This window comes from Talpa europaea (assembly GCF_964194135.1).
Source record: "Talpa europaea genome assembly, chromosome: 1".
NCBI classification, from domain to species: Eukaryota; Metazoa; Chordata; class Mammalia; order Eulipotyphla; family Talpidae; genus Talpa; species Talpa europaea.
The window spans coordinates 20,424,991-20,569,169 of NC_140073.1; the positions used below are offsets into that span (position 1 = coordinate 20,424,991).

General features: G+C 44.3%; 1 protein-coding gene across 3 annotated transcripts; it reads left to right on the forward strand.

The window, feature by feature from the left end:
* Positions 1-1,581: 1,581 nt before the first annotated feature.
* Positions 1,582-78,054, forward strand: PAMR1 (peptidase domain containing associated with muscle regeneration 1; the record flags this gene model as incomplete). 3 transcript variants are annotated; one of them, XM_084238412.1, is made up of 11 exons in its annotated part: positions 1,582-1,669; positions 20,883-21,059; positions 25,822-25,950; positions 41,434-41,548; positions 42,027-42,244; positions 49,834-49,941; positions 68,342-68,554; positions 70,486-70,552; positions 74,885-75,117; positions 76,084-76,376; positions 77,518-78,054. In XM_084238412.1, the coding sequence occupies 11 exons, from the start codon at positions 1,597-1,599 to the stop codon at positions 78,052-78,054; spliced, it is 2,163 nt and encodes a 720-aa protein (XP_084094538.1). The 3 variants fall into 3 exon arrangements, with proteins under 3 accessions (XP_084094538.1, XP_084094539.1, XP_084094540.1); XM_084238413.1 differs by having other exon boundaries at positions 1,597-1,669; positions 49,834-49,945; positions 68,295-68,554; XM_084238414.1 differs by lacking the exons at positions 41,434-41,548; positions 42,027-42,244 and having other exon boundaries at positions 1,597-1,669.
* Between the last annotated feature and the right edge of the window lie 66,125 nt (positions 78,055-144,179).

The window sequence follows — 144,179 nt, forward strand, 5'->3', positions numbered from 1 at the left end:
TGAGTCACACTCTGCCATTTTCAGTTGTGTGACCTTGAGCAAGTCACTTAATCTCTGAGTCTTGGTTTCTGCATCCATACTGTGTGGGCAATACTGCCTATCCTACAGCATGACTATAGTGGTTAAATAAAATCTGTATACACAGCCTCCTAGGAGGCTGTATAGCCTGGTGGCTAGGACTATAGACTCTGTGGGTTCGAGCCCTAGTTCTGTCACTTACCCACTGTGTGACCCTGGATGAGTTGCTGAACCTTTCAGTGACTCAGTCTCCCTATCTGTAAGATTGGGGATGATAGGTGTTTTATGAGAAATGAGTCAATATATGTAAAGTACCTGGATTTCTGGGCCAGAGAAATTGCTAAAAAAAACATCAGCTGTTATCCGGTCAGTTGTCCAGGACTGACAGCCCTCATGGTGCAGGTCATGTCCTGTATGATTTTAAAACCCTGAGCCTAGGGCCTCCCTGGTGGCGCAAGGGGTTAAGCACTGCACTGTGAAGCAATGCACAGCCTCTGCAGCACGAGTTCAATCCCCGGCCAGCATGGGAGAAACCCACATAGCTCAGCAGACCTCTCCTGTCTCGCCTGCTGCTCCCTTCAGCAGTGTATTTCAGTCAGTCTGCCTGTTCTGCTCCCCACTCTGTCTCTGGTGAGTCCTCTCACCCCCTGCATCTCTAGCCTATACCCCAGCTCTTATATGCATAAATAAATAAATCTTTAAAAAATAAAAAATAAAACCCTGAGCCTAATACCCTGCCAGCCATATTCCCATTTATGCTGCTAAACTTACCATAATGGGCGTCATGGGAAGATGAAGACGTTTTCCAGCAGCCTAGAGTACAAAGGATAAGGGTTCCAAACAGGGATGACCTATTTGGAACTCCACGCCAGCACAACTGCTGAGCTCCAAGATTATCCCTAGAAGAAGCACCTCAAGGATCCAGGCCAGAGGAGAGCTTGAGAATTGAGGGGGAGAACTTGAAGGTTGGCTCTCTGTCTTCTCCCATCACCAGCACCCCCTCCCACCAGTACTTTGCTTCTAATCAGGTTATGTTGCAGTCCCGGTAGGCAGAGGGTCTTCCACCCCAGGCTCTTGATGGGGGTGGTGCCACCCCAGGCTCTTGATGGGGGTGGTGCCAATGTATAAGGGGTTGCAGGTACACCTGAGCGGTCCCCACAGCCCTGCCTACTTCTGTCTCACCCCCGCCCCCATCTGAGCCATCCTGGGACTACCAGACACCCGCACCGCATCCCCAGCCAGGCGTGGCTGGAGGGATCCCAGCCTGGCTGGCCTCCTACCCCACAGTGTCCCTTCGGGCCACAGCCCCGGCCTTCCCACCCCGACTCCGCGTGGCCACACCTCCCGGGCTGCGCAAGGGTTAAGGCAGCAGTGAGAGGAGAGGTTTGGGCTGACGTCGCTCTGGCTGAAGGTGGTTCCCCTCCGATGAGGAGAGGAGAGCTTGGCGAGCTGAAACCCGAGCTCCTGCTCCGCTGGGGCTTGGGGAGGTCCCTGTAAGAGCCGCCTGCCCGCTGGCCTGCCTTGGTCCCTGGTCTCTCCCCAGCAGTTACTCCGCCACCCGCACTGGCTGCGGGAGCAATGGAGCTGGGCTGGTGCGCGCAATTGGGGCTCACTTTCCTGCAGCTCCTTCTCATCTCATCTCTGCCGAGAGGTACTGTGAGTAGCCTTCAGGGTCCCCTCTCCCCAGGAGGAGGCATTTCCCTCCTGGGGTCTGGTTGGGAGCAGGACTGGGGAGTCACAAGAAGTGGGTGCATGGGGGTGTGTGTGTGGGTGGGGGGTGCTGCTTCTAGAGATAATCTTGGGGCTCGGCTGGTGTGCTGGAGTGGAGTGCCTGTCACCTTCCCTGAAAACGTGACTTTGTTTTATCACCCCAACTGGTGGGTGGAACTGCCTCAGGAGGGAATACCGGTTCTAATTTATTGGCTCATTTTATTTTATCCTTTTAAAACATAACAAACCCTGCCCATCACCTCCCCTCCCTACCCATCTCTCCAGTCTGTCATACCCACTTTGACTTTCAAAAGCTCAGTTTCCCTGGAAAGAGCCCACTTAGAGGTGAGCAGGAGGGAAGGAAGGGCTGGTGTCGGGGTGTCCCTCCTGGTGACTCGTGTGCTAAAATCTTACAGTCACGGTCTTTAGAACAGATTCCCAGCAGCGGAGGTTGACTCCCTGGGCACATATACACTTTCTCGGTAAGAAGGAGAAAGAAGAATAAGCCGAGGTTAAAAGTGCAAGTTGTTTCTCGGGGATGCGCAGTGTTTGTTTAGAAAGAGCTCTGCTCTGTGCCTTTCACTTGTCACTTCTGAGGCTCCGCTCCCGGGTGCCCCGGGCTCCCAGGGGCAGGAGGCTGAAAGGAGACACACAGCCCCTGGGAGCCTCTCGACTCCCTGGAGGCAGAGACAGGGGAGCCAGGCAAGGCAACAGGGGCTTCTTGGGAGTCTGTCTTTAGGAGGGGTCAGGAGCTGAGGTGAGAGCTTGGCAGGTAAGGGCAGGCTGGGGTGGGCAGATATGACAAAACAGAACAGCTGAGGAGAGGAAGCATGTGTGACTTTGTGCTGCTTCCCTGTCACCTGTGCTCTGCCTGAAAGGTGGCACTCGGTTGCTGCAATTAGCTGGCAACTGCCTGAACAGAGCTGGGTAAATGCTATACCCAACAGTCCACATGTGGATGGGCATCAGGCACATAAGGCACATCCCTTCACGATGGACAAAAAAGCCAACACAGGGGCCTCCCTGGTGGTGCAAGGGGTTAAGCACAGCACAAGGAAGCTATCCACAACTACTGCAGCATGAGTTTGATCCCTGGCCAGGGAGGTGACCCACATGGCACTGCTGACCTCTTCTGACTAGCCCGCTGCTCCCCTCAGCAGTGTATTTCAGTAGATCTGCCTGTTCTGTTCCCCACTCTGTCTCTGGTGAATCTTCTCACCACCGTCCACCCCCACCCCGCCAACACCTCTGGCCTCTACATCCTTAAAAAAAATAAGCAAACACACACATAACCCCCCACCTCACCTTCCCCATTTTGGGCAATATTTTCCATCTACCTGCCTGCCTCGCAGAATCTTCCATAGTGGTTGACTCTCCAACTGGAGTTTCATTTGAATTTTGCCACACCCCAGCCATCCAGAGAGCAATAAAGAAGGAGCCCATGAGTGGGTGGCCATCTATAAGGCAGTCACTGGCCCCAGGTGAGCAAAAATGACTTTGCATTAGATTACTTGCTCTATCTCTGCCCTTGGAACCAACTGAAACTACAGGAGCCCAACTTCAGGGGAACCTGGTTCCTTCCCGCAGCGCCTGGCCCCCAAGGCTAGAGTCTCCTGCTGGATCCACGCACCCCTGCGGTTTTCTTAATACCCTGTCAGGTGAGCTGACTCTAACCCATAAACCTTAAAAAATAAAACTCAGCTTTTTTTCTTGCCCAGGATCTGAAAAACCCTTTTATTCCTGACCTGAGAATCTATTTTACCTTTTGCTGTGAAAAGAGCTTCAGGCAGGGTGCGTGGTTTCCTGGCAGCCAAGCTGCTGACTGAACCAGGGAGCAACTTCACGTGTCTAGTGAGGGTATTTCAGTTGCTGAGCATTCACATTTGCAGGGAAGATGGAGGGAAAGCGTGGAGAAGGAAAATATTTCCTCAACGAGTTCACTCCCTACTGGAATTCTGAATCTGGCCTTGTCAAAAAAAAGTTTGGAAACATATTTCCTCTAATTACTTACTTTGCTAGGGAAGAGCATTTGATGAAATGTTAAGCACCCACCGGAGTGGAACAGACATGGTTGCTCATCCGCATGGGGCACATGTTGGATGACAAGACTCCAAACATTCGGCCAAATGATAACACAGCATAAACAGCACGGGAGGGGAGAGACCCTGCTCCACTAGCTCCACCAAATAGCAGTCATTCTGCCAGCAGGGTTCTGCCTAAGAGAAAAAAAATTTATTTAAAATATGTGACTTTTGGGAACGAAACCTTAATATGGATAACTTCACGAGCGTTGCTTCCCACAGACATTAGCTGGTGGGGGGTGAGCAGAAAGGCAACTGGGGCAGATGATTGGAAGTACAGCTCTTTAGTGGGTAGGAGCCACTCGCTGAGAAAGCGAATGTGGAAAGAAAGCAAGGAAGAGGAGTGGCAAGAAAAATTAGATGTTGGTTTATAATGCGTTGTGTTAGCAAATTCCAGGGAGAAAGCTATGGAAATTGGGCCTTCTTGGCAGAGGCAGATTTTTGTGGGGATCGTGAAGAGGGTGTTCCCTGATACACACACTGAGAGCTCCTGGCTTCTCCAACAGGAAAATAATTTAATGGTGGGATCATGGATTGTTGGAGCTGGGAGTGATTTCAGAGATCATTTAGTTTGAGAGCCTCAATTCAGAGGACAATGAGATTAAATTTATGAGATTAAATTTGAATTGAGAAAAATGAGATTAAATTTATCTATGACTGTTTATGATGTGTCAAATCCTTGAGCCAAATGCTTTCTTTGCATTAATTCTCAGAACATGCTAATAAAGGAGGTGCTTTTAATCTCCCAGTTTTACACATGAGGTTTAGAGAGGTCCATGACCTGTTCAAGGATACACAAGCATGGTTCCTCAAAAATTTCAGCATTTGACCTAGCAGTTCCACTTCTGGGCATATACACAAAAGAACTGAAAGCAAGGACTCAAACAGGTATTAGTACACCAATGTTCATAGCAGCATTATTATTTTGGCCTCATAGCCACAAAAAAAAAGTTGGAAACCCAAAATGTCCATTCATGGCTGAATGAAATGGGACACACGCACACCACTTCCACCACCACCACACACAATGGAATATTATTCAGCCTTAAAAAGGAACAGTATTCTGACACATGCTAAAATATGGATAAATCCTGATGACATGCTAAGTGAAATAAGAAGACATGGTTGCCCAAAGACAGAGATGACCTAGAGAATGCAAATTCCTTAGAAATACCCAGAAGTCATTGGAAGGGCTTTGGTATGCCACAGGCATGGACTGTGGATTGGGCTTAATATTATCTATGTCTGGGTTACACTGGCCAGACAGAAATGGCCAACATAGTGGTGTCTGGGCGACATAATCATTGGCATTAAGTCAGAAAAATATTTCCATCTGCCCCACTGGGGGTGGTCAATCCTGATAGAAGAGAAAAGCTCTCCATACCTTTCTGACACCAGCCTAGAAGCCGAAATTGGTTTGGGAAAATTGAGATTGTGCCAATTGGGAAAAGTTCCCTTCCAGGGGTGAATGAGGTCAGGTTGTACCCCACCCCCACACATGTGCTAGGACCCATCTCCTCACTCTGTGGTTATTTGAAAATCACGAGAGCCCAGCTCCCTCTACTCTGATTTCATTTTACAATAAATAGGGAGGGACATGCAGTGTTTACCCTGTCTGGTTCCTGGGCTCTAGGCTAGAGGACCCAGAGGCCAGTGGAGTCCTGAAAGCGAGCAGATCAGCAGCAGAAAGTCTATCGGATTCCCAGCCTGGTTTATGTTTAAGGAATCTGTTTATCAGTCAAAATCCAGGCCAAAGCAGTAGATTTACAGTGGAGCAAGTAAGATGTAAAAATGTAGGGACAAAATGGACATTATATCTGTAAACAAAACTGTTATGACAGGAACTTACCGGGACAGGAGTTACCCAGAGACCCCCATGGAGACAGTCAGGTAATCAGGTCAACAGCGTACTAGGCGTGCCAGGGGCCTGCCTGGTGATACAAGCTATACTCCGTAGGGAGTCAAGGAATGCTCTGCCGGGATTTGTAGATAGCAAATAGGTCACAGTTGCTCATGAGTGGCCAGCTAGTGGCCAGCTCCTAGGAACCCACACAAATCCAGTGAAGGTGGGTAGAAAATTAGAGGCTGCTGAATTAGAGGCTGATATTCCATCCTCTTAGTGAATGGGATGTGTTACAACTTCCTGCCCAACTCTATCTTTTTACTGTTCTAGGTTGCAGCGATCTGGGAAATAGGTGCAGCGCCCATGTGGGGTGAGAGTGGAGTAGATGGGTGGGGTGAGTATGGGGTATGTCGGGTTGTGTCTCAAATTCTTCACCCTTGATGCTGGCAACACCAACAGTGGAATCCTCTTTGAAGGGAGCCCTCATCCTGTCCCACATAAGGAGCCTTATCCCTAATAATTTCTCTCCTTTATGGTAAATACCACACGCACTCCTACATGTTTACATATATCTACTTAATCCCCTTAACAAGCCTAGGAGGTTAGAAGGAACTTGAGGGGATTAGCCAAGCAAAGTAAGTCAGCAAGTCAGCAAGTAAGATAAAGACAAAGACTGGACAATTTCCCATCTGTGAGTAATATATGGACACAAAGTGAATGAAATGATAATGCAAAATAATTATAAAGTAGTGGACTTTGATAACAGCACTGAAGTTTCTGAGGTTAGAGGGAGCCAAGAAGGAGAAGGGTCACACATGGAGGCACCCAGGCAGCGAGAGGTGTTTTCTGGCCCAAGATGCCTTGCTGGTCATCCGCATTGTGAACCCAGATAGTCTGACTCTCTCAGGCGTGCCCTGAAGCATACCGTGACTCTGCGTCAGCAGTGGGTCCCACTGTTGTACATATGTTGGCTGTTTTGGCTGAAACCAAAGATCATGGTGTTAGTGGAAAAATCTGGTTTCCCCTGGAGCAGTCCCCATGGGCAAAATGGCCTTAGCAAGGTCATGTGGTGGCAGCTTGAATGCAGGAGAAAGTCATTAGGGACCCCCAAGAGAGCACATGGTCTCATTTCCTAAGGAAAGCATGAGTGCTAAGCAGTCATCCAGTCGGGGGGATGCCTGTCCACAGGGTCATGCAGCTCACTTTGATTAGACATGGAAAGTAAGACTTTCTCTGTCTCACGGTCAGCTTTTTTATTATCAAAATCATGTGTCTGTTTGCTAAGGGACAGAATTAAGGATGAGGCACGTTTCAAATCTGGCCCTGACACGAGGCAGCCTTGCTTCTTTATGGACATATTCGGTCAAGATCATCAATGTGAAAACTCTCAGGCTAGGGGAAGGGAGGAGCAGGCCTGGCATGAATCAGGGAAGGCATTTTTTCCCCTTTGACATAATGCAGTTGATGGCTATTGCAGGGGATGGAGAGGCAATCCCCTTCCATGCAGACTAAGATGGGTTTTTGCAAATTCATGTCAGCCTCTAATAAGCATCTTGTCTTCCAGGCACTGGTGTCCTGAGTCTTAGGTCAAATGTTAAGAGAAGTGCCCCCCTTGACAGAGCAGACAATGAAGACACCTATTTCTGTCCCCCTTCTGCCTCTGGACTGGCAGAGCCTTTCTTCCTCAGTGCGGCCTCTTTCTCGCTGCCTTCTCTGAGGTTCTGGCTGTCTCCAAGAGTTGAGTTAGTGGTTTGGCAGCAAGTATCTCTGTAAGGAGAAGTCTGGTCAGTTGGTGTGATGATTGTAAAACCAGGACTGAGCTGCTCGAACAGAGGGAGCCACACATTCAGGCAAGTCGAACTCATGGGGAGATACAGCGGTGTCCTCATGTGCTGACTCCAGGGTTGGTTACAAAGACCCCAGCTGGTTTAGGGAAAGTCCTAGGTGGGAGGGAGAGGATGGGCTGCTTTGCTTTAAAGTGAAGTCATTTGACTAAAGTGCCAATATTTTTAAACCCAGTTTCACGTCTATTTACTTCCTGAGATCCACTCAGGTGATCAGTAAGTCTCCTGTGTTCATAGGATCCCATCTCAGAAGTGAACAGCCATGGAGGAGAAGAGCTGAGATGTTTTAAGACAGTTGCCTGAGTTTGCTTCTAGTTGGGACTTCTCCAGTGTTTTCCAGCAGACCCTGGGCTCACCTGGACACACGCTGCAGGGAGGGCTGGGCTGGAGTAAAGAGCCTTCATGGCAGTGATTCTTGGCCTGGCTTTCTGCCTCCCAGTGGGTGGTTAACTGCCAACTTCTCAATGGTGCTCAGTCTCCCTTCTGTGCAAGCCTGGCTTCCCTGACCAACCCATGGGCAGAACAGAACAAGTGAGCATCCCAGGTCTCTGTGAAAATATTCAGAAATAATGGACCCAATGATCTCCCCATACTATAAAACAGAGACTCCAGAAAGGTCACAGCAAGAGATATTTTTAATATCACAAATGACTTTACCCCAGGAAACCACATGCGCCTCACATCTCCACATTGGAGCATGTGTTCAGCAAACTTTACATGCACCCAGCAGGTGCCAGGCATGACCCCAGCTGCTGAGGAGACCATGATGAATAAGTGTCTGTTCCTTAAGGCACTTACTGTCTATTGAAATAACTTATGGTCCCGTTGGCATTTCTCAGCAAGGGTTTCATGAAGTACTAATCCTGGGAGATATTCAGCAAAAATTAAAAATGAAGCCTACCATGTTATGCTGTAAGTCTGGGGGATAAAGACATGATGCTCAAGCACATTATAGATTCTGCAAAGTCCTGCAAGAAATAAAGCTGTTGTTAGCATTTTACAAATTTGTTTGACCACAGAATCTTTTTTCACATAATACCTTATACCATCCGGTGGATTCTGTGCTCCATGGAATAGCTTGAAAAACTCTGGTCTCTTGCCCATAATGAATAAAACATTGAAGAAAATTTTACTGTTACAGAGGATAGGGCAAAAAGGGAATTTAAAAGTCTGCAAAATATGGGCTTCTCTTCAAGCTTCTGCTGAAGTTTGAGCAGGAAGTCTGACATCCTTGTCTCTTAGCATTTGCTGAGTTGTTGAGAGACCCAGCATGGACCTGTATGGTTTATTAAGAAAATTCATTTCTTGTAGTCAAGTCCCTTACAAACAGTATGGTTGATCTGAGGTCATTGGATAGACTCAGATGTGGATTCACTTTTGAGTGTCCATGGCGATGTGGCAGTTCTGGGGTGTGATAAGTGCTGTGACTTCACACTAGATTGTATCCTGTCTCCCCTTCAAAATTAAAAAAGAACATGTGAGCACCCTTCTAACCCCCAGGAACTCCAAGGCCCATTCCAAGGTCCGTTCATCAGTTTATCGCCAATTCCCCTCTCCCCTCCTGCTCTTCCTCAAACACACACAAATCTCGTCTCTTGTTCTTTACCCTGTGTTTGCCAATCCTAGTGTAGTTCACGCACTTTGACCTGATTTGCACAACCCGGAGGTGGTCTGAACTGTTTATACTGGGGTTGTCTCCATAGAAACAGCATGTGAGTTTGAACTGTTCATCAACCCCTTGTTTGCTGCTTCTGGGAGCTATTTTATTCCTGATTTTGCTAAATATTGTTCTTGTTGTCATGCAACACAGTTTTTCCCTTGGCCATAGCATTGCCTCCCTCCTCCCTCTGCCCAGATTTGTTTCATGTTGGATGACTGCAGTGGCAATGGCTGGAGAGTCAAACCTGCTGTGCCTGTAATGGGCATCCTGCCTGAGTCGACTTGAGTAGCCCATGACCATCTCAGGAGAGTCAGCCCTGGCATATTTTACACTCTGCTATATCTTTGATATAGATGTCTTGGTATGGATGTGTTCCAGTTTGAATACATATGTACACAGAGGAATGAAAGTACAGATGTGAATGTATATATATATTTATGTGTGTGTATGTATGTTATACATATATAGTGTTGAATATTATGTTTTAAAATATGATCCGGGGGCCTCCCTGATGGCCTAGGGGTTAAGTTTCAGCGCTATCACCATGATGGCCTGAGTTCAATCTCTGGCCAGGGAGCACTGGTGCAGCAAACCTCTCCTGTCTCACCTGCTGCTCCTCTCAGCAGTGTATTTCAGTAAATCTGCCTGTTCTGCTCCCCACTCTGTCTCTGATGAATCCTCTCACCCCTGCCCACGCACACCTCTAGCCTACACCTCAATTCTTCTGTGCAAAAATAAATAAAATCTTTAAAATATGTATGATCCAGGGTTTGAGTCCTGCCTCTGTCATTTATGGCTTGTTTTCTAGGGCAAGTGACTTAACCTCCTTAATATGGCCTCACATCTTCCAACCTGTAGACTGAGGATAACAGTGACTTTATTGTAGGTTTACTGCAGGTGTTAAGTGAAATAATCTGTTTTAAGTGCTTAGTAGAATGCCTTGCACAAAGAGTAGAATGGAAATCACTCTTCTCTCCTTTCTATGATTTTCCTTGCTAGCACATATTTCAGAAGATACCAAGAAAGAGAAATACTGGGTGTTCTGTCTCTGGTAGGAAGGAGATTACGTGGTCTTCTTGAAAACCGTTCACCTAGATGCACAGCCCTATCCTATTCAAATTCCTTTCAGAATTTGAGTACAGCTACCTTTTTTGAAACTTGCCTTTAAATACACTTTCCAACTTTAGGAGAAATGCCTTCCACGGCCTATGCTTAATTTCTCTCATGTTTGAAATAGGGCTGGTGGTAGATCCTCGCAGGGGTGAAGGACGGTGTGTTGCAGAATACGTGATTTTTGAGTCAGTAATGAATCCCAGACATGACTTCTTGCTCGTGACCCCCTGCTGTGATTCCATGATGGCGCCAGCCAGGAATCTTCAGCAAATCAAGTGCCCCTTCATCTTGTTCTAGCTTGCAAAGCTGGGGGAGGTAACTGTAACGAGGTTCCATTTGGCCCAAAGCTGCTGCCAGATTAAGGTTTAGGGAGCCGTCGGACATACCATTATAGATGCATCACCCTCGATAAACAGCCCCCCACACTTGACATCTGTTGTAGTCAGCTGCCTTTGGTAGAAGAAAATCTGGCTGCTGCCTCGCATCTGTGAACTTGTATGTGCAGACAATCACTAATTAATTAATTCTGGAAGCTCTTGACAAAACAGGTACATGTGATACCTGTGTAGTCCTGACATGCTCTGACTCAGGTTTGAAAAGTATGGAAGACTGGGAGCAGGTGGAGTACTTTGTAGAATTCTTGGGTCCAGGGAAATCCAGGTTGGAGTTTTAGGGTACAGCTGAAGTTTTATTGTTTTTGACTTAGCCATTTTCATGTCTTGGCTGATATATTTGCTGAGTTCTATTGCCAAGTTCTCTTGGATGCATTGTTAAATTATTTTTAAGTAGTCAATGCTCATAAAAACATCGGATCTATTCAGCTTCTACTCCAGCATTTGAAACAACCCAGAAGCAGCTGTCCTTCGAGGATTTCCAATACCACAGTTGTTGAAGATATTGGCTGGAGGTGTGTCCCAGATGCTAGATTTTGGGTTCTTTTTCCTTTGGTTCTGCCTGTAGAATTTTTATTTCTTATGAAAAGCAGCAAGAGATGAGGTCTGTCTGACTTAAATAGGTGTCTGGGAAGGTTTATTAGAGGTAAGAGACTAGGAACTTTAGCAAAAAGGGGAAGGAACCCTGAATGCCTTGATATAAAAGTGCTTGAAAAGTGCTTGTGTGGGTCTCTGGAGAAGTTATTACTCACCCCTTTCACTCCCTTAACCATCTGTGTCTTAACCAAACATGTGATTTTTTTTATTCTACAGAGAATAATGGTGATGTCTTGACAAATATATTTTTCTTCCAAAGTCCTTTATAGCCATTGCCTTCTTCAACTGCAATAGCTTCAACAACCCCATCAATCTATGTCCACTCCCTTGAGACGTGGGGGGAAATACTGTGACAAGGTGTAGTGTCTTTAGTTGTTCACTGACAAAAGACTGATTAATTGATTGATTGAAAGGGATTGATTCAGGATTCAAATGTGATGTTCTGATTTCCCAATACCTCCACTTTACCAGTATTACATTTTTCTTGATCTGTAAGGTCAGAGGTGTGAACAGTCCAGGTAGTGTATTGGAAAAAATAAGACTCTGACCCCAGAAAGAACTGGGTTCTATATTTCTTCTTCCACTTGAAAGCTGTGCCACCTGGGGCAATGTATCCTCTGTTCCTCAGTTTATTCATCTGTTAAGTAATGAAAATATTATCTATAGGGATGGGTGGTCATGAGGATTTAATGGGTTGATATATGCCAAGGGCTCTGATATATAACATGGGTTCTGGGACCCCAGGAAGAGAGGAGAATAAAGGAAGAGCCACAGTGGGCTTAATAAAGACTGAGGAGGGAAAGGAAGTGATAAACTAATATTTCCCCCTCTCCCCTCCCCATAGAACAGTTCTTAGAAACCAGATTTCTGAGAAGCCCCGTGAAGTCTTGTTTTTTTCATTTGTCATATCCCAAGGGGGGGAGGGGAAGGGTAATAAAGGCCTTGACTCTCCAGCTATCCTTATCTCTTGAAAAAGAAGAGCATGACAATTTGCAGCAACATGGATGGCGCTGGAAGGGATCATGCTCAGCGAAATAAGCCAGAAAGAAAAAGAAAAATACCGGATGGTCTCACTCATAGCAGGAATCTAGAAAACTTAAATAAGGGACCAGGAAAATGAATAACTATAAGAAAGTGAAAATCAAAATCAACAAAAAACTATGAACCAGAGACACTCTATGGGGGGTAGGGGGTAGAGAGGGGAGGGATTGGGGTTGCAATTGTATGGGGAATATAAAAATAAAATTTATTAAAAAAAAAAAAAGAAGAGCATAAGACTGGGAAGCTGGAGGTCACTGAGGCTGGGAGTCCAGCCAGACTGGGGCTGAGAGTCACATGGTGACTCAGGAGGAGACATAGAGTCACAGGGACCCAGTAAACATTCCATCCACCTCTGACTCAAAGTCATTCCCACCTGGGATCTGCCTGCCTGTCATCGGCCCGTGGAGCAGGCAGTCAGGAGCATAACATGTGGGGTGGAGTTAACATGGGGGAGTTCAGCTAGCATGGGAGGAGCTGGGGGAATGAGTGGGCTGAGAGATGAGCCCTGGCTACCTAATTATATATCTCTGCGATTCATGTGTCTTTTTCCTCCTCCCTCTGGTTTCAGAAGGGTTTCTAAAATGCAAGATGGTAAAACTTCAGTAGAAATTGTAATTAAATGTGGTTAGCTGGGAAAGCTGTGGGGCGTTTGGTGAGTGCAGAGGCAGATTCTAACATCAGGGAGGAAGAGGCACATCATAAATGTGTCTTTCTACGACTTCTGGGGTGGTCTGGGCCTGGGATCAATTTAGCCTGACAACTGATGTCTCCATCATATGTAGAACAGGCTGGCCCTTGTTTCATAAATAATCCTTTGAGTTTTTTCAGTTGACCTTAACAGCCATCGTGTCAGCATCTTTCCTTAAAATCTAGGGCTGCAAACATGGCACTTGGCGGCTCTCCTAAGGGGACACAGTTGCTCCTGTGGCCATTTTGCTGAGACAAGCCCCTGCTGTTGGGGGGATCAGATCTTCTCCATCTTGGAAGCGGCAAAAATCTCAGTATAAATAGTCTTAAAGCAAACTGCTAGATTGATGAGGGGGTATGGATATAATGAGGATGGCAATGATGAGGGTCAACTTTCTTTTACTCATTCGTTCATTTGTTCGCCACATAGGTCAAGAGAACTGGTGTGAACTGACCAGCATTTATATCATTGCCTTGGGATGCTTACTGATAAAACAGAACCAAGAGGTCAAGTGTCTTATATTTGCCAAAGTGAATTCTGGAAAAGCCAGAACTGAATCAATAGAACTGGACTTGCCACTGTAGCTAGGAGATGCCAGGAGGACTGCCCTCTGCTATTGCCCTAAGCCTGGTGGCTGAGGGAAGGGATTTGGCAAAGCTTTGATACCCAGGTCTGCTTGTGTGCACACTTGTTTACCTCCTCCTGGGCCTGGAATTCTGTGGACCTTCCTCCCCCACCCCTCTACACTCCCACCCCCTGAATTAATTCTCTAAAATAGCTTCTTGGGCATTTCCTTTACTTCTCTACTTAGCCCTTTTCCTTACTGATAAAGTGAAGGGGCCTGACTAAATGATTTTAATTTAAGAGAAAATGTGTTTTACCTATCTGACTGTCATTTGGAAGATTAAATTGCCTAAAGAGTATAAAAACATTTTAGCTAAAAAATGGTAAAAGTGCTGTAGCCCACGTGTATGAACACGTTCATTTACTTCTGTTATCAGTGTTTGCCTACATTGTAGTTTCTTGCATTGGCCTTTAGCACCATATTGACATGCCTTGAAATGTGTGCAACTGCAGCCAAATGACCTGTGTACCCGTTCCACAAATGTAATTCTAATAAGTGGAGGGGAAAAAATCCAAGAGATTGCTTTTGTCTGATCATTGCATTTTAAAGATTTTTTTTTAAAAGATTTTTTTTTAATAGAGGCATGTTTTTCTTTATTTATTTGTTTGCTTGTTTGTTTGTTTTTGTTTATACATGCACTGGGTACAGTCAGAAGCACGGGAGGGTGAGAGAATTCACCAGAGCCGGAGTGGGGAGCAGAGCAGGCAGAAGGACCGAAGTACACTGCTGAGGGGAGCAGCGGGCGGCAGGAGAGGTCTGCGCGCCATGTGGGACCCTCCTCCGGTGGCCGGGGAGCAGCCGGGGATTGAACCGGAGCCGCAGAGGCTGCGGGCAGCTTCGCAACCCAGCGCTCTACCACTGCGCCACTGGGGAGGCCCTGATCATTGCATTTTAAAATCTCTGGTTGGCCAACTTTAAATATTTCTCATAGGCTATTTCACTTACTTTTTATTTCTTGCGCATATATTTGGGGGGCACTTTCCTGTCTCTGTTTAAGCTGCAGGAGAAAAAAGATTGATGGATTTGCCAGACGAGAGGGTGAAGGGCCATATGATAAAACCAACAAAACCATCACCTCCTACATCCTTCCATATCCCTAGGAAATGTCTTGGCAAATGACTTTATTTCTGTGATTTTATTTAAACCTTTCTGACCTGTGAGTCCTATCGATTTGGTCCTAATGTCCCTTTGGGCGTTCATTCATTCTCAAAGCATCCTAAATTTGCTTTATCATAGTTAGTGATTATGATGGATGTTAAGAGTAGAAAAGTTGGAAAGGAGGCACCAGGAGACCAGAAACTTGGCTCACACAATGCCGGGAGCAGGAGGTGAGGGTGGAATGGATTAACATAGCCATTAACCCAGCTATAGAAATTAAAAATCCTTAGCCTAGATTACAAGGCCACTGGGGTGCAGACCAGAGGTGAGGATATGGAAATTGAGGGGGTGTTGTGGAATCTCTGATCCATTTTAAATTCTACATAGTTATTCAAAATCAACAAAAAGGAACCACTTCGTAAAGAAATGAGTCCCTCCCAAAGAGAAGTATCAGTGCAATTTCTGCACTGGCAGGGGGTAGTGGTCCTTCTGCCCACCTGTGCCTATGCAGGTGCTCCTCGCTGCTAACTCTGTCCCTTTGCAGGTCAGCGGCCTTCCTGCCAATCTGTGACCTGTGACTTGTGACCATGCCCATATTTCTCTTCATTGATCTTCTCCCTCTGCAAAGCAGCAGAGGCAGCTCTTCTCCCAAGACTGCCCACCTGTGACCATGCAGGCCTTTTTTTTAGCAAACCTGTCTCTTTCAGGCGCAGCTCTTTCTACCTGCTTGTGTCTATGCGAGTGTCCTTTTATTCTTCTCTCCCTTTTTCATAATAAACCTGCCCTTTTGGATAACTAACAGCTCTGTCTCAAGGAGAAACTCACCTGGGAAACTTGCCAGTGCCACTGTAAGGACATCTCTGGTGAAACTTCTCCCAGAGTTAACCCAAGGACTTCACTCTCTGAATCCAGCACAACTCCAAAAACTAACTCAAATATGTGACTATAGGATGATTTATCCAAGTCTTCTCTGCAGCTGTGAGTCCCATGAAGCCAGAGTTGGCCTGTTTTTCTCTCCATTGTATACCAGCCCCCAACCTCCTACCTGGGAGATGATGGACATTTAGTAAATACTTGTGAAACGAAAGATGAATCATCCACTCAGGTACATTCTAATGTTGTGCTTAGTGGGGGAACTGAGGAGCAGAATGGCTAAACTGTTACAGGGCAACCCTAATATGAAATGGGTTGTCCTGTGGGACCTCACCCATATGCTTAAAAGGAATTTATTTTTTTAATTTAATATATTTTCTTTTATGTAATTCTTACATCATTTTTCATTTTTGCACAATGTATGCATTTTCATTTTGGTTATATTCCCCATACAATTCCCACCTCCCTTATTTTGACCCTAATCCCTCCTCTTCTCCCCCCCACCCCAGTGTGTCTCTCTGGTTTATAGTTGCTTGTTGATTTTGATTTTTTTCTTTATTATAATTAGTCTTTTTTCTGGTCCCTTATTTAAGTTTTCTAAATTCCTGCTATGAGTGAAACCATCTGGTATTTTTCTTTTTCTTTCTGGCTTATTTTGCTGAGCATGATCCCTTCCAGCTCCATCCATGTTGCTGAAAATTGCATGAGTTCATCTTTTTTGATTGCTGAGTAATATTCCATGGTGTATATGTACCACATCTTCTTGATCCAGTCATCTATTTTTGGGCATTTGGGTTGTTTCCAAAGCTTAGCTATTGTAAATAGTGCTGCTATAAACATAGGGGTGCAGGTGCCCTTTTGAATTCATGTTTCGGTGTCCTTTGGGTAAATACCTAGGAGTGGAATTGCTGATCATATGGAAGCTCCATCTTTAGTAGTTTGAGGAATCTCCACACAGCTCTCCATAGTGGCTGGATCATTTTGCACTCCCACCAGCAGTGCAAGAGAGTTCTTAAAAGGAATTTATGATGAGACCAACTGCAGGCACACACAAAAAGGTTAAAAAGGGTTTATTTACAGGGCCTCCCCGGTGGCGCAGTGGTTGGGCGCTGGGTTGCGAGGCTGCCCGCGGCCTCTGCAGCGCCGGTTCGATCCCCGGCTGCTCCCCGGCCACCAGAGGAGGGTCCCACGTGGCGCGCAGACCTCTCCTGCCGCCCGCTGCTCCCCTCGGCAGTGTACTTCGGTCCTTCTGCCTGCTCTGCTCCCCGCTCTGGCTCTGGTGAATTCTCTCACCCTCCCACGCTTCTGACTGTACCCAGTGCATGTATAAACAAAACAAACAAACAAACAAATAAATAAATAAAACATGCCTCTATTAAAAAAAAATTAAAAAAAAAAAAAGGGTTTATTTACAAAAAGGGGAAATGAAGAAATGAATACTCAGGGAGAAAGAGATAAATTGTTGAATGTGCCCTACTAGTTCCACTGAGCTGGAACCCCAATAGCACGCTGAAAGTCAGTGAAAAACCAAGGACCCCCAAGGCCCACATGTCTGGTTATATACCAAGCCTGGCTGCTTAACTCCACCCTCAGTTCCCAGCAAGCCTCCCTTCAGTGGTGATTACATTGTGGGAGTTGTAGTCCTTGGTGTCTTGGATCTCTTTGGTCTGGGTTGGGGGGTGTTTGCAAGCTCAAAGCTGTTTTATCTGTGCCCTTCCAGTGGGAGGGATGGGGGGTGGGTGGCATCTCCATGATTCAATTGTCCACAGAGAAGCTCAGCAGGAAATGCTGGAGATTTGCTTAAGACCTTTTAAGGGAAGTTATATGTTAATGTGTTAATGATCTAAAGAACACAACTGAGTATTCTAAAGGTTGTGCTAGGAGGCAGAGGCCTTCTTCCCAGTTTGTATTTGTTTTGGCACCTTCAGGCTGGGGGATACATCTGACTACTGAAGGGGGAGTAACCTGGAGTTAAAGTCACATTCAGTGAGGGTTCATGGAGGGTCTCCTCTGTGCCAGGCCCTCTCCTAGGAGCAGCGCCTGGTTAGATATGGGGCCTGCCAGCTGTGGTCCTGTAAGGGAGACGGACAATAGGATTAAATGGAAGCATGGACTAGGATTACTTGTGATGGGAAGGGCTATGAAAGGAAACAAGTGAAATTGTTCATCGTTATGCAAAATGGTCCTTTCTGTGAAGCTATAATATTCTTGTAGCCTGAGATGGAGGGTAAATGGTGATAGTTCCTTCCAATGTCTATACTTGGCAAATTAAAAATGATCTATTCTAATTTTCTAATCAAACCTAATTTAATCTAGAATTAAACAGTCTAGATTTAGGGGAAGAAAACAGGAAACGAAACTATGAAATTGAAGATGTTAGTAGATGCTGGAGTCATTGTTTGTGGGCCGGCAAAGCATGGTGGGGATCCCTGCTGGGGATTTTTAGTGAAACCAGATTCTCTTTCTCTTTCTGATATCTGACCTATTTCTACTTCAATCATCATCTCTGCAAAAATTTTTAGAAATGGTGGGTGCAAAAGAGAGCAAATCTGTTTTCTAACCTGAGTTCCTCTGGGCAATTATTGACTGATTCCTTTTGTAGGTTTTGCCAGATGATTTTTTTTTTTTATTTACTTAAGGTATATTTTTTAAAAAGAAAAAAAAAAAGAACTCCTACCCCAAAAGGAGTATTTTTTTCTCATGGGAAAGAACCCTCAGTTGTATTTGAGGACCGAATGAAGTTCTGCCAATGACTTCACCCTTGTGAAACATTGAAATTCTCCCAAACATACTAATTAAGATACTTTTGTCTTTTCTGTTAGTTTTAGCTTTGAAGATACCATAAAAATAGTGTGCTGCAGAACCAAGGAGCCTAGTTTGGAGGAAATGACATGGTCTCTCTACTTGACAATCAGCCTTACACTTGAACGGCCTGGTCAAGAGAGACCACTCTTTCCATGACCCAGATCCTGGGTTGCGCTATAAGGTCATGCAGCTGAAAGGCTTCTACTGGGGTTGTGCAGTGCATAACCTACAGCACTGGCCTTCTGCACCTCTAAGCACTGGCCTGCTGCACCCCAGCAAAAACAGGAGCGAGCAAGCATCGATACTTAGGGACATATACTTGCTTATCAACTCTGTAGGCATCTGTGTATCAGTCCACAGAAATCATTCTTGAGAGAACATGGTTTCTTTTCTTTCTTTCCTATTTAAAAGTTAGCAATTCTTTTTTTTTTTTAAAGATTTATTCCTGCATACAAGAACTGGGGTGCCGGCCACAGGTGCGGGGGTTGAGCGTGATACCTTTTTTGGAGTCAGTGGGTTTGGAGTGCAGGGTCCTTGGGTTCATCCTGGGTAAGGTTTCACCAGAGCTTCCCTTTCAGCGGCACGTGGTGAGTTTCCCAGGTGGGTTTCTCCATGAGACAGAGACATAAGTTATATTTAAAGGGCAGGTTTATTAGGGAAAGGGATGGAAGAATAAAGGACACTTGCATAGACACAAGCGGGCAGGAAGAGCTGCCCGAAAAGGGACAGGTTTGCTAAGAGAGGTCTGCATGGTTGCAGGCGGGTGGCCTTCAGGAGAGCGGCCTCCTCTGACGGAGATCAGTGAAGAGAAGTCCCGGCATGGTACAGGTCACGGGCAGGCAAGGAGCTGCTGCCCTGCAGAGAAAGAGAGTTGGTGAAAAGAAGCACCTGCATAGTCAAGGTGGGCAGATGGATTGCTGCCCTGAGCCTGTGCAGAGAGCCTGCACTCATAGAGTCTTCTGTTTGGGAGGAGTCACTCCTTGTGAGCCTTTGGGTTAGTCTCCGATTTTGGATAATTATGCAGCATCTGAAAGGGACTGGAGATTCCACAATGGGCTCAATCTCCATATCTTTCCCTTGGGCTTATGCTCTAGACACTCCCTACAGCAGTCTGATACCTGCTTGGGTCTTATGCTTTGTAATCTAGGCATTGGAGCCTAAGGGTCTTGGTTTCCATAGCTGTGTCAATGGCTGTGTTAATCCCTTCTACCCACCCCCCACCTCCTTGTGTGAGCCAGGTTTCTGGTCTTATGGCACCTCATTTCAGTTCTTTCTATTTCTGTCCTCCATCAGGAGGATACACCAGAGACTGAGTGGGGAACAGAACAGGCAGAGTGATTGATGTACACTGCTGAGGGGAGCAGCGGGTGAGACTGGAGAGGTCTGTTGCGCCATGGTTCATCTCGTGCTGCAGAGGCTGCAGATAGCTTCTTAGTGCTACATCTTAACCCCTTGCGCCACCAGGGAGGCTCTAAAAATTAACAATTCTACCAAATTTTATCTGTGCCCCAGTGAATGGTTTGGAACACCCCTTGTGGGAGGCTACCCTGCTTTGGAGACATTGAGAGGAACTGAGACCAGTAGAACTTGGGGAACAGGAAAGGCTGAAACAAGGGACAGTGACTTTAAACAATATAGGAACAGAAGGAACAAAACAGCTCCCAGGAAAACAGAAGTGTTTTACTGAAATGTTGCTGAGCCAGCCACCACCTAAAGTAAGATCCGGTTACAGGATAATTAGGGAATAGAAAACAACCACCATGAAACTTCCTGACCACCTAGTGACTAATCAATAGTCTGGCTCATTGGACAGCAGGAAGTCTGACAGTTTATAGTCATAGACAGGAGTGGAGTACACGGGCATCCTCCTTGGGACCCTTCCTACTGTCAGCTCTTTGCTCTTGCTGCAATACATCCACACTTGCTTGCTCTCACGTTTGGCATGGCGGCTGTTATTCTTCAACTGGTGTGCACATCCGGACCCACAGCATCCATTCTCCTACCAATGCTGGCCTAGGAAGAATTCACAGGGTCTTCTTTATCAACAGCAGGGCACGTGGAGGTCAAGGTTGCTTCATAGCAGCAGCATACTTCTGGGTCTCCACACAAAAGGTTAACAAAAAGTTTATTTACAAGGGAAAGGGAAATGAGGAAATGAACAACTCAGGGAGAAAAAGAGGGAGATAAATTCTTAAATGCATCCTACCCGTTCTGCAACCTGGAATCCCAAATGACCCACCGAGACCAAACCTGGCTGGCCAAGAGCATGAGCCAAGAGAGTGTTGGACCCCATTAACATGGCTGGTTATAGTCACAAGCCCCAGAAAAGGGCTGCTTAACTCTGCCCTTAGGTCCTCGCAACCTCCCCTTGAGGATCATGGGTATTGTAGTTCCCAGTGTCCTGTTGGAGTCGGGGTGGCATCCACAAAGCCTGTCTGGAGTTTGCACAGGACATCCTTTCCCCCTGATACTTACCTGCTGGTTTCCATTTCAGAGTACACAGTCATTAATGAAGGCTGCCCTGGAGCTGAGTGGAATATCATGTGTCGGGAGTGCTGTGAATATGACCAGATCGAATGCGTCTGTCCTGGGAGGAAGGAAGTCGTGGGCTACACCATCCCGTGCTGCAGGAATGAAGAGAATGAGTGTGACTCCTGCCTCATCCACCCAGGTGAGTGCAGAATGGGCACCCCCGGGGCGGGTTGGGTGGGGGGGCGCAGTGCATTTTCTGAGGTCATGAATGGGAACAGGGTGAACACTTGAATTCTGGCAGGTGGCCAGCAGGTGGCTGTGATACCATGACTCTTAAAAGTGATATCATTCAGTCCCTTCTGCTGGTAGGCTAAGGAATTGGAGGAATTGTTAGGGGGAAATGATGTCCTGAGCTAATCCCATACAGGCTTTGTGGACCCCACCCCCACTCCAGATCAAAGCCATCAAGACATTGGGAAAGACAAATCCTGTCACCACCAAAGGGAGGGTGGCTGGGACTTGAAGGGTGGAGTTGGGCAGCCAGGTTGGATATAAAAAACCAAACACGTGGGCCTTGGGGGTGCTCGCTGTCCTCGCCTCCTGGCTTCACGGCTCCTGGCTTGCAGCCAGCTCTCAGAGCACCATTGGGATTCCTGATCGGCGGATCGGGTAGGACTCATTGAAAACTTTGTCTCCCACTTTTCTCCCTGAGCTGTACATTTCCTCATTTCCCCTTCCCTTGTAAATAAACCTTTTTATTAACCTTTCGCGTGTGCCTGCAGTAGAGCATTGATAAGTCCTTTTAAGCGCGCGGGTGAGGACCCACAGTCAGGCACCCCATTTTGTATCGGGGTTGCTCTACAACAGAGTGAGTACCTTTTTTAGTGTTAAACATGTGAAGCTGTGGATTTATACACTTGTTTTGTCACTTCACAGTCTGGGCAGCTCTATGTACTGGGTCAGGTGCCGGGAATGCAGAGGTTAAATAAAAAACATTGACCACATTCCTGGCATTGTCAGCACTTGCAGCCCAGCCGGTAGGGCAGATGGAGGAGTAAACAGTTCACTGCAGAGAGCATGGTGAGAGTTGTCAGAGAGAGAGATGGTAGGGCTATGGACACAGGAGTTGCTGGAGGGAAGGTCAGAGAAGGCAGAGGTGGTGATGTGTGTGCTGAGGATGCAAGCAAAAAACTATGAAAAGGGTAAAGAGGGTCTGGTGGAAAATTCTAGTGATAGCAGCATGTGCTAAGGCCCTGGGGCAAGAGAAAGCACAGAGTTTAGAGTATTGCAAATAGCTTTGTCTGGTAGGAGGTGTGGGGGGGCAGGGGGTATAGGAGAAGGAGGCAGAGAGGGAAAAGGAAAAAGAAGGAAAGAGGAAAGACATGGAGAGAAATAGGCAGATAGACAAAGAGAAAAGATTAAGAGAACAGGGCCTCCCCGAAGGCGCAGCGGTTGAGCGCTGGGTTGCAAAGCTGCCCGCAGCCTCTGCAGCGCCAGTTCAATCCCCGGCTGCTCCCCGGCCACCGGAGGAGGGTCCCACATGGCACGCAGACCTCTCCTGCCGCCCGCTGCTCCCCTCAGCAGTGTGCTTCGGTCCTTCTGCCTGTTCTGCTCCCTGCTCTGGTGAATTCTCTCACCCTCCTGCGCTTCTGACTGTACCCAGTGCTTGTATGTATAAATAAATAAATCTTTAAAAAAAAAAGATTAAGAGGGCAATCTGAGACTCTGAAGGGGGAAAACAGGGCTGGACTTTAAGGGCTTTGAAGCTGTGCTGTGGGGTTAGGCTATGTCCTGAAGATGTTTTAGTATCCTTGGAGATCTTTTAATAAAGAGGTGGAGACTGATGTCTTCTTTAGATGTGCTGTGGGGAGAAGATTAGAGTAAGGGCACAGCTGGAGGCTGAAGAAGTAATGGAGACTTTGTTGAATCAAGTTCTGCAGATGGAGAGAGGTCAAGGGATTTGAGAGATTAGGACTGACAGCAACCTGAGTAATTGGATGGGGAAGGTGAGTGGAGGGAAGAGCAGAAGTCAAGGATGATGCTTGGCTTCCATTTGGACACTGAACCTCAGACATAAGAAAATGTTTCCAGTGTAATAAGCAACTCAAAGAATGAGGCATACTGCAACCCAGAGCTTTCTTTGGTTCATGGGAAACTATAAAAATGGAGTAAAGAAAGTGGGACTCAGGTACATATGCAATGCTTCTAAGTCTTCCTGTGTTCTCCTGACATGACCACGCTTGTTTTTGAAAGCTTCCTTGACCTCTCACACATTAACATGCTGCAGGTTCCTTTTGCACATTTTCTGCCCCAGATCTGTGGTCACCTGTGTCTCCAAGGGACTCTGGTCCGAGGCCATGATAGGCATCCAAGCTGTTCTTCAGACTGTCATTGTGACTAGGTTTTTATTTTTAAAATCTTTCTTTTTAGTGGATGAAACTGTTTTTTTTTTTTTTAAAAAAATGAAAATATGAGCTTATGTTGATATGCAAATTCAAATGTAGTATCATCAGGTTGTTTACTGCCTTGATTTTTTATTTCTATCTTTTTCCCTCTGATGGTGAAAATTCTGTTTCATAGTACTGTTAATGTGCTCAGTTATTTGCTTTATCTTATAAATTAGTTGTGCAGAATAACAATAGTACCATTAGTACTGACAGTAAGACCGTTAGTACTGACAGTAAGACCGGCGGATAAAAGTTACGATTTCTCTGTGGTGATTGTTGAGCTTAGAATATATTCCTTTAAGTATATGTAGTCAAAAAACTGTTTTAAAGTCAGCTGAGATAGTCCTTTTCTTTGTGGTGTCTGCACCTATTTGATATACAGATAGGCTTATTATTTCCGTCTGTTTTCTATATTTGACATTACAAGCAAATATGTATATGCATTTATATGTCTTTTCCCTTCTTGCACAAAATATAGGCTACCATAAACATTGCTAACTACCTTGCTTTTTCCTCTTAACAACTTATGCTGGAGATCACTCACTGACAGAATAAGGCCATTGTTTTCAATTTTTATAGTTGCACATATCTACATTGTGTGGATTAGCCTAGTTTATGAGTATTTGGGTTGTTTCCAGCCTTTTGCTATTATAAATAATGCTATAGTGAATCACCCTAGGCATACATCATTTAGTGCTTTTGTTACAGGGCAGGGAGAGGGCCCCTCCCCAAACCCCCAAACCTGCCCACTCTAAATAGATTCTGCTATCTGCCACGTCAAGACAAAACATACTCTAGTCCATAGGACTTTTAATGGAAAGGAACTTTGATACAATTAGTGTGCAATAAAGAGAAGAGAAGGGAAAGAATAGATAAAATAGTATGCAAATCAGGCACCCAAAGTTACCCATGTGCTCATGGGTAAATGCCCAGCCAAATAGGGTTGGCCTAAAGAGGGGCCACTGAGGCCCGAAAGCCTGCCACAAGTCTAAAACACCTCCTGGTGGGGACCCATAGAAGCGAGCAAGAATGTGCCCATTATACCTGGGACAGATGGAGCTATATCAAAATCAAGATGTCGTTCTTGACTTTGGCCTTTTACAACAAAACAGATAACAGGCAGTTAAAATTGAGCGTGCTGCATGCAGTGGTAAGGATCGGCTAAATAAGGGTGAGGAAATACAAAATAGCAATAATGGTTCATCTTTTAGGAGTATTTACTTGGTGTCACATCCTATAAATGTGTTAATTTAATTTTTAAAACAACCCTATGGAGTAGATGCAATACCGAACTCCCGTACAGATGAGGGCACTGAGGCAGAGAGTTTCAGCAGTTTGCTCAAGGACACACAGCAGGACACCAGTAGAGCCAGAACATTGCTCTCCATTTTAATAAGTGGGGTTGAATGATGTCCCCCTTCCCTCACTATCCCACCGCCCCTCAACAGACCATGTTTTACAAAAAATCCTTTCCTGGGAGCTGCTATCCCTATTTGAAACCATTAGAGTGAGCCCCTTAGAAATCAAGATTGTTGCCAATGGCATACTTTGGTTAAGGAAGTATATGGCATGGAAGAGTAAAGAAATGGGTGGCGATTTAGCACTATTAAATGAAAAAGTAAGTTACAAAAGCAGAATGTACAGTATATGGTGTAAGTCTAATTTTAAAAAAGTGTATATATGTGTATGTATACACGTGCTTGTGTACATATGTATGTGTGTGTATAAAGAGAGAGCAAGAGAGAGAGAGATTTACCGGTAGTTTTCACTGGCTGACGGAATTTTAGATGTTTTTAATTCTTTTTGCTTGTCTGAATTCTCAAAATAGTTCACTATAGGGCCTCCCTGGTGGCGGAGTGGGTTGAGCGCCGCACTGTGAAGCTCTCTGCAACCTCTGCAGCGCAGGTTCGACTCCTGACTGGCCGCGAGAATCCCACATGGCACAGCAGACCTCTCCTGTCTTGCCAACTGCTCCCCTCACCAGCATATTTCAGTCGTCTGCCTGTTCTGTTCCCCACTCTGTCTCTGGTGAATCCTCTTACCCTACCATGCCTCTGGCCTGTACCCCAGCTCTTGTATAAAAATAAATAAAAAAATTTAAAAAAATAGTTCACACTAACTGTGATATGATTATAAAGAGAAAAAAGTACACTATATTGGCAGATTCTCACTTTCACTGCAGGTTATCTCATGTTGCTTTAGATCATCAACCACTAACTAGAAGATGGTTCAAACCACTCTCCAAAACTCCTTAGCCTGAATCCTGGTGACTCTAGCATTTTCCTTGGAACGACTATTTTTTTCCTAAGGACTTCTATACCTTCCTCTGGCCAGGTGCCCTTAGTTGACACAAGATCCTGAGAAGGTGCAAAATGTCTCTCTCTCTCTCTCTCTCTCTCTCTCTCTCTCTCTCTCTCTCTCTCTCTCTCTCTCTCTCTCTCTCTCTCTCTCTCTCGTAGCCGATTAGCACCTGCAAATGCTTACACTAATGCTCTCCTCTTGGAAATGCTGCAGGCTGTACCATCTTTGAAAACTGCAAGACCTGCCGGAATGGCTCCTGGGGAGGAACCCTGGATGACTTCTACGTGAAGGGGATCTACTGTGCTGAGTGCCGGGCGGGCTGGTATGGAGGAGACTGCATGCGTGAGTAGACCCTGAAGTAGCCCCAACGCTTGTGTTGTGCACAGTTTTCATGTCTCAGCTTGCACCTGACTAAGGTTTGCCTTGTAAGAACCTGAGTTCTGGAAATCTGACAGCCAGAGGAGTTTCTAGGTAAGACTATAGAAAACAAAGATGTGTTTCCATGTGCTGGGTGTGGATTATGGACATCTGCTTGGAACTGGCCACAGGAGGTTTATATCTGCTCTTCAATCTTCCCTTTCTCTTAAATGAAGCCAAGGCATTATGCACACAGCACGCCTGAAGTCCATTCCAGAAGTAATTGCACATTAGCATGGGTCAGCAAACAGTGAACAAGGCTTCCAAAATGCTAAGTTTGTAGTGTGTTTTAAAAAAATTGCTTATTGAGGTCACAGTTTACCACACTGTATGTTTCCAGGGTACACAGTCACACCTCTATGATGCTGTCAACCACACTCACCACCAAGCTCCAGCTTTTTAAATGGAAATGGAAATGGAAAAACTTGAATCTGAGTTAAATTCCTAGAACAGAACCCATATCAAGTGTCAGCCTGCTAATTGTCCGGAAAAGGAATTCTTTCTGAATTCCACTTGATCTCCAAGAATTGCTTCATCTTTATTAGGACTCTCTTCTGAGACTCTACATCCTTTGAAAGTGGAGTGGAAATCTAACTTTTTCCCTCAGTTTGAGATTCCCCTTGGCTGTGCCTCGGTAATATCTTCCTGAGAGTCTGGCTCTGCAGCTGTGTATGAATTTGTTAATCCTATGTTACACCCCTCCCTGAATCAGAAGCAATTGGGATGACCTGAGAGGCTGAGCAAGTTTATTGCTTATGGATGATATCCCCAGTTTGCAGGGACGGAGAATGGCCTGCTGTTGTAGCATTCCTTGTCTGTTCCCACCTTACAAAAAGCCATGATAGTCATGAGTCTAGGGCATAGGGCGAGGTGTATGCCGAGGAATTCAGCTGTACTTGGAGGAGGAGGAGCACTTTGTTGCCTAAATATCATCCTCAGAATTAAACTATCCAGAAGACAGAGATTTTAAAAAGTGCTGGGCTTGCCTGCTGATTTAAAACTTTAATGCTGTCTTAGGTGGTTTTGGGGAAATTGAATTTAGTCCTAGGTAGATTACTGTAGGACTTAGCCCTGATCTATCTTGGCAGCTGAAGACAGTAGAGCACCGTGATCAGGACCATGAGTTCTGGAATGACACAAGACCTGGCGTTAGGGGAGGCGCCATGTTCCCCACATCCACGTACATGCACCGAACTCCAAATCCCAGTATGCCTGTGGACTTGCTGAGCAGGGGAGCTTCTGGGAACGAGGGGTGGCACTGAGTGGCCAGTTAAAGCTATAGATTGATAACACGAAGGCAGGGGGGCTTGGAAAGCTCTCTTGTTTCTGCTGCCTGACTTGTATCCAGGGACTTGGGGGGACATCAGAAGAAGACACGTCTGTGAGAGACACGGGGGCACCTGACAATGGCAGCTGTTATCGTGATGTGGCATCTCCTTCTGTCCCAGCTCTTTGGGCTCTTTGCCTCAGAACCCCTTTCCTACTATTCCCCACCAGGAGGTGCCATAGACTTGTGGCAAACTTTCAGGCCTCATTCGCCCCGCTTTCGGCCAACCCTGTTTGGCTGGGCATTTGCTCATGAGGGGATGGGTAATTTGGATGTTTTAATGGGAAACTTTTATTAGGAATAGCGTCTCTTGGTTTCCCTCTCTATGTACAGTCATCCTTTTAAAGATCTATCAAGCAATCTGCTCCCTTTGTCTTTATTTGGCAGTTGGCAGGACCACACTTTATTTATTTATTTTTTAAAGATTTGTTTTTATTTATTTATTTTATTTATTTATACAAGCATTGGGTACAGTCAGAAGCGTGGGAGGGTGAGAGAATTCACCAGAGCCAGAGCGGGGAGCAGAGCAGGCAGAAGGACCGAAGTACACTGCTGAGGGGAGCAGCGGGCGGCAGGAGAGGTCTGCGCGCCATGTGGGACCCTCCTCCGGGGACCTGGGAGCAGCTGGGGATTGAACCGGCACTGCAGAGGCTGCGGGCAGCTTCGCAACCCAGCGCTCAACCACTGCGCCAACCGGGAGGCCCAGGACCCCACTTTAGAGCATGCACACTGTTTGTTTGGGATCCCTGGGTGCCCCTCAGTCACTTACTAACACTGGGCTTTGCCAGTCACTGGGATTGTGACCATGACCAAGTCATTTCAACTTGCTAATCTCAGCTTCCTCTTTTTTAAAATGGGAGGAATACTCTCTTCTGGTAGAGCTGTTTGGAGAATTAAATGAGATAATACATGAGAAGCACTTCGCACTCTGCTTGGCATTTAGCAAAAACTCAAGTAATACAATAAATAGCATTGGCCCTTGAGCTGTGTGGGCTTGAACCATGTGGGGCCACTTATATGTACATTTTTTCTAATATGCTCAACACATAAATAAATATGAGTTTCTTTTCATACTATCTCTTCATTTTTATGTCTAGTGTTAGTAATATTTGTGGCATTTATAGTGTCTTGTATCATATAATATTGATGTAGGTATTTACAGATGATTCATCTTATAAACATATGATATAAACTTACAGTATTGATAAATACAGAACTGTAGATGCATTTCTCTTATCATTTTCTTAACATTTTTTCTTTAGCTTGCTTTATTGTAAGAATACGTTTTATAATACAGCTGCATGCAAAATATGTGTTAGTGATTGTTTATGTTATCATTTAGACCTCCAGTTAATAGCTGTGGGTCTGTTAGGCTTAAGTGGGCTGTTTGGCCACCATTTTTTTGTAACCTGCAGTTCTGCAATCCTATACAAGGTCAGAACTTCCCAGTCAATCAGTTATAGGAGCCAAATCTTATAAGGTTCTTTCAAATCAACCAAGATCAGAAAGCTTGATCAGCCCTGGGAAGGGTGTGCATCATGAGGTATGACCTGCACTGTGCAGCCTCCTCCACAACTCCCGTTTATCAGTGTGGTGTTGTCGATGCAACAAACAGCAAAAGTTATCCTTGGATCTTTGATTATGCAAGGGTTTTGGTGCTTCTAATACCTGCATTGTTCAAGGGCCAGCTGTATATTATTATTATTATTATTCAATATATTCCTTAATTGCCATGCTGGTAAGTGGTCCAGAGGAAAAAAACTGCTTTCCATAAAAGTTTAAGAAAGGCATAATTAGAAATATGTTGCTGCAGGAACTTTGTTGTCACTTTGCAGCGGGAACGTGATGAGAGGCACAGCAGTCATGGAGCAGGTTTGCAAGGCAAGACTCTGCTACTTGAGCAGAAGTTCTTGTGCCATTTATTGAAAGCACACAGGCTAGTAAAAGCTGATCATGCAACAGTTGTATGAGGAATAAGGTCTGGAGGGTGGGATAGGAGTGGGAGACAAAGTTTTACGAGGGACAGAGAAGGGGACGTCGTGACCATCTGTCAAGAGCCATTTGCATCAGCAAAGTATGATGTTATCACAGGCAGAGTTATCCCGAGACCCCCACGGAAATAGTTATGTAATCAGGTCAACAGCAGCCTCGGCATTCCCGGGCCTGCCTCATGATACAAGCTATAATCTGTAAGGAGTCAAGGAATGCTCTGCTGGGATTTGTAGATAGCAAATAGGTCATAGTTGCCCACAAGTGGCCAGCTAGTAGCCAGCTCATAGGAACCCACAGAAATACAATGCACAGTTTTAGATTTCTCATTGACCTCTGAGGTAGATAAGTTAACTTTGGAGTTTTCTCCTCTTTGGAGAGAGGTGGCACTTTGTGGCTGAATGGAAAGGGTTTGTGGCAGGGTGGAATAATAGGCAAGGGCCAGTACACTAGGTGAAGAGTTCTAGATGCAGTGGGAAGTCCAGGGGAGGTTGTGAACTGGGTGCAGCTAAGTGCCCTGAGAGCTATTAATTACAGGAAGTTGGGGTAGGAGAGGTTCTAGATGGAGATGATAGCTGAGCTGTTTTTTTGCTCAGGTGTGAGCAAACAAGAAGATTGCTAATCTGTGATTGCAGACCCCTGTTCTGAACCACAGAACTCTCCTACCTCCACTGGTGCGTTCCCTTTGAACATCTCGATTTTCATTGAAAAGTGAGCGGTGAGATCTCTACTTAGAACAGAGGAGACAAAATTCCATCTCTGCACATAGTTGCAGAGTTACTAAGCCACAAAAAAAAAAAAAAAAAAAAAAAGAACAGAGGAGACAGAAGCCTGGGACTTAAGCGTTCCAGTGGTTTGGGACCATCACCTGAGGAGGAAGGAATGGCTCCCACATGTTCTAGAAGACCAAGGACCCAGTTGAAGCCGCAGCTCCTGTTGGTCCAGACCGACCTGCTCTCCAGCAGTGCTGAATTGGTAACAAAAATGAATTAAACCAATCATTTGGTTGATCCAGGAGTTGGCAAAGACATGATTGTCCAGGTTGGGTAGGACATGAAACCACATGAGCCTGGTAGAGAAAAAAGAGGGACTGGATGTCTCTGTGAGAAGCAGGCTTGGTGGTGACGCAACAGTGGAACAAGTACTGTGGCTACAGAACAGAAAGGCGGTGGAACCTTTCAGGGTGCTAATGTGTTCATTTTTGCTACACAGTTTTGCTATGTTACAAACAGTCTCAAAACAGCAGATGTTTATTTTGTGACTTGGCTGGGTTTCACTGGTTGAGCTGAACTGGCCTGAGTTGAACTCCATGCTTCAGAGGTCAGGCTAAAGGGTCAGCCAGTTCTTGGGGTGTGCTCTTGTTGGGGTGCTTGCAGAGGCTTATATAAGAGGTCAAAACAGACACATTTAAGGTCTCTACGCATATCACATACATTCTTATTTCAAAAGAAGTCACATGACTAAGCCCCGAATCCGGTAGCTGGGGAAGTATACTGCATCCAGAGTATACTTGTGGAGGGGCACAATTCCTAAACAATCCTCCTAGCTCTCTGATGTGTAAGTGGGGGACAAGGTAGAAAGGGAGGAAGAATATTTGCGTGCAGGAGTTCAGTAAAGCAAAGAATCACAGACAGGGGCCTCCCCGGTGGCGCAGCGGTTGAGCGCTGGGTTGCGAAGCTGCCCGTGGCCTCTGCGGCACCGGTTCGATCCCCGGCTGCTTCCCGGCCACTGGAGGAGGGTCCCACATGGTGCGCAGACCTCTCCTGCCGCCCGCTGCTCCCCTCAGCAGTGTACTTCGGTCCTTCTGCCTGCTCTGCTCCCTGCTCTGGCTCTGGTGAATTCTCTCACCCTCCCGGCTTCTGACTGTACCCAGTGCATGTATAAACCAAACAAACAAACAAATAGATAAATAAATAAGACATGCCTCTAGAAAATTAAAAAAAATAAATAAAAAAAAAAAAAAAAAAAAAAGAATCACAGACAGGATAGCAGTTGCCCACAGAAATCCCATGTGTATGTCTTTCCAAATAGCACCTATTGGCTGAGTCTTGGGGTTAGCCTCATTGTAAGAGCTGGCTGTAGGTAGGGTCTGATTGTTGGACTGGTGTTGGTATCCGTGTGTAGGATAAGTGGTAGCTTTCTCTGGGAAAGCAGAACTGACTCAGAACAACTTGTCATCACCATTAGGCAAGAAGAGTAGAGAGACCAAGCCTTCATTCTTTAATCTACCCTTCTATGCAAAAAACATTCCTTGAATGGATGCTTCTAGGTGCTGGAGATTTATAATGATGACAAAGACAGATATAGTTCCTACCATCTTGGGCTTTGTAATTTAGAGAGGAGAGACCAGAAAAAAAAAAAAAAGAAATTGAAAAAATTGGAATGAAGCAAACTGGGTAATGGTCATATTCCTATCTCATTCTGTTCTGGTTCAGTTATGCTTGTTCAATTCCGTTTTGCTTGTTCTGAAAGCTTCATTCCACACAGTGTACGTTATCTGGTTATAGCCACGAGTCTTTATGGAGTATTGGACTGGTCACGTGGGAAAGCAATGAGCCCTCAATGAGTTTACAACCCATTTATGGAAGCAGGGCTTGACCATCAGAAACATCAATTTGATGTTATTAGGTACCTCTCACCTATACCATATATTGGCACTCAAAAAACGTGAAGGGAATTCATAGGTGGAAGTAATTCTTCTCACTCGTGGTTGATTGCCTGTCCAGCATTGGGTGCTATGCTACCTACCTCTATTAAGGGGGAGAAGGGCACTTGGGTGGCCAGTTCCTGGCTGGGGCGCTGTGCTAGAGCCCCATGGCAGTGCAAGCATTTACCCAGTAGATGGCACCCAAGTGATCTGTTAAGGCTTGAAAGCTGAAGGAAAGGGCTTCCTGCTGAGTACCATTTGTAGAGGGCTGGCATTTTTTTCCTGAGTGCCATATAGGACCTTAAGAAGAAGTGATGATAGGCAGAGAGCAGAAAGAGTCAGATTGTTTTACATGTGTGCTGTAGGATGCTCAATAGTGAAAAGATATAGGAGCACCTTCATTTGCTCACTGTCCTGCCAATGTTTGTGATAATTAGTATTAAACTAACTCATGACTGTCTTAAATTCTATTATGTGATGAATTCTTTCATAACCATTGGCAGGTTGTATTAACCAAGATAATAAGGAGAAGGATCTGAAGCCCCTGAGTCCAGGAGAGGGCTTTATTCACATCCTCTGTCCTGGAAAGATTGGTTTAGTAAGCTCAGAGTATCCAGACTTGGAAAAGGAGCTGATTCTTTTTCCTTTCCCCAAATTTTTATTTTGAAAAATTTCAAATCTCCAAAGAGTTGAAAGTATAGTACTTTCATATACGCTTCACCTAGATCCACCAATGATCATTTTCCTACATCTGACTTTCACTGCACTATGGACTCATGAATCAAATTTCCCCCAGGTTTCGTCATGTTACCGTTTTTCTTTTTGGTACGCAAGTTGTCCCAGGATTGGCCAGTGAAAACCCTTTGTGCTGGCTCCATTGTGTCATTCTTTCCACAATTCCTGGCTCTCTGGGGCAGCACTGTGTCAGGTCCACCTGCATTGTGTGTGTCCAGGTGCTGGGAGCAGCCCCTTCCCCATGCATCCTGCTCCTCCTGTGGGGAATGGCATCCAGGAGCTGCGTCTGGATACTGGCTTTGGCAGGCACTATCTAAAGTTACACTAAGCCTTCCTCTCAAAGCTTCTTAAACAGGAAAGTTGAGTTCTTAGTGGAATCACTCTGCTGACCTCAAGGTGGAGTTTATTTAACTTGGCCCTCTACTGAGTTCCTTAGTCACCAAATGAAATGAACAATGAGAGTGCCTGAGAACCACCCAGGATGCAACCCATGTAGCTGATGTTACAGAGATCCCAACCTTTCAAGGAAGATCTAGGAGATCAAAGAAGGTTAGGAAAGCAATCCAGAGAAGAAAGGACTTCTGGGATGAGATTATGAATGCTTGTTAATGTTATCTTAGTTATATTTTGGGTAGAGGCAGAGGAGCAAAAAGTGACCATAAGCTGCACCCCAGAATAAGGGTCTAGAATATAAAAAAGGGGATGATTTGTGCAGACTGATCCTTGAGCCATAACAACTGATCCTTGATCCAAAGCAAATGAGGAGAGAGGATAGAATGAGAAAGAAAGAGAGAGAGAGAGAGAGAGAGAGAGAGAGAGAGAAAGAGAAAGAGAAAAGAAGAGTGAAAGGTCGAGAAAAGATCCATTAAGCAGGCATGACTGATACTTGGCACTGTCTTGTTCTGGAATCACCTGGGAGGAGTTACTGAAATCTGGTTCCTCTTGCTGTAGCCTTTAGTGTCCTACCACTTCAGGAAAGGAACAGTGTCCCATTAAGTTCAAATTTGTGTCGGTGTTTTGTGATAGTTAACAGCTGGGCTAGGAATCAGTAGGACCTGAATTTGAATTCTATTCCTTCCATGACTTTAGGCAAAGTTATTCAATCTTTGTAAATCTCAGTTTCCTCATTTACCAAGTGGGGTTAATAATAGTCACCGTTGGAGGGTTTTTGTGAGGGTTAAAGGAAGTTCTGTCTTTAAGTCCATTAATATGGAGCCTGGTGCATAGTAAAGCTTAGATAGGAAGGGTCAATAAGTGGTAGCAGCTACCCAGATGGCTACTAAACCAGCGTCATGAAGTGAGATCCTGCCAATGTTTTCCTTTCTCAGTGTGTGTGGTGGGAGGGAGGTGAGAGGGTGAGAGGAGGAATCAGTATAGGGGCAGAGAGGAAAAAAAATTAATCAGAGTTCCCTAAGGACAAGAGACTATCCACTGGACATGAGGATGTAATCTTACCTGGACAAGTATTATATGGTACATAGCATTTTACATTTTATATGCTAAAGCTCTTTGACTCCAGGGAATTCATGTTTGAACCTTTGAAGAAGATTTTATGTTGTCAAAGAACTCATAAGTCATTGTTTAGCTTCTGGTTAGGGTATAAAAAGATGTTAAAAAGACTTTCCTTCCTGCTCACACAGAAAGAAATCACTAGATAAACCACAGAAAATGCATGACTTTCTTTAAAGCCAGCAATTATCTGTGAACACAAAAGCTAAAAGAATCTAAACACCAGAGGGATGAGTACGTCCCAGGAGAGCACGTGATACAGGATGCTTCGTACCTGGGCCAGTCACTGCGGTCGGGGCAGGGCAGGTGAAGGAGGAGGAAGCTTTGTGATAACCTGTGGGTTGACCTGTTGAACTTAATTTGAGACCACAAAGCAAAGACAATCCTTTCCACTAAGTATTTTCTTTCTTTTTTAAAAAAAAGATTTATTTTTATTTAGAACTGGGACATAGGCCAGTGGTACAGGGGATGAGAGGACTCACCAGAGACAGAGTGGGGAGCAGATCAGGCAGAAGTACTGAAATACACTGCTCGGGGGAGCAGCGGGCAAGACAGGAGAGGTCTGCTGTGCCATGTGGGTCACTTCCCTGGCTGGGGATTGAACTCTTGCCTGGTGATAGCTTGAGAGCGCTGAGACTTTAACCCCTATGCTACCAGGGAGGCCCACACTAAGTATTTTCTTAAATGTAGTTTTTCTGATCAAGCAGAAGCCAAGCTTCAGCTTGGATGCAGAGAGTCAAGGGATATTGTGGTTTTGCAACTTCAAAAACTTGTAATTCCAGTCTTATGGTGTCATAGGCTCATGGTTTTCCAGTCATGGAGGGATAGGAAGTTGAATGGAACAGGGGATAAGGGTTGGGAGCATTTGAAAATCAGAGACACATTTCCTTAGGATCCTGGTGCTTGAATTTAAAGACCTTTCAAAAAGGAATTATAGTCTCTCCCTTGCCTCACATCAGTTTAGTTTCTGTCTTGGATCAAAGTGATCAATCCCTCATCCTACTTGCCTAACAAAGAAAAATTAATCAAAAGGAAAATATGTATTTTCTGTTATGCAGAAGCAAGAGAATATGGTCTACAGTCAAGAGAATCAGTCAACAGAAACACATCCTGCGTGATCAAATATTGGAATTTTCAAATAAGGACTTTAAAATAATTTTAAAATAAATTTATTCTATTTAATTTAGAAAAGATCTATAGGACAAAATGTGTATAATGGATAAAGAGATGAAAAATTTCAGGAGAGGTTTGGAAAACATTTAAAATAAAAATCCAAGAATTGAAAACTACAGAGAGCAAGTGGCACTTAACAGTGGGAATACCTTCTGAGGAATGGGAGATATTGTCCAAATGTCATTGAGTGTAGTTGTGCAAACCTAGATGGTGTGGCCTACTCCATACCTACGTTGTGTGGTGTAGCTTACTAGGACCACTGTTGTATGTGAGGCTTATTGTTGACTGAAATGTTGTTAAGCTACACATGACTATACTTGAAATTAAAAAAAAAAAATAATAAAGAAAGAAAAGAAATCATTGGAGGAGCTAAACGGCCAATTGGTTATAAGAGAAAAAAGGAGCAGGGAATATTAACACTGGTTCATAATAATCACTCTAACTGAAGCACAGAGAAAAAGACCTGCAAGCATTCAAATATCTAAATTCTTTGTACCCTAAGCTAGACCCTGTCTTATGGATATCTGAGTGTGCACTTCTGGAAGACCCTGGTAACTTTGTGGGGGACAGACTTTCTGCAGCAAGATGTTGTTCTTGCTAGAAAAATGTTTCAATTGAATGGACAGTCTCTTAGAGGAAGGGCTTTCAGGATGGTTTGATTAGGTAAACAGATGTTTGACTTAGTTTGACTTTGTCTTTCATTTACTTAATTAATTGAGCAGCTACTTGATGCATGTAAAGGTGTAAACAAGACAGACGAGGGCCCTACTCTCACAGAACTGTGTGTCACAGGAGAGACAAACAATCAAGTAGCAATTATTATAAAGTGTCAAATTGAGGTTCACAGACCAAACAACAGGGTGAGACTCAGAGTCACTTCTTAAGCTCTAATTGTTCCTGAAAAGACCCAAACCCCTGATAAAAGCCCTCACTTAATGTTTTTCATGAAGCAGACATGGTTCTAAGTACCATCCTCTACTCATTAATCCTCATCACCATCACTACACACAGTTGGGGACACTGAGGCACCAAGATCAGTAACTTTCCTGCTGTCATGCAGCTAGTAAATGGCAGAGCCAAGGCACCAGTTCAGAAGCTAGGCCCCCAGAGTCCACCCTCTCATCCCTGCACTATACTGCCGTGCAAGGTGAGAGGCTCTTGAGTCCTTACTCTGACTACCTGTCTGAGAACCAAGGAGGTCCTGGTGGGGTGAACCCAACCACAAGGAAATTTGAAGTCTCCTCCCAGGTCCTGGCACATATGTCATTCCCCTCGTCACCATCCAGGCCTCTGCTCTGCCGTCAACATCTGAGCTCCAGGACCTGATGGGCTTAGAGTGCAAGCCAGTGATGATGACATGAGGCTCTATGAGCCCTGGAGCAGGGGGCCAGCACTGGAGCCTCCTCTTAGTCCTGTGCCAAAGCAGGCAGTGTCTCAGGTCCAGGCAGGATGGAGAGACAAACAGTATTTGTTGCCATTTATTGAGAATTTCCTGTACCAGTACTGTGCTAAGTGCTTTGCATACAATATCTGTCTCATTTAACCCTTAAAACAAATAAGCAACAACAACATCAACAGCATATTACTATCATTCTCCTTTTCAACTCAGGAAAGCTCAGCTGAGAGCTCCTGGAGATTGTTTGGGGTCCCAAAACTAGCAAAGGGCTGAACAGTGATTCACCGGGTCTGGTTGCCTATGTGCCTTTAACCACGGGGAGGCCCCTGCCTCCTGAGTCATCTTTGAAAGAGGAAAAGACCAGGCAGACGCCTCTCTCTGCCTGCATGCTTTTTGTCCTTTTTTTCCCTCAGAGGAAGGATGAAAAGAAATAAACACCCCAGTCACTTCTCAGAAGAATGTTGTGTCTCTCTCCTGCTTCTCTGTCCCTTCCCCCAAGACTGGAGATAACAAGACTTTTGTCTGAATGCTGGGGGTGTTCATTTTTGTTGGGAACCTTCCAGTTCTCTTACTAGTTTGGAAATTAATGAAGATTTCCCTCCAGCTCTGCAGGATCCAGTGATTTCTCCTGCTTTTGGCTGATTGCAGTGGGGGCGGGTAGCATGACACAGTGTAGCTTCCCTGGCAGATCCCCCTGCTTACACACACACACACTCACACACTCAGCAAGACCCTTCAGGGAATCTGAGCACGTTTTCCGGGCCCTTTGCCGCCTCTGGTCTTTCAGTCTAAGGACCACCTGCTTGGTTGGCCGGCAGCACTTCCTTGGCGGGGACACTCAGCTGTGTTCACTGTTCTGGCCTGGATAGAGAGGTGCAGTTGGGCTGCCCTGCACCCAGGTCCCCCAATCCGGAGTAGAGGCGGGAGTGGGGGGAACTGAAGGAGGGCCTTCATGCTGGGAGGGGGCTGGACTCCCTGTCGTACCTCTCCCCTAAGGCATTTCTGAGAAGTGGCCTCTTTATCTCTGGTTGGTTGGAAGTTGTCCCCATCACGGGGCCAACTCTGCCCTTCCCTCAAGAGTGAAAGGAACAGCACCCTGTAGAAGCAAGCCATGTGTCTGGACTCCTGGCTCCAGCTGAAGGACAGCCCCGCAGCTTGCAGGAGCAAGTGGTCTAGCATTTGCCAGAGTAGGGGGCTGTGACTGAGTGGGGATGGAGGCTCTGAGCCCTCCAGAGGCTGGGTGGAGTCCCAGACTTGGCCAGAGACTAAATGATCTTGCAGAGAACTGATGGGGATGGGGTATGGGGAGGTGGTTCAGCTCCCCCTGAACATGGGAGGGGCCCAGTGACAATGTGGTTTGACTCCAGCTGCAGAGGCAGAGAGGGACCTAGAAGCAGGCTGGCAGCATTTGCTGCTAGTTCTGATTTGGGGTCCCCACAGGAGGTTTGCTCAGGAAGCTGGGATTTAACACCTGCCGGCTGGGAAGCTGCCAGTCCCCCAGGGGCGGAGGCTGTGCAGGAGGATTTCTTTTTTTGTCTCTCACAAGACTACGATCACTTCCCCAGCCCTGCAGCAGATGGGCAGATGAGATGGGGGCGATGAGGACTGTGATGTGTGCAGGAAGGAAAAACGTGCGTTTCAAAAAGAGGGTGGGGGCAAAGATTCCATGTATTTCTTTGGGAGGGTCAGAAAAATCCTGCTGCTTCAAAATGGAGTGGGAGGGGGGTTAATTTTCCAGCTGAGAACCAGTGTGGGTCCTAGACAGATTCAAGTTCAGATCCCTGCTCTCTCACAGACTCACAACAGCTAACACTGATTTTTCTGCAAAGGGCTTTCCATGCATAATCTGATTTAAGCGTCCCCAAACTATATAAAGTAAGTGCCACTTTTATTCCCATTTGCTTCAGATTTACTGAGGTTCTAAGAGATGAAGTAACTTACCCAAGACCACACAGTCTGTGAGGGGTAAGCTGAATCTCCCACCCAGGGACATTGGGCTCTGAAGTCTTCATTCTTAACCCCTGGGCTGTCTGACCTTGGGGAATTTACCTTACTGTTCCCATCCTTCGTGTGCCACATCTGGGAAAAGGAGAGTTGAATTTTATGCTCCCAGGTACCTTCTGAGGATTAAAGGAGAGAAGGTTGTAAAGCTTTTAGCCAATACCTCACCTATAATATCATTCATTCAACCAATAGCTACTTAATGAGCACCTACTATATGCTGGGTGCCTTTATAGGTAGACAAGCTAGAAAATGTCCTGACTCTACCAAAGGGAATGAGCAAATAAACTAAGTAATTTCAGGTCATGGTTTGTATTCTGAATAAAACAAAACAAAGGATGTTGATGGTAGAAATGTGAAGGTTCATTTTAACATGGTGGACAAGGCAGGCGTCGTTGAAGAAGTGACAGTTGAGCATAATTCCCAAAGGCAGCAGAAGGCAGCCTGCTCAGTTCAGGGAACTGCAAGTGCAAGACAAGGACTTGGGCACAGAAAGGTCAGTGTGTCTAGAGCTGTGTGAGCCTGGGCAGAAGCCTGGGGTGGGCAGTTAGTGGGGCGGGCTGTGCTCACACAGTGGACAGCTGTAGGAGGGTCAAATCAAGAGAGCAACGTGATGTAGATTATTGATTTCAGAAGTGACGCTGGCTGCTGTGTAGAAAACTGAGTGTTGGGACACCTTGATGGGTGGACAGGAGCTAAGGAGGTGGCTGGGATTGCAGAGAGGTGATGGAGGCTGGGCCTAGACAGGAACCCCAGATGGAAAATAGTGGCTCATACTTCCGGTTGGCAGACAGGGCTGCAGCATGAAAAATCCCAGTGAAGAAAGAGATGAACATGCAAGCTGGCAGAAGTTTTCACACGTGATAACTCTCAGACCTCATGCTTACCAAAAGTAGACTTTTTTTTTTTTTTCCTAACACCATCATCTTGCCAGGTTGCTGATATTTTTTAAGCAATGGGACTGTCTACTTTTGGGGGGTCAGTGAGGAAATATAAGTGCATATCCACAGTGTGTGAGGTTAAACTGGATTTCTCTATAGAAAGGGGTAGAAAAGCCATTTCTGTAAAGGGGCAGAAAGTAAATATTGTCCTTTTCAGGAGCCTTGCCATCTCTTGTGGGAACGACTCAGCTCTGCTCAAAGGCAGCCATAGACAATGAATAAATGAATGGGCGTGGCTCCATTGCAATAAATTTTTTTTTAAAGTTTATTTTTTTTATTTATGCATACAAGAACTGGGGTACAGGCCAGAGGTGTGGGGGTGAGAAGATTCACCAGAGACAGAGTGGGGAACAGAACAGGCAGACTGACTGAAATACACTCCTGAGGGGAGCAGCAGGCAAGAGAGGAGAGGTCTGCTGTGCCATGTGGGCTAGCTCCTTGGCCGGGGATCGAACTCAAGTGCTTCGGTGGCTCCCCATAGCTTGCTAGTGCTGAGATTTAACCCCTTGCACCACTAGGGAGGCCCGCAATAAAATTTTATTTGGGAAAACGGAGCTGGAATTTGACTGTGGATCATGGTTTGCCAACTCTGGTACAAGGTATGCATTTATACAACTCAAATAATTTTTTCCCCTACAAAACCATTTCAAGATGTTTCCCCTTAGCTCTTTTGTAAAACCAGGGTGCATCTCACATGCCTGCGCTTATCTCAACACTAGAAAATATGGTGGAATTTAATAGCCAATCAGTCCAGTGGTTTTCAGCTCTTAGGAATCCGTTAGTGGCAGCACTGGGGAGGAAGGTGGGTGAAGGTGAAGGGGTTTGGGTTTCTGCTTCAACCAGAACCCCTCTCTCGGTCTCTCTTTACACACACACACACACACACACACGACTCTAAAGAAGTCCTAAGAGTTGAAAACTACTGGTCTGAGCGACAAACTACCATATATATTACATATATTACACACATATATAGATATATATACAGAGAGAGAGAGAGAGAGAGAGAGAGTGGTTTTCATAAGCGTTTGTATGAAAAAAAGATGTTGGGAGCTAAAAAAATTTTCAAACCGTGAATCCAGTCCAACTGATTGGAGATCATTTTTCTCTTCCAGTGCCATGCACTGGGAAGACATTTATTACCTGATTGCTCACAGAAGCCATTAATGCTGGATGGAGGGGAGCTCAGCAAAGAACTGCTTTGGGGTTATATTTGTGGGGTAGAGAATGTGCAGCAAACTCAGATCAAAGGGTCACAGGCAGATTTAGACTCCAGACGAGGGCCGCAGTGTTCTGTGGCTAGAGCTGCAGCGAGCGTGTTCTCCTGAGCCCACTCGGGAGCAGGTGGAAGGTGGCCTGAGGCCGCATGCGAGAGGAGTCTGCAGAGGTGGGAGTGGCTTGGACTTCACGTTTGGACAGTTGGGTCTGAACACTCTGCCCTTTCACTGAGCAGCTAGAGACAAGTCAGTTGACTCTCTGGGTATCCAGCTTCCCAACTGGAAAACAGACGCTACCACCTCCCATCTGGGGATTAAATGAGCGCCCCTATCCACACTGCTAGCACATTGCCAGATGCTGGAGAAATACTAATTTTTTCTTCTGTTCTGGTCTCAGGGGTCTTCCATCTGAGACCCCTGGAGAATTTCCACCCTCTGACTCCATCTTCTGCGCCCCAATGTTCTCTTCTCAGGATGTGGCCAGATCCTGCGAGCCCCGAAGGGTCAGATTTTGCTGGAGAGCTACCCCCTCAATGCTCATTGCGAGTGGACCATTCATGCCAAGCCTGGCTTTATCATCCAGCTCAGGTAAAGGGTGGGGGTCAGGGGGCTGAGGGGATTGGGAGCCTGAGGGTCTCAGGAGACACTGAACTAAGACTGAGGACCCTGAATCCCAGTGACCAAGCGTTACCCATCAGCACTTTATTCTCAAAAGCAGAAGAGGTATGGAGAAGCCTTTCTTCACCTCAGTCATTCTGTGGGATTAGGCCTGGTTAAAATTACAGTCAATGAAATGACTGTTCTCACCACCCTAGAACAATGGGGCTTGGATAGCTTTGACCCAAGGATAAAGCCAACAAAGCAAATTACTGAGAGCAATCTACCCACCCACACACCTTCACCAAGTCTTCCTGTCACAGCTCAGACATGTGGGGGGCTTAGTGGGTTTGGACTGTCTCCTTGCAGACCAGACCGATGGCCACTCTTTTTAGACCTGTTCATCATCAGGATCAGGGGCCAGGGTCAGGGCCCATCTGTGTCCTGCTGTCACCTTCTCCACACACAGGTTTGTCATGTTGAGCCTGGAGTTTGACTACATGTGCCAGTATGACTATGTCGAGGTCCGTGACGGGGACAACAGTGACGGCCAGATCATCAAGCGTTTCTGTGGCAACGAGCGGCCACCTCCCATTCAAAGCACCGGCTCCTCGCTCCATGTCCTCTTCCATTCAGATGGCTCCAAGAATTTCGATGGTTTCCATGCCATTTTTGAGGAGATCACAGGTAAAGGTCATGGAGACAAATGGAGCATTTCATGTCTGTGCTCCAGGCAGACATTTCTGTTCTGTGTACCTCTGCTTCTCCCTACTCAGTCTTGTTAAAACCTAGACTCCTGGGCCTCCCTGCTGGTTCAGAAAGTTAAGACGCAACCTATGAAGCTATCCACAGGTAATGCAGCACGAGTTCAATCCCCAGCCAGGGAGATACCCACATGGCGTAGCAGACCTCTCCTGACTTGACCACTGCTCCCCTCAGCAATGTATTTCAGTCATTCCACCTGTTCTGTGCCCCACTCTGTCTCTGGTGAATCCTCTCACCCCCACACCTCTGGCCTGTACCCCAGTTCTTGTATGTATAAATAAATAAATCTTTAAACAAAAACAAAAACACCCTAGAGTCCTGAGTTTTCAGAGGCACCCAGCATGTGAGAAGGAAGAGAGAAATGCAAGGTGTGTTTCAAAAATGTGCACCCAGAGCCAGAACTGGGAATTATTCCCTTGTACAGATGCTGCAGCACAGAGAGGCTAGGTGATTTGGCCAAGGTCACACAGCTATGGGGGTTGGAATTAGGAATTTTCACATAAACAAGTTTATCCAGGGCTCACACAAAGTGGCCTCTCCTGGCTAAGAGTGTTAGTTTGGGGTCTCCAGTAGATTAAGCTGTGTGGTCTTGGTAAGTTCTACTTCTCTAATCAGGGAGAAGAGAATGGATCCTGCTCCATTTAGGAGACTCAGGGAGACGATGTATGTAGAGCTCAGCAAGGTGTCTGGTACTGAGGAAGCATTTGTTAGTTGCTCTACTCCAGCAGTGCCTGAGCCTAAAATAAGTGGCAAAAGCCATTTATTTCATGAGAACTCAAAGCTTGACTGCAACGCCCTGTTCATACCAGGAAGCAGGAATTGACCAAAATGAACAGGATGCCCCATCCTGAGCAACCCCTCCAGCTCGTACCATTTTAAGATTGCATTGCATCGGGTTTTACAAAATAAGCTCAGGCTTGAAGTTCCAGTTTTTTAAAAATACTGAATTTAAAAAGTGCTGTTGTGGCACTTTGAACCCGAAGGCTTCCTTATGGAAGGTATGATACACACTCAGGAAGAGGGAGAGGATGTGACCGTGGAATCAGGCTTTATCCAGCCCTGTCCTTTCAGCAAGAGCTGCCACCCCAACTTCCCCAGCCTCAGAATGTTCCTCTGTGAGCTCTCAGCAGTTGCTCTTTGTGATCTGTTCCTGCCTCCTTCTGATCACATCCCTGATGGAGCTTTCTGGGGCCTAGAGTTACCTGAGGTTTCTAGATCTTAGCTGCCCTGCATGGTTGGCTCTGGCTGAAACCTCACTCCTTGAGGATGAGGTTGGAGGTGAGCAGGGTCACACTTGAGGTGCATCTGGGGCATTTGCAGCAGGCCAGTTGGGAGCAGCAGTGGCTTGCAAGCTTGTGACCCTCTGAAACTAAAGTCGGCTCCCCTACACCTGCACACGGAGCCCCCTGTACTATAGGTTCCTAATCAGGCTTCTCCTCCTCTGCTAAACCTTCCCTCTTGTTCCAGAGGGCTGTGATGTTGCCCTTTCTTGTACCTCTTGTAAAGCTTTCTCCTCTTTTCTGACACTATCTGTATTATGCTTCAGGTTATAGTCACTGTGTACTTCAAATATCTTTGATCTGGCAAGATCATCTTTATATCTCTCCAGTGCCTTACCCAGAGAGAAGCCTCAATACAGGCTTGCTGAACTGGGTCAAGCAATAAATTTCCACAGGGGAGTCAGTGAGTGGAGATAACAAGCAGACTAGTGCTTCCCAAAATGTTTTCTGCAGGAAAAATGGTCCCCAAGACAGGCAGGTCAGATAAGCTTGGGAAAGGCTGAACATCGTGTACAGTCTTAGAAAGTTCTAATGCACATTAGGGCATTAAATGTTCTGAGAATGTCTGCAGTAGAAGAATCTGGTTCATTGTCAAAAATTAACTTTTTTTTATTTAAATTTTTTTTATGTATAGAAGAACTGGGGTGTATGCCAGAGGTGCAGGGTAGGGGTGGGGGTGGGGGAGAGGATTCACCACAGACTGAATAGGGAACTGAACAGGAGGATTGACTTAAATACACTGCTAAGGGGAGCTGCAGGTGAGACAGGAGAGGTCTGCTGTGCCATGTGGGTCAGCTCCCTGGCCAGGGATTGAGCTTAGACCACAGCGGTGATAGTGCTGAGACTTTACCCCTAGGCCATCAGGGAGGCCCAGGTTCATTGTTGTTTAATACCAGAAATGTTTCTCCACCATATTTGAGCCCAGAATCGTTTTTCAGTTGGTCCCATCAGCATCTCAAGGGACTAACATTTACAGGATGTGTGTTTGGAAACTCTTGAGCATACTTTATTTCTTGTTTATTTCTTTTTATTTGTTTTTTTTTTTAAATTTTATATATTTTTACATCATTTTTCATTTTTTTGCGCAATATCTGCATTTTCATCTTGGTTACAGTCCTCATACAATTCTCACACTCCCTTGCTTTGATCCCATCTCTCCTCCCCCACTGCAGTGCGTCGCTGGTTTATAGTTGCTTGTTCATTTTGATTTTTACTTTATTATAATTAGTCTTTTTCCTGGTCCCTTATTTAGGTTTTCTAAATCCCTGCTATGAGTGAGATCATCCGGTATTTTTCTTTTTCTTTCTGGCTTATTTCGCTGAGCATGATCCCTTCCAGCTCCATCCATGTTGCTGCAAATTGCATGAGTTTATCTTTTTTGATTGCTGAGTAATATTCCATGGTGTATATGTACCACATCTTCTTGATCCAGTCATCTATTTTTGGGCATTTGGGTTGTTTCCATAGCTTACCTATTGTAAATAGTGCTGCAATAAATATAGGAGTGCAGGCGCCCTTTTGAATTAATGTTTCTGTGTCCTTTGGGTAAATACCTAGGAGTGGAATTGCTGGATCATATGGAAACTCCATCTTTAGCAGGTTGAGGAATCTCCACACAGCTCTCCATAGTGGTTGGACCAGTTTGCACTCCCACCAACAGTGCAGGAGAGTTCCTTTTTCTCCACATCCTCGCCAACATTTGTTGTTGCTAGTTTTTTTAATATGTGCCATTCTCACTGGTGTAAGATGGTATCTCATTGTAGTTTTGATTTGCATTTCCTGATTACAAGTGATGTTGAACATTTTTTCGTATACCTGTTGGCCATTTGCATTTCCTTTTTGGAGAAGTTTCTTTTTAGCTCTTCTGCCCATTTTTTTTTTTAAAGATTTATTTATTTATTTTATACAAGAACCGGGGTACAGGCCAGATGCATGGGAGAGTGAGAGAATTCACCAGAGACAGAGCGGGGAACAGAACAGGCAGACCGATGAAATACACTGCTGAGGGGAGCAGCGGGTGTGACAGGAGAGGTCTGCCATGCCATGTGGGACCCTCGGTGGCCGGCTGGGATGGAACCCTTGCTGTAGAGGCTGCGGACAGCTTCACAGCGCTGCACTCAACTGCCTGCGCCACCAGGGGAGGCCCTTCTGCCCATTTTTTGACTGGATTATTTACTTTGTTTTTGTTGAGTCTCATCAGGTCTTTGTAGATTTTTGTGATCAGTCCTTTATCATTAGTGTTGTGTGCAAAAATTTTTTTCCAATTGGTGGCGTGTCTCTTTGTTTTGGTTACTGTCTCTTTTGCAGTACAGAAGCTCTTTAATTTGATGTAATCCCAGCTGTTTGTCTTTGCCTTCACTATCACTGCTTTGGGTGATGTCTTTAAAGATGTTACTGAGGTGTATGTCATGTAGTGTTTCGCCTATATTTCCTTCTATATATTTTATGGTTTTGGGTCTTATGTCTAGTTCTTTAATCCATTCATTCTTTTGCATGTAGCAACCCAGTTTCCCCAGCACCATTTATTGAACAAACTTTCTTTGCTCCATTGCGTATTCTTTGCTCCTTTGTCAAAGATTAGTTGACCATAAGTCTCTGGGTTTATTTCTGGATTTTCTATTCAGTTCCATTGGTCTGTGTGGCTGTTCTTGTTCCAATACCATGCAGTTTTGATGATTATAGCTTTGTAATATAGTTTAAAGTCTGGAAGTGTGATACCTCTGTTCTCATCTTTTTTTTTCAGGAGTGCTTTGGCTATTTGGGATTTTTGGTGGCTCCACATAAGTTTCATCAATATTTGTTCTATTTCTTTGAAGAATGTCATTGAAATTTTTATTGGAATAGCATTGAATCTGTAAATTGCTTTTGGTAGGATGGCAGTTTTGATAATGTTAATTCTTCCAACCCATGAGCAGGGGATGCCTTTCCATTTCTTTGTGTCTTCTTCTATTTCTTTTAACAGTGTTTTATAGTTTTCTTTGTATAGGTCCTTTACCTCATTTGTTCGGTTTATTCCCAAGTATTTGATTTTTTTGGTTTCAATAATAAAAGAGATGGTTTTCTTGATTTCTTCTTCTTCTTCATATTTATTGTTCGTGTATAGGAAGGCTACTGATTTTTGTGTGTTGATTTTGTATCCTGCTACTTTACTAAACTGATTAATTAGTTTGATTAATTTTGCTGTGGAGTTTTTGGGGTTCTCTATGTATATTATCATATCATTTGCAAATAGTGATAGTTTAACTTCTTCCTTCCCTATTTGGGTTCCTTGTATGTCTTTCTCTTGTCTTATTGCTCTGGCTAGGACTTCCAATATTATATTGAAAAGCAGTGGTGAGAGTGGACATCCTTGTCTTGTTCCAGATCTTAATGGGAATACTTTCAGCTTTTCCCCATTGAGAATGATACTGGCTGTTGGCTTGTCATATATGACCTTTAGGATGTTGAGGTATGTTCCTTATATCCCGAGAATTTCATAGGCCTTTATCATAAATGGGTGTTTACTTTGTTGAAAGCTTTCTCAGCATCTATTTATATTATATGGTTTTTATATTTCTTTTTGTTGATGTGTTGGATTACATTAATTGATTTTCAGATGTTGAACCATCCTTGTGTCCCTGGAATAAATCCTGCTTGGTTGTGGTGAATTATCTTATGGATACATTGTTGGATTCTGTTAGCTAAAATTTTATTGAGGATTTTTGCATTAGTGGTCATTAGAGAGACTGGCATGTAGTTTTCTTTTCTTGTGCTGTCCTTGTTCGGTTTTGATATTAGTGTGATGTTGGTTTCATAGAACGTGTTTGGTATTATCTCTTCCTTCTCAATTTTTTGGAAGAGTTTATGAAGGATAGGTACTAGTTTGATTCTGAATGTTTAGTAGAATTCATTTGTAAATCCATTTGGTCCTGGGCTTTTGTTTTTGGGGAGGGTTTTGATTAGAATTTCAATTTCACTGCTTGTAATTGGTATGTTTATGTGTTCTATTTCTTCTTTATCTAGCTTTGGGTGATTGTAAAGTTGTAGGAGTTTGTCCATCTCTTCTAGATTGTTGAATTTGTTTGCATATAACTGTTCATAGTAGTTTCTGATTATTCTTTTGATATCTGCTGTATCTGTTGTGATTTTTTTCTCTTTCATTTGTGATCCTATTTATTTGTGCTTTTTCCCATTTTTCCCTTGTGAGCCTGGCTAGGGGTTTGTCTATTTTATTTATTTGTTCAAAGAACCAACTTTTAATTTCATTGATCTTTTGGATTGTTTTTTTAGTTTCTATTTCATTTATTTCTGCTTTGATTTTTATTATTTCCTTTCTTCTACTGGATTTGGGGTTTTTTTTTTTTGTTGTTGTTCTTTTTCTACTTCTTTGAGATGTATGATTAGGTTCTTTCTTTGAGTTCTTTCTTGTTTCTTGATGTGAAACAAAACCCAGTTCTTTCTTGTTTCTTTCTTGTTTTCTTGATGTGTATTGCTATATATTTTCCTCGTATTACTGCTTTTGTTGCATCCCATACATTTAGGAAATTGGTATCCTCCTTGTCATTCAACTCAAAGTGTTTTTTAATTTCCTCTTTGATCTCCTCATTAGTCCAGTGGTCTTCCAGTAGTATGGGTTTCAATCTCCATGAGGTAGGAGCGTTCCTTGCTTTCTTTTTATGGTTTATTTCTAGCTTGATGCCTTCATGGTCAGAGAAGATGGTTGGTATGATTTCAATCTTGGTGTATCTGTTGATGTTTGTCTTGTGTCCCAGTATGTGATTGATCCTGGAGAATGATCCATGTGCGCTTGAGAAAAATGTGTACTCAGATTTTTGGGGGTTTAGTGTTCTATAGCTGTTGGTTAAGCCCATGAGGTCTAGATCCTTATTTAGAGCTTTAGTGTCCTTACTTATTTTTGTCTAGTTGATCTATCCATTGTTGATAGTGGTGTGTTGAAGTCTCCTACTACATATGTATTTTCTCTGATGTCTGTTGTCAGAGATGATAATAGTTGTCTGATATATTTTGGTGCGCCTTCATTTGGTAAGTATATGTTAATGAGTGTTATGTCCTCTTGAAGTATTGTCCCCTTGATCATAATGTAGTAACCGCCTGGGTCTCTTTTTACCTTTTTGAGTTTGAAATCTCTCTTATCTGATATAAGTATAGCTGTTCCTGCCTTCTTTTTTTGGTCCATTTGCTCGTAGGATTGTTTTCCATCCTTTTACTTTCAGTCTATTTTTATGTTTTGTGGTTAAATGTGTTTCCTGGAGACAGCAGAAGGTTGGGTTTTGTTTCTTAATCTAGCCTGTGACTCTGTATCTTATTATTGAAGAGTTTAGTCCATTTACATTTAGAGATAATATTGGTATGTTAACGTCTGTATTTGCCATTTTGCTTGTCTTTTATCTGGTTTTATTTTTTTTTTAATTTTTTTTTGGTCTTGTTTTATTCTTATTCATCCCTCTGTTGGTTGTGGCTTTAGGACTCCTTGTAGTATTTTTTGGAGTGAGGGTTTAGTTGTAATGAAATTCCGGAGTTTCTGTTTGTCTGAGAAGGTCCTTATTCATAGAGGAAGGAAAGCTTTGTGGGATAGAGTATTCTTGGTTGGCATTTGTTGTCTTGGAGTTTGTTGACTATGTCCCTCCATTCTCTCCTTGCCTGTGGTGTTTCTTTGGAGAAGTCTGATGTCAGCCTGATTGGTTTTCCTTTGTATGTTATCTGTTTCTTCCCTCTTGTCAGCGTCATTATTTTTTCCTTGTCTTGGATTCTTGGGATCTTTACTATTATGTGTCTTGCTGTATTTTTTCTTTCATCATGGAAGTTTGGTGATCTTCTTACTTCTTGTATGTCTGTTTTCATTGAGCACACTTAAGAAGTGTCGCAAAGACCATCTTTCAGTTCCTTTCCCCAGCACCCAGATGCTGAACTTCCTTGAAAAGAGTTGATCTAAACTCCCCAAGACTGCTTCTTTCCCAGAGTCCTTATGGGGCAGGTAAGGTCATGGTCCTGCTTTTATCATGTGCTGTGCTGGCTTGTGTATTGCCTTTAGGGTCTTCAGACTAGAGGTTTCTGGAGCAAACTTCTGGGTCCTTCAGAAACTTGCAGAAAAATAGGAGTATGAATTCAAGAAAAGGATTTTAAAAACTACAAGAAGATTTTAATAGACTGTGAAAGACTGATGAGGACTCCAGACTTGAAGAAATCAACTCCCTGCAATTCGCACTAATGGAAATTACCTTTGTCTTTCAGCCTGTTCCTCATCTCCTTGTTTCCATGATGGCACTTGTGTCCTTGTGCAAACTGGATACTACAAATGTGCCTGCCTGGCAGGTTACACTGGGAAGCAGTGTGAAAACCGTGAGTGTGCCTCTGGAGTGGGGGTTAAGTTCCTGGTGGGGTGACGTGGGAAGGGCCTTGGGAATTTGCTGGGCCTGTCATTTCTTTGTATCTAGGGTGGGCTGTCAAATGTGGTATATGATGCAGACACACCCATGGGGTAGATCTCAGGAAGACAGGACTGCCTGAATCAGTAATTCTAGAACCTTCTTGGTTTGCTTATTGACATAATCATCCCTTACCTGCTGCATATACCTATCAAAGACACATGCCCTCAGTGGTCTTGAGTAATATTCAGAGCTCAAAAGGGTCAACAACAGGAAGCCACTTTCAATGTTCTTCAGAGTCTGAACTCCCTCTACATCCAAAGATCTGAATTTTGGATCTGAACTCTGCACGGTTTGTTGCACAGTTGAAACCCTGCACTGAGGGTGGCAAACATGTAGGGTAACTGTGAGCCTCAGTTTCTCAGGGACAGCCCCAGTGTATGCATTTTTGTTTGGGCATGAAACAAAGTGTCATTATAATCATACCCAAAGTGTCCTGAATTGCATCATCATCTGTAAATATGGGACCATGTTAGGGGAGTAACAAACCAGCCAACCAGCATTTACTGAGGGATCACTGTGTGTTGGGCTCTATGGGAAACAGGTGAAAAGCACACTTTCTCTAAGTGAGCTTGTTTTAGTTGGTATAATACGCCCCATGCTTTTCTAGTCGTTCTTGAGTAGGCCTGAAATGAGCAGGAGTTGTGGGGTTGGTACAGGCTAGAGGAGTCACAGAGTGAAAGGATTTTTCAGACTCTGATGTCACTCAGTTATCATTCTCCAAGTTAGCCCTCCTTACTCTGTAACCAAGTTCCTCACCACTCCCTGCCTAACCATACCTGACTGTCCCATTGAATCACCCCTCTTGGCCAGTTCTTGCAGATCGAAGTTAAAAGAACACTAGTCACCCTGAGTAACCTGGGATCAACCAAACAATGACCCACTCCAAAGCAGGCAGGTGTTTCTAATTCATGTTACGCAAAGGCAGGGCATGATTCTCCTCTGATATTAGATTCAAACTTTTTCCACAGAAGGGGAGAAACTAGAACTTGTTGAGTCAAATGGCCAACCCTTGCTTTTGGGAAGAGTGTCTGCAGACCACTGCATGTGGCAGTACCAGGACCGTCAGCCCTGCTGTGTGGTACCTCTGACTGTGCCTTTGGCAGAGAGGAACTTAGATACTTCAACAAGAAATCTTTTACCAGGGGGATCTGGTAACCAAGACCTTGTTTGAGACATAAACAGGTGTCACAAGCTACAGGTGTCACATATGTGCAGATCTACAGAAGTTGTGCAAAAGAACAAGAAGAATTGTAATTTAGGGTTGGAAACGAAAGAAGACAGATAATGATCTAGGCATGGATCCTCAGAAGCATGTCCGTAGGTGTGTGAATGTGTGTGCAGGTGATGCACTGAGGACATGTTCCCAAAAGAAGCAGGTAATGGAGAAGGGAAGCTGGATCGATAAGAAAATCCAGCAAAGGGGTGATTTCAGGCAAAATCCCAGCTGGCAGTAAGAGTTGGAATGTAAATACATCTCAAAGCGTGTCCTGGCTTTAAAGCAGGGCTGCTGGGCTTTCATATCCCCACTGCAAATAAGCCCCTGGCTAAGTGCTGCCCTGGGCATGAATGAGGACACTCCTGGCTTGTTATGCATGTGCCCGTGAGCAGAAGGATTGCAGCTGTGGGCCTTTGGAAGTGAAACAACATAGCCTGAGACAGGGGGGTGGAGAGGCAAGAGGTCCCCAGAAACAATGAAAAGGCATCTAAGCAGAAGCAATGGCTGCTTCAATCACTTCTAACTGGTATGCACAGTTACTTTGGGGTCCTTCTAACAGGGCCTGGTCTGACACGTTCTAGAAAGTTCATCCATTTTTTCAGTGAATTTCATCAGTGTTTTCCTGCAAAGAGTATAGATGAAGACATACTATTATGTCCTGAGTGGGCTTCTGGGTTCTTCCAGAAGCATCCCTTGCTTTGGTTGTGATAGCTGATCTGAATGTGGTGACACTGAATAGTTAGAGAATGATGTTCTGCTTCATGCTCCTGCCTCATTTGTGGTACACAAGCAGAGAAGAGTGGAGCTGCCTTCTCTGTTGTGGGTATTTGTATGTAGAGTGATTCTGGAGTCTTATAATGCCAGATCTTGAGTTTTACTTTCAGGTCCAGAGGGGGAGACTAAAAAGGTTAGACTTGATTTCTAGATGAACTGACTATATGGTATTTGTGTTTTGATACACAAAGGTTAAAATGGAGAGAAGTAAAATATCAACAAGTAATGCAAAATGACTTCAAGAAGCTGGGTCAAATCAGGGCTGGAAGGGGGGGAGAAACTGGTATAAAAGTTGTGACTGAAATATTTATGAGTCATTTATTAGCCAAAATTCGACTTCCCAGCATTGTTATTCTACCCAGAAAACAAAACCCAAAACAAATATACATAATGAAAAAATGTAAGCTATGTCATTATGACCTGATTCATAACTTGATTCATAAACCATCTCAAATGACTTAATCTCAAAACAGCAGCTATAAACTCACAAGAGAATTCTTAGCCTCCTTTCGAAATATTCAAAAACCACAATTTCCTTTCTTCTCTATCATCAAAACTGGGGAGGGTGGTGGTGGTGGATAGTGGATACATCAGTTTCGTGGCATCATTGTGGGGACTCCACATGTTTTATTGTTTTCTGTAAGATTTAGGCTTGTTTTGCCTTCTAGGAAATTCATCACTCACTGCAGCTAACTCACTGAGGGAAGTCTTGCAATAACTGACTGTGGCAGTTTACCTTATAATTCCTGAACAAACCTTAGCCATTTTGCCAGAGCAGTCAATCATCTAGAATAAAAAATAAAAACTTTTTTTTCCTTCAGGAATGGATCAGTGAAAAATCTCATTAAGGAAATTCTTTCAAAATGAACAAGAAACCCAAGCAATCTGGGGTTCCACAGCTATGAAATACCCAAATTGAATGAGGCACTTGTTTAAAACAATAGCTTTAGAAGCACATATTAATGAGAATTGCTTCTTTTATTTATGTAGCGCCAAGTCTGATGAGGGGACACTGCTCGCAGACACCTCTTTGATGGTCTATCAGAAAGTCTTTGTGGAAGGATTCCTTTTAGCAAATGAGAGATTAGAAGCAGAGAATGCAAGACACGGGTACCCATCAAATTAAAAATCAGAGGCCAGGACTCCACACTGCTCACTCTGTGCATGCTCTGTCCCACACGCTTCTCACCACGGGTCTGGGTAAGACTCCAGATGATAAGCAGTGAGTTCTGTTTGTGTCATGGTGTCATTATCATGTCGGCTCAAGGCCTCCCCGCACCAGGTGAGGCTCTCCTGTCATTCCTTTCCATGGAGAATCCTATCTGTTGATATAAGATATAAGGGGATTCTCTTTATTTTCTGTGAGTCTGTGAGTGGGAGAAGAATAGAAATCAGTTCTCAATTCAATTATTGAAGAACTATATATTTAATTTTTTACATTTATTTTATTCATTTATGCATGCAAAAGCTGGGATATAGGCCAGAAGTGTGGAGGGGGGCCGTGAGAAGATTCACCAGAGACAGTGGAGAGCAGAACAGGCAGATTGACTGTAATACACTGCTGAGGGGAGCAGCGGGCGAGACAGGAGAGGTCTGCTGCGCCATGTGGGTAGCTTCCTGCCCAGGGATCGAACTCGTGCTGCAGTGGCTGCCAATAGCTTCATAGTGCTGAGATTTTAACTCCTTGTGCCACCAAGAGAAGAACTCTATATTTGTAAAAACAATCAAACAGTACTAAGTATAAACAAAAAAGAAAATATTGTTTTGCCTGAGTAATGTATTTCCCAGCAGAACCTCGATTAAGAATTTGTGATATCCTTCCTGACTTTCTCGTGTGGTATACAGTGCATAGACGTCATTTCAAACCAGTGGTTCTCTACTGGTGGCAATTTTTTCCTTCACTCCTAGGGCACATTTGACTATGTCTGGAAATATTTGTGGTTGTCATAACTGGAGGAGGCTGGAGTTATAGCAGCTATTGGGTAGAGGTAGTGGCGGGCGGGGCTGCCAAACTCCCTATGATGCACAGGACAGCCCCCACAACAGAGTTATCTTCCCTAAATGTCACTTCTGCCAAGGTTGAGAAACTCCATTTTAAATGAAAGTGGATTGCAATATACATGCAGCTTCTCAGCTTGTTCTCAGGGTCCATATCATGGATTTTTTTTTTTTCTGGGTCAGTCTGTGTTGATCTACGGCATTTGAAAAAATGATTGCTGAGTATCCCATTGTCTAGATGCATATTCGATCACATAGTCTTTCAACCCCTTACTATAGTTTCTTGATATAACTTGTAATTTTTTACCATTATGCAGAAGAGCTGTGATGAATATCCTAACCTCTATTTCTTGGTTCACTTGCAGGGGTATTTTCGTAAGATACATTTCTAGATGTTGAGTGGTTAGTTCGAAAGGTACAGGTATTTAAACTTTTGAACTGTTGTTGAAATAAATGGTCATGAGATTTCACTACTCACCCTACAAGATGAGCTGTTATAAACACCAGTTCTTAAAATAAGAATTGATATGGATATTTCAGAAATGAAGGCCTATTTTGTCAAGCTGGAAATGGATTTCTTTTTAGTGGAATTCCATGGGTCTGAGGGGAGATTTCTTGTTCCCAAGTCATAAAGAAAAAAATAGGCAAAGAGGAGGGAACAGGTAAAGAGGTAGGTAACAGGAGATGCTCAGGTTGGCCTTGTTCAGTTCAACTGGCCTTGGTGGGGTGTGTGACCACCTCAAATATACCCAGGCCTCTCCTTAGGTGCTCTCTCGGGGAGAAAAAAAACTTTCCCCTGCTCCCAGGTGACCTTCTCTGAGAACAAAAAAAGGGGAGTGGCCCTCTCCACAGCTTTGAGGCCAAGCTAGCCTCCTGCCAGCACCCTCAGCGACCCCCAGGCTCCCAGGCCACCATGTAGGAAACTGGGCCCCCTTTTTTCCTCTGAAGTTTCCTGTTTCTTTGTATGGAGCACAAGGACAAAATAAGTTCTTGAGTAAATGGTCGGAATCTTGTTTTGAAAAAGTGGAGAGTGAGGGATTCAGTGCCCTGCTCCAATTTCCATGTGGCCTTTGTTCCTCTGGCCCAGTTGACGATGCTGGGTCTCCCCCCTGCATCCTAATGAAGGACGATGAAATGGGCTGAATCTTGGGGCACAATACTCACCCTGCAGGCCCTGACGCGCCTTGGAACAAAACAAATCAGCTTCTACCAATTAAAGAAAAATGGTGAATCTGGATTCATTTGGATTTTGGAGCATCGGAAGGTTTCCCACTAGCCTGTCCCAGGGGCTGGGAAGAAAGGAGCACAGGCTGAGAAGCTCACTGTATCCTCCAGCTTCAAAGGGGAACCCGTCTTTCTCAGCAGAACAAGGGATTAAGAACTTGGGAGTTTTCATGGAAATGTTATCGCAGCTGCAGTGAGAATGAGCTGAGAACTCACCTCTCCCATCTCAGACAGGAATAATGTGCTACGGGCTTGGTGGTATATTAATGCCAACTGCTCTGAGATCTCTTAGGGGAGGCGTTATAAATTGACTTCTTACCTGGCTTTTTTCATTGTTCCAAAGCCTCATCTTGTCTTTCCTATATGGAAAATCTTCCTTATGAAAATGCTTTACAGAAGGTGTCCTTTTGTCCATGGTGAGATGGTGCCTGGCTTCTGGTTAGTAAGACCTGCGTTTTACTCTGAGTCTAAATTGACTGTTTGGGTGGCCTTGAGTAAGTCATCTAACTCCTATTTGCCTCAGTTTTAGTTATAATGTCCAGAATAAAACCACATATATCCTGCCACGCCCGCTGCTCCCCTCGGCAGTGTGCTTCGTCAGTCTGCCTGCTCTGCTCCCTGCTCTGGCTCTGGTGAATTCTCTCACCCTCCTGCGCTTCTGACTGTACCTAGTGCTTATATAAATAAATAAAAATAAATCTCTAAAAAAAAAAAATATTATCTCAGGGCTGCTTGTGGGGATGAATGAAATGATCAACATAGCACTGGGCTGGGTAACATTATCATTTACAATGCTGGCCCCATGTTATGGTCATTTAAAAGTTGGTAGAGGGCCTCCCCGGTGGCGCAGCGGTTGAGTGCTGGGTTGCGAAGCTGCCCGCGGCCTCTGCAGCGCCAGTTCGATCCCCGGCCAACGGGGTGAGGGTCCCACGTGGCACGCAGACCTCTCCTGCCGCCCGCTGCTCCCCTCAGCAGTGTACTTCATCAGTCTGCCTACTCTGCTCTCCGCTCTGACTCTGGTGAATTCTCTCACCCTTCCGCGCTTCTGACTGTACCGAGTGCTTGTATAAATAAATAAATCTTTTTAAAAAAAAAAAAATAAATAAAAGTTGGTAGAAAGCAGGGGATTTTTCCAGATAAGGGATTAGGGCATCAGCACTGGTTTTGACAGGTCAGGTGATCGTAACAAACCATCCTTAGGGCTCCAGGGTTTAAGAAGATTCTTCCCAAGTTTTCTAAGTGTCCTCTGTATACTGACCATCCCAAATCGTTGTTAGACACTGGGATTGCTACCAATGCACAGGCGCCTGGTAGAGGAAAGAAAGATATGGTTTTGAAAGGGCATATAGATACTGCCAGTGTTATTATACTAAAGGAACCCTGGGTTCAAGGAGAAGACACTACATTGGGTATGACAGATGAGCAGACTTTGAAGCCAGGGCAGCCTGGAGAAGAGCTGTTAGGATTGATTAACGAAGTCATGTCAGGAAAACTGGATTTCAAAACTCCAGAATAGTCTCGCAGAATATCCTGTTATTGGATCAGCCTCCCTTGTTCTCATGGGGTTTTTCAGGGGTCACTTATTTAAGGGACTCTGTGTCACCCCTTGGTGAGTGTAAGGGCCCCAGAACATCACTTAGGTATTTATTAGAGGCATGGGGCAAAAAAGGACAATGAACAGTCTAGCTTGAGAGGGTCTGAGGGGCACTGGGATAATTCCATGAAAAAAATCCTGGGGAATTCAGAGAATCCAGAGCTTTCAGTGATTGAAGGAGCCCTGGGAAGCCCCTTAGTTAGTGAAGTACTGACCTCTTATGCCTCACTCCACTCTCCTTCTTGAACATAGAAATGAATCTCTGACGTTCTTCTTGATATATTTAGCAAGATGACATCTCATTTAAATTTAGGTCTGAAAAGCAAAAGCTGTCACTAAACACCTTGTGTGGTCATCAACACAATTGTTTTTGTAAATCAGAGGGGAAGTTTCCCTTTTATTCATAATTCCTTGTTGGCTGAACCTGAGTTTTCATAGATCCCAAGGCATATTAGCATTCATTCTGTGGGGCTCCATGGGCCTGTGGCCACTTGAACAAGTTGCTTTGGCTCATTCAGGGTAAGAAGCTCAAGCGTTGGCCTCAATGGGGTACATTTTGCAAATCAGTGATTATTTCAGTTATGGACAGCATTCCAGAAAAATAACAAGAGGACAGGAGAGACCCTGCAAACAGACTTCCAGCTAGAATTTCTCCAAGAACTCTGGATAGAGCCCACCAGGTTTGCAAGGCTCAGACACACCATTGTTTTGCTAAGAATTTTCTAGCACTTGTCAGGGCCCTCTTAGCTTTTGCTTTGGCAGATGAGGTACTGAGACAGGACTTAATGCAGGAGGTATATTTTATGTTGGGTCTGCATTCCATGGATTTATTATAGCAGGAGTTGCTATCTGCCCATGGAGGGAAGAAGGAAGAGGCAAAGACTAGAGGAACATGAGAGCAAAGCAATTGCAAAGAATTAATATCAGCAAGAAACAGTCCTTTTAGGACTGAAATGTGCTTGAAAGCTTAGGACTCTGCTGCAAGGTTATTCTCTTCATCCCAAGACTTTTTTTTTTAATGATTTATTTATTTATTCATATAATAGCTGGGGTACAGGGCAGAGGTGTGGGGGGTGAGAGGATTCACCAGAGACAGAGTGAGGAGCAGAGCAGGCGGACTGACTGAAATACACTGCTAAGGGGAGCAGCGTGCGAGGCAGGAGACATCTGCTGCACCATGTGGGTTGCTCCCTGGCTGGCTGGGGATCAAACTCGTGCTGCAAAGGTTGCAGGCAGCTTCATAGGCTGTGCCTTAACCCTTTGCACAACCAGGGAAGCTCACCCCAAGGCTTTTAAACACAACAACGTTGCCCAGTCCAGGCTGAACATTTCTTATATTTTAAAAAGTTGACAATCAATTCCACTGTAGTTTAGCATTATTACCCACTCTCTACCCCAACCCCAGGAGCTGACTCAGAAACCCAAGACTTGGGGGAACCTTAACAAGGCTCTTCCCAAGAAGACCCCCTCCCAGGCAGAGGACAGCAAGTCTCTATTAGTTGCATGAGTTAACCACCTACTCCACCAACTGAGGATGTGTCAGATGGATTTGAACAAAAGTAAAATGGACAGGACTTTGCAAAGAATTTTCAAAGTTGACCTGTTCTTAAGCACAGGGTGTTTCAACTGTTTAATTAAATAGGCCATCCGAACACCGGAAAAGAGGCATCCGAAAGACACAGTGTACCGGGGCCAAGGACAATACCGATTAAGATCAAATAGCTAATTGTAAGTCTCGGCCTCCAAATTGCTGCCAGATGAATAAATAGCAGTGTGTGCAATCCAAGCATAATTTCACATGGATACTGTCTCATTCACACCCGCAGAGGGCTGGAAAACATGGGGGGGTGCGCAGACAGCAGAATTCCATTGGCTGGAAAGGGATCAAAAGCATTTTCAGTGTTGTTATTCTTGGTTAGGGAAGACCTTTGTGGAAGTAAAAGATATTTGGTTTGGTTCAGAGGCACTAAGCTCAAATATAAGCTGAGCAGGGGAAAGTGAGGGACAGATGAGTGTCCATCCACGGTTTGTCTCTGGGTGCTGCTTTCATGTTAAGTCAGCTTTCCAGAAAAAACAAAGCTCCAATGAGAAAGTGAGTGCCTTTTGCAAACAGGACCAAAATTCTGTCACAAATGGTTTCTTTGATTGTGGTGATGAGCAAGAATGGGTGGGTACCAAGAGTATGCTAAGAGTTGAGGCTAACAGCCTCAACCCCCATGCCAGCTAGATAATGAGGTAATGAGTTTTGTTGACTTTGGATCTGTTTTCTTTGCTGGAACTCTCAGATGATCTTACAGCTCTGAAATCAAGCTTCTGTTAAATAGAATAAGACCCTAACTTAGTTCTTTTAGCTTTTGGGCTACTGTGAAGATTTCATTCGTATAAAACATGAGAATAGAAAAGTATGCTTTTTTATGTACTGTTTTGTAAATACCATCCAACTATTCTGAAATCAAGCATGGTTTAAATAATAATAATAATTGAAAGAAGACACAATAACTTGGAAGCAAGACAAGAAGGAGCGAAGGGAATACTAGATGGGGTGAGAGTTCAGTTCATTTGCATCAGATGAAATGATCAGCCCCAGATGTCTTTGATTCTGAATTTCCTGGCAGCAAAGGCAAAAAGAGCAATGCCTTAGATGATATCACCATAATTGCACATTAAATGAAAGTGAACACAAGTTCATTTGGAAATGCAAATATTGTCCATTTTACTATAATCTCTATTCCTTTCCTTTCTTTATTGAATGATGGGTGCTGGGGAATTATTTTCCACTTCAATTTTGTAAGTGATAGAAATTTAACTTATAATATATATTTCTAAAATTAGATCTTTCTATGTCCCTGGAAAAAAAAAGTTGTTGGACTTTATGACTCTTACACCATTACTGTGGCGCCAACCCACTGGCTCCCAACTGCAAGCTCCTGCCCCTAGGGACTTTGTCTAGACCCAGAGCCCAGTGACTCACATACGTGGGAGATCAGGGGTGCTGAGGACTTAATGTTTGTCACATTCAGCCTTCAACAGATGGTTGATACAGTTGGTAGGTAATAACTTAATTGCTTGCTCCCTGGGTGGGATAGCTCTGAGGCAGGTCTCCCCTGTATCCCCAAGTTTTCCAGTGGCATCCACCTCAGTTGTCCTCAGTGACAACTGTCTTGATAATGTGAACTTCCTTGTCTTACTTTCCCCAAACTGTTGGCCTCATCTGGACCTGCCACCTAAATAAAGGACTTGCACTCAGATCTCTATGTCACAGCCTACTTCTGGGGGAAACCCAATCTAAGACACGTCATGAAACTATTCCCATGAAGAGCCAACTTAGAGCTCGTATGGGAGCTTACAACTAGAGCTGAAGTCATCTAGATCACTGGTTGTTTCTTTAAAATATTCATCTTAGATCTATGCTGAATGCTATATATTTCAGGGTTGCAGTATGTGAAGAAGGCAGAAACTATGATCATCTATATTGTTAATTTAAAAAAAGGTCAATGTGAGACCCAAGAATTGATGTCACGTCCACTTCTCTGTGTACAGGAGCCCACCCACTTCTTTATAGGGTAGTGTGGTGGGAGTGAGTGGGGACTGCAGTAATGCAGGGAGAGAGCCTATAATACCTCCCAAACTGCTTGGAATCGTCTGAAGAATTTGGTCAAACCATTGCTTGGCATTTTTCAGACAGGAGTTAGAAACTAGCTGCTTCTTTCATAAGGAAGCATCACTAGACCCTCACTAATTGTTTCATCTTTTGTAATTGTGCCCTTCATCAAATTGTCACACTGTGTTAACTGGTTAAATGGTGGTTACTGTGTCAATAGTTCAGTCCAGTATCACAGAGAGAACACAAATATGGTAAAACTGGGAGCCTGAATTCCAACAAGCCCTCTGTGGTTATTCTTGGCAGAAGCATTCAAATTAGAAGGTGATTCTACTTCTCCCAGGTTCTCACCTGCAGATTTAGATGTTTTCTTTCAGACAACACAGCAGGCTAAGCAGTAGCAACACAGTTCAATCAATTTTATGTAATGAAATATTTGTTGTAATCCAGACTACAGTCAGTTGTTGCAGTTGACTAGTATTTGATGAGACCCCCACACCCCATTCAGATTCATATAACAAACCCATGATACCTTTATTCCTTGGTTAGGATCCTATGTCCTAATGTTATTTTAAAACAAAGTTAAAAAAAATTAGTCACTTGGGAAGAATTGGTACTATATCTTTCACACACACACACAAACACACACACACACACACTCATATATATGTTGTCTCCACTCCCCCAAAGACTTGGGGTATAATAAGTAATTGGAAGGAAGACCCACCCAGACCATTTTTTTAAATGCTTAAGTGAGGCTGGAGAGAGTCTTGAGAGGTCTCAACTACTTAAGTACAACAATCCTTACTTCTCTGACATCACTTCTATTTCTGGGTTTATATAAAATATTTCCATTTTAAACACACAGAAACACATCTGCCAATGCCTTGTTTTCCTGGCCACAGAGAAGACACTCATTAAATACGTGCCCAGGGCATGAAAAACTCTGACGTCAATAGCCAACAGCACTCTATCAACCTTTCTCTGCAGACACACTGGACTTCCAAAAGGCACAGGAGTCATTGGCTTCTTTGGTTCCTGGGTTGGTTTGTTTTTAATAGATCTTGTCTACGAATTTAAATATAGTTTTGAGATTGAAGTAAAAGGCAAAAATAAATGGGTGTTTGGTGTATCATATTAAAATTCCAGATTCATTCAAAAAAGATATTTTTGTGGACAGGGATGTACTGATGGATAGTGATGGAGTGGAAAAGTGGTCTCTATTCTTGCCACAACTGCGATCTATGCTGTGAGTTTTGTGACTGTTAGAAGGGTCCACAACCTAGGTTTGGGACTTCCTTTGGCCATATTCAATATTGATCTGATCACAGGGCACAGAAAGGTGTGCATCAAAGAGCCACTTTCCCCAAGTGTGTCTTCACACCAGCCTGATCCTGCCTGACTCTCCATCAGCATAGCCATTTCTTATAGACCTTTGGACTATAAGAGGATCTTTGGACCTCTGATCATTTTAGCTACCTTATATCAAGTATCTTATTGTATCAATCAGATGAGAGAGCAAACATATAACTTTATTTGCTTTATATCAACTTAAATTCATCTTAATTTACGTTTCTGAGAATTTCTGTCTTAGTGATGATTGGGGAATCCTTTGTGTCCCAGGGTTGTAAAAAGGTCACTGACTTTATATAAATAACACCAAATCATCATGGATGGTGAAGTGCTGGAATATAGGGCCACACTGTTTAGCTTGGGGAGCCCTGTTCTTAGAGCACCTGCTCCCTTCAGGTATCAGGTGCTGCCTTGGAACTAGCCTAGAGCCTGAGTCTGTGGGGGGGACCCTCTGCTGAGATATGGTCTTTCAAATGTCCCACCAATCATCTTCCTAAGATCTTGCAGGATCTTCAGATCTGAATGGCATGCAAGCTGGAAGCCCAGGGCTGATACAACCTCCTCCCCAGGTTTTGTCATCTCCCAGGAATGCAGTCACAATTGGTAGGAGCGGCCCTGATGCCCAGGGCTAAGAAAATAATGGGGCCAAAACAGACTCTGAGCCAAGCATTGAGCCCAAATGATTTATTAAAGGAAGTACTTCAGGGTCAACCTGTACATATTTTTTTTTGGGGGTGGGCAGCAAGACAGGAAAGAGGAAGAAGCCAAAACAAGAGAGATTTTAACTGTACTGCCAGTCTCAGCTCAACCCCCCAGATGCTTGGGGGATAAATGACACCTTGAGAAACAAGAGTTGGGTTTTTGTACTTCCATACCCTTCATTCATTGCCTACAAGCAACCCTGGATCGGGCATGGTGAGGAAGATAAAAATCTAGACATTTTTTGTATGAACAAGATGGTACCCATGCCCAAGGTCACCTTCTGAAAGTTGTAGAAACCAGTGCTCAGCAACAAAGCTGGTAAAACATGCAGAGATTGAGCTGGTAAAAGGATTTGAGGGGGTCTGGATGGGCACTAGCACTATACAAGCCTTCTCAAAGCCATCGTGTATCTTCTTAAAGTGGTACAGCAAATCGCCTCATACTGTTACCCTGAAAAAGAAGACAAGGGTAGTGAAGGTCTTTCTTTAAATGTTTATCTGAAACAATATCCTGAAGAAATATTCCTCCCCAAGTACTGTTTTTGTTCACAAAATAGCATGTAAGGGCATGCTACACTTAATGTGTTTATGTCCCTAGGCTGAGTCCCAAAAGTGACAGGGAGATGTGCTATTTATGATTAATCATGGAATATTTTACTGAGCAAAGCAGGAGCTTGATGTTCCTTCCAGACCAGAGATGCAGATGTTGTAAATTTTCATTTGGTTTTGTGTGAAAACATCCATCCCACTGAGGATAAATGATACACAAAGCCCTTAAATCACACAGAAAAAAGAATCGTGAGCTTGTTTAATGGGGAGATACAAAGATTCTGAAATGAGAACCCATGAGGGGAAAAAGAGAGGCCTTGAAATCTAACCCTGGGGAGATGATCTGATGAGATGCAACTGGCCTGTGAACCCAACAGGTGGGTGTCTAAACTGGGAGAGAAAAGGATGAGCAAATTCTTAAAATTCTCTTCAAAAGCATCATAGGAGAGTGTCCAGCTTTGGAAAGTACAGGAAATAAATGAAAGGATAATGCCCAATAACAGTTTGATGCAGGAATGTAATTTTAAAGTTTCATTGTGCTGAAATAAAAGAGATAAATATACAGAGAACATGGTTGGAATCCAGAAGTCTGAATCATCATACTGGACCCAGTTCTGGAAACCCATCATGGGTAGACATTACTAAGAGGCCAGAAAATAATGTGCAATATTGCTTTATCATAGAATCGGCCCAATAATGCACTTTGGATTTCTTTGTGAAGTGTTCTTTAAGTTGTCTGTATTTTGGATATTGATTTCAATGTGCATTGGGTGCTTTGTCCATAAAGGCAAACAAAGGAAAAGGAGATTGTTACTTACATAAAAATCAGTCCAGTCAGAAAAAATGTCATCCTGTTTCACAGATGAGAAAAGGAAGGCTTGGCAAGATTAATTTTCCCAGAGCCTTGTTTGTTAAATGGAAGAATGATTAAATTCATATTTTTTAGGGAATGAAGTACCAGATGATTTCAGTGATATGTGGAATATAGAGAAACTAAAACTAACAGAAACACTAAACTAAACAAACCCTCGAAATCTGACTATAGAATTGATGCTACCAAAGGGGAAGATTGGGGAGAGGCTGCATAAGCAGGGTGGGAATGCAGCAGACTGTGGTAGAGGATTCTGGATGTTTTGGTGGTAGGCATAGTCTTATACATTTGAAGAGGTTGTAAAAAATTGTTAGCTCAATAAAAATAATATAAAAATATGGAATGTAAAAATAATTATCCTTTCATTCTTTCTACCATTCTTGAGTACCTACTGTATGCTTATTCTGGACATCAGAACCAAATGAGTATTTGAATTTATACTGGTCTGATCCTGGAGACCACTCTTTTTCCACCAGAGTCTGGTCGCAAAGCTTCCTTAAATATGACTTTAAATATGAAGTCATGCAAATTTGGAGTACTCTATGATAATGTAAGGTGACAAAGAGATTTGCACCAGTTGGAAAGAATATAAGAACATAAAAAAAGCCATGGAGACAATGCTAGGTTCATAGGTTTAGCAGAAAGAACCCAAAACCATTTTGCCTGATACTTTAAAAACAAACAACAGGGCCTCTCTGGTGGCGCAAGGGGTTAAGACACAACCTATGAAGTCATCCACAGCCACTGCAGCACCAGTTCGATCACCGGCCAGGGAGATACCCATATAGCGCAACAGACCTCTCCTGACTTGCCCGCTGCTCGCCCGCTGTCAAATACATTACTGAATTGCATGGGGACTGTTTTATAGGGATGAACCCATGTCGCCGATCTGCCTTCTCTGTTTCCCACTCTGTCTCTGGTGAATCCTCTCACCCCTTATACTTCTGGCCTGTACCTCAGTTCTTGTATGCATAAATAAATAAACCTTTAAAAAAAAAAAGTAACAACAGAAGCAACAACAAAAATATTAAACTTTCATGGTTACATTTTCTGATGATAAAACTTAGAGTGTAAAAAGAGCAAAAATTATTTTTCACGTTATAAGCCAGAGATAATGGCTAAATTTTTTTATTTGATTTTGGTTTTTAACATTATTTTAAATATGTCTGATGATTTTCTTCATATTTATCAATCTGTAAGCTGATATCTTTCATCAGTTTTGAGAAATTTTCAGCTGTTATCATTTTACATTTTCTCTCCTCCTTCTAGGATGCCAGTTATATCAGTTTATCAGCCTGCTTATTGTATCCCAAATGTTCCTTACATTTTCCAGTACAATTTTCACTTTTTTATCTTTTGGGTTTCATTCCACATTTTTACAGGTATCTTTTAGATTATTAATACTCTTAAACTATATCTGATTTGCTCATAAACACATCCACTGAGTTTCTACATTTTTGGTATTATACACTGTCAGTTCTAGATTTTTCCATTGGCTATTTTTCAAGGTTTCCAGTTTTCTGCTGAAATTCCTAATCTTTTATTTCCTTTACATATTCAGTATGGTTTTGTTAAATAGTATCAGACAACTGTATTTTTTATATCCTTTATAGATCTGTATCTATTATTTGAATTTCTTTTGAATTTTATTTTTTTCTTTTTTAAAGATTTATTTATTTATTTATACAAGCACTGGGTACAGTCAGAAGCGCCGGAGGGTGAGAGAATTCACCAGAGCCAGAGCGGGAGCAGAGCAGGCAGAAGGACCGAAGTACACTGCTGAGGGGAGCAGCGGGCAGCAGGAGAGGTCTGCGCGCCATGTGGGACCCTCCTCTGGTGGCTGGGGAGCAGCCGGGGATCGAACTGGTGCCGCAGAGGCTGCGGGTGGCTTCGCAACCAAGCGCTCAACCACCGCGCCACTGGGGAGGCCCTCTTTTGAATTTTAATGCTATAGTCTTGCCTTCCACTGGCCCCTAACTCAGAAACATCTTTGGACTCTATCCTGGTGACAATCCATGAATAATAACTTAGTCAAATAACAATCCACCATTCTAGGGTCTCATGAATTGAAGGTGCACCATTGATTTAATTATAGCTTTCTGGGGGCTGGGAGTAAAGAAATACTACAGAAAAAGTTCGTGTATGACCTGATTTCAGACATACTGCATTATTAAAGAGGATATAGCTAAGAATTACACAACTGTAGCAGAATTCTTTGACTTTGGGAAGACTTGCTATGTCCTGAGTCAGTTTCTCTTTAAATATTCCTTTAAAGCCTCCTTAGTGAAAGAAAGGATGGACCTGAGTTGTCCTAAGACTTTTTTATCTCTAAGGACTTAAGAGCACTCCATTGTTCCTGCTAGTTATTAAATCCACATTAAATGTAATAGGAATATGATTCATGAGAATCGTGCACAAAGAGGATCATGAGGGTGGAGCCTAGTGGACCATGGAAGAACTTACTTTGGAGGGGAGGAAAATCCAATGATAGGACTTAGGATAGAAGTGATTTTTTATCTTCTGCTAAAGTTACATGGTTAGAGGATATTCATTTTCTTTCAGCATTCTGGGACTGATTTTACGTATCACTCAAACCTTCTTGGCCATCATCTTCACTGAGCAAAGCTCAAAATAGTTGACGAACTACACTTAAATTACGCACATCATAGCCCTTTGATAGGCTAACTAGCCACAGATTCAAGTACCTGCCAGAACCAGGCATTCCAGTAGGTTCTATGGCCAAGTGAAGAATCAGTCCTCATCTACACAGAGCAGCTGATGATTGTCATGTGGCAATACAGGCCCAGGGTTTCCAGAGAGGAATTTTGTCAAAAGCTAGCAATACAGATTTTTATGAGGCTATTTTATGAAATATCCCTATTGGCTACTAATTCCATTTTCTAAGACTTGCAGGATTAATGCACCATGTTTTTGAGATGATTCCAGCCTATGGGCTTCTGTTGTTTGTTTCTAGGCTACACGTTCAGCGCCAGTGAGTCTGTACTATAAGAAGGTAGCCCCACCACGGAAGCAATATGGAGTGCTTTCTTTTCTTGCTCCTCCCACATCTCAGCAGTGTTCCTAGAAATAGAAGCACTGAGCCCACTTGAAGTTTCAAAAAGTGCATTGACCTCCTTATTGCATCTCAGTATTTTTAAACAGTTCACTCAGTTAGATCGACTTTTTACACTTAAAATGGGAATTTGGAATCACTCACCAGGGAAATTGCTCATATTACACATCCCCAAATCACCCAGAGTATCATGAGATCATCTTCCACATGGTCTACGACAATCTTAGAGTAGACAAATCAGCAATTTGGCTAATATTAGCAACCTTGCCAAATTACACATAGGGAAACTATCAGTTTATTTTTAGTTTTCAAATATTTTAGAAGTGTTATCTGAAGATTCTTTTCTTGCCAAGGGGCAAGAAAATAAGTTGCTTAAAAGATAATTGGGTTGGTTATGGGAAGAAAAGCATGTCAAATACATAATTGAATTGCATGGGGACTGTTTTATAGGGATGAACCCGTGTCCTAGAAGAAATTATTTAAAAGAGACTAGGAAGGCTGATAGAGTGATTGGTACCTATACTCAGTAATTAAGGGTTGAATTTTTCAGGGAACTTCATTTCCTTAAGCAAGTACTATTCGGTATTATGCCATAATCCATTTGAGGAAAATGTTATCTATCTGACAGAATATTTCCAGACTATATCTAATATCCTGTTCAGTGCTCAGAATAGCTGGTAATGTCATTTCTACTTTAAGTAACTGTCTAACATGAGCTAGAGAATAGAAATACCTTTGCAATGAATACCATTAAGTGTGTAGATGGAAAGTTGTATTTGAAGATCAAGGGAAATCTATTATGTCTCTGAATTTATATTGTCCTCTAGTACAATACTTTTATAGTACAACTATGTTCTTAAATATGAAATATAAAATCTAAATTCACTTCTATACTTGGCTGTTTCTCATCATCTTTACTTTCTGGGTATAACATAAATAGGAAACAGAAGAGTCTACTTTAATTGCCCAAGCCTTAGGGAAGCAAGGAGATGATACAACACTGAAATACAATAGCTTTGTATACTGATCATAAAATCTAAGTGAAATAGTTAATTTGATTAAGCCTGTCCAGCACCCACAGTTTGAGAGAGAGATGAACATGATCATATGAGAGCCAATTGTGGTGTCAAATTTATTTATATGTGAAATGATATACTTCTCAATTTAATAATAAATCATTAAAGCCAGGGGAGACAGGTCCAATATATTCATTTTCTATTATGAGCTCTCTCTTGGTAATTCTTTTGAGTGTCATTCCAAGTAAGCTCCATGTCCCTGCAAAGAAATATGAAAAGATTTGATTCAAGGAGGGGGTGCTTCAGACTTGTCATAATTCTCCTTTTCTTTTCACTTTCAGTCCTTGAAGAAACAAACTGCTCGGACCCTGGGGGCCCAGTCAATGGGTACAAGAAAATAACAGGAGGCCCTGGGCTTATCAATGGGCATTCTGCAAAAATTGGCACTGTCTTGTCCTTCTTTTGTAACAACTCGTATGTTCTCAGTGGCAATGAGAAGAGAACATGCCAGCAGAATGGAGAGTGGTCAGGGAAGCAACCCATTTGCATAAAAGGTAACATGCAAATATTTCTGAAGTCTATAGAAGTAGCTGGAGTTGCTGAACTTTTCAGTAGCTCCCATACATGTTTTTGAGTCCCTGGAAAAATGCCTTTTTATCTTATGTTCTCACTGGAACTGTACTTAACTCACAGGTTGGAATCCATCCCTAGAAACATTGGCTTCCTTTTTGGATCTCTGAAGGGCCTGCTAATCCAAATCACATGTTGATGTGATCAAGAAGAGTCGTGTAGTTACCAGAGCAGCTTAGGAAAGATGACAGGCCTGAATTTTATGTATGCAAACCTCAGGAAGAATTGAACGAATTAATATGTATTTATAAAACATTTACCTAAAGAAATAATATTAGTGGAAGAAATAAAAACACAATAGACATATCATCCCTACCAGCTCACATGAAATGTTAAGATGTTTAAAAACATCTTATGAAGACAGGGGAGGCTGGGTAAATTGTGGAAAGGGAGTCAACTGTGTAGTGGTGGATGGAAACTAAACTTTGGGTGGCATACATAATGCAGTATGTACAGATGTCGAATTCCAATTATTATTTTGCATAAAGAATTCCAATTTTTTTGTATAACTAATTCCAATTATTATTTTGTGTAACTATACAAAAAAGACAGAAAGCCCTTGAACATTCAAAGGAGAGTTACAGCAAGAGATGACTTTGTGTTCATTTAGAGAAAGGAAACAATATTTCTTAGAAGAGGGCAGGTTGCAAGTAGCAGGTGGGACTGGAGCAGTTTGGGAAGCCAAGAAGGATTTGTAAAGGTGGAGAGAATTAGGATGAAATACTCCATTTGGAAGACAAAGAAAAAGAAGTGTAGGCAGATGTGAAAGAAGAGTGCAAACTCAAAGCGAGGCCATTTGGGGATCAGGGAGGTACATTTTAAAAGGTCATTTGAGACCAGAAAAATGGAATGCGGTATAGAAGTTGGAACCTCACCCCTTGGCAGTGGAATGAGTAGTTCCCTCTGAACTCATTCACGCCCTGCTCCATGCCAACAGCCCCACGATTTGGGGAGCAGGTCACAATAATTTGGCTGTTTCCTGGAAGAAAAGCAATGTCCTTGGCCTAGATTATCCAGATAATTGCCTCAATCCTCCACTATCCCTTCTGGGTGTTTGTCAACAACCCAAATCTGAGGAAAAGGCATGAAAGAGAATGACTTGTGAAAGGAATAAATCACTTTAGACTTTAGCCAGAAGCGACCTTCAGACCCCACCAGCACAGACTCTGATTCTTGATTTCATTAAGCATGGAAATGGTGTTCCATACGTCCTTGGAGATTTTTGTCCACTCTTCTCTTACAAATTAATCCCACCAAAGTTCCCTGGGTTGCTAATTAGATGAATGTTGGCTGCTTGATTGGGAAAGTGAAGCGGGACGGGTTCCTTTTCACTGGTGGAGAAAGCAAGAGACTCCCACAAAGTTCAGCTGGGCTTTGGGCTGCCCTCGAATGGCTGTTCGAGCCTTAATTGCAGAGAAAGCAGCTGGAGGAGCCAGTGGGCCAAGAACCACCAACTGTCTGGTTTCCAGTGAGAACCCTGGAGCTCCCTGTGCTGGGCTATATTGTGGAACCTCCACTTTTGACTTTTATTCTGTCTTGGAAAAGTTCAATAATGCTTATTTTTTGTGAATAGTCATCCTAACCTATTAACTGCCTTTATTTGAGTACCCCGGTGAGGCAGTACTAGGAAGAGGGACAAAGATGGACAAATTGCTTTTCAAAGGGATTGTGTTACCTAGGTTCTGCAGAGAGTTATTCAGGTGAAAGGCAGCATGTCCTTTTGCTGAGGGAGCTGTTGGCTGACCTGGGCGTGTGCATCCCATGCCCAGAGAAAGGTAGCTGGGGAAGAATCTGAAGTGACTGGGTTAGCAGTTCACCTGGAACAGGGTTATGCAGTGTTACCTTTTATTCCCAGCCTGCCGAGAACCGAAGATCTCAGACCTGGTGAGGAGAAGAGTTCTTCCAATGCAGCTTCAGTCAAGGTGAGTTGAAACACCTGAACTGTGCTGTAAAGGTGAATAAATGTTTCCCTCCCACACTTTCACCACTCGTATTACACCAAAGATGGCTTGGGGGTTTCTCAGGGACACTCAGAGTGACTGACTGTGAAAGAATAGGGCTTGTTAGATGGAGGCTTGCTAGCCAGCTGCCTCTAGCCAAGAGGTAGCAACAGTTGGAAGATGGGCAAACTGTACTGGCTCATGGAGAAGTAGTTGGTTGGTTGGGAAGTAAGATTTTAAGATGATCCTTGAGGACCCTCATTTTCATGCTTGAACCTTCCTGAAACGACTGTGTTTATTATGGCAGCTTCTAAGGAGATGGCATTCCTGCCAAAGGCGGCCAGCTCTGGCTCAGGGGGATGTGCTGTAGTAACCAACTAGGCGAGGCAGGCTGTGGGGCCAAGAGTAGAGATCACTGACCAGCTCTGATGTGGGAGGTGAGCCTGCAGGTACCCCCAGCCTTGCTCTGGGAATTGAAGTGGTAATACTTGGAGAGAATAGCCCCTTTCCTTCTTCTCATTTCCTTAATTTGTAGGAAATACTGCTCTCTCCTCCCCATCCCCTTCCACTCCAACCCACGGGCTACCTTGTTTTTCCTGTTTCTTCCAAGCCCATCTCAGCTTCAGAACCTCTGCTATTGTGGCTCTTTCTGTCTGGAATCTGCTTCCCCTGAATTTCACTGAGGCTTCATGTCTCACCTCCTTCCATTCTCTGCTCAGTCCTCATGTGGCAGAGAGACCTTCCCTGACTGTCCTTTAAAAAAACAAGTCACTCCCTAGACCCTGACCACCCAGCTGACTTCTCTACCCATCATGCTCTCCTCTTCTCTGACAACTTCCATTTTCAACTTGGCATTGCTCTCCACAGCTGTCATACATACTTTTAAAAAATTATTTATCCATTTCTGCCTGCTTCCCCCACACTAAAACAAATGTAGAAGTTACAAGTGCAGGAACATTTTCTTTTTCATTCATTGTGAAGTTCTAGTGCCCAGACCAGTGCCTAGCACATAGTAGTGTTGTTAGGGGGAAAAGGATGTCCCAAAGCAAATTCCATATAGGCTTTGTGGACTCCACCCCCACCCCAGGTCAAAGCCAAAGACACTGGGAACTCCAAATCCCATCATCACCAAAGGAAGGTGGCTGGGACCTGAGGGTGGGGTTAAGCAGCCAGGTGAATACAAAAGGCAGACACGTGGGCTTTGGGGGCTCTCCATTTTTGGGCTCTCGGCCAGCTCGCAGCGTCCGGCCAGCTCTGAGAGTGACTTTGGGTTTCCAGGTCGTCGGATCGGGTAGGACGCATTAAAGACTTTATTTCCCTATTTTCTCCCTGAGTTGTACATTTTCCTTATTTCCTTTTCTCTTGTAAATAAACCTTTTATTAACCCTTTTGCGTGTGTCTGTAGTAGAGTATTCATAAGTCCCTTTAAAGCACGCGGGTGAGGACCCACAGCCAGGAACCCGTTTAATATCGGGGTTGCTCTATAACAGTGTTAGGGGGAAATGATGTCCTGAGTTAATCCCATACAGGCTTTGTGGACCCCACCCCCACTCCAGACTAAAGCCATCAAGACATTGGGAAAGACAAATCCCATCACCACCAAGGGAGGGTGGCTGGGACCTGAGGGTGGAGTTGGGTAGCCAGGTTGGATATAAAAAACCAAACACGTGGGCCTTGGGCGCTCTCTCTGGCTCGCGATCACTCGCCTCCTGGCTTCACGGCTCCTGGCTGGCGGCCAACTCTGAGAGCGCCATTTTGGGATTCCTGATCGGCGGATTGGGTAGGACTCATTTAAAACTTTGTCTCCCACTTTTCTCCCAGAGCTGTACATTTCCTCATTTCCCCTTCCCTTGTAAATAAACCTTTTATGAACCTTTCACGTGTGCCTGCAGTAGAGCATTGATAAGTCCTTTTAAGCGCGCGGGTGAGGACCCACAGTCAGGCACCCCGTTTTGTATCGGGGTTGCTCTACAACAGTAGGACGAATGCATTGGATGGATACTTGAAGTCTCCAAACCTGGCTCTGTGTTTTTTTAGGGTTGATGCAGGGCTTCTTTACACTCAGTATTTTGGGACAAGTTCCTAAACTTACTGAGCCTTTTATCTTTTATAAAATAAAGATAAATCACAATACCTTCTGTCTCACATCACTGTCAGGATTAAATGATACACTCGCTTTAGGATGAGCTCCTTTAATCCTCACCACAATCTCTGAGGCAGGTATTATTATTCCATTTTATTCTACTAGAGGTTTTATTACTATTTTATGACAGATGCATAAACTGAGGCTCAGAGAAGGTTAGTAACTTGCCCAGGGGCACATTGCTAGAAGTGGCAGAAGAAGGGTGTAAATCCAGGGTGTCAGAGGCTGGGGTCTTCAGGGTCACCTGGGTCTTCGAGGTCTGCTCCCTTATGCACTGAGCTTTATCTGAGCCTTAAGGAGTGGCACAAGGCTTTTTACATGTGAACGCTTATCAGCAGCAGCTTTTGTTTTTAGAAACAGTAACCAGGGACCTCTGTGAATAAGATATTACTTCAACTAGAATTGACCCTAACCCAGTGACCTGATTGTTCACAAATCAGGATGTTATTCCTGAGTCTAGTCCTTCCTGTGACCTTCCCCTTGTCCCCTTGTGTGTCTGTCTTTCCTTTTGTAGGCAAAGCATTTCCTCAGGTTCAAGGGCACAGAACCTAAAACATTTCCTCTTTTCTGATCCTGTCATCTGCCTGTGGCTGGACTTTCCAATAAGTGGGATAGAACTTTAATTGCCAAGGAGATATCTTATAGAAGAAACCTTGAGCAATTTAAAAACTTCGCCCAGCTTCACACTATTTTTTAAAGATTTATTTGTTTATGGATACAAGAACTAGGGTATAGGCCAGAGGTGCCGGGGGTGAGAGGATTCACCAGAGACACAGTGGGGAGCAGAACAGACAGATCTACTGGAATATACTGCTGAGGGGAGCAGCGGGCGAGACAGAAGGGTCTGCTGTGCCATGTGGGTTACCTCCCTGGCTGGGGATTGAACTCATGCTGCAGAGGCTGCCGACAGCTTCAAAGTGCTGTGTCTTAACCCCTTGAGCCACCAGGGAGGGCCCCAGCTTCACATTTTTAGAGTGACTGTAACAGGCACTAACTCTGGTAGTGGCAGGGTTGCAGGCGCTTCATGGAGATGAGAAGGCAGGCCTACAATTTGGGTGTAAGCATCTTTCTGAAAGACTTCTGGAGGGGACCACTCCTCCCTAGGGCAGCACAGACTTTGAATAGACCGAAAGATGAGCTTGTTTGCAAGTGTAGAAGCTCTCTGAATTGCAGACATGGTTCTAAATAAGCTGAAGATTTGTTGTTTGAAATGTGGCCTTTGGATGTAAACGTGGATGCATATTTGCTCTGAGCAAAGCACTGCCGCAAACTGCAGAACATGGTGATGTCAGCTTGGTGTAGCAGGGAGCAGGGTGGGGCTGGGGGCTGTGCTGGCTGCCATTTTAGCCTTCTGTGTCCCCTTCACCCCTCCCCTCATCTCTCTGGATTTCTATTCTCCATTCATTAAACAGGAATGAAAACACTGATTCCTATTCCTAGAGGAATTCTAACTTTTCAGTTAACAGTTGTGCACTGATATAAAATAAACACGAACACGAGCTGTACAATGTTCGTTGGTGTCCCCCAAGAATCTCTGAGAAGTCTCTCGGGGGTTCAGCTTCATTTAAAAAGCCTTTTTTTTACATTTACATACAATGCTCCATATTTCTCCCAATCAATGTGCCCTGAGAGAAAGTTCTATCCTCTAAGGTGTACTAATTACATCTGCTAATTGCTAAATCAAGCTACTGTATCAACACAGTTTAGTTCAAGTCAATTTCTAATATTGCCCCATTATGATAATAGTTAGAGAGAAAAATATCTCTGGATTTCTCTTATTCAAATTAGCTTCCTTTGCTGTTTCATTTCACAGTTAATTGTTGTGTGTGTGCACGTATAACGCACCTTCGGATAACAGCTATTATGTTAGATATTATCCTCTCTACTTAAGATCCTAGGCAGCTGGAGGACTGCCAGGAATGGAAATGGAGGAACAGAATGAAGGTTGAGCAATTTGTTCAGTGGTAGAGGGAATGTGTGTGTGTGTGTCTGTCTGCCTGTGTGTGTGTGTGAGGGGGGGGGGGCTGGAGCGGGGAGAGAAATGACATCACCACTTTCCTTCTTCTGTAACCAAATACCCATGTGGAGGGTATTGGGAGATTGATGTGGCTCCTAACGGGGCACAATGGCAGTCACTCACCCTGCTCCTCTGGGTGTGTGTCCCCATGCAGGGAGACACCCTTGCACCAGCTGTACTCGTCAGCCTTCAGCAAGCAGAACCTGCAGGGCGCCCCCACCAAGAAGCCGGCCCTCCCCTTTGGAGACCTGCCCCCTGGGTACCAGCATCTGCACACCCAGCTCCAATACGAGTGCATCTCACCCTTCTATCGCCGCCTGGGCAGCAGCCGGAGGACGTGTCTCAGGACCGGGAAGTGGAGCGGGCGCGCCCCATCCTGCATCCCTAGTGAGTGGAGGCTTGTGCTTGGGAGGGAGAAGCCTACGTCTTCCCTAGCTGCCCACCAAAAGCCTTTAACACTGTTAAAGATGTTCTGGGACCTTGTCTTGTCCAAATTGTTGGCTTGTCCTTTCTTGAGCTTGGTGATGTCTGTGATCCCACAGCTAGAGCTTCCTTCCTTGGGCTTAAACTTATCACCCAGGAGAAATTAACTCTTTAAATCTTAAGTGAATTTTTTTGAGGGGGAGGGCCCACCTTCTATCATACTGACTTGGAGAAAGGGGCGAAACAGTCACTAAACACTGAGTGGGGATGGGATTACTCCAGGGATGTCATCTTGGTTACCCCATCTAAGCCACAGGTTTCATGCTCCTCATCCAATGGTATCACTTGCGAAATTGTTATTAATCTGGTGGTGAAGTATTAATTACCAATTAGGTTATGTTGGCGATTACCACAATCATACCTGGAAGGGTCTTGCATAGAGTGAACTCTCTTTCCCATGCTCTTTGTCAAAGGAGACCAGCATGGCTTAGTTTGTTGTGGTCGTATTAATAATGAAGTCACCTGAGCCTGAATCTACTTGTATTTATCATCTCACTTGGTCTACCCAAGAACTTGGGAGGTAGATGTTATTCCTACATTCATTTTACAGGCAAGAAGACTGAAACTCTCAGGAATTCATCAACAGTCCTATTGATTAGACTAGACTATCGATGATTGCTAGACTAGTCAGTAGGACTATTGATAGTGCCTCGGATTGGAAGCCTCCAATCTTAACCTCAGACTTTATCACTAACTATGTGAAGGTAGTTGATTAATATCTAAAGGGGAAAGACAAACAGTTCGGCTGCCCAGTGGCCATCAGTACCCTGGGGCCCACCTTTCTCACTTTGTACTCTGATGTCGAGTGACACATTCCCCTTTGTATGGAAGGTCTGAGTTCATCTTACTAAACTGCTGCTTTCTCCATAGTCTGTGGGAAAACTGAGAACGTCACTACTCCCAAGACCCAGGGGACACGCTGGCCGTGGCAGGCGGCCATCTACAGGAGGGCCAGCGGGGTGCACGGTGGCAGCCTACACAAGGGCACGTGGTTCCTGGTCTGCAGTGGCGCCTTGGTGAATGAGCGCACAGTGGTGGTGCCTGCCCACTGTGTGACTGAGTTGGGGAAGGTCACCGTGATCAAGACAGCAGACCTCAAAGTCGTCCTGGGGAAGTTCTACCGGGATGACGATCGGGATGAGAAGACCATCCAGAGTTTGCGGGTGAGAGAGGGTTGCAAGCTGGGAACCGGGCCTCTAGCTCAGGAAATGCCAGGTGCTGGCAGAATGGTGACTGTGCCAGTTCTGTCACCTTGGCACCATAGCACCCTTGCAGAGCCTGGCACGTAGCAGGTGCCCAGTATTTCATATTTATCGATACCAGAAAGGGGCCTCTGAAAGATGATTGTTTTCTTTCCCTTTGTGTTAAGTAGGTTTTGAGGACATAGTTTTTATCCAGGATACTTCTAATCAGTTTATGAAATCTTCTCTCCTAATCAATTTATAACCTTCTCTCTATGCCCACCTTCTTGCATCCCTCCTCGGATCTTGTATTAGCTGCACAACTATCTGCCCATCCATTCAGCAATCCAACAGTCTGTCCATCCATCCATCAATCCTTCCTTCCATCCACCCACCCACCCACTATCTGTCCATGAGTATTTGAGCTTCTAGAGTGTGCCAAATAATAGAACTTATATCTGAAAATTTATATATCTTTTATCATACAAACATACACACATGCATATGTATCACAGATGTAAACTCCTAGAGCCCCCTATCAAATAGGATGATCAGCAGCAATTTGGGATAATTGGGGAAAATTTTGTGGATAAGTCTTCCAGAACATTCAGGGGTGTAGCTCTCAATGGCTTGAAGCAAACAAAAATGTTTACAGTGCACCATACTAGTCTTGGTAGTCCTAATACTATATAGTATATTTTGATCATGCTAGCACATTTTTTTAAACAATTATTTGCCAGCATTTAAAAATCAGGAGGTTTTGGGTAAGAGATGGAGTCTATTCCTGGCAGAGTTAGAAGACTGGCCCCTTCTCTGCATGGCAGGGGTCAGCCATGGCACATGGCCTCTGCCCACGCGAGACAGGGACTGTGCTGTCATCCTCCACAGCCTCACCTGTCCACAACACTCTTGAACACTATTTGCGAGGCCCCAGGAGGTATTTCAGTTTGCAGCTCTGGAAATCGAGCAATTGCTTTCTCTGATCCCTGGAGCTCAGTATTTCCAAATCATTGCTGCTCTCTCTTAGACGTTTCCTCCTGATAACTCAGCCCCAGGGCTTGCCTGCTCTTGTGCACCCTGGCGTTGGCTGCTTACCATTGCTCTCCCTTTCTTGTGTCTGTAGATTTCTGCAATCATTCTGCATCCCAACTACGACCCCATCCTGCTGGACGCCGACATCGCCATCCTGAAGCTCCTTGACAAGGCCCGCATCAGCACCCGCGTCCAGCCCATCTGCCTCGCAGCTGCTCGGGACCTCAGCACCTCCTTCCAGGAGGCTCGCATTACTGTGGCTGGCTGGAATGTCCTGGCAGACGTGAGCAGCCCTGGCTTCAAGAACGACACGCTGCGCTCAGGGGTCGTCAGGGTGGTGGACTCACTGCTCTGTGAGGAGCAGCACGAAGACTATGGCATCCCCGTGAGTGTCACGGACAACATGTTCTGCTCCACCTGGGATCCAAATGCCCCTTCCAACATCTGCACGGCAGAGACAGGGGGCATCGGGGCTGTGTCCTTCCCGAGCCGGGCGTCCCCCGAGCCGCGCTGGCATCTGGTGGGGCTGGTCACCTGGAGCTATGACAAAACCTGCAGCCACAGCCTCTACACGGCCTTCACCAAGGTGCTGCCTTTTAAAGACTGGATAGAGCGGAACATGAAGTGAGCTGCAGGCCACAGAGCGCCTTTTCCACGCTTCCATCTGGATATGTGTGTGTAAAGCAGCGTGGCCCTGATGTACGATTTTGCCCACAAATTGGGCTGTGCCCGGGCATCTGAGTTCAGGGACAAAACTCAGCAGAGGGGGAGTAGAGCTCACTTCTGGTAAGCCACGGCCTCCCGGACATCTCGACCATATAGAAGATGCTGTGGCTTGTAAGAAACGTTTCTGCACAAAAGACTGTATGAATAGCTCAGTAAACGTCCCCCAGCCGCCTGCTGACCTGGTGGCCTTCCCTTCTGCCCGTCAGTGCTGAGAATGTCACGGTCAGCTCTGCTGGAAAGAGGCAGGGGCTTCACGAGGGCTCTTCCAAGGCTCCAGCCAGACCAAGTTCCAGAGTCACCCGCAGGCCAGCCCCTGCCAGCCGACTCAGATGTGGCCGGGCCTCGAACACACGACCTCGGTCAACGTGTTCTCTCCTTTCTAGTCCCCTGTGCACCTTTTAATAAGACGCAGGTTGACTTCTGACCTACAGAGAAGATTGCTACGACTCTGCTTCCTCTTTGCCCCTTCTCTCAGCTACACATCAGGTTGATGGTTTGGGGACAGCTCTTTAAAATAGATCCCATAGGTGCCACCCATAGGTGGCCTCCTATCATGCACTTGACAAAGCTGATGCCACCTTTTCAGTGCCAGCCCTTGCAGTTTGCTGAGTCATGGGCTGGGGGAGAGAGACTTGGGGGCACCATCTGATAAGGCATAAATGGAGGAAAATACCTGGGATTCCATGATTTCTAGGTGCTCTGGCTCTTGTGTTCTTGATCTAGCACAAACTGCTTTGAGCCTCTGTGAAACTTTGATATATTTTCATAGATTCTTCTGTTGGCTCACACGAGATTGAGACATACAACAAAACTATAGGTTCACTGTTTTCTGTAACTTGTGTGCTTTCCATTCAAGCCCCACTCCTGACCGCTTGAATAGCAGAGGAAAAAATGAACTCAATCCAATCCTATCCCTGCAGTGATCTCTTTTCAGTCAGATGGCTTTTTTTTTTTTTTTTTTTTGGAGGGTGGGGTGGACTCCTACTTTTATTCTTTATGCCCTACTCTACTCACCGGTTTTCTTCTCTCCAATGTCACATGGAGGCTCCGGTGACTCCAAGCACCGGGTCACAGCATGCTCCACTGCCTCTGGCTCTTGGGTGTGTGTGCTGGGTCTTTCCCATTCCTGGGTGTTTTGCTGACATTGACATTGGGTGTAACTTGTGCCATTTCCTCTGCTTCCCTGGGGCGCAGTGACTTACCCTGCTGACGTGGCTCCTCTGCAGCCCTGGCTGGCACTGGCCCGCTTGAGATCTGGGGGTGACTCTTCTGTCACCCTGCTTTGAGTCACTTGGCCTCATTGTGACAGTGATGACTTTCCCTGGCGGCTACCCAATCAGACTCTTGGTGACCTCCTCCTGCTCCCTTGAGGGCTTCTGGGAACTTCTTGGTCTTTTCCAGACATCATGAGGGCAAGAGCGTAGGGTTGGCATGGGGTATCCTGGGAGACATTTGGCTTTCTTAGATTAGACCCAACCAGGAATATGCTCTTTCTTCAGCCTATTGGAGAGGACTCTGTCCTAAGACAGAGGTCAGGATGTTTGTTTCTCAACCTGCCTCTCCATCTCTGTATCTTTACATAATTCCTTCAGCCAGAAGGAAATTTCTGGTACTTTCTCTTTTTGTCAGGCTTTCTTGGGGCTTTCCATAGTTCTCCTCCTCCTCCTTTTACCCCCCACTCCAACCTACCTGCCACCACCTCATATATTAGTCTTCAACTCCTAAGTAATGATCACTCAGTATCATCTGAAACAAGAAATGTTTATTGACTTGCAGTTTCAGTGGGTTAAGAATTGGGGAGCTGAGGTCAACATAGGCTGCTCAAGAGGTTATCCAGAGCTGCGGTCATCCCAAGCCTTACTGGTGCTAAAACATTGGATACAATGCATATTGGTCAAGTTGCTCAAGATTTTCTTCATTTTTTTAAGCTTAGAAGCTTGGATCTTGAGATGTATAAGGGAAGTAAGATCAATGAGATGTAAATTAAAATTCCTGACCTTGGGCAGATCATCTAACCTCTCCAGCTTGGTTATGTCAACTGTTAGGTTGACAAACTGTCCTTTGTGGACTAGCGGCATAGGGTGTGCTTGGGTGGTGATTATGGTGTAGTAACAAAGTAACAATTCTAAAGGGGGATCCATTAGACTCTAAAACTCAACTATGTAAATCAATGTTAACTTAATAACATAAATTATTAATAATAAAGTTGGAATAGTAATTAAAAAAAGATAAAATGTCTTCCACCAGTTCAAAAGCAAAAAAAAAAATAATAATCTGTCCTCTGTGGTAGCTGTGATGATGGAGATAGTGAGTAAGGCAATGAACATAGTGCCTGGCATATCAGGTGCTGCCCATGGTGCCTGGCAGGGTCGGGTCTGGCTAGCTGGGCTTCTGCCTCTGTAGGGACATCTGGCCTGGGTACCTGTGCTTCATCCTCTGGCTCTGTCCTAATGCCTCATCTGGCCATCATGTTCCCTTACTTCTCTACACTCTCTACCATTCAGTGTCATTTTCTATCCTTGCCACACCACTCAGATTGGGCTCACATTTATGTCATTTCAGCTATGACTTTGATCCCTTCAGAAGCAGAATCTGGCCCCAACTCCAATGACATCATCTCTGCTGCTTGACCCCATAGCTGTTTGCTTCTCTCTCTAGTCTTTCCTCCCCCAGCACTGCTCAGTATACAAACACTCAGACACACAACACCAAGACTGCAATAGGACAAGAGAGTCAGATGATCAGAAAGGAGTCTGCCGCTTGGCCCCGTCTGGCTGCTATGGGAAAGCAGCCCATCTCCCTTCGTACCTTGGTCCTCGCAAACCTCTCATCCCAGGGAAGAGACACCACCTTTCCACTGGATATCTGGAGGATTTATTATCCTAGGTTTTTTCAGAGTCAGGACCCAGAAAAGTCATCTAGAATAAAGGGTTACAATGGTCACAGTCAGTGGTGGGCACTGGTGGAGAAGTATTTGTGAGGCTGTTGCCTTTGCATCTGGTGTGGAACCTGAAATTAACCAAGCTAGCAGTTGTGAAGAGAGCTGGATATGAAGTTGGCAGAGCCAGGACAAACTGGGACCCTCAAGGACAAGTGGAAACCCATGTTTGTCTCTTATCATCCCCAATTTCAGTGATATGAGAGGCCTGTGGGAGAAGATGATGCCCTTTGCAGGTAACTGTGCACATCAGGTCCAGGATATCAGAGAAACCATGAGGATTTCTAGCAAGGGCTGGATTTGCTGTGCACCTGGGCGCTGTTCCCATCCAGCCAGGGGAGCTAACAGATCGGTGACATTGTGCAGGAACTGCCACGGTGCTTGATGCGTGCTGTCAGCCTTTAGAGCACAATGAACACTGCCGCTTCACTCCCGGTCTCGGCACTCATGTAAGTTTCTCATGTGCCCACTCTGGCTTGGAGCAATAGAGTGAAGAGAATTCTGCAGAGTTCCAGCTTCCCAGAAGAGTTAGCTTCTAATTTCTTTTGTAATGTTTTTTTTTATTTTTAAGACACATGCAGCCCCCAAACATCCAATATTCTCTCAGTGAGGCCGTGGTCCCAGGGAGCTGGTCTGATGCTCAGGACTAGAATGTGGTCTTCTACTGGTAAGGATCAATAATTTCACAGAATGCCAATAGCAGTCAAGATCATTCTCTATGAGATGGATCAAGATACAAACAAGACTTTCGTATCTTGTCCATGAATAGACGAAAGCAAGGTGACCATACAAATCACAAAAATACCAAATACCCCCCTCTCCTGGTTAATATCAGTGACTGCTGCTTCTTTACCAATTGGAGCTTTAGCCTGACCTGATCTTCTTTTCTTCTAGATAAGATTTATCAAGACAGTCAAATATAGAATTACCCCATCTTTCTGACAGCATCCAATCCAGTGTAAAATCCCACTTTCCTGAAACCTCCCCCAACTCGCCTAATAAAAGCCCCAGTTCTATACTTAGCTCTTCTTTACACTCTCTTAATGAGATATCCCGCTGTTCCCCATGATGTGTATTCTGGTTCATTTCAAGGCACAATAAACTCAACTTGTTCAATTATAAGTATGTTTCTGGAGGTCTTTGATTGGAGGATGTCGAAAAAATACACACACACACACATATAAATACACATATGTACACACACAATATGTCCTTGAATAAAATCCTCTCTTTCACCTGTTTTTTTACAGAGCCAATGAGGAAAAAAAAAATACAGTCCTGGCCAAAGGTGAATATAATGAGAACCTGCTTTCATTATTTTGTTTTGCTTAAAGCTGCAGTTTCCAAGATGATATTAAGTGAGGGTTGTAGATTCATATAGGTATATAAGTAAGTAATAATCTTACTGAAATCATACAGATTTTATTTAACATATAATAAAAGATGTTGATACTTAACAATTTAAGTTAATCTACATGATTTAGTCAAGACTCCCTTTGCTTGGTCAGACTTACACGTCAACTGAACTTTCAAGGATAACTGAGTCATCAATTCACACTGTAATTTCTTACATAAACTGTAGCAGGGATTGAGCGAAAGGGACAATCCAAATAGATCAGTATCTTCAGCTGACTTGACATTCACAGGGTAGTAAGAATGTCAGCTGAATATTTGGAGAGGCAGATGGGATGGAAATAGGATATTACAGATACAGAGTTTGCAAAGTACTGAGATTAAGCATTGAGAGGCCTAGCTTGGAGAAGGGTCAATGATTTCCCAACATGAACCCTTTATGACAGTGACAACTCATGCTGGCCAGCCAAGGCAAGGTCAGTCAAGGTTAGGCCAATTAGTGGTGAGTTTTGAATGCTAGGATTAATAATTTGGCTTCTAAGGGCTTCTTTGCTAACATCAAGATCATTTTGATGTCTCCAGGAGAAAGAAAGGATACATGTAAAATTCTGGAAAGGCCCATCAGGCTAACTGTACGAGGCAGAGCACTGCGGTAAGAAGGCTCAACCTGTGCTCAAGTCCCAGCTCTGTTGTTCACATGCTGTGACTTACAGCACAATATTCAATTCTCTCCTGCAGTTGCCTCACCTAAAAGTGGGAGCGAGATGATGGGAGAATTCTGTGAGATGGTTCATGCCTGAGTTAAGTGTGCAGAACAATATCTGACCTCTATAAATATTCTGTGATTGTTTTTATTTTGTTATTGTCCGTTAGGAGAAGATTGCAGACTGAGAAAGTAGTTGTGTAAAACCTTAAGAGGGGTGGAGAGAGGAACAGAGGTTTCAGAATGCTGTTGAGGTGTAAGCATGGAGAAACAAGTTTGACAATCCATGAAGTGGAATTAATAACAGGAAAATGTGGGCAGACATAATTGGGGGGCTCTGGATTAGTAGAATCAAGAAGATTGAGAGCAAGGACCAATGCTTCTGTAAGTGGGAATTGTCTGGATGAATTTCTGATAGCAAGTGCCAGGTCTTGCAGTGATTTTTATATGTCTCCCCTTTGTATATGTGTGTATGTGGATGTGGGATGGGGGCAAGACATGGTACCAGCTGGACTTATTAAAATGGATGAGGCTCAACTGAACAAGTAGAAAATTTGCAGTCAGCTCCCTTTTTTCTAGTATAATGCCCATTCTGAAGTTACGGGTATGGGATTTGAATATGAATCTTAGAGTGCTTAGGGATTTGAGAATTTTCATGCTATCAAATTTGTCACCTATTTACTTCCTATATGGGAATATTATTGAATAGTTGATAAAATCTCTTCCATCTGAATGCAATTAAGAGTTATAAGTTCATTGATTTTTGGTCTGACATTTATTCTTCAACGAAGATTTATTGCATGCCTTGTGCCAGAGATTGGAGACACTACTGGTAGACAAAATAGGCTTGGTGCTTGCCTTCCGTAATTATTTATACCCTGTGAATAGTTAAAAGTTATAAGAAATACTAGGAAGGAAAATACAACTTGATGGTAAGAATGTATAATAGGGGTAACTAATTTAATCTGGGGGTAAAAGCTGTGCCTCCCCGAGGAAGTGATGGCTGAGTTGACTGCTAGGTGGAGAGGTAGGAAGAACATTCCTGGATGATAGTAACCACAAAGATGCTGAGAAGGAGGGCTCTTGGGATATTTGAAGAACTTCTAGAAAACTGCTAAGGGTGCAGGGAAAAGTGAGAAGAGAAGAGCAGTGTGATATCAGGCTAGACATGGAGTCGCCTGGTGAATGGCCACCGAGGCAGCTAGGACAACCACTAGAGGGGACATAGCTAGAACCACAATATATATTTTAACTCCCATGAATTACTAGGACTTATTAGTGAGGTCAAGTCATCAAGTATAGCCTTGGCCTTGACTCTGGGTCTTCGTTGGACATGATCTTAACCTGGACATGAAAGAAGACCTTGAGTCCCCTTGCACTGACACAACTGCTTATTGTTCCTGCAGAGAATTATGGGAAGTGAAGGTGAGAGGAGTTAAAGAAGGTAACTACAGACAATGCAAGATGTAACAAAGTGAGACACTCTTGTTTCTTCATGCCTGCTTATTTTTTCCTCTTTCTTCAGTATCCTGTGAAAACTTTGAGTGAAATGCTTTGGAGCTCTTGGGTTTAGGGCCGTGTATCTTTTCAGGGCTGTTAGAAAGGCGAGAACATTTCAGAGTGGTTTGGTAGCAATTTGTGGTTCCTTTTGCTTTTCTTGGCAGCAGGACTAGGTTTGCCTGGCAGAGCTCTGCCCGGATGTGCGATTGAGGCCCTGCATTTTAAGAAGACTGGCTCAATGGCTGAACTTTTTCAGGGCTCACTTCACGATTGTATTCCAGTTCACCGAGTGTTGATCCAGAGGCTTGTGGCCTAGGTTTGATGGAAATCGTAGTCAACAAACTAAAAAAGAAAAGTCAGTAAAATTAGGGAGTAGCTGTCTTAGGTAAAGGATAATATTAGCAATTGAGATCTCAGAGGAAAAAAACAACATTGTGTTCCCGAAATTATGTTTTCTAAGAAAAGTTACCTCCAAACATAAGAGAAAGAAATAATGTTGTTAATAATTATTTGGAAAGGGGAACAGGGTGTTAGGAATAAAACAGTATCCAGGTGCTAATAAATGACACTGCTAAGGAAAGTAGGATCCTTCTAATTCACTGTTTACTCAGCCTTTGATTTAAAAAAAAAAATCTGTGAATCCACAATCTTAATTTAGAACAAACACCTAGTTGCTATCTTTCTTTCTCTTAATAAGGAAAATAACTTTATAAGAAAAATACTTTTGGGATTTGATACAAGGCTTTTCTCAGAATTATCAAATAATTTCATAAAGAAATAGTGAGAAGAAATATTAATAGAACACGCGTCACTTTCCTGGATTTGCTGAGGCCACAGGGGCCTGGCTTGGGTCTTTGATTCAGTCCTTTAATTAAAACATTTAGCATCTGACCGCATGAGCTGACATCAAACAAAGAAATTCCCATGAAGATAGAAAACTTTCTCTCCATCTTTTTGACCATCATGAAGACATCACGACTGAATTTCATAATGTCCCACCAGAAAAAAGGGAAGGGAAAGCTGCTTAACTGGATTAATTCTTTGCCATGATTAGAAGAAATTGGAGGTAGAGATTAAAATACTAGCAATCACTCTCAAAAAGTATTTCTACTTCACATAGGATCAAACTGAAAAAGAGACAGTCACTCTAATTCACATTTTTATGGCTTTTCTGTTGGGCATAAAGAATTTGCACCAACCCTAACATTCAGCCTCAAGTTATCTCCTGGAGAAGATGCTGACATATAAGAGTGATTTACCCAGAACTCACAATTCATCTTTTTCCATTGTGTCCTTTCTCTTTCATCTGCACTAAGTAAATGGAATGAATTCACACTCTTTTCATTAGAATTCATCAGGCAATAAGTGTAGCTAACAAATGTTTTAGTCTTCCCGACCTCTCTACTTAATGAGACAGTTTCTGCTTCAAGAATGGATTATATTTAGACCGAGTTCTCAGTCTGAATTGAGATTTCTATGAAGTAACATCTCTTTTTCATCAGCATAGAGAATGGGATAAAAATAGAACTTCCTGACTTCTCTTTTGCTAATGCATGTTAACAAGAAAAGAGTGAATGAACTTGACTTGTAGCTTACTGCTCCACACACCTGAAGTGGATGATTCCCTTTCTTCTCTATTCAGTGACACAGTTGGACAAACAAAGCTCCGGACAAGCTCACATGTGGCTGCACCGTGTTGTTGGATACAAACCATCGTCACTTTTGAGTGAGGAGAACAGTAGCAGCCATAATATAGGACAACATGTTAAAGATAATAAGGAATCAGGTTTGAGGGGGCAGGCCCAGAGTCTGAGGACCCCAGGTGGGTTCTTTCTTGAGTCTTGTCTTCATTGAGGAGGGAATTCAACATTGAGACCAAAGTTACTGAAAAACGAGCTTTATTGATAGATAGGAAGGAGGGCAAGAAAGTTCTCTGAGCCGAGAGGGGTCCTGAGTGGGTAACCACTGAGGGGGCGAGAAGTAGGTGCTTATATGAGTACAGTGGGCAAGGATGGGGTTTGGCCATTGGGTGTCTCCTTGTGTTTCTTGCTGGTTGGCTGGGCCCAATGAGTTTTCCCAGTCTACCTTTTGGAAACCAGCTTTGATCCGTTGCTACTGTGCTATTATGCCATTATGTTAGTGTTCTGAACATTCTATTTTTTAATTGTATTGGTAGGGGGGCCTTCCTGGTCTGCAATTATTTCTCAATCAGGCTGATAAATGGACTTGGGAACTTGGGGCACCTGTTTCTATCTGACTGCCTGCACCCATTTCCTAACGTCCTCTTTCAAGAATGGCTACGCTGTGTGCCAGGAACTGTGCGCTAAGTACTTTATGTAGCATTGCTTCGTCTGGTTGTCATCGGAGCCCAGGAGATGGGGTGATTACTACACCTACCCATGCCCAGCAGGCTTAGTAATGGCCTCCAGGACATTCAGAATGGAACGGGGGAATGATGAATTCAATTTGAAACTCACTGCTTCAAATGTGGTTCAGCCAGATGGTGCCCAGGTCGGTCTAATTCTGTAGACCATGTTACAGCATCTTCAGTGGCCACTTTAGCATTCTCTATTCAATAATCGGGGCTGCCACTGACAATTCTTCTCTTGCCAGTTACCACTCTAATCCTCCTTCTCTTTCTGAAATCTTTTCATTTTCAATTTAGTTGCAGGCTTCTTCCAATTCCACTCACAGATGCTCTTGACTTCAAGGCCAATGCTGTGAGAGAATAGTATCTTTCCTCTAAAATAGGAACATTATACAATACTTCTCATTCATGGTTTCCATTCATTTTAAAAATAGCTCACATGTTTGAAAAATTAGTGTATTCAAATTATTTGTCTTGATGAAAGGGCTCCCAATATCCCTTCTGTTTTATTTATTTTAAAAAATTGAAGGTATCTCATAATGTCAATGATTACAGAAAAGTTTTAAAAGACAGATGCAGAAACACAGCTTATGATCCAAAGCTTATGATTCTTTGGTTACTTAGGAAGCGATGGGGCAAATATTCAGTGTGTCCACTATCACTGAGCTGAAGACCCTGTGATATCTGCTTTACAGGTAGAATTTTTGCAGCTATAAGAAAGATCTATTTTACAGATGAGGAAGGTTAGTCACAAAGGGTTTAGGTGACCCAATTGATGCCATGTAAAAAGAAGATGGGATTTGAACACAGACCTCTTTGACCTCCAGGCTGAGACTTGCTTAGCAGAACAGCTCACAGAAACAGAAAATACAACTTTGTTCACTGGGTCACTGTGACTTTGCAGAGAATCACACGTGCAATTCTACCGAATGAGCTGACAGTGTTTTTCTTCTTCCTAAGTTCTGGAACCTCACTAATCTTTAAGAGCAAGACAGATGAAACGGTGCTTGCATTCAGGGGGCAAAGATAAGTTCATATTTCTCAGATGTTACTGACTGACCATCTCTTTTGGAGGAACCCTTAGGTCATTGGGCTGCTATTTCTCTCTCCAGGCCACTTTCTTCTGATAAACTTTGAACATTGGAACATTTCTCCTCTGTTGTCATCTTGAGAGAAATGGTCTTATTTAACAGCCTTTTATGGGAAAACAGCATAGGAATTTTTTTTTCTTTTCTATATTAGGAGTTCCCCACCCCTCCCTACAGGGAGCTGCAATAACCAATCTCAACAGGAAATGAATTTCTTAGAAAAGCACAATAGGGGAAGGAAATGTCTCTATCCCTTCTTTGGTCCAACTTAGCTTCTATAAGGAGAAGAATGTTGAAAATTGTAGAATTTAGGAATGGAATCTTCGAGGCCATCTGGTGGCTTCTTCCATGATATAAATACACCATCTCTTCTAATCAATAACAAACGTTCTGATAGAGTCTTCTCTGCAGGAAGATGCTCCAGCAGAGATTGGGGTAACCTGTCCCAATAATGGTCATCATTACTACTCTAGGTTGCAAAGCAGAGAGGTTAAGGGCAAGAATCTGTTAGGATTGCCTGCACTCAGTCCCCATGCTCTTCCATTGACCTGCAGATTCCATTTTCCATCTTCTGCATCCTGCTGTATTCCTCAGGGAGGCTTAACTGCAAGGACTGTGTATGAATTGTGGCAATGGTGTTCTCCTACATTCCAGCTCCCAGCTGGCTTTGACCCATAGGGAGCCCCAGAAGGGACAGAAGAACAGGAGGAGAGTGGGGTGAAGTTATTTATTCCCAGGCCCCCTTCTAGTAGGTTGCTGTGGCAACAAAGCTTTCAGTTCCCATATGTCAGGTGATCTTACCCTACACTACTCCCCTCCAGTTCCAGCAACTTTCTTTCAAACTAGGGGAGATAATTGTACCCCACTGTTACCAGTCCAGGTAACTATATCTTAGAGTTCCCTACATCTTTCCCATCCCCTTTGAAATAATTCTTTTATTAAGCTTTGTATAATTTACTTCATTTGAATGTGCCAGTTTTTTTCTAGCTGGGACTTAAACTGATATATGCATTCATTCTCTGTGTCTTACTCCCTCTTGGCCTAGATTTTCTCCTCTGTAAAATGGGGTCAATAATAATATCTTGTAGAGCCTCCTGGTGGCGCAAGGGTTAAGATGCAACCTATGAAACTATCTGCAGCCACTGCAAAACGAGTTCAATCCCCGGCCAGGGAGCAACCCACAAGGCACAGCAGACCTCTCCTGACTCATCCACTGCTCTCCTCAGTAGTGTACTTTGGTCAATCTGCCTGTTCTGTTCCCCACTCTGTCTCTGGTGAATCCTCTCACCCCCCATGCATCTGGCCTGTACCCCAGCTCTTGTACGCATAAATAAATAAATCTTTAAAAAAAATAATATCTTGTATAGAAGGTCATCTTAAGGTCATCTTGCTTACTCATATTAAATACTCTGAACATAGTAAGGACTCATAATTGTGGGATAACTGTGCTGCCATGAAGTCCCAGCCTAGACACAACCTTAATTCAACTTCTCATAGCTTAATCTAATGATCAATAATACAATGTAAAAAAAATCAATAAAATAATATAAAAACAACAATCCCTTATGTAAATGCTATTTTTTGGTATAGTTAATTTGGTTTTTCTTTCTTTTTTTGTATTCAGTCCATCCTGTAGAGCAATTTTTATTCACTCTAAATTTGAGAACTCATGAGCTAGAATTAAGAAAGGTAAATCTAATGTCAAAGCATCTCACTCCTCCAGTTTAGGCCAGAACCATGGAATCCCAAGAGGAGACTGAGATGCTGGAAAATTCAAGCATTCCTGCTAGTTTCTTCTGTTCTTAAATCAATGCTCTATGAACTTAGAGCTGGCTACGACACTTGCAGTTTAAGTTGACTGTGAGAAAAAAAGCCATTTAATGGGGATAAAGGACTGATCACAAAAATTTACAAAGAGCTGATGAGACTCAACAAAAATAAAGAAAATAATCCAGTCAAAAAATGGGCAGAAGAGCTAAAAAGAAACTTCTCCAAAGAGGAAATGCAAATGGCCAACAGGCATACGAAAAAATGTTCAACATCACTTGTAATCAGGAATGCAAATCAAAACTACAATGAGAAACCATCTCACACCAGTGAGAATGGCACATATTAAAAAAACTAGCAACAACAAATGTTGGTGAGGATGTGGAGAAAAAGGAACTCTCCTGCATTGCTGGTGGGAGTGAAAATGGTCCAACCACTATGGAGAGCTGTGTGGAGATTTCTGGACCTACTAAACATAGAGCTTCCATATGATCCAGCAATTCCACTCCTAGGTTTTTACCCAAAGGACACAGAAAATTAATTCAAAAGGGCACCTGTACCCCTATGTTTATAGCAGCACTGTTTACAATAGCTAAGCTTTGGAAACAACCCAAATGCCCTAAAATAGATGACTGAATCAAGAAGATGTGGTACATATACATAATGGAATGTTACTCAGCATTCAAAAAAGATAAACACATGCAATTTGCAGCAACATGGATGACGCTGGAAGGAATCATGCTCAGCGAAATAAGCCAGAAAGAAAAAGAAAAATACCGGATGGTCTCACTCATAGCAGGAATCTAGAAAACTTAAATAAGGGACCAGGAAAAAGAATAGCTATAAAAAAGAAAAAATCAAAATCAACAAACAACTATGAACCAGAGACAAACTATGGTGCAGGGGGCAGGGAAAGGAGGGTTTGGGGTCAAAATAAGGGGTTGCAATTGTATGGGGAATATAAAAATAAAATAAAAAAAAAAGCCAGTTAATGGGGTAATATTTTAGGTGGCATTAAGGGGGGCTAGGTTTCCATGTGAGCTCATTGGTAAACTAGACTGTGGACATGTTGCTGTTCCTGCCTATCTAGAATGAAACTTTGTTGATCACTCTTGACAAGACACACTTAGAACTATTTCCCAAATATTTCTCATTTAATCATTGTGATGACCCTGGGGTGGCCATTAGCCCGTTCTCTGGGTTTCAGACAAGGCAGCTGGGACTCTAAAGTGTGCAGCTTAAGGCAGTACCTATTTGGCAGGGACAGAATTAAGAGCAGGTCTGCCTGGTGCAGAGCTGAGTTCTGATGCACAGAGGCAGTGTGGTTTCATGGCTGACCCTCAGAGTTCCCTGCATATGCCAAACAAAGAATCGTGGGTATTTTGATCCTCCAGAATTTGGGGTCATACTTTAGAAGTTTTAGGGGAAGCTAGACTTTTAAGTGGTAACTTGGGAGCAAGTAGCTGCTTCCTATGTCAAGAATGATCCTTTTCTGATCGCTTGGGACATGCCAGGAGTTGTGCAGAATAATGTACAGTCGTTTTGCCTGGAGAGATTTTTAGTTGCCTGTATTTGAAGAAAGGAAGTTCAGCCTTGTATCATGCCTTCCTTGGTTTTGCCTTCCAAAGGCTGACCATGCCAATTTGCCCCAACTACTATTCGGGGCCCCTGTTTTTGAAACCCTATCTTGCTGAGCCACCTCTAGTCCAGTGGTTCCCCATGCTGCCTGCACAGCTGTCAATCATCTGGGGAAGTTTTTAAAAATATGAAGTTAGGGCCCTCAAGCCCTACTCCAGACAGAAAAAAAAAAAAATCTCTGGCAGGTGACCTGATCCCTGCTATTTTCTAAAATCTCCCTCTGCTTGTTCTGATGGGCAGCCTGTGTTGAAAGCAATGCTCCAATTTGCTTAAGGATGGAAGAATTGGTGGGAATCTCAGCGGGCCTCCTCTGGTCCAAGGAAAGAGAACCAGTTCTTTCTGGCTAATGATTATTATCCAGAATTATCTGTGGCATACTCTATATGATTTAATAGGCCTTGTCTCCGAGGGCAGCTGAATGCAAATGTCTCTCAAGTGTAGGATGGGATGTCACGTTTCCCAGCAGAGCTATTTATAGACAAGGTGACAAAGGGACGCCCTGGCGCCCATCTACTCTGGCTGTGCTTCATGATTTTCCTGACCACTGAGAACATAATTAAGAGTGTTTTTAAAATGCATGGTTCAAAAAGTGAAAATAACCCCATCCATTTTCCCCTTTCAAGTCCACGGTGCGTATGTTCCAGCGGTACCTGGCTCTTGGCAGCGAGTGTCAATGAAGGGTGGGCTCAGCCCCGGGACTGTGTGCAGATATGGAGGGATTATGATGGAATAGTTCATTCTTGCTCATTCCTGCTCATTCCAAAGGAGGTGCAGTGGTGCTGCCCACATCCCCTCCAGACCTGGGAGAGAGTCCCTGGCTTTGTTCTCCAACTGCCACCTCAGCAGAATGGGCAGTAAAACCCCGAAAAGGTAAAGAGAAAAATGAGACTGTACAGGCTCGTCCCCCCATAATTTCAGACACAAAGTCACACAGGTATCCTTGAAGGGACTAAAGACAAGGAAATGTTAGCCGGACCATCAAGGTGCAGGAAGGTAGTTTTTCATCTATGGGGTATTATTTTTCAATACATGTGCCAGATTACATTAATTGAACACAGATGGATACATTAAGAATTATATTTTTAAAAAGAAAATGCAAAATTAAGGGGTTTGCGAGAGTTCTGGGATGAAAATATGTAGCTCTGATTAATCTAATGGGGTAGACAGGAAAAGAAGGGAGGACAGGAAGAGGAGAGAGGGGGGCTGGCACAGAGGAAGGAAGATGTTTGCTCTCAGATTTGGGGAGGGAGTTTAAGGGAGGGAGGGAGTGCTTTCTTTGACTTCTACTTAGTTGTTTTCTGTTTTGTTGTTTCTCTCATCTGCCTATTCACTCTTGGCTATTGTACACAAGAACCTATCTATCAGCCCAGGGCCCTTAGATTTAACCGAAAAGCTTTGAGGGTTCAAGGTCTAGTTTCAGGACTCTGCATAGCTTTCACATGCCATAGAGTTCTCTTAGCAGTGGCGGGTTTGGGGTTTGTTATTCCCATTTTACAGGTGGGATAAAGAGAAGTTGAGGAGTTTGCCCTAGCCCACCCCACCGGAAGGTGAAGCACTCAAATTCTCAGCATACCAGCACCAGGCACTTCACCACTTAAGCCATCCTGCTGGGACATGGAGTCCCCTGGCATTGTCCCTGGGATGAGCCCTGGGGGTTTCCATGTGACCTGCTGCTTTCCAGTTTCTGACAAGGGCAGCACAGCTGAGGGCCTGAAGAGACTCTTCCTCAGAGGAAGAAGACAGCCGAGACATCCAGGAGCAGATCCGACCCATTACCTGAGCACTGGGGCTCCAGAGACCCTGCTACACCCAAGCCCCAGGCTGGCATGGCGCACATCTTTAAAGCAGTGCTACTTTGCAGCACTCTTTCTAGGGGGTGAGTTTTGGTCCCATTTTCCAGAACAGCAAAGTGAGACTTTCTTTGCTCGGTGGTCACAGAGTTGGCAGGTGGTGGAGTCATAGGTGTCTGCCGTGTCCCAGAGATAATAAAATCTGCAGGGATCTCGTTATTATTATGCAAAGACGCCTGGGAGGCTTGCACACTCTCTTGCCCAGGCCCATCTGTCTCTGCAAGCCGCCCCCGGCTCTGAAGCCAGTGGCGGGCAGAGCCAGGTGGGCGGAGACACGTCCCGCGCCACTAGCCTGGGTTATCTCGCTGAGCTTAGCCAGCATCACCCGCAGACCGACCTCTCTGCTTTAAAAAAAACCAAGAAACTAGCACCACCCGCCCCCTCACCCGGTATTCTGCCCCGCCGCCCCCAGGGAGCTGAATTAATATTAATCCCGATGAATAATTGAAGGCCAGAGATTTATTCCGGCAGTGGAAAGAGGGGGGCGCGCAGCTGGGCTGCATTTTGGCCACGCCACCTGCGTGCTTCGGCCGCTTGGGTTCGGCTGGACCCTGTACGGGGTCGTGGGAGGTTGGGGGGGTGGGGGGGTCCCACTGTTATAGGGCAGCCCCGATGGGATGGGGGTGGAGCCCACAAAGCCTGTATGGAATTAGCTTTAGGACATCCTTTTCCCCCTAACACCACCTGTGAGGGAGAGCTTGGGAGAGGGTTTCAACTGTAGCAAGTGTGCCAAGGAGTGTGGCAAAGCACCCGGGGCTGCTCAAAGGGACGGAGGGGCATCCCAGGTCTCCGTGCCTTGGCCTGCGCTTAGCCCCGCGCAGGGTGACCCGGGGCCACGCGAGCCTGAGCTGTTTGGAAACAATAGCGACTCCTTAGATACTGGGCTCCAGCCACCGGTAACCCAGGCCTTCCCGGGCGATCACCGGGGCCTCTTTTCTTATTTGGCTAATTTATGGCGAGAAGCTGGGGGGTGCGGGTGAGGGGGAGGGAGAGCAGAGGAGGGACCGTGTCTGGAGATGGGGGGCGAGGAGGCGGCAGTTAAAGGAGTCTCTCGAGGCGGCGGCGCGGGTGATGTCAGCTCTCGACGAAAATAGAGAGGGATCGCCTGCAAATCCCCAGCTCCGGCGGGGCTAAACCTTGCAATCCCTCCCTTGCCGGCGCCGAGCCAGGCTTGCAGCCACCACCGCCTCCCCCAGGACGCGCACACCAGCACACGCCTGCACGCACGCACACACTTGCCTGCACACTCAGCGCGCACACATTCACGGCCGCCCGGCCACCACCCTCCGCGCTGCGCTGCGCTCCGCCGCGCGCCGCGCCCGCGCCCTGCAGCAGCGAGCACAGGTGGCAGCGGCCGGGGCGCCTGGCCCCTGCGCGCCCCGTGGCAGCCCCGGGGGCGGCGCTCGCGCGGAAACCCCCTTCCAAGCCCCCCCCAAGCGCTCCGCCAGGCACCACCGACGCCAGCGGAGGGGAGCCCCGGACGCGCGCGGTGCGGAGCGGAGACGCGGATTAGCCCCGGCTGCAGCCTCCAGCTCCCGTTGAGGCGCTAAAGGGCTTACCCAGGAGGGGGGTGGAAGGGCGGGGAGAGGCTCCCCCTTAAATACCGCGCGGACCACACTCTAGCGCTCACCCCCGCGCCTGCTCACTCACTTGCCCGCTGCTGCCGAATTGAGCCGAAGAGGTGGGGGCGTTCCCCAGACCATGGCATCGACCGAAGGGTGAGGGGGTTTTTCTCTGCGCCCACGGGGAAGCGGGATGGGGGTGCGGGGGTGCGGGGTGGTGGTCCCCTATCCGGGGTGGTGACTGAGAGGGTCGGCTCCAGGCCTCGGAGTCGGTGGTGGAGCAATGGCTTGGCTGGGGGGTGGGATGGTGGAGAGAAAATTGATTTTTCCCTTAAGAAGCTTGCTGCTTTAACCCTTTGGAGATGCAAGAGGCGGTGGGTTATTTCACTGTAATTGAAAGGGTACAAAGGAGGTGTGAAAAAGTGCGAGGGAAGAAAAGCCTCTTGTGGTTACTTTTAAGATTTAAAAACAATAAGGGATTGGGCACGGTGTGCGTGACAGATCCTGAGCGCGCGCGGGCTGGAAGGTGGGGACCATTCTGGAATGAATGGAGAAGCCGGGACCTGGGCCGGGGCGGGGCGAGGAGCAGCGCGCGCGGCCTTGAATGTCCGATATGCAAAGTCTCCAGAGTGCATGCCCCGCGGACTCCAATCGCTCCTTGCTCCTGCCTGGGGGAATCTCCCCATGAGCCCCTAAGGAAGAAAGGAAGGGATTTGGGTGCTTCCCGGGAAGAGGCGGGAAAATAAGTGGTTTTGGGCAGAGACCGGAGTCCCCAGACTCCAGGAGGGGAAACCTAGCTTCCCCATTCTTGCCTTGGCTTTGAAGTGGTCCCTTCCTCCTGAGGTTTCTCTTGGATGGAGAAGCTCTCGGTAATAAATAAAGACAGCTGTCTTTAGCAAGAGGGAGGTGGAGCTGCTAGGGACAAAAGGATCCCCTGAATACTCACACCTCAAAGGAAGGGTCCAGAATGACATGTCCAGAATGAAGGGTCCAGGTGGACCAGTATTTTCCAGAATATGTTTCCTGCTTGGTGGAGCCAGAGTAGGAGCTCAACGCTTTGGTTAATTCACAAAATTACACTAGCTACTCAGGCAAGTCGTCCCTGGATCCTCCTTATGGGGAAAGCTAATTCTCTCAGCACAGAGCATGAGTCTTTGATGCTGACACTTTCCACAGTTTCTCTCCAATAAATTTTACCAAGTCCGCAGTCTCGTTTTGGGGAAATGGATCTGTAAGTAGAAGTGAAGGGTCAGTTTCAAAGTCAGATGTCTAGATTCCAACCTCCAACAAAGGGAAAATGTCTAAAAATGTGTCCAGGAGCAGGGACTCACCCCTCTTCTGTCCCTTGGTGTCCTTCCAAACTGGTCCCTGGCAGTGACCATGAGCTTGTGGGAGCATGAGAGTTCTTCTCTTTTCATCCTAATAGTTTAGCAGGGTGGAACTTTCCCAATTATTATTTCTCCAAAAGATGCTTCAAGTAGGTAGGCACTTAGACACAGGGAAGGTGGAACATTGTCTTAAAACAGATCTCTAGAATTAAATATTGAGTCCACATGACTCAACCTCAGTGCCTTCCTGGCTTAATTAATCAGTCTTTCATATTAGAAAAGATATATAAAGGCATTTCTGGCTGCCTTCAGAGTCCTTCTAGACTTTATGCCTCCGTTAAAGACTAAGTTGGAAGACCTCTGTGAAAGACATGATTGGCAGTGGCCCTTCAAATCCTGCATTCACCTCGCTCTTTGTTGTTGATGGCCGGATGGTGATGGGGGAAGTTAAGACACCAGCAAAAATCACCAAATTAAGTGTGTTTATCTCACCTTTGTCCTAAAGGAGAGCTGCCAAATGATTTAACATTGAATATAGAGCAGAAGTGATTTTCAGTAGTTTAAACCACTCACATTCAATTAATGCTGTATTTGCACAATGTGTGTGTTAAGATTGGCCAAGGGAACTTGCATTTAGATGAATGAACTGAAAAAAAAAAAAAAATGGGAAACAACTGTAGAAAGATCTATGGCCCATTATTATTTAAAGCAGTAATAATGAACAGGTTGCATGCTCCTAAGCCCTGGTCTTTTCTTTCTTCTCTTTTTTTCCAGGAGTATTGACTAAGTAGTTTTGGGGATATTTCTGGGCTCTCTGGGGGCAGATACAAAGTCATAAATGGTCTGGAAACTGACTTTTAGAAGACTGGCGCTAGTGAAGGACTTTGATTAGTAAATCGTTTTTATGGTTTGGTGAGATTTTCTTGCCTTTTGAGATCTTGGGTTAATGTAACTGAGCTAGGGAAATTCACCAAGAATCCTCAGACTGATCTCCCTTATTAGCCTTTGCTTTCTAACAATTTTGAGACTGTGTTCTTGAACTATACATAGCTGAGGGGGGGAAAAATGCCAACATAGCAATGTAATTATATGCTTTCAATGTATGCGTTTTCAGTTCAACTCTGTTGTTCCAGGATGTTTGGGGGATGGGTAGTATGGTAAATGGAACATTCTGTTTATCACTTGTTTGGTGATGTAGTTACAGACAACAACATATGTGGGTTATCAATTTTTAAAGACTGATCAGAAGCATTAGTGACATCTTATGTTTGTTTTGCGCTCCACTTTCAAAGCTCATTTGAGTACATCATCACATTTGATAGTTCCATTAACTGTGAAGAAGAGGCTCCAATGCAAATGAACCTTAAGAAGAAACTGATATAAGATAAAGTGATATTGGGGTTATCATCAGGAAATGTCAGTTATCATTGAAGAGTGGACAAGGCGTGTCTGGAGAGGAGATTATTGACTTTCTTTCAGACCTTTGGCCGGCACACTCTGTAAATTGTCTTTTGGAATAGTCATATTCTCAGTCTGTGCACTTGGTCTTTGCTTTTGCAAAGCATACTCAAACAGTGTCTGCTAATTTGAGATTTCTGATGATTTAGAATTGGGGTTATTGACATCCGGTGTCTAATAAAAGTCAACAGTGGACTCTTTGGTAGTTCTCAGGCCCTAAGAGGTATTTTCTTGCAAAAAAAAAGGTCAAATTTGATAGTTGAACATTCTTTTTTCTGAGTCCCCTGACATGGCTAGAATTATAGTTTTAGGTCCCTGACTCAAGTTAGGAAAAGCTTATAAAGTAGTTGGTGGCAGACAGGCTGGTGTTTGTTATTGACTGGATTATAATGATGCATCCATATGCTGTGGAGATGGGCATTTTAGAAATATGTTCGTGGGGGCACGGGAGACTAGGTCACCTTGTATGTCGGGGACCCCAGGCGATCTGTCTTCTGATCAACTCCCAGGAGTCAAGGGGTCAGGGCAAAAGCCAAGCACAAGGGCTTGAGTTTCAGTTTGATTTAGAAAGCAAGGGAAACAGAAAACCGCTGGCAGCAGAAACACACTGGCAAGGGAGACCTCTGGATTTATTATTTCAAGCAAACAAAACAAAACATAACGATCACCTTCTCCCTTCTCCCCTTGGGAAAGAGGTTGAGGTCAGTTGGAGGAAGAGTCCAGGGAGTGGATTTATTGGGAAATGAGTGGAGGGCATAGATAGGGTTTGGACTCTGGAGGGGTTGGGGCTTCTCTGAGGTTCTCATTTTCAAGAACATGAAAAACAACCTGCTTGGGTAAAATGTCTGGAACTATGAGAAAGCAATTTCATGCTTACTAAGAGAGCCTCTTGTGAGTGATTGAAAGCATGATTCTTAAGAAACAATTTCTAAACCCAAATGAAACTTGTGAAATGGAAAAGCCAGCATGTAAAAAAAAAAAAGCCCAGACAGGCCTGCCATCAGTTTCAATGGCCACTTTTCCTTTTAGGCAACATGATGAAGTGTGTGTCCTCTGACTCCAGATTTAAGGGAATTGTCAGACAAGGAAAAGTCCTCAAGAGACAGGGCTTGGGCTGCAGAAACAAGCAATATTTAAAAGCAAAGTCTGAGATTTCTGGGTCAGTGTGTCATAAATCCTACAGATCCTGGATTGCAAAGCTTGTTCACCTTATGAAGCTCAGCCCAGGTTGATTCCAATGAAATGTACCCCCCACCCATCCAAGTCCATTTTCCTCCAGCCTGTATCACAGAATGCCCAGATGTCTGGTTTTCACCCTTTTAAAGGCAAACTGAATTGTTTTCCATACTGAACTCCCTCCCCCCTAGCACCTCCCCCGCCCCTGGCCTCTCAGAATAACTGAATCTGGTCTTCATTTCAATCTCCTGCTATAATTATTTAAATCAAATAAGACCTTGATCATTTAAAACTCTTCTAGTGGGTAAAAGAGTCATTCTCAAGATAAAACTGTAGTTTTTAAGAACTTGTCTTCGAAGCCTAAAAGATCTAACAAATGCCATTCACTGCCTGGCTGGCAGTCATCTCTTCTATGCTCTTAACAGCTTGTTGGGGACAAGCAGGCTGTCTCATAGAAAGGGCTTTAGAATTCAGATTAGGACAAATCTCTTTATTTATCAAGATCGTGAGGCTCCTCTCTCCTCCCGCTGCCCGCCCCTCACCCAAGGCACCAAGTGCCAAGTCCTTGGAATGAATTAATTAAAGGAGTGTTTAAAAATATCCCATTGCTCCATCTCCACGTGCTCCATCATTGATTGGAGGCAGATGGGCCGCATATTTGTCAGTAGAATAGAGAAGGACTAGCATCTCGTTATAAATCTGTCTGGTTGGCTTCAAATGAAGGCAGAAAAGACAATGGGCCAGCAGTGTGACAGGAGAATGGAAAAAAAGGCTAGATGCTTAAACTTTTAAAAAGAAAAACTCATTTTCTTAGTGCGTTTTATAAAATGCTGTTTTGAATGGTGCTGATATTTATTTAAGCTTGTCTTCCATTCATGCATTTATTTCATTTCTACCTTAGATGAGCAATCATCACAACTCTCTGCTATATGACAGTCAGGTGATTTTGTTACCGGATTCTGGTTCTTGAATTCTCTGAGAGACAGAAATAATGGAGATTCTAATCCTGCAGGTACCAAGCAAGAATTTTTTAAAGCTTTGTGCAATTTAGCACAAGGAATTCAGCATCAGGCAGTGTCTGCATAGGCTGCTACATCCGAAACAGGTGGAGGCTCTATTTAAGCAGTTTTATCCTGGCATTATTAAATGGCTGGGGTCCTTTCTCTGCTCTTCTTTCATGAGGTCCTTCCATCTCTCAAACTCATGATCTCCCCATGCCTGTGACCTCTTCATGATGGATTCCATATCATTAGCTTAGAGGTTTGTTGGCCTAAAGGGTTTATTAGTGGTGAAAACTTTATTTCATCTATGTATGTATTGGGGAGGAGTTCCTTTTTAGAGACAGGGACGGTCATTCTCAGATGAGGGTAGGTGACCTGGTCTTGTGTCTCCAGTGGAGAAAATGCTACTTTCTACTTTGTAATGACTCAGGCAGCCTCCGCCTGAGTTCATGTCCAGTGTCATGGAGTTTCCTGAGACTTACGGACACTCTTCTGTCTAACACAATTTGAACAATCTCAGGGGCTCCCTTTGGTGTGTGGACTGTCCTTTGACAATGGCCCTCAAGGAATCTATTCCATTTTGGCGGTGGGACTTGATCAGTGTCAATCCCATTGCATCTGGGAGATGTGACCAGCGCATGTGAAAAACCTGGAAAGAAGTCCCTGGGGCTCAGGGGTAGATGTCCTCTGCACACCCCCACACCTCTCTGTGTATTAAGAGACTTCATTTCAATCACCCAGAGTACTTTCTTCTCTTACACTTGGTCAGGATGGCCATCTGTCACCTGCTCTTCATAGTCAGACACAAGAGTTTCCCTTACGTGCTCCCGCCATCCTGGGCTTCCACCCGCTGCACTTGGGATTGCAGAGCTGGTGGCAAAGTTAGAAGTGAGTTCAAGACCTGTCTGCCTCCCAAGTTTTGGTCTCCCCACTGCACTGGACCTCAGGTATCAGGGGACTATAAGTGGCCCCCACCTTAATTATCTTGTGTGTTTTGGCTCACAAGATTTTGAAAATTCATGAATTATTTGTTTATACTTAAAAGTATTTCACCCCCCCACCCCCAAAAAAATCCTGATTCTAGCATCTTTCAAAAATTGAGACATCTGATGATCAGCCCCTTTGTCTTAGTGCCTTTTATTGCGTGATTACAGCCATGTGTTGTTTTAAGGACTTAACATGTAGGAATTTACTTTACTGGCACAGCAAAGCAATGTGATTTGTAGGGACTATTATCGCCCCTTTACAGGTATGGAAACTGAGACACAGAAAGATGAAGTAACTTACTCAAGATTTTATAAATGTTGAATGGCAAGGGCAGGCCTTAAACCTAGGCAACCTAGCTGTGGGACCCATATGCCTAACCACTGGGCCACACTGCCTAATCCTGCCTGGCGGGAGTCTACGGGGCTGAAGAGCGGCTGTTCTCTGAGACGGCATGTATTATCCTCATTGGGCGCAGTCTTTCCTGAAATGATCAGTTACCTCCTTGAGGCAACCGCTAGAGAATGAGTAATGGGATGGTAGCCTCAGGGCAGGGCGCTCCCCACCTGGTGGGTGTGCACCAGAAGACTTCTTCAAACCCCCATTTCTGTGCTATTATAGGTGATTCAAGTTACTTTTCTTTTTGACCCCTTAGACATTAGTTTCTTGTTACTCGGTGTTTGGGTTGTTCTTAATGAAGAACTCTTTTGAAGTTATCGGTGGGTAGGATGCAAATAGCATCGTCTTTTCTAGATGCAGCATTTTGAACAGATCCATCCTTGGGAATACTGAGCCCTGGGCCTGCACTTCTTAGTGGCAAGTGTAACTCAACATTTAGCAGGTCCTGGATTTTATACTTTCTTTTGTGATCTTCAGGTACAGTTGCTTTAGGGCTATTACTTAACTTATGCACTTTCCTAAAATAACTACTAGTCCTAGGGCTGATGGCTTTTTTCACCCCCAGCATATGTAAACAGTGATGACCCAGAGATGCCTTCTAAATCTAGAAACATTTCCTTCTGAGGCCTCATCCTGTTATAAGACAGGGAGAGGGGCATGTGTATCTTTGAGTGGTACTGTTTGCAGATTACCCAGTAGGTGGCAGTAAATGTTGGCTCTTCATCCAGCCTGGTGGTTTGACTCCCTTTATTTATTTTTTTTAAAGATTTATTTATTTATACAAGAACCAGGGTACAGGCCAGATGTGCAGGAGGGTGAGAGGATTCACCAGAGACAGAGCGGGGAACAGAACAGGCAAACTGACAGAAATACACTGCTGAGGAGAGCAGTGGGCGAGACAGGAGAGGTCTGCTGTGCTATGTGGGCATCTCCAAGCCGGCAGGGATCGAACCCATGCTGCAGAGGCTGCGGACAGCTTCACAGCGCTGCGGTCAACCGCCTGTGCCACCAGGGAGGCCCGGTTTGACTCCTTTTAGAAGCTTCAGAGTCCTTAGGGAATTCCAATTCCCACAGCATTCCATTCTCTCCCCCCTCTCTCTATTTTTTAAAAAGATTTATTTATTTATGCATAGAAGAACTGGGGTGTAGGCCAGAGGTGCAGGGGTGAGAGGACTCACCAGAGACAGTGGGGAGCTGAACAGGCAGATGTACTGAAATACACTGCTGAGGGGAGCAGCAGGTGAGACAGGGGAGGTCTGCTGGGCCACATGTGGGTTAGCTCCCTGGCCAGCGATCGAACCTAGGCCTCAGAGCAGTGGTGCTAGCCTGATAGTGCTGAGACTTAGCCCCTATGCCCCCTCCATTCTCTTTTTTTTTTTTTTTTAAGATTTATTTATTTATTTATTTATTTATTTATTTATTTATTTATTTATACAAGCACTGGGTACAGTCAGAAGCGCGGGAGGGTGAGAAAATTCACCAGAGCCAGAGCGGGGAGCAGACCAGGCAGAAGGAACGAAGTACACTGCTGAGGGGAGCAGCGGGCGGCAGGAGAGGTCTGCGCGCCATGCGGGACCCTCCTCCGGTGGCCGGGGAGCAGCCGAGGATCGAACCGGCGCTGCAGAGGCTGCGGGCAGCCTGGCAACCCAGCGCTCAACCACTGCGCCACCGGGGAGGCCCTCCATTCTCTTTTAATTAAAATATATTGTCGCTCCAAATATGTCTTTTGGTATTTGTGATGTGATTATCAACAGTGTTTGTAGATGTCACTATGAGCAGCTATAAACAGGACCATTCGTTTGAACTTGCTCCTTGTTTGTGCTTGTACATATGTAACTTTGTTAGATCCTGGGATGGCCCCCATGGGACATGATGTTCATTGTGCGAATGGAAAAACTGAAGCTTTGCAAAATTTTGATTTTATGCTGTTATTGGGTGCCTTGGTTTTTGTCATGTAAAGCTACTGTGTTTCATATTATCCATATTTGGCTATTAATTGACATTTCTTTAAAATTTTACAAGCCTTCTATTTGTTTGTCTTGGCTCCAGTGGAAGTCTCCAATCATTTTGGTCAAAGGAAATAAAATAGCTAGGTGTCTGGCAAAAAGAGGATAAAGAATTTAAGAGGCAAGGCACAAACAGGACAGCAGGGATTACAGAAAGAAGTTGACTTATCTTTGAATGGGGATGTGACATTCAAAAGAAAATGCCACCATAAAAAAGGTGTGACTAAGTGCAGGCAGCTGAGGACAATGGTTAGACCCCAGTTTGTAGACACTCAACCAAGAATTGCAAATAGAAGAGCAGTAGCAAAGCATAAAGGAAGATAAGGTCAAAGAAAATAGATTAAAAAAAGAAGAGCATTCTTTTCTTGTCAATATCAGGTAAAACCAACTGCTGCAGACTAAATTGTATTTTTGTTTTTATCTCACTATTTGCTTAAAAGGACAGTTGTGATCTGATAACCAGCTTTGTTAGGAAAGTGGATGGAGGTCAACATGAACAAAGCACAATTAGATAAACCTGTCTAGGGATGAAATGGATGGAGATCAGCTGACAGCACTCATCCCAGACACTCCAGAGGGGCTGGTGGTCCCCGGAAGATGGGTTCAGTGATCGTGTTTTCTATTTAGATGCAACATATGGTCTAGAAGAAGTGTCACAAATAAATATTGGACTAATTTCTAAGAATAGAATAGAGACTAATGGAATTGTAGGCTGAATCTGTTCCCCTAGCGTTTTTCTGGGATTCAAAGTCATCCATTAGCAGACGTTAGCAAAATCATCAGAGAACGTAGTACTGAAGGGAATCATTGAATTTTTTGGATCCTGATTAATTGCTAGTGTTTTGATTGAAGGACTGATCATTTGTAGGAGTTTGTTCATCTGAGAATATTCAAATTGGACTCATTTCAAGACATTGGGTTGGAGGCATTTTTGCCAGTTGGCCCTGGGAAACACTGAGATGGATACGTATGTTGATGAAGATCACTGAGGGGGAACTCTTAGCATCAACCCCTGTGGAAGAGAGAAGAAAGCAAAGGTGGATGGAGGGAGCCCATCCCACAGAAAGCTCTGGTACAGGGATGGTCTTACAGGAAAGTCCAGAATTGAGAAAAGAGTTCTGACATTTTCCCATTGTACCAAGTAGCTGCTGGATCTGGGCGGTGCGTGGGTGGTGAGCGTGGCCTTGGGTGAGCATAAGGCAGAGCTTTGGAGAGAACCAGAACTGGTGAGTGTGGTCACTTTCCAGTCCCCCAGTCCTGAGGGTGGCAGCATGGCATCCATTTGAGGCTTCAAATTCAAATATTTGAGAGAAAAGAAAACAGGCAGTACAGTTGCTTTCAATTTGAATATCAAGGCTGCCACCAAGCTATCATCTGTAATAAAATACTATATATTAAAAGGGATATGTAGTGGGGGAAAAGTAGGGGAAAGTTAGATTGTAATGGGCAAGAATGGGGAGAATTAGCAGTCATCACCTTTTTCACTTTTAGCTATGACCCTCCCAGCCAGCAAGGACATACGACAGAAGCCCTTCTCTTCACTCCAGACCTTCTAAGGGTACCTGTTCAATGGGAGCATGGTTATCTGAAATTGCTGCCTTAGAAAGGGAAATCAGTTCTAGTTAATGGAAGGGGCCAGAAGGAGTCATAGGCAAATACCTTGGGAATCAGAGGTGTTATTGATTTGTCCTGTGTTAACATAGCTGTTTCTATATTTGTGCCAGCACTTTTTCCTTATCTTGAAAAAAGGTAGAGGGTGAACTGTATAACCCCTGTCTGGAATATCCACTGCATCATTCCATTGATTCAAGAAGTCATGCATTCTGTCAACCTCCGGCGGAAGGTGCTATGTATTGACATTTCTCTGCTCTATTTCCTTGGTAAATATTAAGGTATGTTCAGAGATGAAAGAACACTTTTATGCATAATCCAAGACCTTTAGGTGACACCTCTGTGGGCCTGTCCTCTTATTTTCTCATGTCTCTTGACTCTGCTTTTTGAGACCAGAACATTGATTTCCAATGTGTTTTGTTAGCACAACAGCTTAATTGAAATGGCTCAATTGTGGAGTAATAGAAGTACTCGTCATAAAGCAAGCCATCATTGAAAACTGCCTTTCCTTTCTTTCCTTAACTGTTTTTAAGAGTTGCAAATCTGTTATTTACTTTCTCAGATAGATATTGTGCCTATTTCCAGTGTTTGGGTAAAAATATCACTGATCACATTCAGTCTCCATTTAGAAAATACATTTTGTATGTAGAATATACTATCAGTCAAATCGAGGGGTGTGAAGGATTCACTATCCACTGTCAAATTATTTTTAACTTTTTGCCATCTGGATCAGTGGCTCTTTCCCATAATTAAAAAAATGTGGCACTAAGAAAAAACTCCAAACTTCAAACATTACAGAATGGCATAAGGTAAAGAAGAAAAATGCTGCCTTTCACCTTCACCTTTTGTCCAGAAACTTGTTATTTTGGTCGATCCTTTGAGATATTTTTTGCATGCCCGTGTAAAACATCCTGTTCTTAATATGCAAATTGCGTCATTCTAAACAGACTATTCTCCATCTAGTTCTTAATACCTGTAGAGGTATATTCATATGTTATAGTTACCTGATATAGATATAGTGCATTGTACAGTTATGTAATCATTGATTTAACCAGATCCTGATTCATAGACCTTCAAGTTATCTTCATGTTTTGTTATAATGATACTGAGTGGAGTATGAATTGGGAGGGTGTGGGGAGACAGGGGCACTGAGACGTGTTAGAAGGCGGTAGTGGTCACACAGGTGGGTGATAATGGCCTGAAGTAGGCACAGGGGTGCACTCGAATTACCAGATTCCAGGGCTACATAGGAGAACTTAGTGATCAAGGAAATATAGTGGGTGAACAGGAGTGAGGCATAAATTCATCATTTGTGTTTCTGGCGTAAGCAAATGGAGGAAGAGATGAGTACAGGAAAGCATTTCAGGAAAGAGATGGCAAATTGGAAGGAGAGGTAATGAATTTGGTTTAGAACACTGGGCAAGGATGTTTTGTGTTTGGTACATCAGGTGGAGATACTTGCTGGGCATGGAAACATGAGCATCTGTGGCTTTATGGACTGGCACTTATGGTTACAGAACAAACAAGCTTATCCAGACAGATCATGAAGATAGGAAAATAAATTGGGCTGAAGGAAGAAGCCCGGGGAACCTATTTATAGATGAGCAGAGGGAGGTGATGCAGGGTGTCAGGGATGCAGAGAAGTAAAACAGGGGAGTCAGGAAACAGCAGGTGTCTTGGAGTGGCCAACAGTGCCCCATGCCTTAGAGATGCCAAACAATGTTTAAAAACAGTCATTGGATGAATCCACTTTAAGGCCATCACTGATTGGTGCCAGAGCAAGGTCAGCAAAGTGATGATGACTGTTACCATGTTGGTTAGTTGAGGATGGGTGGAGAGAAAGTATATTTTTTTTTCATGAAGGGGAAAATGGTAATAAGGAAAGTAAATATATGAGAGGAATAGGATTTCATTTTGACTTATTTGTTTAATTTTTAAGATGGGCGCTATGTGAGCATGTTAAGATGCTAAGGGAAAGTTTGATTAGTGATGGTGAGGGCTTGAGGATACCTTTTGTGGAGGCCGCTGATTGCTTTGCAAGTTCCTGCAGGGGAAGCTCTATGAGACTTGGTTGGTGCTTTCTGTCTTCTTGTTTGATCCCACAGTGTCCGGAAAGCAAACATGAAGGGAGCAGGAGGAAAAGGCCGCCTGCTTACACTACCAGATCCCTGCAGCCACCCTGGTGATCTGTAGTGACAGCTGGGCAGACAGCTGGAGGGGGTGTGCTCTAGTGTGGTTTTTAGTGTGTTTTTTAGATGCACCATCCTCTAGTCTAAGTCTCCCCAGCTGTACTCTTCCCTTTCTCCACTAACCCTCCCTCGGTGCTCTTGCATTGCTTGTGAAACTTCTCATTCTTCATCCCTATTCTCTCAGGCTCTGCATTCTTCTTGGATCACATCTTGGGCATTTACAAACCACATGTAAACCAGTATCTTCCCACTGTCTATCTCTTTTTTTTTTTTTTCTCAAATCTCCAGATATTTATGTGCCACCACCTCATTGACATCTGCATGTGTGCGATGCAGACATCTTGAAATTACCAGGGATACAATGGGACTTTTTTTTTTTTTAAAGACTACTTTTTTTTTAAGATTTATTTTTATTTATTTATACAAGCACTGGGTACAGTCAGAAGCGTGGGAGGGTGAGAGAATTCACCAGAGCCAGAGCGGGGAGCAGAGCAGGCAGAAGGACCGAAGTGCACTGCTGAGGGGAGCAGTGGGCGGCGGGAGAGGTCTGCGCGCCATGTGGGACCCTCCTCTGGTGGCCGGGGAGCAGCCGGGGATTGAACCTGCACTGCAGAGGCTGCGGGCAGCTTCGCAACCCAGCGCTCAACCGCTGCGCCACCCGGGAGGCCCTACAATGGGACTTTTGATATTTTTTCCTGCACGCTCAGCCCTATTCCCTCCAAAGCTTCCTCCTCCCCATAAGTGGCACTAACAGCCACCTAGATAGTCAGAGCTGCAAAGGTAAGTATTATTTTGGGGGTCTTCTTTTCTATCAGCCCCAAACAACCAGCTTTCTCAGTTCTATCTCCAAAATGTCTGGAGACCTTAAGTTGGACATTTTCTCTGCATTGCCACAACCATCCCATCCGCCCAGACAACTGTTGTCAGTCCACTGGAAATGGCACAACCTCCCAGCCTTCAGTTATTCAAATACCCCATGCCTTTGTCTGGATGACTTCCCACCCACCACCTACTGCCATTCTTCAATTGGCTGATAATCCTTTAGTCTTAGGGCATCCTTTGGTTGCTGGTTTGCACACCATTTTCCAGGGAGGTCTTCTTTCATCACTCCACTGAAAATGGGTCTTCCTTTCTGATTTTTGTTTATTTCTATATTGTTTATTTCCTTCATGGCAGCAATTATGACTTTTTATTTTTTATTGCTGTAACATTGCATTAAAACATCATGTAAGTTCAGGGCCTCCTTGATGGCACAAGGGGTTAAGATACAGCCTATGAAGCTATCCGCAGCCACTGCAGCACAAATTCAATCCCTGGCCAGGGAAATACCCACATGGCGCAGCAGACCTTTCCAGTCTCGCCCACTGTCACCCTCAGCAGTGTATTTCAGTCAATCCGCTTGTACTGTTCCGCACTCTGTCTCTGGTGAATCCTCTCACCCCCCACCCCTCTAGCCTGTATCCCAGTTCTTGTATGCATAAATAAATAAATCTTTTTAAAAAATACATTGGGCCTCCCCGGTGGCGCAGCGGTTGAACGCTGGGTTGCGAAGCTGCCCTCAACCTCTGCAGCACCGGTTCGATCCCCGGCTGCCAGGTGAGGGTCCTACATGGCGCGTAGATCTCTCCTGCCACCCGCTGCTCCCCTGGCAGTGTACTTCGTCAGTCTGCCTGCTCTGCTCTCCCCTCTGGCTCTGGTGAATTCTCTCACCCTCCCACGCTTCTGACTGTACCCAGTGCTTATATAAATAAATAAATAAATCTTTTAAAAAATAAATAAATAAAAAATACATCATATAAGTTCAGTTGTGCATCACTGGGAATCAACATGTGTAGATACTGCATTAAGCTCACTGCTAGAAGTCTGTTCTATCCTTCACTCTATATTTTCTTTGTTCCCTTGCCTGTATCTACCTCTCTCCCTAGAATGTAAGCACACCGAGGACTGGTTCACCATTGTGTCTCCCTAGATCCCCTGTAAACATTTCTTGCTTGAGTGCTCATCCACCTCAGCCAGGGGAAGTAGGGCAGGCTTCTTCGAAGAGGTGACATTTGAGCTGGACCTCTTCCAGGGAATTTGTCCCCATTACATGTTGTTCAGGCCTCTCTTACAATGCCTCATTTAGCAGGGTGTGCTAAGTGCTTTCTTGTCTGTCTGCTCCAATCCTGGAATCTCTCTGAGGATCGAGAGAACATCGATTTCTTCGTGCTCCAACTTATTACCATTATCACAATGCATGGCAGTGTAATTGGATTGTCTACCTTCAGAAAGAAACATGCAGGGCATAGAGAGGACCGAAGGGAATAATTTTAAAGGGCCAACAGGGTACAAATTGAGAGAACATGTCCTTAGGATGTCTTTTTTAGATTCTGGTGGCCAGGTCAGCATTCCTGCCCACCAGTCAGTAACCAGCATTTGGACAGCCAAGAGTTAATAAAATTCAGGTGGGTTATAAGAGTAATCAGTTGGGCAGCAATTCATCTTGTGAAGTCAAAAATGCATTTATCATTGTCAATCATGGTGCATTCTGCTGTCTAGGAAAGATCACAAACTCCTATTTCTGCTACTATTTTAAAGCACAATGAACTTTAATCAGACAAGACTTTTTGAACCCATTACTCCCTCATTTCCCCCCTCTTTCCTGAGACTGCCTGCTGCCTCTCAGAATAATGTCTCTCTATTCCTTTTCCTTGTTCCTTGAGAAAGGAAAACAAGAAGTTAGCATGGATTTGCTATTCAGATACAAAGGATTTCTTAAGTCAGAGATGATGTGCAAATCGCATCACTGAATAAAACAGGAGGCCCAACAGTTCAAGTGCTTGTAAAACTGATTTAGAAAAAGTAATTATCAGAAACTGACAACATTGTTGTTAAATAAATGCTTTTAACTTTTAAAGAGATTCCAAGTGTATTTAATTGTTCCCAGCAGAGTTCCCTTCTCTGGCTTCCTATTGTGGATGGAAAAAAGAGCCATGGATGGAGAAATAATGTCTTGTAGTCAGTAGATGCATTTTCTGGTAAACAATTAGAGAGGTAGGTGTTTGTATTTCCTGCAGTGGAGTTTTTTTCAGAAGTTTTCTGGTGACTTGAAGTGTTGAGGGGTGTTTATTGTGTCCTGGTGGGACGCAGACCAGTGCCTCCTCTCTCTGTTCTCAGAGTCCTCACAGTGCACATCCTGTGACTGGCTGAAGGGCCAGTTTATAGAAGCCCCTTTCGGAGCCTTACAGGAAAGTCTTCACCTGAAATTTTCTCCTTATGGCAAACACTAGATTCCTCCTAGATTAAGGGTTAGGGCATTCAAATGGCTGTTTTTGAGATGGACATGGACTCAAACTGTGTTTTCCAGTTACCTGTGACATTGATGTCATTGTTGGGAGACCCTAGCATGCCTCGATAGTATTTTCACTTTATTTGCTTTCTCCTTCTGAAGCCTCTCCACGGGTTTCAAAACAAGCAAATTCCAGATCGCAACAGTCCACATATAATGGATTGTGTCCAGCAGGGGGCAATGTGGAGACTCAGGTCAGCTGGCTCTGGGGAAATAGTGATTTTCCTGTTGCTCTGAAGCAAGAGCCAGAGGGTGAATTGCCTCTTCCTCAGGCCAGTACCAGCTGTTAACCTGCTTCGTAAGAAAAGAGACTCTACGGCTTTGACTATTTACATCCAAGTGACCTGAAATTGTTAAATGAACCAGAGGACCAGAGCTCTCTGAGGCTACACTGGGACCATAGGGGCTGAAGTTGAGTGAGTAGACAGCTGTGTGGACATTTTCAGCAGGGTCCCAGCCCTCCTTCTCCACCTCCTCCTCCTTGGTTTCTCTTGGAGAGTCAACAGCTGGGCTCGAACAACATTTGCTGGCTTCAAAGCTCCGGTATGTCCACCTTGGTTTTGTTTTGTCTTGGTTACTGACATACTTTTTAAGATGCTGGGACAGCCCTGGGGAAGAAGAGAGGCCTTTAAAGAGGGAAAAAAGATACTTGAGGGATGGAAGGATCCATTTTGAAAGGGTTGGAAAGGGCCCAGGATAAACAAGGCAAGAATGGGAGCATGAACAGACATTGCTTGTTTCAAAACCAGCCACTCCAGAAGTCTAATATATGTTCCAACCCAATTAAAAGCAGGCACAAAATTAAAACAAGCGTGAAAATGCTGTGTTTTGTTCAAAGGACGCACTCCGTTAGGAGGAAGCCAGGGGAATCAGGACCTGTGTGTGTCCATATGTTTGTCTAGAGGACTTTCCCTTTGCCTTTGAGCTAAGCTGCTGAGAGGCCAGCAGGACAATCACAGTTCAGTCCAGCTGTGACTTTTGTGTCTCATTAGGGGCATTTTAAATTAACCCTTGAGTTTCTCGTATTATGGAAACTCATAGGGTTTTGTTGAATAAGTGAAAAGAGTAGACGCACTCACCACATGAGTTCTTCACCATGAGAATTTCTGATGTTTCCTTTGGGAGAATCTTAGGTGGTTAGTGTAAACAGAGGCACAGAGGGAAGCAGGGCTGACTTTACGGGCGTGCAACAAACTCTCTCAGAAGGACCCTGCCCTTGGCTTAATGCCCTGCTGTCTCCATACAAAATTTCTTGATAGCAAGGGACCTTATGTTTCCATTTTGCAATGGGCCCCACAAATTATGTGGTCAGTCCCACAAGGAAGCTACACGCAGGCCAGCCTGTATGAAATACTATTAATGGTGATGGTGACATTGACGAAGATGTTTACCTTGAGCATATCTGTCCTCTTGTAGTACATCAGAATATTTGGATAATGAGATACTTTGCATAAAACAGCTATGAGGAGCTAAGCTTACCCTGTGGTTAAAGGATGTGTTTCATGTTCAGAGAGACCCAAGCAAAGATTCCTGTTACAACAGCATGTGGGACACAATATGGCTTTGGGGAAGTTATGTAGCCTCTCTGAAACTCAGTTTCTATTTCTGTTAAGTAGGGATGATATCACCCATTCGCTGGGGCTTTGGAAAGGAATAAGGTAGGATGTGTAGAATGGCTCAGCAAAGTGCCTGGGGACACGGAGGCTAGCCTGCCCTGCGACCCAATTCTCTTCTTTCTAGAATAGCATTGCTGCCTTACTTTCTACTGAACCTAGGTTGGGCTATCAGTCTTCTGGCTTTGTAAACCAGGCTGCTAACACTCAGCCTCATGCACAGGTATGTTTGCTAATTCTTTCTCATGGAGGCCAGGTGATAAGATTAGGAATTAGGTCCCGGACTTCTTTGATCATAGGAGTGGTATATTTGCACTAGCAAAGGTTTGATTTTTTTTAGATCTCCCCCACTATGTGCTTTTAACCCTTGAACTATTTTTACTCACCACATTTCTGACTCATAATGCATGGTGTCTTTTCCACCATGGCTCCAGAGCTCTGACACTAGCTGAGTGTCCTAAAATTTAATTCAATTCTGACACCATCTGCCTGGAGTTTGCATCATCCCCAAAGTTAAAGGTTCAGTCCCACAACACTGGCCCCATTTCAGAGGTCAGTTGCAAGCCCAGGTGGTCACTGACTTGTGACTAGCAGACTCTCAAGTCAGGGGTTTTCTGCAATCTGTTCATCGGATTTGATCATTTGCTAGGACAACTCAGAGAATTCAGGAAACATTCTGCTCATGCTTTCTAGTTTATTAAAAGGATGCAACCCAGGCACAGCCAAGAGGAAGGGATGCATGGGGCAAGGCACTAGAAGGGACAGGGCGCCGTCTCTGGCACACCTCTCTCCCTGTACTTGGAAGTGTTCACAGACTCAGAAGCTCCCCAACACTGTCATTCAGAGGTTTCTAAGGAGGCTTTATTACGTAGGCATGCTCAATTAAATCATAGGCCATCGGTTATTAACTTGATCTCCAGTGCTTTCCTGCCCATCCAGGTCAAGGGGTGGAGATTTGATGTTTCCGTGACAGTTCCATTGGAAGCTATCAGTGGGTGGACCCCCCAGCCACCCCTCATCTCAGGAGCCCACAAAAGACACCCACCACTTGGAGAGTCTGATGGTTTGAGCTGTGTGCCAGCCAGGAACCAGATCAAATATTATTATTATTATTATTATGACTATTATTATTGTATCACAATACTATAATATTTTTGTCTCCTTCAGCAAGAATGCTCTACCCCCCCACTCAATTCCTCCATTCTGAGATGGTTTAAAGGTAAGACAGATTGTTTTAGAAGGCGTTGGGCAGAGAGATAGTGGACAGAGAGGTGTTCCAATCTAGGTCTAATGGGGTAGGGGGACACCATGAGGGCAGCCAGGTCTTAGAATGAGGGGCTGGCTAATGCTTGTTCATTCCTCTAACATTGAGTGTCCATTCCTCCTGTGAAATCACCCCCATCAACTCCAGCAATTGGTGGTTCAAGGTTTCTACCTCCTTAAAGCATCTTGAGGGTATTTGAGTATCATCCCATTGTGAAGGCCCAAAACATGAGGCCGAATGTTCCAGGTGTGCAGGTATTCAGGGTCAGAGTACCCCTGTGTGTTGTAGAAAAGAATTTGTGTTTCTTCCAAATAAAACAAAAAATTAACATTAGTGGGTGGAAAAATATTTTTTATGATTATTTTTAGGGGCAGTCAAGTACAGTGAGTTCTCCAAGGACTTCATTACAGTCAATGTTGTCTCGTTATAACATTGATGAGGACAAAAACAATCCTGACCAATGCTGAATGGAAGGATATTACTGCTTTCACTTTAGGTCATTTTTGTTTAATGTCACGGTTTCCAAGAATCTCTTGATGACATGAAGAAAGAATTTACTATAGTTAGAAAGACCTCAGTGTCTTTTTTCTTTGAAATGTTATCTTTCTGTTAAATATTTGAGGGACTCTGATTTTTTAGGGATGTACCCTTATGATTTGTGGCAGGATTAATCTTATTAAGGTACCGTTCTAGAATGGTGAGAGTCACTCTGTAACAAATTTATTCCTTATGAGTGAAAACTATACTGTTTATGTTACAGGGCAGGGAGAGGGGCAGCCCAGACCCCACAAACCTGCCTGCTCCAAATAGGTTCTGCCATCTGCCGCATCAACGCAAAACATATGAGATTTTAATGGGCAGGAACTTTAATACAATTAGGAAACAATACAGGAAAGGCAAAGAATATAGTTTCTCAATCAAGCACCCAAAGTTACCCGTCCCCTCATGGGTAAAAGTCCACCCAAGCAGGATAGGCCCAGAACAAGGCCTGAAAGCCTGCCACAAGTCTAAAGCATCTTCCAGTGGGGACCCACAGAAAAGGATCAGAAACAACCAGACAAGTCTGGAAGGAAAAGAGCAAAATCAAAATCAAGATAAAAGCTGCCATTGTCACCTCCCCACGGGGTCTCACCCACATCTGTGTCACCCAGTCCATGACCAAAGACAAGCGCAGTTTCTTCATGTGTCTCTTGGCTCCATGTGCCTCCTCCAGGTCTTCTTTTGGATCCATCCTGCTCCTTCCTTCCCAGTCTCCTCTGCATCTTCTTCTCTCCCTGCTCAGCTCCCCCCTCCTTTTGGGTGGGACAGGAAACCTGGAACCTCCCCCTTTCCTGGGGACCACCCTGTTTTATTTAGACACAAAAAAATCATAACACCTACTATCTCACCAGTCAATTACCATTGACTTTGGTATATTCCATCTCACTCATGTATATGTATATGTCAACATATTTTTTATGAACGTGGGAGCATAATCTACAGATGGTCCTACAGGCTAATTTTTTGACTTGTCAGTATGTAATGAATATGTATTAATAAGTAAATCTATAAATTTATTTATTGGCTACATATCATTTCTACTTTGTGGATGTATTAATTAATAACTTTAAAAAACAATTTCCTACTGTTAGATATTTACTTGTTCCTCATTTTTCACTCTTGTAAACATCCTGCTAGACACTTATGCAAACTTGTCTTATTATTTCCTTCAGGTAAATTGCTGGAAGCACAATTACTGGGTCAAATGGTGCATGTATTTATCATTTTGACACAATTTCCCTCATGTGCAGTCACTGAGGGGGCAGAAGATTTGAATGAAGGAATGCAGTTGTCTTTTTGAGGCTACCTCACTGCTGGGTCTGTTCATTGTTGTCATTAATATAGAACGACTCTAGGCTTAACTTTCATTCCTGGCCAAGAGCTGAACCTGTTTAGGCCAAGAAATGTCTTTCTACTGCACTAAACAAATTTTTCTTGTATCTGCTCTTTCTATTTTTTTAACATTTATTTATTTATGCTTATAAGAACTGGGGTACAGATCAGAGGTATGGGGGAGTTAGGGGATTCACCAGAGACAGAGCGGGGAACAGAACAGGCAGATCTATTGAAACACACTGCTGAGGGGAGCAGCGGGTGAGTCAGGAGAGGTCTGCTGTGCCATGTAGGTAGCTCCCTAGCTGGGAATGGAACTTGTGCTGCAGTGGCTGTGGATAGCTTCATAAGTTGTGTCTTAACCCCTTGAGCCACCAGGGAGGCCCTGCTCTTCCAACTTTATGTTTCTTCTTTATATCCCACGTTTTGAAATGATCACGTCTTTTTGACTGGCACTTTTACACAAATTGTAGAATGGTCTCATGATTTCTTCATCTACAACTCCGCAGAGTTCTCATCTACAACTCCACAGAGTTCTCACTGCATTTCTAAGTGGTTAACTCTCCTTTATCAAATGCTTTCTGTAAAAAGGTGGTTCTCCCTCACCGCTATCGTTTCACTGTGGATAGGAAGCACTGAGTATTCCCTTTGTTTTGAGTAGAAATAGATGACCTGGCAAGCTGCATACAATGGAATAGCTTACTCTTCTGCACTCACTGGCCTTGCCAGATTTGCTTCTCACATTCATAACCTTCAGATCGCCAGACCAGCAACCTCCCTACCTCCCACTGTGATCCTCTGGCTTTTGTACCAAAATTTTAAGGAGGTGACATCTACATAACAATCAGCATCTGGATAGGTTAAGTTCAAGGTATTGGGACCAACTAATTAAAAGTACTTGCTGTAGTGTCCCTCAGGAAGATGCCTGTATGGAGCTCAGTTGATCTCCAAATCCTAACTTCTTTTTTTTGTGTGTGGGACCCTCGCCAGAGGCTGCAGGCAGCCTCACAACCCAGCGCTTAACCGCTGCGCCACCAGGGGAGGCCCAAATCCTAACTTCCTTAAGGATGAAGACAGATACATGGGGAGGATGAGATCCATCGACTGGGGAGCAGGGAGCTGAGGAAAGGGGACTAGTCAGGATATGCTTGAAGTTGATGGGCTGGTAGGGACAGATTGCAAGTCACAATTTTTTATTTTGGAAGCAACTTGCAGGCTGATAACAAGTGAACCCTCACAAATGAAATGTGTCCCATAATTGGGTAACCCGGCTGTGGGCAGACTCCGCTGGGCTGGTGTGGTGTCTTTCCTTCCCCTTCAGGAGGGTCTGAGTGGACCCTTCATAAAATGTTCTCTTCTGATGCAAGAGGCTCTCTTTTGATCTCCTGTGTTTCAGGGCCCCAGGAGCTGAGTTAGGAGGCTAAACCTCCTGGTGTTTAGAGTAAGACTTTGCCTTTATTTAGCTCTCTTAAGATTAGGTAACTCACATCACCTTCCTGAGAGAGCTCAGCTGCGGCATTGCTTGTCTTATCAGATAGATGGTGGACCCCAAATATCTATTTGAACAGGCTTTCCTTGTCAAAAGGTGGAGCTGCTGTGGGGAGCACTTCAAGTCAGGCTGTGTTTCCTTGAAGTGTTCCACCCCCTTAAAAACTAAGAGATATTAGTGCATGTGAAAGCTGCAGTTGAATGCTGAGTAGGATTCTATGTCATTAGCAGAATAAGATGGTGTTTCTACTTGTTATGCTGGACATAGACAGTTCCAGAACATTTGGCCCAGCCTTCTTGTTATCCTGAGGCCCATGTACAAAGTGAATTGAAAGACCTGGGTTTTAATCTCTGCTCTGCCTCGGGGTTCTGGATTAGAAATCTATCATATCTTACAATATGCCCTATGAGTACCTGATAGAAGATCATAGCTGAGCCACATTCCGAGCTTGTCTTCTTCCTGAGCTTTCGAAGATGTGTTGCCAGTTTTACCTGTGTTCATCCCTCCCACTTCCTGGCTGGCTGCTCTGGGTCCCTGGGATGGTTATTTTCCCTTGGCACTGTTCCTTCTGTGGTCTCAGCAGAGGGGTGACATGGGAAGAAGCCGAACTTCCCTTTGCTCCCCTATCCCTTAATTCCCCAGAGCTTCCCACATACAAGGGGGTTGTGAGTTTACAGACTTTATCAAAGACATGGGAATAACTAGAGGGAATAATGATTTTAAACAGATAACCATAAAAGTTACTATTCTCAGAGCTCAAGAGAAAAAAAATTCTGACACTTCTGACAGGAATTCTCCTGAGAGATTAGCTCATTTCTGGTGCTGACTTGAGGCTGAAGGAAACTCAAGGAGCCTCTTTCCATTCTCCATGAGAGAATCTTCTCTTGGAAATCCCCACTGCCACCCAGAGAGGATTCTGTGGTCCTTGGGTTCCCAGGGCCCTCCCTGCTCCAGGATACCCATAAAAATTCAGTGTGGGGTGCCCTGAGGTCAGAGTTCACACAGTGGATAGCACAGCTTTAGCATCATCAGGGAGGCCTCCCTCAGGCCACAGTGAGAGCTCACCTCTTCCTGGGCCTCTGGGATCCCTTGAGCACCATGGTTTATGCTCACCACCAGGGGCACAGGAGCTCCCCGGGGACAGCAGAGGTCCTTGGGGCAGTGCCCCTCTGGCTCTACCCAGGAGAGTGATTGTCTCAAAGGCAGCCTACCTACCTCAAAGTCTACAGCCTCCATCCACCCCAGCAGCATGGCTGTCTTTATGCAAAGCCCTTTCCTCATCTGCCTCCTTCTCTATCATGCCCAGCAGCTGAAGTGTTCAACAGACTGGGACTCAGTACTGTGCCTCTTCAAGCCCTGGGGCCATCTGGCTCTGATCACTCCCACTAACTAGAGAAGAACTAACAGATTCCCTCTCCTTCTTGGCTTTGGGGCCTGGCCTTCCGGTGGTTAAAGAGGAATTGAAGCTAAGGGGCACCCGCTCTCCCCACCTGCTCTGATTTGGCTTCTTTGTGCTGAGCCACTCAGGCACTTTCTAAAAGCAACCTTCACTCTCTTTTGGTCAAAGTTAAGAAATTTTTATTTTTCTCCAGGATAGTTAAATAGCTATTTGCACTTTCATGTATTAGAAAAGTGACGTTTGATCCAGAAGGCCCAGCAGCCGACTCTGCAGGTCCACTGTACAAGGGCACAGACACCACGGAGGTCCAACTGGAGGCTCTGGAGACCCAACTGATGTGTCCTCTATCCCTCCACATCTGGCTGAGGGCCAGCAGCCGCGGTCTTCATGGGGAGCAAAGCTGGACACCACCCTTTCTGCAGCTGGGGGGTAGGTGGAAAGATCATCATGCCCAGGGCCTTTTATAAGATAGTGAAGTTCCAAGTCAGCCCCTGGGAATGAGGTTGGGATTTGTTTGGGGGCTGGGGCAGGAGTTGGTGCTAGAAAGAGAGTAAACTTGCAAATTGCTGGTGAAGGAAGGGTCCAATGGAACAAAGCAGTCTCCTTCCTTCAGGAGAGGCTTGGAGATTGCACACTGTGGTTACAAAAGAGACTCAAGGGCCTCGGGACCTCTTCTGGCCATTCCCACGAGAAGGCAGCCAAGGGGAGGAAGAGGAAATGTGCGAAAGAAACACGCGCCATGATTAAAGGGAGACTCTATTCTCTCCCATCTTTTAAAACCGGAACATTTTAGGCAAACGAGGCTTTACAATGTCTTTTTAATATCTGCAATCCATTTTAAGATGCGTGTTTTATTCATATTTTAATGATTTTCTTTTTTTAAGGGAGGGGCACATATCACTAAAGGGAATGTTTAAAGCTCAGAGGAAGAGGGGCTGATGACTTTTTTCAAATTGGTAAAATGTCCTTTACATCTGTTCTGAATGCCTCTCTCTGGTCACCAAATCCTAATTTAGTGAAACGTTTAGCAATGAACATGCATTTTGGAATTATTTTGCTATCTTTGCTCAACACAAAAGACAGTAGACAGAACTGAAGAATGGGGTTCTGTGGCTCACCTGCAACCATCTGACTTGGAAGTGACTGCCCCCCATACTAGTTGTGGGGTTGCAGGGAGATCGGGAGATCTCTTCAATGTAGTAGATTTAGATTTTGGGCGAGTCTCCTGGAATATGATAGGGACCTCTTACCTTGCAGTAAATTGTGCTGCCATTTATTACTTTAACAGATCCTTGTAGAGTGGCTAGGGGTTAAGTGTACCCCATGTGTGACAGCTATGCACACATGGGTCAACAGCAGCCACATGGGTCAACAGCCCAGGGCCCAGGAGATAATGCAGCTTGTTCTTCTACTATCTGCAATTCTTAAACCTTAATCCAGGATACCTGGTACCAAGACGGAGCTAGACTTGCCCAAATCTAGGACCAGATACATACTGGATGAATGACTTGGCCTCTCACAGCTTCAGGATCCTCTTCTCTCCCATTGATGACATGTAGAGGTCCGAGTATCCACCTTGTAGGGTTGTAATGAAAGTTATCTGTCCTTTGACCTGTGCTGGAACAAATAGGTGCTCAAAAAAAAGGTGGCTATTTTAAAACATATTCATGCACAGGTGTACTTACTTTCCTCTGGAACATCTAATACAGCCTTTGAGCTCTATACACCCTCTGTAATGCGATATGCTGCATTTATGCAAGCTTTCCCTGCAAGCACCCATATGCATCTCATTGCTGCTGAATCTTCCTAAAGGGGGCTCCTGGGATGATAGGCCTGGATGGATGCAGTGAAGGACTTGGCATCCCCTCCAGGGGGCCTGCCCCAGCACTTCCACAGTGCCAAAGAGCCTGGGGAGTCTGGAAACCTTTCTTCAGACAGCCAAAGAGTGGGCCTTGGAGCTTGGGCTCTCACATGTGGGCTGGCAGCCGAAGAAGTAGAAATGACAAACTCAGTAAGCATATATTGTGTGGCCCTGAGGCTGCCCAGCTCGGCCCCTGCCCCAAAGTCAGAACAGGCTTCCTCTGCCTGCTGCTGGTGACATCCACCACCCTGGACGCAGGGGGGCGCTGCAACCCCACTTTTCCTTATTGTAGGACCCTCTGCGTTTTCTGCTTGAGGCACGAAAGATACTAAGGTTTCCTTTTATCCTCGCATGATTGCACATTCTCAGCGCTTTCCTACATGAAATCAGTGGAAGGCTGGCAGTCCCTTTAGAAACAAAACAGAAAATGGTGTAACTTCTCCATCCAGCAAACCTAAGAAATTTGTAAGCAGTACATTTTCATTAATGAAAGTTTAAAAGTTCATATAAGCAAGAGAATTGTACACACCCTTTGAGAATAGTGTTCAGCACACACACACACACACACACACACACACACGGTTATGTGTTTTTTGTTTATTTGCCAAAATAAAGTATTGCTCTGCAAGCTATTTTGTTACTTGCTTTCTCATATAACAATCATTCCTGCGTAATGTCGCACATCTTTTTTTCAAAGTGATTTTGTTTGACGATCTAGGACTATCAACTCTGGGCTTTGAAGTTCTAAGGCACTAGGGTTGAAAATGTAAAACAAAGCATCTTAATAAAAATTCCTAATTGAAGTAAGGAGAGGTTTAAAATGATCGTATTTTGGCCACCCTAAGAGCAGCATCTGAGCAGCACTTGTTTGCATGGAGGGTAGAAGGCAGATCCCTTTTATCAAAACTAAAGAGTGATTATGACCATTAAGTTCCTGCAGAGAGACCTTCTTTCCCCAGTCCTGTTCCAGTTCCTTCTGGACTGGTTGTGGGTCAGGTGGGCTGATTGATTCTCCCAGCTACCAGTTTAGCATGATAACTAGATGGGAAGGTGTTTTACCGGTAAGGACAGGTGTCCTAAGGAACAGTATAGCACAGATTTTGTTGTCTGATTAACAGGTTCAAATCACGGCTCTGCTACTTGCTGCCCAGCTGGGCCAGCTACTTAATTTCTCAAAATCTCATTAATAAAACTTTTGCAGGATTGTCATCAGAATCAAGACTAGTAGCATGTATATGCCACCTAACACAATGGCTGGTAAATAATAAATATCCAATCTCTGTTAGCAGACAGGAGACTTTTTTTTTTTTTGTGCAAAGGACCAGATAGTAAATATTGAGGTTTTGTGGGCCAGACAATCTCTGTTGCAACTGAAGATGGTCCTTGACTTACGATGGTTTGGCTTAACAATTTTCCACTTTACAATGGTTGTGCAAGTGACCTGTATTCAGCAGAACCTGCTGGAAGATGTTATCTTGATGCTGGGCAGCAGTAACAAGCCATGGGTCCCAGTCAGCATTTTCAACTTCTGATATTTCCAGTTTCCAATGGGTTTATCTGGACGTAAGCCCATTGGAAATCGAGGAAGATCTCTATGCCCGTCTGTCACTGCAGCACGAGAGAGCCACGGAAAACATGTTAATGAAGGAGTGTGGGTGTTTCAATAAGAATTTATTTACAAAAACAGATGGCGAGGTGGACTTGACCCTTGAACAATACTTTTCTGACCCTCGATCAGTCTGTTCAATAGAAATATAATGGAGGCCATGTTTGTAATATTGAATTTTCTCATAGCCATATTAAAAAAAAGTAAAAAGAAGCTGATGAAATGACTTCTATTAGTATATTTCACTTTCAATGTATTTAAACTGTGATTGCTTCAACAGGTGATCAGTATGGAAAATCATTGAGGAGACATATTTTACTGAATTATTTTGGCATACATTTTTTAAAATCTGCTGTGTATTTGCAACACAGGACACCTCTCATTTTGTACTTGACATTACAAGTGCTTGGTAACTATGCGATAGCGCAGCTTTGTGCTTCTCCCATTGCAGGACAGAACCATTTAGTGGGTCAATAAGTCGGTTTGTTTTATTTGATATTTTGTTGATGTTACTTCATTAGAAACACAAAAGTTAAAACTTGAAATAGAATAGAAGTTATTCTGGTCTATAGAGTACATTACATGTAGAAAGGATATGGGTTGTCTCCTGAAGTTTATGTAACTGTGTGTGCATGCATGTGCACTGACGTGTGTGCATGTATGTGTGCTCACATATATGTGCTGGCAGATATGCATGCATGTGACATGTGTGTGCTTGTGTGTGCACATGTGTGGGTGCCACCGCATGAAGAGAAACCTAAGATGTATTTCTCCCTTGGGTTTTTCTTGCCAAACATGTTGGAAACTCACTGCTTTACATCCAAAGTCATTTTTTTTTTGTTTTTGTTTTCTAAATCAGGCTAACTGAGGTGCTTAGCCTCTTCCTCACTCAAACTATGTCCAGGCTGCACCCACATGTCTAAAACCAGCCTAACCAGTTACTAAATGTCATGTGGCCTGTTTAAAAAAAAAATGCAAATCCCAAAAAAATATCCCCGACTTTACACTTTATTATCTGTACTTAACCTCAAAGAATCTTTGTTTACAAGGTAGCAAACTGAAACCCAGAGAGGGGTACTGCTTCATGAAGACCCCAATCCCTCAGCAGTAGCTTGGGGATGAGAAAGAGGGGCTCCATGAGCCCAGCTTGAGAACAGATCCTTCCTCACCTGCCTCTTACCAGTGCACCTGAATGGGCGCCTGGGTCAGTTCACCCAGGGATTCAAATATCACAAGTGATTTTTGCTGGGGATTTCTGAATATGTGAAGCAAAAGCTAAAGAGGCATTAAAGTATTTCATTCTCTTTATTCCTTCACTGATTCTTCCATAGTATCAAAGTGTTTCTGAGTAGCCAGTGGGGTAACATATGCTAAGAAACAAGAGTGAGCAGTATTCACAAGAGGAAACAAGAGCGAAGGAGGTTCAAATGCTGTCAAACACCTTGCCATCCCAAGTGGAAGTTCTCCTTCTATAAAAATATGTCTAAGGTTAGTCAGAGTGAAGTGGAGAAGAGCTGCACGTTTGCTTATAATTTCATAAAAGTTGAAAATGGGAAATTGATAAAACTCATTCTTTCCTGTCCTCTGTTCTTTAACTATGTGATGGGGGCATTTTAATTCAATGTGTGGTTCATTAGATCTTTCCCTTTTCAGTAAATACAGATGGTCCATCCAACTGAAATACATTCTGGGTAAATCTCAGTGCATATTTGGCTTCAATTTTCTTCTTTTTACAAAGGGCTGGTATGTAGAAAGAACCCAGACTATGGATTCAGACTGAGTTGGATACAGATCCTCCTGCCCCACTTCTAAACTGTGAGACTTAGCCATGTTCTCTTAGACTCAGCCTCTTCTTCTATAAAATGGGGAGAATTATGTTGACCTCTGAAGGTTATGGTCGAGATTAGTGGGGGAAATATAAGTTAGGAGAAAAAAATCTAAATGTGGAAAAATTCTTTTATATAAGAATTTTTTAAAATTGAGGGAATATCAATTTACAATCTTCTATATGTCCAGGAATACAACTTCACACTTCTTCAAATGCTCAAATCCATACCTGCCACCAAAACTCTAACAACCATTCACCAATATCCAATAGCAGCCCTCTACCTGTTCCTCTCATACTCCACTCCTGTCTTCTCTGGAAACAACTTTTTTGTGGTTAAGAGTCTAAGTGTTGTTTTTGGTTTGGTTTAGTTTGATCATTTATTCGCTTTCTTTATATTGCACATAAATGTAATTATATATCAATTTTTGATATAAGTTTTCATAATAGAAACTATTGGTCTGTGACTTTTCCGACAACCCAATAGTATAGTGTAGAAATGAGATTTCCCCCACTTCTTCCTCCTTCCAGAAGGGTGCAGTGTGAAGCCAAGAAAAGCATCTTGTTCTGTATTTGGATGTCCTGGAGTTTGATGACTTTCAGACTGCATTTTTAAGCTATCTTTTCTTCATCTGTTCACAACTCATTCTCACACATGGAGAGTTTCTGTTAGGAAGTCAACATTCATGAAAAACATGGCCACATTTTTTTGACCACTTTTTTTTTTTTAATAAATAAGGCCTTTCAGTTGTTGCTATGACAGACAAACACTCTCCTATTATATTATTAATGAACTTTGTCAGGACATCGTCAGTAAACATGCCCATTATTCTCAAGAGGAAGGTACTGTGGCTCTCATGGCAAAGGCAAAAGTCATCACAGGGCTGGAAAATGGGGGCATTCTCACCTTCTCCTCCCACTCACGGGAAAGGCCCACTTGCCATTTGCATGGGCTTCTCTTCAGGGGTCAAAGACCCTATTTTCCTGACATTTGGGGCTATGTGAAAGACTGGGCCTCTGTCTGAGTCACTTTTCCAGAAGCAGGATGCTTCAACTGGTACTTTTTTTTTACTTCCAGAAAGATTGGACCCGTTCCTGCTCAGTTTGTTATAGAGCAGCCCCGATATTAAACGGGTTCCTGGCTGTGGGTCCTCACCCGCGCGCTTTAAAGAGACTTATGAATACTCTACTACAGACACACACAAAAGGGTTAATAAAAGGTTTATTTACAAGAGAAAAAGAAAATAAGGAAAAGGTGCAACTCAGGGAGAAAATAGGGAAATAAAGTCTTTAATGCGTCCTACCCGATCCGACGACCTGGAAACCCAAAGTCACTCTCAGAGCTGACCAGACGCTGCAAGCTGGCCGAGAGCCCAAAATGGAGAGCCCCCAAAGCCCACGTGTCTGCCTTTTGTATCCACCTGGCTGCTTAACCCCACCCTCAGGTCCCAGCCACCTTCCCTTTGGTGGTGATGGGATTTGGAGTTCCCAGTGTCTTTGGCTTTGACCTGGGGTGGGGGTGGAGTCCACAAAGCCTATATGGAATTTGCTTTGGGACATCCTTTTCCCCCTAACAAGTTCACCCCTCCCACAAATTGAGGTAGCATGTCTAGCATTTGATTGTCCAGGAACATAATACAGAGAATGGGGGAGGCCCCTGGAAGCCAGGAAAGTCAGAAAGTATATTTTTGCAACTTAGTTAGCTGTACTGATTGCCTTCATTTTTATTTAAAAATAAGAAGCTTTGCATGATTCTCAGATAAGCTTCTCAGATATGGTAATTTTAAAGCAGCTTGTTTAACCTTTCTAAGCCTCAGTTTCTACATATGTAAAATGGATTTAGTAATAAAACCAAATTTTTTAAGGGTTGTTGTGAGAATTAATGTGTTGAACATATATGGTGAAGCTCTTAGCTCACCATAAGCCCTTAGTTGTGAGCTATTATTATTAAAAATGGTTGATTTCTATACTATACTATATTAGCATGTAATATATAGTAACTCCTGAAGTCTGTTAGAATATTCAAGATGCAAACTTTTAAAGTTGATTTTTTTTTAATTTATAAAAATATAAATTGATTTGCTTTCTTTCAAAATAAATGCTTGAAATGGTCATCCAAGTTCTAACAGAATGATGTCTTCAGTGTTGAGTTGTGGTTTACACTGTCAACCCTAAATTTCACAGGAACTAGCCCCAATGGCAAGTGGCTAGGTAACTGCTATACTGTGATTGATAAGAAATATAGCTTTTGGTCACCTGAATGTATTCTCATACTTATTTGGTCTTCCTCCACAGTCCTAGGTCTTCACAGTTCCCAAAAGCCTTGGAATTTTTTAGGTAACTAAAATGCTAAAGGTATCTCTTGTTATGTTAATGAAAGTTTTGGAAAAACACCTGAAAATGGGGGCTGGTTACCTGGGAAACCAACTTGAATAGAGGGTTGGAACTTCCTCCAAGCTCCTCCCACCTTCAGGGAGGGGGTGAGGGCTGCTAGTTGAGTTCAATTGCCAGTGGCCAATGATTCAATCATCATGCTTATTTAATGAAGTCCCTTTAAAGGCCCAAAGGAGGGGCTCCTGGGAGCTTCCCAGTTGGTAAATATATGGAGATTTGGGGGAAATGGCACGCCTGAAGAGGGCATAGAAGCACCTTGTCTTTCTCCCATGTTGCCCGATTCATCTCTTCCATCTGGCTGTTCACGCTTATCCTTCAGTATCCTTTGCAATAAATCAGTGATCTAGTGAGTAAATTAGTTTCCTGAGTTCTGTGAGCTGTATTGGAAAATTAATTGAAACTAAGGTAGATGTCATGGGACCCTCTGATTTATAGCCAGTTTGTTGAAAGCTCAGATAATAATCTGAACTTTCAGTGGGCACCCCAAGTCTGAAGAGAGGTTAATGAAAACCTCCAATCTATAGTCACTTGGTCATAAGCCTGGTGCTGGAACCTCCATCTGATTGAAGTGGAGGGTGGTTTCGGCAGACCACACCCTGACTCTCTGGAAGCTGACACTATTTCTGGGTAATGTCAGAATTGAATTGAATTTTCAGACAACTTGCAGGTGTCCAAGAAATTCTTGTCAGTGTAGAGAAGCCCCTTCCACGCCCTTGTTGGAATCAGGCTCTGGGTCACACCAATAACCAGTCATTCAGCAAGTGAAGAAGGGTCAATGATTCAATGTTCTCTAATCCTCTGGGCCTAACACTGAAACTAGGACTCCTTTAGGATTTTTGGCTCCAGCATGTACTTGTCATTTTAAATTATGGTCATGTGCTGTGCAGATGGCCTCTGGTTTGCTCTTCCTTGTTCGAGAAGGAGGAAGGGCTTATTCACTTATCTGTACATTACTTTTTTCAATCTCCTAGGATTCAGAGGATGAGGTCAGAATTCAGCAAACCAGGAGCAAGCCACAAGGATGACACTAACCATCTTCTGTGTCCCACATGGGACCTGAAGTCATCCCAAGTTTGGCAACTGAATGCTTTTATGTATGTTGTTAAAAATGTTTATAGTATTATGATATCATTTTAAAAATAATCATTCCCAGCTCTCACCTCCTCTGTTGATTAATCTTCCAACCACTGGTCCAAATTGTGTTTGACAAGAAAGCTTCTATTATTTTTTTTTCTTGTCCTTGGATTCCATGAGCTAACTACACCTAACCATACTATGCTCTCCGCCTTTGTTTGCACTGATGTGAGTGCATTTCTTTTTCAACCATCCCAAACCTCAAAGGACAGTGGCGAAAGATGGCCAGCCATTGCTAAGCTTTATTGTGTTGTGGGGCAGTTTAACCACATCATGTAAGTAAAAATAGAAGTGCTGTTGGCTTTGTGCAGGGCCCTACGCTATTGTGATCCCATCACCCTTCTCATCTTCAATATTATCATCATCAACATCCCTCAGTGGAGGGTATTGTATGAGAACAGGTTAGTACTTATCCACTATTTCAGAACACAGAAACCATTGGGAAACTTTTGCTTTTCTAGGAAAGAAAACAAAAGGTGCAATATGACAGCTAAAAGAAATAAATGTTAGACTTTATTTTCCTGAAGGACAAAGTAGGCTTGACTTGGAATTCCCCATCTGCTTTCTAATGCAAATAAAATCAGTCGGAGGACTTTGTTATGGGGACTGTTAAGCCTCTAGATCAGCAGTGGACATAGTGGATAAATTTAGGGCCTGTATTTCAATATTTCTCTGGTTGTGTTTTAAAAATCCACATCTAGATACTGCCATGTGTAAAGATTCTTTTGGGTGCTTGGTAGAACCCCAACTCAAAAGAAGTTTTACTGGCTAAAGTAACTGGGATGTCTGGGGCTTTAGTAGGCTGCACCCAAGCAGGACCAGGTCTCCAGCTCCTCATGGGTAGCCCGTTCCCTACCATACACCTGGGTTGTCTTTAATTCAGGCAATGATGGTGCCTCAAGGATTATGGGATCCTTGCAATTAGTGAATCCAGCAATAAAGAAGCTTCCACAAAGGGCCCGGGGAACAGTCTCATTACCTGGATGTCAGCCACACCCATCCCTGGTCTGACCACTGCAGGAGAGGCTGTATATTGGGACAGGTCTGGGTCACTGGGGTCACTTCTAAGCAGCAGATGGAAAGGGGGAGCTTCCCCAAAGAGATGCTGAACAGAAAGGAAACAACAGGAAAGAGAAAATAAATAAGGAAGGGAGGGAAGGAGGACAGAAGACAAATGTGTATGGCTACTACAAACTCCATAAAAAAATTGGATGAGGGCCTCCCCTGGTGGCGCAGCGGTTGAGCGCTGGGCTGCCAGGCTGCCCGCAGCCTCTGCTGCGCCAGTTCGTTCCCAGGCCAACGGCGAGGGTCCCACCAAAAAAAAAAAAAAAAAAAAAAAAGGAAAATTTACACCTGAGTTCTGCAAGGCTTAATTCTAGCTTACTTATCAAGGGCTCTTTTCTTCAACCTTCTCCACCGCCACATACCCAAGTACTGTGATTTTTCAAAAAATATTAGTTAAAGAAGACATTTTGTAATTTTTTTGCTGAAGTCACATTGGTTTACCACACTGGGTGTGCCTTAGAGATAGGAGATCACACCTTTCAGGTGTATGTTATCACATGTACCTGTGACTTTTAAGTCAAGTGTTGCTTTCACCTGGAGCTTCAGCGCTTGCTGTGAATCCGGCTGCTTTAAGCTCAGGGTGTCTGTCATTAGTAGCATAACCACCACCCCTGAAGCTTAACTTCTCCCTACAGATTCTTAAAAATACCCAGAGGTGCTCTAAACAAACAGCATGGCACGTGTGCGCAGGCGCCAACATAGCCCAGTCTCTAAATTGCCTTAGTGCTGTCACGGTAAGGAGAAGCCCCGGTGCACTCAGCCCTTTTCTTTTTGGTTTTGGTTCACCTACACTGCTGCTTATGCAGAGGAAAATAAAAGGGTGATTGCTAGAAGAGGACTGACTTGGAAGAAAGGGAAAGAGAAAAGCCCTGAGCTTGTTCACACTGTCCTTTTGCAGTTCCCTATAGACCTGAACTAAGATGTGTCAAGAGATCAGACCAGTCCAGGGAGCAACAAAGATTAGCTGGGATTTAAAATAAAACTCTTTAACAAGACATCACCTAGAATAACTCTCCCGCATGAATCCATGAAGAGGCCCAAGGACCACACTCGGAGAAGGTTAGTGCTCATGGGTGACCGTGCTAGCCCTGGGTTATTTTTCAAAGGCAATGCAAAATCACCCCCTTTCTGTAGAATTGCTGGAGTTAAAGCACCCAGGGGATTGGATTTCCTTGTTTAAAAGAGATACCCCATTGATGGGACTGAGGTGAGGAGTCAAGGGCATTGGTGTCACCAGCCCCTTGTCTATGTCTTGGGGACTTGCCTATTACCAGGCCAGCGAGCACCTGGATTGTTCACAAATTGGCTGAGGGATTAAATGATGAAATCGGATGGGTTGTGAAAATATGTGAGTCATTACAGATATGACCTTCTGTAGTGTGCCTGAAAGAATCAGATGTGTCCTTAACAAGGTAGTGAACCTGGCCCAGTATAAAATGCAAGTGAAATCTTTTGTTGATCATGCTTAAATGGAATCTGCTAGATATCACTCAAAGATCATAGGAAGGAGGAAAGAAAGTACAGCTTTTTACCAGCTTTTTGTATGTCTGAACTACATGGAACGTTTGTTTCAGCTGTTGGGAATTGCCACGCGATGAATAGATTGTCCAAAAGTTGTTGTCTGAGCAACTTTCAGTTGGCCGGTTTATGGCAGGATCCTGGGATTTAAATTAAAGTTAAGCATGAGTAAGTTCTTGGGACAGAATGTACTTAGCATTGTTTCCATCCATACGTGCGCGGAGGAAGCTTATGTTCCCTGGACATATGCTTCTCATTGGAAAAAGCCATCAAATATCTTTCTCTTTTCCTAGACTTGTTCTCATGGAAAGTCTTTGGCCTCTTCTCAAGCCTCAAGTAAAGGCTTCTAAGCTCCCAAATTGCTAGGTGGTCTCTCCCAAAGAACGTATCAGAGACAGGGATGCCTTACTCCATGTGAGTGGAAGATTCTTCGTCCGGGGTTTTATGTCTGCTTTTTTAAGCAGTCTGCTCTGCCTGTCTAAATAGAATTGCCTACATGTGGGGAGGATTTGATGCGTTTTGTGAATCTGGGCAGCTTAATAGTAATATTAATAATAAAAATAGCAGTAGCAGTCACAATAAGGTATGACATTTCTAGAGAACCTTCTCTACCCTGGACACTGATCTCTGTGTCACACATTTTAGTGCATTTAAGCCATAGACAATGAAGTTTCAGATTTATTGCTCCATCTTCTCCCTGCAGAGCTAAAATTAGCCAGATCGGCTATGTATCCTTTCCAAGATGGGCAGGTAATTGCCAACTTTTAATTGTGTCCATACAGACTTGACTTTTAACACAGTTTAGTTGAAAAGCACCCTGAGTATGTGTTTGTTGGGACACAGTCCTGTCTTTTACACACTTGTTGATTTTGAGTGGTTAAGTTCCCGGTGCACCATTTATCAATCCAACCCTCAGATTCACTTGCAATCAAAGACCCACTTTGTGTCCTGTCCTTCTAGCTGCTGACACTTTTGAAAATTTCTTGCTTTATGCCAGGTAGTTAAATTTCATGAAAAAGGGGGACAGTGAACTTTTTTTTTTTTTTAATTTTCTAGAGGCATGTCTTATTTATTTATTAATTTATTATTTGTTTGTTTGTTTGGTTTATACATGCACTGGGTACAGTCAGAAGCGCGGGAGGGTGAGAGAATTCACCAGAGCCAGAGCGGGGAGCAGAGCAGGCAGAAGGACCGAAGCACACTGCTGAGGGAGGCAGCGGGCGGCAGGAGAGGTCTGCTCGCCATGTGGGACCCTCCTCCGGTGGCCGGGGAGCAGCCGGGGATCGAACCGGCTGCAGAGGCTGCAGGCAGCTTTGCAACCCAGCGCTCAACCGCTGCGCCACCGGGGAGGCCCGGGACAGTGAACTTTTAGAGTCACTCAAAAATACAAATTGCTGATGTGAATGGAAAGGATGAGCTTTTGGGAGATAAAGATTTTCATAAATTAGCCCAGTTTTCTGGCCATTTTAAACTGCTTTAGATCAGTCAGTGTCATTGCTCTTTTTTGGGCTTTCCTCCACCTTTGGTGATAGAGGTAAAATATGCAGCGGTGAGTTGCTCTCAGATCTCTGTGTTCCCCGGAGGCAGTCACCGCCCCCTCCCCTGGCGTCTTGTGTATCACCACCCAAACAACGTTTCAGAATAATCAGTCCCTCATGTATTACAGTGCAAAGGCATCAGGCCACTTCCACTTGAGCCTGCCTCTTAGGATCTGGTGATTCTCTCTTTCCCTAAACGCACAGAATGCCTTCCCCTACCAGTCTGGAATCCTAACCTGCAAATGTGCCTTTGGGTGGAGGCAGTGGTATTGCTGATTATATTTCCAAGTGTGAAACCCTCAGCTGAGGCTGGGATTTAGGAGTGCTTGCCTGAGTCAGCGTGGCTTTATTCTTCTGGTTGAAACAACTAGAGGGATTTCCAAGTGCAATGCTGGTTCCACTTGCCTCGTGCAAGTGTTTTCATTTAGAAATGGCCATTTAGTGAAATGGAGTGTGAATCTCGTTTTTTAAAAGAAAATCTTCACTGAAATGAAGGAGAGGACTGTTTGCAATTTTTTAGATAATATCGATATTGTAGGCATGACTTTTGGTTATTCTGTCTCCTCCTACCTGTGACAGACAGTTTCTCAGTCCATCCTCGCCTTTCATAATCTTGGCACTTTGAAGAGGATTGTTCAGTTTGTAAAGACCCAATTTGGCACTAGGGTGATATTTCCTTCCCTTCCAACTGTTTCATTTGACTGTTCTACATGCACTACACTGTCCCCAGGGATCCACTGACAAATCCACTGGCAAGTTACAAGGCCTAAGACTTCAGCCTGTCTGGGTATTAGAGATCCCAGACAGACTGTATTCCATGCCTGGCTCTATGATTTACCTGCTGTGTGACCTTGTGAACATTACTTGACCTCTCTGTGCCTTAATGTCCTTGTCCACAAAAAAGGGGGATCATATAGAACTGACTCCTTAGGGCTGTGGTATATATTAAGTGAGTTAATAAAGCAGGAGGCATATAGGACAGTTCCCTGTGTCCAGTGAATCCTCAGCATGTCTTGGCCAATTCTGTTGCTAATCCTCTGAGGCCTTCTCCACCCCCCTACTCCCCTGCCATCCAGGCCTAGTGACAGCCTCATGTCACCACTCAGGCTACAAGTCTTGGTGTGGTTCTGGCCAGAGTAATGTCCATGCATCAAAGTCCTGGGCTTTGGGACCGGTCTTTGTGTCCCACCTAGAAAACCCATTTCTGCTGGAAAGTTGGTGCTGGCTCTTCTGGGGTTTCAGCTTCCAGGGCCTCCTGACTCTGCTCGGCACCCAGGATGTGCTGGTTGCATCCCCCACCTTCATCCAGGCCAGCGGCCAGGGATCTGCTTAGAACCCTCCACGCCCCTTTCTCTGCTTCTTTTATTCTGCATTCTTTGGGGCCTCTCCCTCAGACCTTTCTTTACCTCCTTGAGTGGCGTGAGGCAGACCCATTATGGGTTTACCTTCCTGCTCTATCATTTAAAAATTACTAGGATCTCTGGGCTTCATTTTTTTGTCTCTAAAATGGGATAATGATAGTAATGATTGTTCAAATTAACATGATGGAGGCTTCATTCTCTGTAAGGCACCACTTTAAATGTTACCCCTATTGTTTTATTTAATCCTCACCACAACTGTAGCTACAGTTGACCCTTAAATAACTAGGGAGCTAAGAGGGCACAGCCCCAATTACAATTTATAGTCAGCCCTCTGGATACACACATTCTTCACCTGTGATTCAACCAACTGACTCTCGATGTTAATGAATCTGTGAATGAGGAACCCATGGACAGAGAAATATCCACCTATGAGGGGATCTGGACAGATCAAAACCCTGTTGCTCAAGGTCAGCTAATATGAAGCCAGTTGTACAGATGAGGGAGTGAAGAAAAAGAGAGTTTAAGTAACTTGCCCGAGATCACACAGCGAAGGCATGAAGGAGTTGGGGTTCAAATGCAGCTTGGCTTTGGGACTCTTGTTCTTGGTCACCATGTTCCTTGCCACAGGGTTTCAGGGGTTTCTGTGAGAGTCAAATAAGATAATCTCTGTCAAGCACGTCACAAAATGCTCAGTAAACTTTAGCTGTTGTTAACCCCTGGTCTGGTTTGTGTGTCCTCTGGCCTCTGGTCTGTACGACTCTGGGACTCAGCTTTTATCATTGTTGGCCAATCACTGACCTGGTGCTCTGTACACAGGCAGGGGGTACCTTGCCAAACTCCCACATCACTGCACCCCCTGCCTGTGCAGCTAGCCCGACAACCCTCACCCAGCAGCTGGGGCCTCCATAGCCCTGCACCATGATGCGGCACAGCCTCAGTCTGTCCTGGCCTCTGGTCTAGTTGGTTGCTATTGTCTTCATTTCTTTTGCCTTTCATTAGACCCCCTTGGACCTCTGGTCCTGCTTCTCTGGCCCTTGTTCCTACCTTCTTGCCTTTGCCCCCAACCTGGCCTCATGCCTACCTGGACCAGCTGCTTCCTGTCCCCATGCTCACCCTTGGGACCCATCGTGTGGCATACTCTGGGGCAGGTCCTTGTGACTGGTGCCCCTGCTGGTTTTGTCAAACCCACGAGGGGCCCAGCCCTCCCGGGAAACAGCAGAGCTTGGCCCAGAGCCTGGAGGCCTGAAAGGAGGTATTCAGGGAGAGGGGTGTGCAAAGGGGCAGCTGCAGCAGAACAAGGGCCGGGGCAGCCAGGGTTTTGTTCCCTGGTCCCGGGAAGCCCCTTGGCTTCCTCCAGGCTCCTTTTATCTCACTGAGAGGAGACCTTGTGATGCCCTAGACATGGCTCAGCACTGCTTTGGGGTTCCTGGTGCTTCTGAAGTCAGACCGTAGATTGTACATGGACCTGATCTGACCAGGCCATCAGGCAGGGAGGCGTTCTGGAGAGTCCACGTCCTCCAGCCAGGCAGTCTGATTTGTACCCAAACTAAAACAGTACAGACTGGATCAGTCCTGGCGAGTGACTGCAGCCCTGTGCCAGCTTCTCCATCAGTAAGATGCAGCCCCGTTCTTGATTCTGATCTCAGCATTGGTATCCTCACTCCGTTTCCATCTCGTGATGCTTGCATCTCTGACCTTTGGTTCTGCCTGGTATCTAAAGATCCTAAGGACACCTGCCTCATGAAGCAATTTTAAGGATTAAAGGATCGAAGAGCTTGGAATGGCACCTGGAACCTGGGACGAAAGCAAAAAGTGATGTTGGTTAAGTTATTTTTATAACTGGAAATGTCTTAAAGTCACACACAACATTATACTTGCATTCGTGACTGGTCCCAGGCAAGGTCCTTCCTGGTTATTGAGAATAAGTTTGCAGTAAATACCTGGGGATTTGAGTATAAATATCATAGGGTGTGTGGAGTGTGTGGGAGATATTAACAAAGGTAGAAGCTTAATGGATAAAGCACTGACCTTCTGAAAAAAAAGTAGAAAATTGAATAATCTAGCTCAAGTGTTTAAATATGGGCTCCATGTCCACACTCCAGAAGCAATGAAGCAGGGGAGATAGAACCAACACACATAGAATGGGATGGAGCTCTCAGCTGAGCTACTGCCGAAGTGCTTATTTATTCCTATGTGGATTGTTTCCTTTTTAGCTTGGGATACATATTATTCTGATTTTTCTTAGCACTAGTTATGTATTGGAGTTGCCACCATACCTGCCTGCCCCAGCCCACTGCCTCACACTATATATCCTGTCTCTGTGATTATCAGTCCTCAACGGCAGGAGTAGGGGACTAGCCTTGTTTGGCTGTGGGTGGCTCAGAAGGCAAGCAATGAAAATTCAGAATAAATTTTTCGAATGATGAAGTAGAAACACCCAGCTCTTTTCTGGTCCCATCTATGACTCTGATGGTTCAAGGGATCTTGTGTTTAAGACAATGATTTAATTAGCATCAAAAAACCATTTTTTCATAAGTAGGAGAACATAAGTTTCTACCCCAAGTCTGCCCCTACTGCTTCCCACTAACTCCCACATGCAGGCTTCAGAGTCCCTAGCCAAGCACCCATCTCCTTATGCTGCCAGCCTGCCGAGCCCGTCTGGGGGAGACCCACAAATGTCCATCCAATCCTCTGTTTCAGAATCAAATGATCAAGCCCGAGCCTAAGATTGTCCAGGGACACTGGGGATGCAGAGGGTTTTTCTGGACTGTCCTGCTGGTTCTGGAGCTCCCAACACAGTCTCATGCCTCAGCCAGAGTCTCTTGGAAGGAGGCAGGGTGTGACCCTGTGGTGCACTGAGAACACCCTGGTACTGGCCTGCAGACCCTTTAGCTCCTGTAACCTGAAAGTCCCATGCTTTTGTGTTTCCACCCTCCTGTGTGTTTCCATTCATTCTCTGAGCATTTTGTTTTGCCTCAAGTTGGGAGGAGAAGAGTAGTGCCAGGCTTCTGGGAAATAGACTCTAGTCTTTGGATGGAATCTACTTATGACACAATCAGACCTCCAGGGCAGGTGATAGAGACAGAACTTGGTCATTTTTATGCTAAAAGACTCCCCATACTCTGCTCTGTACCTTGATTTCCATGACACCGCCCCCCACTCTATTTCCTTTTCCTTAGCCTAGAGTCACCTGTCTCTGGGGATGCAGCAGGACGGAAGCCATTCTTGGATGTATTATTTCTGTTGCCCCATACTATTAACTGTGGAGCAGGACTTGATGTCAATGGTTAAAGACCACAGAATGACACGGGAAGGAAAAGCCTGTTTTCTCCCAGCCTTGTGCTTTTCTATCATTTTAAACTCTTCTCTGCAGGTGGTGATCGGTAGTTGAGCTTAATTAAAATCAGGTGAGAGCTGTATAAATGGAACATTAAAAATAACAAGGCACAGGAATGACAACATCGTGCCCACTCCCCCTTCGGGATGTGAGTGTTAGGGTTCTGCTTGTCAAATACACCTCCTTGTGGTTTTAGGTGAACTCTCTTGCCTTCACATACTTTCCTCCATGAAATGGTGCATCCCAAGACAAGTGGGGCCACTTTGGGGACCGAAGACCTGGCAGGTGCTTCACTAACTGGGCCTGAATCTCCCCAACCAGTTGCTGATGGTGCCCAAGCACCAGTGTCCTCAGTATCTTAGTGAAGAAAGGAAAAGAACTAAGGAAAGAACTAAGCAAACCTGTGGAGTTAAGCAAACTTGCAGCATCAAACAGGACAGGAGTAAGAATACCCAACTGAAACATAGACAAGTCTTGGCTGTTCTTTGAAGCAGTTGCTTGGTGGAATGGAACAGGCAAGGCTGTGTGACCTTGACATGTTATTCTACTGGATCTTTCTTTCTTCATCTGCAGAATGGATATCAAAATACCTACTGTACAGATATGATGATAATCAATAATAATGATAGACATAATTTATTGAGCATGACTGTGGGCCAAACATTTTTCTAAGGTCTTCACATTATGAGATAGGGGCTATGACTATCCTTATTTTACAAATGAAGAAATGGAAACTCAGAGAGGTTTAGCGACTTTGTCAAATTTGCACAGCTAGGAGGTGGTAGAGGATTCGATTCTGCATCTGACAGGCTGTAAAATCTATGATGTTAATAACTAAACCATACTGTGCTAAGGGCCCAGAGAAATAATACAGCTTCACTCAAAGTGTGAAATGGGTGGACTGATGAAAGATTATTTTAGGGAACACATGAGATGCATTGATGAAAAATTAATGTTACGGGCCTCCCTGGTGACGCCAGGGTTTGGGACGCAACCTATGAAGCTGTCTGCAGCCACTGCAGCACGAGTTCGATCCATGTCCAGGGTAATACCCACATGGCGCACCAGACCTCTCCTGGCTCACCTGCTGCTCCCCTCAGCAGTGTATTTCAGTCAGTCTGTTCCCCTGCACCTCTGGCCTGTACCCCAGCTTTTGTATGCATAAATAAATAAATCTTTAAAAAAATTAATGTTACATCTTGTGGTGAGAAAGTGACTCTTTTCAAATGTCCTCAGTCATTCTGATTATGAGATTAAGTCTTAGTTATCACTATCCTAAAACTTGTCTTTTACACAAAGGCAGGGCAGGGAATATTTAGCTAGAACTCAATAAAAGGGTTTGTTGTCATTCATTTTCATGCCTACCCATTTATGACAACAGCTACTGAGTTTTCACATAAAAATTCCTCTTAAAATATATTTAAGTGCAAAGAATCCATCACTATTAAACATTAAGTGAATGATAGTAGAAGTGATATTCAGATACAGCAGAAAGAATGAAAGCTGGATGTGAATGACTCAAGCATGAGAAATGCCATGATAGACTATGGAGAGTTTTCAGTCTGATGTGTAGCACATCGTTCATAGTCAATAAATGTCAAGACAGAGGGAAAGGAGAATGCATCTCTCTTCCCATCTGCTAATAGGAGAAAAGAAATGAGCCACTGGTAAACTGAATGGGGCTGTCTTTCCCTTGAGATGTTGGGTCTGAATTAATTTTGTTCTGAAGGCTGATGAATAAAGCAGGGGATACAGAAAATCAGGTTAGTTCTGACCTTTGTTGACCTTTATTGAACACACGTTGAGACGGTGTGCTGGTCCTGACACTTAGATGTCAGGGTCAGATCCTGCACACCTGTGAGAGGTTCTAGATGGGGGTGGGGTGAGGGGTGGGATCTCCCAGCAATTGTTCTGGCTGAGAGCATCTGATAAATGACTAGTGTTTTCAATTCATTTCTATGTCAAGTGCCTCTTCTTCAATCTCTTTTTTCAAAACAGCCACCACGTCTGAACCGGTCTGTGATAAAACATAAACAGCTCCAGGTTTAGTCTATGTATCTCTAGGTGTTCATCAATTTCCCAGCACTGCAATAGGTACCATGATTTACAGGGAAATGCCACAAGGGGAAGAAAATAATCACCTCCAACTCAAGGAGCTGACAAGGCTCGACTGTGTGAGTTTGTGCCCATAAATGGGTATCATATGGAGGAAAGTAGCCCAGAATCAATTAGAAAAGTCCCCATTGCAGTGACAAGCCCTGAGTTAGCCAGCTTTCACCAGGTTATGCTTCAGTAACAACAAGCTTCAAATCTCTGTGAGTTACAACAACATGAGTTGTTTCTTGCATCTGTTACAAGTTGGTTGCAGGTGTTTCCTCCTTCGGGAACCCAGACTGAAGAAGCAGTCTCCCTCAGGGTCCTGATTCTTGTAGCAAGAGGGCAAAGAACAATGACAGAACTATGTGAAGGTTGTTTTTTTTTTTTTTTTAAGATTTATTTACTTGCGCATTCAAGCACTGGGTTATAGACCGGGGAGGGGTGGGAGGAAAGGATTCACCAGAGAGAGTGGGAGGAAAACAGGCGGATTGCCTGAAAGACACAGCTGAGGGGAGCAGCAGGGAGACAGGAGAGGTCTGCTGCATCATGTGGTTTTCTCCCTGGCCGGCGGGGGATTGAACTCGTGCTGCAGTGGCTGGTGAGAGATTCACATCGCTGTCTTTAGCCCCTGCTCCACCAGGGAGGTCCAAGTTTCTTAATACTTCTGCTGCGAAGGGACATGCATTCTATTGGTTCCTAGGGGCAGATTCTAAAACAAGAATTCCAGCACAAGTAATTCATTTGAGAGAGAGCGAAAACACCAATAGGGTAGTAGGGAAGTGGACAGGTAGCCAAGAGAGGGTGGGTTATTAAGCTTGCTAAGGCTGTGGCAATTCCACTTTAATCTGATGGGGAAATTGGTGGAGACAGGGTAGATCCCATGCTGTGAGTTATCCTCACTAGGAACAAGGGAGCTGCTATATTCATACGCCCTATACATGGTAAAATGTTCAGCAGCATCCTTGGTCTCTACCCACAAAATGCCTGTAGCAACTGCCCACCTGTAGTTATGACAGCCAAGAATGTCTCCCAGTTGCCAGATGTTTACTAGGGAGCAACATGGCCCTTTGCAGACACACTGCTGTATATGGTTAAATGCTGAATGTTTAATGAGTGCTGTAGATCACATGTGCGTTGCTGGCTCCCCAATATTAAAATAAATTGTAGATGCAAGCACTTGGATGGAGGAGCTACCAGCTCAATAGAAGAGATAAACATATAAGCTGTAGTGGCAAGTCACTCTGTGCTTCAACAGTTACATACATGCAAGGGACACGGCATCCTTCGGGAGTGGGAAGTAGCAGTTATGTGGAGGGGTGGGGATGTCAGGGAAGGCAGTGTAGAGGCTGAGACAGATGAGCAAGGTTTTGAAGGAAGGAGAGGAGTTTTCCAGATGCATGATACCACATGTAGACATTAAATATAATCTTTGATGGCTGTGGAGATTAGAATGCTGTTTAATAGCTGCTGTTGGGCATGCTGACCTTGGAGCCTGCTCAGACTCAGGAAGGCAGCATTGTAGGAGGGTGGCTAAACCATCATGTATAAGGAGCAATGCTAAGGAATCTGGGGCCCACAGAGGAGGTGCCCAAGTGGCTAGACACAGCCCATCTTCTGAGGGACCACAATGGCCTTTTGTCTATTCTGGTATAGATAGAAGTTTTGTTATTCCGATGAGCTGTCTCTGCATCATTTCTTGTCCATCCACTTTGATGTTTGTTTCAATGCTGTGCAAGGAAAACTAGACATGGTTTCATCATTTAACCTCTCTGCCCCAATTTCCTCACCCATGAAATGGCGATTGTCAGGTGCTCTCTATCGCCAGCCTCATGATCTTGCCCCAAAGACTGGGAAGTGGGAAGCATGTGTGTCGGTTGTTCGTTCAGGTGGACCTGGGTTCCAGCCTGCACATCCATCTGCCAGGTGTGGTTTCTCTGACTCTTCATTTGTGCAATGGATATAATAGCCAAATGATGGAGTGGTCTTAAGCACTCAGTCTGGCTGTGTCCTGATGCTTTCAGACCAGTGCTGAAATAATGGAATAAATGACAGTCATTATGATTCGTTCAATAGGCTGAATTTTCACAGTGCTCACTAGCTTGTATTGCCTGCATGTGATGCTCAAGGAGTCCCCATAAGGGTCAGTAAGTGTTCACCTATGAGTACGAGTATGAATACAGTAGGTATCGCAAGGATCTCCATTTTACATATGAAGATCCTGAGGCCTGGGGTAAGATGAATGGTTAATGAGCATTCAGTCGCCACCCAGCAGATTGAGCAAGTCATCCCTTTGCTAGATTGGTTTGTACTTAGTATTTCCCCATAACTTTTTGAGAATAAATCAAAGGCTTTGTTATAGAGTTACTTTACCAAATTATTGGAGCCTTGGTATAGCTCTTGGGTAAAAGAACTTTTCTCCCTGTTCGCTGAAGATCCTTCAAACACTAATAGAATATTAAGGAGATGGGTGAGCAGAGATTTATTTTTACTATAGTATCTGAGTTGGCTTCTTAGAGCAAGTCTACTTGGATAAGTGATGAATCATCCCAAACTGACCCCTTCCAGAAACGTCTGTGAGAGCAACACAAAGAGAAACTTTCAGTTGCTTGTCTCTCCAAGGCCCCCACCCCCCAGCTAGTGAAAGAAAATGCTGAGAGCTGCCTTGTCCTGGACACTACCTCCAGAACAGCGGGGCGTTTGTCTTCTCTCCCTTTGTGTTGGGGACACATATGGTGTTGTTGGTGTTAAGAGGGAGCAGAATCTGTTCCAAGAAGGGCTTTAAACCCAGCCTCCATACACAGAGGCAGGGATGAAAAGAGGAGGAGGTCCGGTGTCAGAGGGACACCTGTGCCCCTGTTGCTTGCTGAGCTCTCATTTCTGATGGCCTCTCTTTGGGGGAACAGAGTCTGTGGACCTGGGGTGCCAGGTGCACTCTGTCTCCTCGGCCAATCGTGGGGACTCCAATCTGACTGAGTCTGTGAATGAAAGTCAGAATTCTCCTGTTCAAACATCACTGTTGAGTGTCAGCGCCTGCTCCTGATATGAGTTTCTCACATCTTTGGCTCAGTCCCTGGCTCCAGTCCTTGCCAGGGCCCTGGGGCAAGTTGCTTTCTTTCTCTATGCCTCATCTCTTATGTGAGATAATAACTCTATGCAGAGGGATGCTGGAAGAATATAGCATGAAGCCCCCTAACTTTCCAACTCCAGAAGTCCTTTAAGTGTTAGTTCTGTTTGTCATTTCTAGCTAGACCCAGATTTGCTGGTGATGTCCCTGTGGAAACTGGCACCCTAGAATTCCACAGCTTGGAGGGATGTTAGGGCACCCCCTGGTTCTGTATCCCAAATGGTATTTGAAACCCTCTCATGAGTCCCTATTTTGCAAATGACAAAAACCTTTGGCAACACAGAGAAAGAGGCATCTGTTGCTGCTTTGGTCTTCTGAGCTGCGTCCCAGGCTTCGGCTGCCAGGCAGCAGCCTACTGTCCGCCTCCTACTCAGACAACCCCAGAACATTCTGGGGGCAGAATGTTAATGCTGCTCAGGCTGTGCCTGACTAATTGATTAGCTGGTTGTTTTCTCTGTGTGACACCCAAAAGATGGTTTTCCTCTCCATGTCTCACTCACACCCACCCCTGCCTTCTGCACTTTCTACCCTTTCTTGCTTGCATTGTCATGCCACAGGCATTCCCTTCTCTAGAGACAGGGAAGCCATGTAGGGAGAGGCAGGTCAGTTCAGTGATGACACGCATGGGCTCAGGAGTCTGACTCTGAGACTTTGACTCCCAGTTCTGCCACTGACTTGCTGTGTGTACTTGGGCACATTACTCAACCTCTCTGTGCCTTTTGGACTACGAAAATGAATAATAGTAGTGCCTACCTCACAGGGCTATGGAAAGATCTCACAGGGTTACAGAAAGATTTAAACAAGCCAAACATATACATAAAGCAGTTAGAGGATGCCTGGTCCAGAGTAAGTCTTTGATGAGGTCAGCTATTATTGCTATCAACAGTGATGTCATCAGAAGATGCAGATGTTGCAGCCTGAATAACTGGCGTGCAGGTGCGCTGTCAAGGAGATGAGATATGAAAATCCAGTTTGCTGTGCATGTTAAATTGGCGGTGAATTCTAATGGCCCCTCTCTACAAAACAGCTTAAAAGATAATAAAGACTTATAAAGACAATGGCTTTTTTTTGCCCAAGAAATAGTTGCAGGAAATATAAATAGTGATGATAATATAATAGTTACCATGTGCTACATTCTGTCTGTGTTCTAGGCACTTTCACATATGTTGACTGATTTAATTTTCACAAATTTCTTGTGAGCTAATTTAATTATCATTATTACCCTTTTTATGATGAGGTATTTGAAGTTCAGAGTTGTCAGGTAATCTGTCCAAGGTCACCTAGCTCATGAGTGGTGGAAAGGGGGTAGAAATCTTAGGTGGCGCTCCAAATGCTGCTTAGTGCAGACTGCAGCTCACTGTCATGCCCAACTCCTCCATGGCTGTAATTTGAATCCAACAAACTAGACTCCTTCTCCTGATGTAATAGCTCGATTCAGTTGTCATGATATGGCTTGACTGAACACTGCTCTGTGCTGCTGACCTCCTCAAAACCTCAGGCCACCAGTGCTCATGGCGAGCCTTCAAGGGACAGTGCTTGGCCATTCTTCTTTGGCACCCCACCTTTATATCCAGAAACATTTGGGGGGGATTGGTGTTCTGAGGCACCCAACCTGAGAAACAGTGCTGTTACTGTGGAAGCCGTTGAAGGTGATCTGGGGCCTGGGGGTGGAATCTATCTTAAAACAATAATTTCACCTTTTATTTTTCATTTTATTAGAAGATAAAACAGAGTTTCCTCAACTAAATTCATGAATAAATTAAGCTCAAGAGCATCTAGAATTTAACAGAGTTACCAGGCTTGTGCAGGGAGACCACCAGCACAGGTCTGGGTGTGTAACTGGCCTCACGCTCCAAAGCCTGGGTTGTGACCACTCCCTGTCTAGTGCAGCACCTGTGCCGTGAAATAAGGTGGTCAGCAGGCAGGACCCATGGGTGCTTCTCTCCCAGCCAGCTCCTACATGCCCCTCTCGTGCTAGTCACCAGCAATGGTGCTGCTTCTGGGAGAGGGAGCAGAAAAGGGGCCACAGCACATGACTGGAGTGGAGTCAGGGGAGGGAGACACAGGCCTGGGGAGGGAATGGAGGCTTCCAGGACACTGAGGTTTAAAAGTGAGCACACCCAGGCCTACAGCCATTAGGTCTTTCCCATCCTGAGGGTAAAGTCTAGGCTTCACATTTTCTTAACAACAAGGAGGAGGGGTAAAAAGTTACCTGGCTGAGGAGCCCGCCTGCCGCAGGGACAAATTCTATGAAGCTTTGAGTTTGGTCCCTGGAATTCAAGCAAACTTTATATCCTGCCCTGTCATCTAGTTGTTTATTTCTACATAAACACTATGTTGTAAACTACCTTGATTCTCTGGTTCTAATGTGTAATCATATATAAGAGTTTTCATGGACTGATTTCATAGCAGCCTATTGTGAGGAAAAAAACTGCATTGAGTATAAGACACATTCCATTTTCAGAAATATTCAAGTCTGGAGAGAATGTGTATCGTACAATAGACGAAATTCAGTGAGTTCTGAGTGAAACTGCTGCTCCCTGAAGCTGTGTCGTGTCTCTGGTGGACAAGCGTGTGCCTGTGGGATGGAGGGACAAGCACCTCAGCATGAAATGTGCTGTGGGGGTGGGAGGGTTGGCTGGGGGCGAGAAGTGTGAGGAATTACCCAGTCATCAGACTAGATCCTCATGCCTCTGGCATCTGTTAGAGTGGGATTCTTTGACTTTGGCTTGGTTTGCATTTGGGGAGAGATAATTCCTTTCTGGTGGCAATGTCGAACAGTGACCCTGGCTTCTATCCATGAAGAACATCCCTTTTCCCTGTTGTGACAACCAGAAGTGGTCGCCAGATATTACAATAATACCCCTGCCTGAGAGCCATTGTGTTAGAGCAAAAGAAAAACTTGAGGAAGCGGATCAGTGAAGAATCTTGGGCCTCTAGCCTTCCTTTTCATTCCAGGGGGTCTGGTGTCCCAGTGTGTCTTAGCAAGACACCTGCCATCTTGTAGCAGACCCTTATCTGCAAAATGGTCAAGGGTTTCTAAGCAATCTCCTAAGTGTGAAATTTTTCCTCAGTATTTGATGAGGTGATGGAATGTTAAAGAATTTTAATAACCTATAGAACTATTCTAATACCTCTGTTGAAGTCTTCCTTCCTCAAGGCTTAAAAGGCATATTAATGGCTTTTAAATTGTTTTTTTTTTTCCCATCCTGAGGATAAAAACTTTACCTTGCAATAAACTTAATGTGATAGTCTTTAACAACCTTTATTTAACAACCTTTCA